At 38.4% G+C, this 111,727-nt stretch overlaps 1 long non-coding RNA gene across 1 annotated transcript; it reads right to left on the bottom strand.

The window, feature by feature from the left end:
* Positions 1-4,875: 4,875 nt before the first annotated feature.
* On the bottom strand, positions 4,876-71,357 carry LOC143668264 (uncharacterized). Its single transcript, XR_013168364.1, has 3 exons — positions 70,696-71,357; positions 17,669-17,880; positions 4,876-5,329 (listed from the first exon to the last, which is right to left on the bottom strand). It is a non-coding gene; the product is annotated as an uncharacterized LOC143668264 (long non-coding RNA).
* Between the last annotated feature and the right edge of the window lie 40,370 nt (positions 71,358-111,727).

Here is a 111,727-nt window from a genome sequence, read left to right as displayed (position 1 = left end):
ATCATGCTAAATGAAAGAAGCCAGACACGAAAGATTATAGGATTCCATGTATATGAAATGTCCAGAAAAGGCACATAGAATATTAGTGGTTGTTTTAGGGCTTGAGATGGGAAAGGCGTTTGGCTGCAAATAGGCACTGAGCTGACAGAAATGTTTTTAAATTATACTGGTAATTGTTATATAACTATACATTTACTAAAATTAAATGTTATACACTTAAAATTGGTAAAATTTATGGTATGTAAATTTCAATACAACTGTTCTTTAAAAAGGCAATAAGCAACAATATGCCCATTATAATAGTGTTAAATATGCATAATTAATAAGACATTATTTATATTTAACTATGACTATTTTGAACATCTAAGAAATTGTACAAAAGCATACTAAGCGTATTTCTCTCATATACCAAAGTTTAACATATTGGAAACCTATATGTTAACTTGTGTTATTTTTGTAGTATCTCAAAATAAATCTGTCATATGTTTAATCAGAGAAAATCATAAAAATGTAAGATGAACAAAACAAAACCCTGAAACCATTCCTGACTGCTAGTCTGTAAATTAGATTTTCCTTAATACTGTACAGCCTAAACACAAGAAAAATAAATTGGTTTCAGAGGTTTGCTACAGCTATAACCCATAAACTCCTTTCAAAACATTTTTGTGCTTACCCAAATAAGCTCCATTTTCACTAACTTCCTAGTAAGTAACTGCCACAATTTTAATGTATAAAGTTTATTTAGACCAATAAATATATTGTCCTTTTTTCTATATTGGGAATTTGCATTCACTTAAATTTTTAAAAAGTTTTCTGTAGCTAAAACAAAAAAAATCTGGACTCTTCCAGATCGTAGGTAGTACAAAAGGACCAAGCTCAAGTACATGTTTACTAGTAGGGTGATTGGAAACAAGTTCAGTTTTTTCACAAATGCCTTATGTATCTTCTCTAATGTTGCCATGAAGGTGAGTGGTAATTGGATCTTACTTTAGCAGCAAAATGTATAACTTCAAAAACATTTTTAAAATAAGACATTTCAAGAGTATTGCAGTAATGGATGGTTACATGGAAAAAGAATGAATGTGACCCTACCATACAGTATACAAAAAAAAATCAGATGTTTCATTTCCTCATTTACTCAACATTTCATAGAAACATACGATGCTCATTTTGCCTCTTCCTACTTCCTATTGCCTGGAATGTAAACATTATACCTGGAGTTCCTGTAGCTAACTTGGATTATGAAATGACTTTGAGAATGGAAGCCACATATGGCAAAGCAACAAGGTAGAAGGAACTTGGGTTCTTGAAACCATGAAATTGCTATACTATCTCTGGAAATAGCTACTTCAGGATTTCTTGAACACAAAAGATAAACAAACGTCTATGTTGTTTATGCCATTTTCACAGTTCAACCTAATCCTAATCAGCATATAAAATAAAGAGTGCTTCAGACAGAGGGAGCAGAAGGAACAGAGGCTCCCTGAGATAGGGAAAGGCCTTAGTATCGTTAAGGCAAAGGAAGGTAAATGTGGTTGAGTGCAATGAACCAGAGGAAGAGTTTTGGGAGATGCGATGTGGGCCAAGGGAACCTATATTTTGTAGGTCCTGGTAGTTCCTTGGAATTTGAGCTTTTACTTAGATGTGGAAGCCACAGAAGGGGTTGTTTGTTTTGTTTTAATTTTTACTGTGTTAACATATATACAACATAGCATTTCCCATCTTAACCACTTTCAAGTATACTATTCAGTGATGTTAGTTTAGTTACATCACAATGTTGTGCTACCATCACCACCATCCATTATCAAACTTTTCCATCACCCCAAAGAGAAACTCTGTGCCCAATAAGCATTAACTCCCCATTTTCCAACCCTGCTTGCTTAGTACTCTGAAAACTTTCTGCCTCTGTAAGTTTCATATTCTAGTTATTTCATATATGTGAGTTCATTTAATATTTGTCCTTTTTATACAGCTTATTTTACTTAATGTGATGTCTCAGGTCATCTATTGTGTTGGTTTGAAATGATGTATGCACCCTAGAAAAGCCATGTTTTAATCCTAACTCCATTTTGTAATGGCAGCCATTTCTTCTAATCCTTATTCAGTATTGTATGTTTGAAATTGTAATTAGATCATCTCCCTGGGGTGTGAATCAAGGTGGTTGTTAAACTGGATTAGGTGGAGACGTGTCTCCACCCATTTGGGTGGGTCTTAGTTTACTAGAATCCTATAAAAGAAGAAACATTTTGGAGAATGCAAGAGATTTCTGAGAGAGCAGAGAATGACATACCCATGAGAAGCAGAGAGTCTACCAGCCAGTGACCTTGGAGATGAAGAAGGAAAATGCCTCCCAGGGAGCTTTATGAAACAGGAAGCCAGGAGAGAAAGCTAGCAGATGAAGCTGTGTTCACAACATGCCTTTCCAGATGAGAGAGAAAACTTGACTGTGTTTGCCATGTGCCTTTCCAGCTGAGAGAGAAACCTTGAACTTCATCAGCCTTCTTGAACCAAGGTATCTTTCCCTGGATGCCTTAGATTGGACATTTCTGTAGACTTGTTTTAATTAGGACATTTTCTCAACCTTAGAACTGTAAACTAGCAACTTATTAAATTCCCCTGTTTAAAAGCCATTCTGTTTCTGGTATATTGCATTCCAGCAGCTAGCAAACTAGAACATCTATGTTGTCCCATATATCAGAATTTCACTCTTTTTTACTGTTGAATAATTGTATATACACAACACATTTTGTTTATCCATTCTTCTGCTGTTGGTCACTTGGGTTGCTTTCACCTTTTGACTAGTGTGACTAATACAACTATGAACATTGGTGTAAGGATATCTGTTCAAGTTCCTGTTTTCAATTCTTTGGGGCATATGCCTCGAAGTGGGATTGTTGAAATATGGTGATTACCTACTTAATTTTCTAAGGAACTACCAAACTTGTTTTCCAAAGTGGGTGCATCATTTTATATTCCCACCAACAATGATTGAGGGTTACCGTAGAAGTCTTGAGAAGGAAAGTGTCCTGATTTATATTTAAAAAGAATCTCTGTAGTAAAGAGACTGATGATAATATTTGAAAATCCTTATAGTGGATACATGAGTATTTATAACAATAATCTCTACTTTTGTATGTTTATCATATGCTAGATAATAAAATTTCACAGAAAACTTTTCAAAATCACCTTTACTAACCTGGCCAAAACTGAAATAGAATCATTTATCACTAGTTTTGGTATAACCTAGTAGAAAGAAAGAATGTATTAACACAAAGGGTTTGATCTACATAGAAACTTTAAAAAGGATAGTCAAAGAATAATTGGTCTTTTGTGACTGACTTCTTTCACTTAGCTTAATATTTTCAAGATTCATCTATGCTATAGAATTTATCAGTACTTGTTTCCTCTATACAGTTGAGCAGTATTTCATTATCTGTACATACCACATTTTGTTTATCCATTCATCTGTTGATGGACATTTTAGTCATGTCCATCTTTTGGCTATTGTGACTAGTGCTGCTATGAACACGAGCGTACAATTATCTATTTGGGTCCAGCCTTTGTATTTTTACCAAATTCCCTAAGAGTGAATTTGGTGACTAAGAGTGACCAAAGTTTGAACTAATGTAATCTATCCCTTCCTTCTCAAGATTCAGTGAGGAGTGACATTACATTGGTATCCCCAGGGAGCTGATTAGAAATACAGAATATTTTTTTAAATAATTTTTTGTCAATTAAAAAAAGATTACAAAAAACCGCAAACATCCTTAATATATGCTCATTCTGCTCTACATACATAATCAGTAATTCACAATATCATCACATAGTTGCATGTTCATCATCATCATCATTTCTTAGAACATTTGCATCAATTCAGAAAAAGAAATAAAAGGCAACAGAAAAATAAAACAAAAACAGAAAAAGAAAAAAAAGAATTTTATATACCATACCCCTTACCCCTCCCTTTCATTGATCACAGAAATACAGAATTTTATGCCCCACTGCAGACACACTGACCCAGAATCTGCATTTTTACCAAGATCTCTAGGTAATTCATCATATGAATTTTTATCTTTTAAAAATACTTTTATTAAGAAATCTTCAATCATATACAGTCCATACACAGTGTACAATCAATGGCTCACAATATCATCACATAGTTATGTATTCATCACCATGTTCATTTTAAGAACATTTGGATCACTCCAGAAAAAGAAATAAAAAGAAAAAACTCTGGGTAAAAGGAGCATCAGACACAAAGTTTTCACAATCACACAGTTACATTGTAAAAGCTATATAGTTATACAATCATCTTCAAGAATCAAGGCTACTGGAACACAGCTCAACACCTTCAAGTATTTCCCTTCAGCCACTCTAATACACCAAAAACTAAAAAGGGATATCTATATAATGTGTAAGAATAACCTCCAGGATAACCTCTTGACTCTGTTTGAAATCTCTCAGCCACTGAAACTTTATTTTGCTGAATTTCTCTCATCCTCCTTTTGGACAAAAAAGCTTCTTAATCTCTTAATGTTGGGTCCCAGCTCATTCCAGGAATCCTATCCCTTGTTGCCAGGGAGATTTAGACCCATGGGAGTCATGCTTCAAGTGTGTGTGTGTGGGGGGAAGAGTACAGTGACTTCACCTGCTGAGTTGGCTTAGAGTCAGAGAGGCCACATCTGAGCAACAAAAGAGGTTTTTCTGGGGGTGACTCTTGGGCACAATCTTAAGTAGGCTTAGCCTATCCTTTGCAGATAAAAGTTTCATAGAGTGAACCCCAAGATCAAGGGCTCAGCCTATTGATTTGATTGTCCCCACTGCTTGTGAGAATATCAGAAATTCTCCACATAGGTAAGTTGAATATTTCTTTCTTTCTCCCCTGTCCCTGAAGGAACCTTTGCAAATACTTCTTTGTTCACTGCTCAAATTACTCTAGGATATATCGGGGCATCACACTAACCTGGACAAACCAACAAGATCTCACATCCTATTCAAGATTCCGTATGCTCATTGTGTTCAGCTAAATTGACCATACAAATTAAATAAGGTAATGTGCTACCTAGAATATAAATTTTCTACCAAACAAACATCTCTCCTTTGGGTCTCACACAGAAGTTGAAGTTTTAAAAATATGGACCATATCATCCTTTACCCTATATTCTGATTTACCTTAGTCCTATCAAGATCAGCTTCATTCCTATCTCTAGTCAAAGTCTGACCCCTTTTTCAACTTTTAAATGGTTCCTGTATGGGGTATACCTCATATAGGGTATAGCTTCAGTGTCCGAACTCTGAGTCTCAGGTGTCACAGATATCCCCGAAGTTTCTGGGAAAAATCAAGTTACATACAAACAGTTCAGTATCTCAGAATCTAGAAATAACAGATTAAACTCCTGAATATATATGACTGCTATTAGAACTTCCAATCTGGGATCCTTTACCATAGGCCCCAAACTCATAACCCATGTTCTCAACTTCAATTCACTGAATATGTATATTATAGTTAGTCCCTATGAGTGAGGAATGATAATATTTGTCTTTTTGTTTCTGACATTTCATTCAACATATAGTCCTTAAGTTTCATTTATCTAGTTGCATGCCTCACAGCTTCATTCCTTCTTGCGTCTGCACAGTAGTCTGTTATATGTATACACCACAGTTCCCCTTGCTTCCCTCAGTCGTTGTACCCTTATGTCATATGCATTTTAAAATTCTGTTACTATAACTACACTCTAACATTTCCCCCTTGGTTCTCAATCTGGCCAAACACTGACATGTATCCTGGGCATTGGGCTATTTAAAAGCTCCCCAGATGAGCTAAAGTTCTGCAAAGTTTCAGAACCACATGTATTAGGAGAGTATTAGCACTTGTTAATACAACTGGGTAGCTCAAAGGCCTTATCAACTGGGAGATTTTTACTGACTATCCCCCAACATACTACTAATGGAAAAATGTCCATTAATGCTGCCCATACAGCTTTTTAAAATTACATTTGCAGAATTATTTCTTTCAGTACTTTAATAACCTAAAATTCTCCTCAGTTTTCTTATTCTTTTCCACCCCTCCCAAATTCCTTATGCTAGAAGGGTAGGTTACCATTTAATTGTAACTTTTTTTTCAGGAATTTGTTTTATCTAATATTACTATAACTGCCTATCATTTTTTTAAACCATTTTTAGGTGTAAAATATAATATATAAACAAAGAAAAACACAACAATTTTCAAAGCACACCCCAGAGCCTGTCATAGGCCACCACACCCTCAACTCAGACTCCTCCTTCCAGCTGTATGGAATCATACAGTATCTGTCTTTTGTGTCTGGCTTATTTCACTCAGCATTATGTTCTCAAGGTTCATCCATGTTGTCTATGTTTTGGGACATCATTTTGTCTAAATGCTGCATAATGTTCCTTCATATGTATATACTACACTTCGTTTATCCACTTGTCTATTGATGAGCACCGGATTGTTTCCATCTCTTGGCAATTGTGAATAGTGCTTCTATGAACATCAGTGTGAATGTCTGTTTGCATCACTGCCCTCAACTCTTCTGGGTATTTACCAAGTATTGGTATTGCCAGGTCATAGGGTAACATGATATTTAGTTTTCTGTGGAATCACCAAACTGATTTCCACAGCAGATGAACCATTTTACATTCCGACCAACAGTGAATAAGTGTGCCAATTTCTCCATATCCTCTCTAACCTTTATAGTTTCCTGTTTGTTTAATAGCAGCCATTCTTGTAGGTGTAAGATGATATCTTAATTTGCATTTCTCTTATAGCCATAAAGATGAGCAAATCTTCATATGCTTTTTAGTCATCTGTATTTGCTCTTCAGAAAAGTGCCTATTCATTTCTCTGACAATTTTATAATTGGATTGTTTGTTCTTTTGCTGGTGTGTTGTATAATTTCTTCATGTACAAAGGATATCAAGTCTATCTGAAATGTGGTTTCCAAATATTTTCTCCCATTGAGTTGGCTGCCTCTACACCTTTTTAACAAAGTCCTTTGAGACACAGAAGCTCTTGATCTTAAGGAGTTCCCATTTGTCTATTTTTTCTTTCACAGCTTGTGCTATAGATGTAAAATTTAAGAAGTTACCTTCTATTACAAGATATTGAAGATGTTTCCCTACATTTTTTTTCAAGTAGTGTTATGGTACTGGCTGTTACATTCAGGTCTTTGATCTATTTTGAATTAATTTTTGTATAAGGTATAAGGTAGGGGTCCTCTTTCATTCTTTTGGCTATTGAAATCCAGTTCTCCCATGTCCATTTATTGAAAAGACTATTCTGTCTCAATTCAGTGGATTTGGGGGCTTTATTGAAGATTGAGTGTCCATAGATTTGGAGGTCAATCTCTGTACTCTCGATACTATTCCACTGGTCAATCCTTCTGTCTTTGTGTCAGTACCATGCTGTTTAAACCACTGTGGCTTACAGTACGCTTTAAAGTCAGGAAGTGATAGTCCTCACAGTTTGCTCTTCTTTTTCAGGATATCTTTAGATATTCAAGGTCTCTTTTCATTCCATATAAATTTGCTAACCAGTTTTTCCAAGTCTTCAAAGTAGGTTGTTGGGATTTTTATTGGTATTGCATTGAAACTGTAGATCAGTTTGGGGAGAACTGACATCTTGACAGTATTCAACTTTCCTATCCATGAGCATGGAATATCTTTCCATCTGTTTAGTTCTTTTTAAAATTTCTTTTAGCAATATTTTGTAATTTTCTGTGTATAAATCCTTGACATCTCTCCATAGGCTTATTCCTAGATATCTAATTCTTCTGGTTGGTGTTCTAAATGGAATTTTTTCCTTAGTTGTCACCTCAGATAGGTCATTGTTTGCATACAGAAACATTACTGATTTTGTACATTAATCTTGTATCCTGCCATTTTGCTGAATTTGTTTATTGGCTCAAGTAGTTTTACTGTAGATTCCCCAGGGTTTTCTAAGTATAAGATCATGCCATCTGCAATAATGAAAGTTTTGCTTCTTCCCTTCCTATTTGAATGGTTTTATTTCTTTCTCCTGTCTAATTGCTCCAGCTAGTACTTCTAATACAATGTTGAATAATAGCGGTGACAATGGGCTTCCTTGTCTTGTCTCCAATCTCAAGGGGAATGCTTTCAGTTTCTCACCATTAAGTGTGAGGCTGGTGATGGGTTTATTATGATATCGAGAAAGTTTCCTTCAATGCCTAACTTTTGAGGTGTTTTTATTAGGACAGGATACTATATTTTGTTGAATGCTTTTTCAGCATCTGTTGATATGACCAGGTGATTTTCCCTTTCAATTTGTTAATGTGCTGTATTATGTTGATTGACTTTCTTATGCTGAACCACCCTTGCATTCTTGGTTTGAATCCCACTTGACCATGATGTATAATTCTTTTAATGTGGCGGTGGATATGATTTACTAGTATTTTGTTAAGAATTTTCACATCTATGTTCATTAGGGAGCTTGTCTGTAGTTTTCTTTTCTTGTACCATCTTTATCTGATTTTGGTATTAAAGTTATGTTAGCTTCATAAAATGAGTTAGGTAGTGTTCCTTTTTCTTCAGTTTTTTGAAAGAGTTTGATCAGGATTGGTGTCACTTATTTTTGAAAAGTTTGATAAAATTCTCCTGTGAAGCCATCAGGTTTTGGGCTTTTTTTATGTGGGAAGATTTTTGATGAATAATTGTATCTCCTTACTTGTAATTGATTTGTTGAGATCCTCTATTTCTTCTAGAGTCAGTATAGGTAATTTGTGTGTTTCTAGGACTTTGCCCATTTCATCTAAGTTATCTAGTTTGTTGATATATGGCTGCTCATAATATTCTCTTATGATTTTTTTTTAATTTCTTCATGATTTGTGGCAACAACTCTCCTCATTTCTGATTTTATTTATTTGTGTCCTCTCTCTTTTCTTCTTTGTTAGTCTAGCTAGGGGATCATCAATTGTATTAATTTTCTCAAAGAACCAACTTTTAGTTTTGTTAATTCTTTCTATTGTTTTATTATTTTCCAGTTTGTTTATTCCTGCTTTAGTCTTTGTTATTTCTCTTCTTTTATTTGCTTTAGGTTAGTTTGCTGTTCTTTCTCTAAATTTTCCAGGTGAACAGTTAAATCCTCAAATTTTGCCCATTCTTGTTTTTTAATATAGGCATTTAGGGCAATAAATTTCCCTCTCAGCACTGCCTTTGCCACATCCCATACATTTTGATACGCTATATTCTCATTATCATTCATCTCCAGATATTTACTGATTTCTCTAGCAATTTCTTCCTTGACCCACTGATTATTTAAGAGTGTGCTGTTTAATCTCCATATATTTGTGCAAGCTTTGGTTCTTTGGTCGTTATTAATTGCCAACTATATTCCATTGTGATCAGAGAAAGTGCTTTGGATAATTACAATCCTATTAAATTTATAGACACTCAGTTTATGTACCAGTATATAATCTATCCTGGAGAACATTCCATGTGCGCTAGAGAAGGATGTATATCCTGGTGCTTGGGGATGTATGATCTGTATTTGTATATTAGATCTAATTCATCTATCTTATTGCTTACGTTCTTTATTTCCTTGCTGATCCTCTGTGGTTGTTCTATCTATGGTGGAAAGTGGTGGATTGAAGTCTCCTACTATTACTGTTGGTCTGTCTACAGCTCCGTCCAATTTTTCCAAAATGTGCCTCAAGTACTTTGGAGCTCCTTGATTGGGAGCACACACATTTATGATTGTTATTTCTTCCTGGTGAATTGTCCCTTTTATTAATATGTAGTGCCCTTCTTTGTCTCTTATGACATCTTTACATTTAATGTTTATTTTGTCTGATATTAATATAGCTACTCCTGCTTTCTTTTGGTTACAGCTTGCATAGAAGATCTTTTTCCATTCTTTCACTTTCAATCTAATTGTGTTCTTGAGTCTAAGATGTGTTTTTTGTAAACAACATATAGACAGATTATATTTTTTGATCCATTCTGTCAGTCTGTATCTTTTAATTGGTGAGAGTCCATTAACATTCAAAGTAATTACTATAAGAGCAGTTCTTGATTCTACCATCTTGTCCGTTAGGTTTTTTTGTTTGTTTGCTTTGTTTTGTTTTGCATGGGCAGGTACCAGGAATCTAACCTGGGTCTCCAGCATGGCAGGTGAGAACTCTGCCACTGAGCCACAGTGGCCTGCCCTGTCCTTTAGTTTTTATTTGTCAAATCTGTATATTATTTCCCTTCTCTCTATTCCTTTAAATTACCTGTACTTAAATTCTTCAATTCTGTGCCTTCCTCCAAATCTCCCTCTCCTGTCTTTCTTTTTTATCAGCTGTCAGGTTTCCTTTTAGTATTTCTTGTAGGGCTAGTCTCTTGTTGGCTAGTTCTCTCAATCTTTCTTTATCTTTGAAGATTTTAATCTCTCCCTCAATTTTGAAAGATAACTTGGCTGGATAAGGAATTCTTGGTTGAAAACCTTTCTCATTCAGATCTTTAAAATATCATACTACTGCCTTCTAGCTTCCATGGTGCCTGTTGAGCAGTCTGAACTCAGTCTTCTGTGTTTTCCCTTGTGTGTAGTAAATTGCTTTTCTTGTGCTGCTTTCAGGACTTTCTATTTCTCTTCAACACCTGACAATCTGATTAGTATACGCCTTGGAGTGAGCTTGTTTGGATTTATTCTATTTGGAGTTTACTGGGCCTCTTTGATGTGTATATTCATGTTTTTTATAAGGGTTGGGAAGTTTTCTCCAATTATATCTTCAACTAACTTGCCCAATCCTTTGCTCTTCTCTTCCCTTTCTGGGATACCAATAATTCTTATATTTTAGCGCCTCTTATTGTCCATCATTTCCCTAAGATCCAGTTGCATTTTTCCATCTTTCCTGCCATTTTTTTTTCTTTTGCTCTCTAGTTCTATTATTTTATCATCTTCTAGCTCACTTACAGTTCCCTCTGCTTCTTTGAATCTGCTATCATGTGTCTCTAGCATACATTTTATTTGGTCAAATGTATCTTTCATTTCTGTGAGATCTGCCATTTTTCAATTTAACCTCCTGAATTCTTCTTCATATTTTTCTAGCATCTTCCTGATACCCTTTATTTCTTTATAAATATCCTTGAGTAGTTGTTCCATATTCTGTGTCTGCTCTGGAATTTTGATTTCATCATTTTGCTTGGCTATTTCTGCTTGGATCTTCATGCATTTTGTGATTTTCTGTTGTGTTCTGGAAATTAATTTATCTTGATATGGTTATTATGCAAGTTGGTTTTTCTCACTCTTCTAAAGTTTTGTATATACTTAGTTTTCGATGAATGTTTCCTTTTACACTTTGTCAGTTTTCTCTGCCCAATCAACGTCCAGATCTCATGTAGGGGATACATTTCAACTTAAGCGTCTGTTATAAGATAAGCCAGGGTACCAGGTGCTCCAATGACAGAATGGCTGACTACCATGCAGGAGACCCAACCTGAGCTCTGAGCTGAGTCTGGTCAGCCCATGGCACACTCTAGTCTCCTCCTCCCTCAGCCCCACCCCTTCAGGCCTGAGGACTCAAGGTCAGCATGCTCAGCAGGGGGGCTGCTTTGGCAGGGGGCCTGGTCCATCAGGGGCAGCCAGCTGGTGGGTCTCTGCCGGGGCACCAGGGAGCAGATGAGTGCACGTGGGGGATCAGCTGATTAGCTGATCTGCAGTGCATGTGACCCTGCCAGACATTGCAACTGTAGTTGGGCTATTCCTGTACCTGATAAGGTGATCACTCCCCGCTGTAACTTTATTTTAAATGAAACTATTTGGTGTCCAGAAAAGCACCAATAAAATGAAATCACATTTATAATCAGTGAAAACCTTGATGGTGATTCAAAATATTTTATTGCAAATTATTCAGGAACTGGGGACATGAGAACAGAACAAGGGATGGAATTGAGGAGGAGGTAAAGTTATAAAATAACTGAGGGAAAGACAGAGAATGGAAGTACTCACTTGTTATTTTTTTGGTTTCATAAACTGTTGAAGATAAACGGGTTCTAGTAACTGGAGTCAGTAATTCTGGTCTGGAACTAACTGACAGCAATGACTAAATGACGGGATTGCAAAGCAGCAGTAGTTAAATCAATTGTAGGACTATTCCTTCAAAGTGATTTAATTAGACTGTCCCAATAATGGAGCTCTAAAATCACTGAGAACAAAAGAAACTAGGTTCTCTTTAAACTTGAGAAAGAAAAGAGGCAGCTGAGTTTTACATATGCTATCAAAATAAAAATTTATCACAGTAGCATGAGGTTGATCTTCACAGATTGCTCTATGTGGTAGTTAGATTCAGTTGTCAACTTGGCCAGGTGAAGGCACTTAGTTCTGTTGCTCTGGACATGAGCCAATGGTACGTGAACCTCATCTGTTGCTAATTACATCTGCAGTTGGCTAGGAGGCATGTCTGCTGCAATGAATGATGTTTGACTTAATTGGCTGGTGCTTAAATCAGAGAGCTCAATGTAGCACAGCCCAAGCAACTTGGCATATCTCATCTCAGCACTCGCAGCTCAGCCTAGGCCTTCAGAGATGCAGAAAGGAATCACCCTAGCGAAAGTTGTTGGAACCCAGAGGCCTGGAGAGAAGGCCAGCAGAGATTACCCTGAGCCTTCCCATGTAAGAAAGAACCTCAGATGGAAGTTAGCTGCCTCTCCTCTGAAGAACTAATGAAATAAATCCCCTTTTATTAAAAGCCAATCTGTCTCTGTTGTGTTGCATGCCGGCAGCTAGCAAACTAGAAAACCCTATAATAGTTACTCTCTACTTTGGTACCAGAAAGCATTAAAGCAGCTTTTGGACCAAAGCCAGTTCAATTTGAAACCTAGAAAAACGGGAAACCCTCTAAATGTAATTATTCCTTTTTAATCACTTTGCAAATCTTCTGTTTCTTATTTCTTCCCTGTTTCTCTAGTTTTCTTCACTTCAGGTAAGAAGGGAGTTTGCTTCTGAAAGAGTTAGCATATCCCACAAAGAAAGAATTCAAGCCAGGCAGTTCCTTGCTGCAAGAATAATAGTTGGGTTTGAGATATGGCTTATATTTAGTTCTCATGCCATTTGGAAATAATTGCTTTGATATAGATGTTCAATAACCAACAGCATGGGCATAAATTTGCTCCACAGTTGCCATATGGGTCCAAGTGTAAAAGTTTTGCACACTTTCAGTACATTTTAGATCCAGAACTAGTTGACCTCAATTAGCAAAGCAAGAAAGCTCCATTTCATTTTACTTATTCTGTGGTTTACAAATAAAGGGTATAGTTAACAGCATTTTAAAGGAATAAGAGAACTTTGGTTGCTTTTGGGAAAAAGAGATCGGTTTTTCTCTCCATCAGAGAAGGATAATTATATTGTCTTTGAGGCACTGGCTATGGGGATTAGGATGCTTATAGGAATATTCAAATTTCATAATTAGAGTATATAGGGTCCGCATGGAAAGACTTGAAACTAAGGCCCTTAGCTACTACAATATTTGTCGCTCAATTACAAAGCACTTTTTCAAATCCCTCCAAACAGGAAGACAAAGCTGGCTTGAACAATGTTGCTTATTCCCTTGGGAGTACTGCCAATTCTTAGTTTTGGCTCTGCTTCTTAAAGTTGCTTCCTTCTTGGCAAGGAACTGTTCACCCTTTCCTGAAGCACGTCTACCAACCAGGACACATTAGGAAATGTCCAAAGAATTCCTGTAGTTCTATTTTCTTCAATTTCCACTGGCAGAGGACTTCACAGCCTGCCCTCTTCCTGAAGTACAATCAATAAAGTTGTTTATGTCTTCTCTACAAAATCATTGGAAATCATTTCACAAATTCCAGCAGATTGCAAGGTACCAGTTCATCAATATGAACATTATCTCTGCAGGTACAGGTTACTCTGGCTTTTCACAGGTTTATTTGGCAAACCAAGATCCTAATCATAAAGTATATAAGCATTGAATTATAAGGTATGGATTCCAATTATTTTTTGAGTTGCAAAATTTATTTCCTTCTTGAAAATGTAGGAGTCCAAACTTTTCCTTTACTCGTACACCATCATTCTATTCAAACACTGATTCCAACAAATTTGGTATTCAAAATAAAAAATAAAAATATAAATAACCCATAGATGCATACTTCATTCTGAAAAGTACCCTCCTCTTCCCCTTACAAAAAGGAACTCTTGTCTTTTGTGTGTGGTCAATATTTCCATCAATTCTCTCTATACAGTGTTTAAAAAATCTCTTTCTATACCCTCTGATCTATTCCTGTCTTAACCTTTCATCATTTTATATGTGGACTGTTCTCTAAATAGTTTCTGCCAATAACACTCCCTTCTCTAATCCTACTTGAAACCTCACGCAACTTGTCTCAGTGTCGTCTTTATTCTAAAACAACCAAACTTTTTTTTAATTCTGGTAACATATATACAACCAAAAATATCCCATTTTATTCATTTGCAATTATACATTCAGTGGTGTTATTTACACTCAATGCTGTACTGTCCTCACCACCATTCATTACCAAAATATTTCCATCATCCCAAACAGAAACTGTACCCATTCAGCACTAACTCCTTATTCCCCAAACCCCATCTGCACCTGATAAGCTATATTCTACTTTCTGACTTTATGAATGTGCATATACTAATTATTTCATATAAGTAAGTTCATACAATATTTGTCCTTTTGTGTCCAGCTTATTTCACTTAAAATATTGTCTTCAAGGTTCATTCATGTTATAGCATCAGAACTTCATTCGTTTTTACAGCTGAATAATATCCCATTGTGTATATATACTGCATATTTTTTATCCATTCATCTAATGATTGAGACTTGGGTTGTTTCTACCTTTTGAAAATTGAAAATAATGCAACTATGAACATTGTTGCGCAAGTATTTGTATAAGTTCCTGCTTTTAATTCTTTGGGGGTATCTACCTAGAATGATGATTCTATACTTAACTTTCTAAGGAACTATACCATTTTACACTCCCACCAACAATGTCTGAGGTTCCTATTTCTCCACATCCTAACACTTGTTATTTTCTTTTTTTTTGTATATGTAGTACCCATTCTAGTGGGTGTGAAATGGTATCTCCTTGTGGCTTCAATATGCATTTTCCCAATGGATAATAATGTTGAGTATCTTTTTTCTTTCTTTGTATGCTGTATGACAGGGCTCACATTTCATTTTTTCTCCATGTGAGTATCCTCTTATTGCAGCATAATTTGTTGAATTTTTTTGTTTTTGTTTGGTGTTTCATTTGCTTTTTTGCTTATTTTGTTTTGTTTGGGAAGTGCATGGGCCGGGAATACAACCTGGGTCTCCTGAACGGCAGGTAAGAACTACCCCCGCATGTCCCCCAATGTTGAATATCTTTTCGTGTGTTTATTAGCCATTCATCTATCATATTTGCTTAACTATCTATTTAAACCTTTTGTCCATTTACAAATATATAAATAAATATTTTATTAAAAACCACTATAGTTTCAAAAACTGAAAAATCACTGAGAAGAATCACACTGAGAAGAAATGTTTATAAATTTCGTTAATGTCTGGCTAAACTAAAGATAACTGGAATCTCATTTCTGCTTCTGCTGTCAGTATGTTCTGATATGTTGTTCTGGTTGAAGTACATGAAGAAAACTGGTCATATAGATAAGTAATTGGAAAGGGGAGAAGTATTTTAATACTTTTTTCAAACACCTGTGCATAGTTTTCTTTAATACATACCCAAACTTTAGAAGTAGAAGTTTCTTAAAGCTTACTTGTGATGTGCAATCTGAAACCATCAGTCAATCTTTTTGTACTTTGCTAATCCACTGATCTATCTTATACTTCAATTGAATTTTTTTATCCATGCATTCTTCTGTAACATTATACATTGATCATTTGGAAAATATTGGTTCACCGAGTTATGTAGAACTTCTGAATGTTGACGGATTTCATTAAACAATAGGAAGAATGCATTTGTTAATATCTCCATCGACCTCATCAGAAAAGTATTGGGAGGCTCTCAAACTTCATGGTGGCTGATACAAGTATCTGTTAAGATTCTAATTTTCTTTCTATGATTTTTGTTTTTATTTTGAAATAATTTCAAAATTACAGGACAGCCTAAAAAATAATGCAAATCGCACACAGAGAACAACATACCCCACCTCTTCAGATACACATTTTGTCACCTTTGACATATTATTCTGTCTGACTGACTATGTATGTATGTATGTATGTATCTATCTATCTATCTATTTAATTTTCTGAACATTTGAGAGCAAGTTGAGAGCACATCATACTCTTTGAACACATAATACTTCCACGCACATTTAATAGGAACTTAGGTAATTACCTTAAGTGCAATTATCAAGTTCAAGATATTTAACATTGACACAGAGCTTGCATTCTATATTCCAATTTTTCTTATGTCTCAATACTGTTCTTTTGAGCCTTCTCTCCTCCGTTCTTAGATCCCATCCAGTATCATGTATTGCATTTAATTGCCATTACCTCTTTATATTCTCTTTCTTTTTTAATTGTGGAAATATATATAATAAATCTTCCTCTTCCAGTCCCTCCCAGGCATACCATTCATTGGGATTAATTACATTCACAACATTGCAATATCCTCACTAGCATCCATTACTAGAACTTTCCCTTCACCCAAAATAGAAACACTACACACATTTTGCACTGATTCCCCATTGCTTCTGCCCCCACCCTTGGTAACTTTGGCTTGGATCCCTACATTTTCAAGGGGGAAAAGAATTTTGCAATAAAAAAATAACGGGAATAAATACCCTGTAGATTCAATGCATATATATTTTAAGATTAGGATCTTAGGTTTACCAAATAAACCTGTGGAAAGCCAAACTTTGTATTCTACTTTCCATCTCTATGAAGTTTGCATATTCTCTAATATTTTCTTTGTAGTTACTATGGGGCTTAAATTTAACATACTAAATCTGTAACAGTCTCGTTTACTTTGATACCAATTTAACTTTAATAGCAAACATAAACTATGTTCTTATATCTGTCTGTCCTCCAACCTTTATGTCACAAATTGCATATTTATATACTATGAGTCCAAAACCATTGATTTATCATTACATTTTATGAATTTGCCTTTTAGATCCTGTAGGAAGTAAAAACTGGAGTTAGAAATTAAAATGCAGCAGTACTGGCATTTATATTTACCCATGTCATTACCCTTATTAGAGATCTTTATTTCTTTCTGTGATTCAATCAGTTGTCTAGTGTCCTTTTCTTTCAATCTGCAGAATGCCTTTTAGCATTTCTTGTAGTGCTGATCTAGTGGTGATGAACTCTCTTAGCTTTTGTTTACTTGGGGATGTCTCAATCTCTCCATTTGTGAATGACAGTCTTGCCAGATACAAAATTCTTGGTTAGCAATTTTTTGCTTTCAGCATTTTAAATATATCATCTCTGCCTTATTGCCTCTATGATCCCTGATGAGAAATTGGCACTCAGTCTTATTGAGGTCCCCCTTATGTTTAACCAGTTGCTTCTCTTCTGGCTTTCTGAATTATCAATTTTTGGCATTGAACAGTTTGATTATAACATGGCATAGTGTGGGTCTATTGGGGTCTTTTAGTTTCCTCAGCTGTTTAAAATACATGCAATGAAATGAGTAGGCTTTAAACAATGGGAATTTATTAGCTTACAGTTTGAGGCCATGAGAATGTCCAAATCAATGCATCATCAAGGCAATGCTTTCTTTCTGAAGACTGGCAGTTGCCAGTGATCCCTGGCTCTTTTGCCACATGGCAAGGCACATGGCAGCATCTGATGCTCTCTCCCCCATCTGGCTTCCCTTAATTTCAGCTTCTTGCTGCCCTGGTTTCACTTTCTCTCTATCTCTTCATCCTAAAGAACTCTGGTAAGAGGGTTAAGATACATCCTGAGTTAGGTGGGTTAATAGTTTCTTCAAAAGATCTTACTTAAAATAGGTCTACACCCACAGGAATGGATTAAATTTGAGAATGTGCCTTTCAAGAAATATTCAACTTCCCCATTTGGAGAATTTCTGATATTCTTGTAATCAGTGGGGAAACCAAATCAATAGGCTGAGCCCTCAATCTTGGAGTTTGCCCCTATGAAACTTATCCCCATAAGTTTAGGCAAAAGATAGGCTAAGTCTACTTAAAATTATGCCTAAGAGCCACCCCCAGAGAACCTTTTTTGCTGCTCAGATGTAGTCTCTCTCTCTTTCTAAAGCAACTTGGCAGGTGAACTCATTGCCCTCCCCTCTATGTGGGACATGATTCCCAGGGGTGTAAATCTCCCTGGCAATGTGGGACAGAGCCACTGGGATGAGCCACAACCCTGTCATCATGAGATTGAGAAAGCCTTCTTGACCAAAAGGGGGAAGAGAGAAATGAGACAACATAAAGTTTCAGTGGCTGACAGATTTCAAACACAGTTGGGAGGTTATCCTGGAGGTTATTCTTATGCACTATATAGGTAGACCTTTTTAGTTTATGGTACACTGGAATGGTTGGAGGGAAAGACTTGAAGCTGTGGAGTTGTGTTCCAGTAGCCTTGATTCTTGAAGATGATTGTATAATGACATAACTTTTACAATGTGACTGTGTGATTGTGAAAACCTTGTTTCTGATGCTCCTTTTATCCAGGGTATGGACAGATGAGTTAAAAATATGGATAAAAAGTAAACAAATAATGAGGGGATAAGAGGTAAAATAAATAGGGTAGATGGAAATACCAGTGGTCAAGGAGAGGGAGGGGTAAGTGGTATGGGCTGTATGAGTTTTTTCTTTTCTCTGTTTTCTGGAATGATGCAAATGTTCTGAAAAATGATCATGGTAATGAAGACACAACTATGTGATGATATTGTGAGCCATTGATTGTACACCATTTTATGGACTGAATGTGTGTAAAGATGTGTGAATAAAAATATTAAAAAATGAAAAAAAAATTTTTAAAGAGCATGCCTTTCTAGGGTACACACAGCTTCAAACCACTACATTGAGTTTCTGCTGTTTGAAGTTCGTTGAGTAACTTCCTTAGGCTTTGTTTGCTTTTCTTCATTCTTCTTTCCTCTCCTCAGACTGGAAGATTTCAATGGTGTTATCTTCAAATTCATTGATTCTTTTTCTGCCATTTCCAATCTGCTATGGAACCATCTTGGGAATTTTCACTTTCTGTTATTTTGGTCTTCAGCTGTGTTTGGTTCTTTTTCATAATTTTCATCTGTCTACTGATATTCTAGTTGTGTTCATCTATCCTTTCCCTGATTTTCTTTAGTTCTTTGTTCATATTTTCCATTAGCTCTTTGAGTTTATTTAGGTCCATATTTTTAAAATCTTTATGCAAAATGTGAAATGTTCCAGGCTTGATCCTCTTCACTGATGGTTCTTTTTTAAAAAAATTTTTAATTAATTTTTAAATTAAAAAAATGACAAGAAAGAAACACAAACATTCTTTACATATGATCATCCCATTCTACATATATAATCAGTAATTCACAGTATCTTCACATAGTTGTATATTCATCATCATGATCATTTCTTAGAACATTTGCATTCACTGATGGTTCTAATGCTTTAATCCTCTTCTTTGCCAGAGCCATCACTTTCTGTTTGTTTGTATGTATGCTTTGTCATTTTTGTTGTTGAAACTGGACAAGTTGATATGTAAATGTTATTGCTGAATTTAGACTCCAAAGTCTTTGCCTGTTTTTGCAGATTGCCCAGTAGAAGTGCTCTCCTTCAGAATTTATTCAAACAATGAGTTTAGAAAATAGCTTTGGGCTGAAGTGTAAGGGGCCTCCCTAATCCTTGTGCCTGATTGTATCTTGTCTGGGGCATGCATGAGTGGCCCAGGAATTCCCCTTGTTTACGTGCATACAAATGTTCCCTCTTCCCTATAAAGCAGTTTCCTCACAATCCCATAGTCCCAAAGCCAGCAATCCCTTACCCACCGGTTACTTGTCTGCTCTCTCACAGAGTTGTGTACTGGGACTCTGTGAACTGCCTTCTACACACAGGATAAGTTCTTAAACAATGCTTCTCTTAGGTCACCACTACAGAGAATGTGCAGAGTATGTGCACGAGGCTTACTCTGCTCCCATCTGAACCAGGACCACAGACCTACGCTGGGAGCATGGGCCAGCTCCATGCCAGGTTGGCTCTGTGGGGAGCACTGAGGGGTAGGGGAGGAAACAAGCCAGGGGGCCACAAAATCCTACCACTTTTAAGTAGCTTTTTTTCTTGATTTAGCACTTGCCCTGTTACTACAGTTAGAGGATTAACTGTTTTCTGGAGGGTTAACAGGTGTTTCTATCTGTTCTTGTTGGTTATTCAACATTTCTGTATTGGAGGAGGGAGCCCTGTAGCTTCTAACTCTGCCATCTTGATCAGGGTCTTTCTTTTGTCCATTTTTAAAATGGGTTGCTTGTCTTTTGGTTAAAACTACCAAACTTTATGTGTTAAAATATTCTTGAAAATTTATTGCTTTTTTGTATATACATTATATTTCACAATTTAAAAAATGAATTAAAAAAACAATCTACCAAACTTTTTCTTCATACTATTGCCCGTTGACAAACCATTAATTATCACTACTAAAACAGTCAAGTCTAAACTCCTGAGCTTGAAAAACAAGGCTGCCAATATCTGGCCCAAATAGTCTGTTTGCCCACTCTTGTTACAAAATGCATTGCAAACAGTCAACAATCAAAAAAAAGCCTCTTGTTTTCTGACTTCTGTCACACTCTTGTTTCTTATGCCTTTCTTCACTCTCACATTTTCAAATCCAACATATTATTTAAGACCAAGGTCCAGGTCAACCATTTTTCATGAAGCCTTGCTTGATTACTCTAACATACAGCTCTTACCCCATGAGCTCTTAATCCTTATTCTTTTCCACTTATTCTACAATTTATCAGCTACTGCCAATTGTGGTAAACTCCAAAACCACTGTCTCATATTATCATTAAACTTTAGAGAAGTTCATACCTTATCCCCTCAAACAGATCATGCTCTTCCATCATTTGACAAATATATACTATTTTAGTTTATTAAACTGCCAGAATGCAAAATACCAGAAACAGAACAGCATTTAAGAGGAGGAATTTATTAACTTGCCAGTTTACAATTCTAAGGCCATGAAAATGTCCAAAATTAAGGCACCAACGAGAGGTTACCTTCACTCAAGAAAGGCTGTCTGGAACACCTCTGTCAGCTGGGAAGGTTCATGGTGATGTCTTCTAGCTTTCTATACCAATTCTTCAAATGGCTTCCATAGGAACATTTTCTTTCTGCATCTCCAAACGTCCCTGGCTGTGTGGACTCTGTCTTTCTGTCTTTTTCCAAAATGGTTCCCTCTTAAAGGGATCCAATAAGTGACCCCACCTTGAATGGATGGAGACCCATCTGCATGGAAACCACCTAATCAAAAAGGTCCACCCATAATTAGGTGGGTTGCATTTGCATGTAAACAAATTAGCCAAAAGGATCCCACTCAACAGTATTGAATGAGGATTAAAGAACATGGCTTTTCTGGGGTACACAATGGTTTCAAATCAGCACATATACTAAGTGCTAATTATTGTGCAAGTATGGGACGATAGTCCCTGTTTTCAAACTAAAGCTCTCAAAGCAATATTTCTTTTATGCATAACAAGTAGGTTTCAGGCACACTCTTTATCATTGATGGAAAAATCTGTCAAAGTCATTAAAGAATATTGAAAGACTACTTTTACAAATTTTTTCTGGGCTTTGGACTTTGTAGATAGTTCCAGATACCAGCGATAAAATGAGTTCAATTAGATTTCTTCCCTATTGATGCTTTTATAAAAACCAATTTTTAATGCCATTATCAGAGGCATATTCTAAAAGATGGTATGAAAATGTCTACTATCAATTTTGAGCAACATATTCAGGGCTGGATCCTGGAATCCTTTCTTTTTTACTGAAATCTTAATACCTGAAATTGTAGATGATTTGGGTGATTTTTTTTTTGCATGGGCAGGAACCAAGACTCAAACCTGGGTCTCTGGCATTGCAGGCAAGAACTCTGCCACTGCACCACCATCGCACTGGTTGTTTAGGTGATCTTTTTTTTTAAGATGATTTAATAAATACTTTTCTGCCATTGAGGCTAGGAGGATAAGCAACCAGCTATGCATTGATGAGATATATTAAATTTGAGGTTGTTTGATCCCCTAAAGGGAGGGTTACTAGGGGGTTTTAGAAATTAATATTTGGCAATTAAATTACAAATTCAAGACTCTAGTTTTCCTTAGGCCTGTAAATTCAGGTTACATATCCAATTGCTCTATTTATAAGGCTAGCAAATTTTAGTATCCACTTGTAAGGGATCTTTCAATAAAGATTGGTCTATTAAACTTAATAAAATACCTTCAAACAATTTAAACTGCATTTGGAAGTGTAAAATATTAGTGTGTTGTGGGTTCCTTACACCCACCCTCAACATTTGGACATTCATTAAAAGGATTTGTGGGACTAGGACATAGGTGAAGTCAGGAGTAATCTATGTGTAGGCTTCCTTATGTTCTCTTTCCTTTGAGGGGTTCATACAGAACACACTCTTCCCCAGGGAAGCCCCTTAGAGACTTAGTGCCCAGTGTTTTTCTTGGAGGCTGGTCATGTAGACACCCTCTGCATAGCATACACCAAAGTTCCAGATTCCTAGAAGGAAAGCAAGTGTTCAGCATAAACCATATTATTTGCATAAATATTCTAAGCATATTGAATACCCTTCTCAGTTACCTGTTGACTGGGAACACTCAGAACCAAGTTCCCAGATGGCAGCCAAAGGGCGATCTTTTTTTTTAATTGATAAAACAACATATAAACCAAACATTCTTAACACGCAAACATTCCATACATGGTGTACAATCAATGGTTCACAATATCATCACATAGCTTGTGTATTCATTACCATGATCATTTTCTAGAACATTTGCATCACTCCAGAAAAAGAAATAAAAATATAAAAGGAAAAGTTCATACATACCATACCCCTTACCCCACATCTCACTGACCACTAGTATTTCTATCTACCCAATTTATTTTAACCTTTGTTTCCCTTATTATTTGTTTATTTTTTACTCATCTGTCCATACCCCAGATAAAGGGTCCTGTGTCAAACGTCTCTGCACACTTCCATTTTGTTCTTTAGTAAACAAAACCTTCCCAATTGCTCAAACAGACCTTAAAAATAAGTTAAAATGAAATCATAAATGTGGTCAATCTTAGTTCTTTTAAATGTGCCATTATTTTCTACAAACTTAAGAGTCCAACTTTAAATCAAAACCTAAACAAATTAATTATACATTTGATATTGGACTTACAATATTGATCTCATACTCTAAAAGGCTAAATATCATAAACACCTAAAAGAACATATAGGTAAAAAATTTTTATATAAAAATAAAGTTAGGGCGGTGCAACTGTAGCTCAGTGGCAGAATTCTCACCTGCCATGTCAGAGACTCGAGTTCGATTTCCTGTGTCCGCCCATACAAAAAATAATGATAATGGTAAGGTTTATACTTGAATACTTTGCTTACTTCCAAATCTTCCTGGAATGAACGTTGCTTTACCCACTAAGGAAACTATATGTCACCCTAGGGTGACATAGCACTTTAGGCAGATATCTTAGAAGCTTGTTAAAGTAGCATAACCTCAGAAACTGGAGATTTCTGCAGAGATTAAACTCTTGCCCTGACTCTGATTTGTGTTTGCTATGCCAGTGTGTATAAACTTCAAAATGAGTTGTTATAACATCCTTTGTCAAGGTTACATATTGCCTCTTCTGATTGCTGATAAAAATCTGCTATTTACCTCTAGTTAACCCCTGATTAGATTTTGACTTTTTAAAAAATTGGGGGCAGGGGTGTGGGGGAATTTTAATGTAATTGTCAAAATTTTGGTCTATTTAATATGTTTACAACTTAATGGAATTAATGCTTTTTGAACTTAATGGAATCTTTCATTCTTTCATATCTTGCTATTTTTTAGGAATACATGACTTTTTGGATACTGAAAAGATACATGAATATTAGAGATAAACTTACGGTAAAAATGTCAGGGTCTTGTTTTTTTCTTTGAAAGATAGTTTTATTGATTTCAATGGCTTCAATCTATAGTCTTGCTATTTATTTATTGCCAGGAATAATATATATATATATATATGTGTGTGTGTGTGTGTGTATATATATATATATATATATCTTTTTTTTTTGCATGGGCAGGCACCGGGAAACAAACCCAGGTCTCCGGCATGGCAGGCAAGAGCTCTGCCTGCTAGGCCACCATGGCCGGTGCCTGGGAATAATATTTTAATATCAAGAATTCTAAAATTAAAATTGTACTTTGGGGATACTCTAAAATCTAAATGATTTATATCTAGTAATTGGATAATGTAGATATATAAGCAAGTTTATAGTTTGAAACATATTAATCTAATCTAGTCTAGAAACATATTGTGCTGGCTTGAAACAAATATGTATCCCAGAAAAGCCATATTTTTTAATCCTGATCCAATATTGTAGTGTGGGTCCTCTTGATTAGGTTGTTTCCATGGAGATACAACACCTAGTTGTGGGTGTGACCTTTTAATTAGATGGAGATGTGACTTTATCCATTCAAGGTGGGTCTTAATTTGTTTACTGGAGTCTTTAAGAGAGCTCATGTGTTCAGGGCTGACACAGACACATGTTTGGAGACACTTGGAGTGCCAACGGAGATGCTTAGAGAAACCTTATAAAACGAGGACACAGACGTTTGAAGAGAAGAAATCTCCAGCCTTAGAAGATGCTAAACTAAAAGATGAAACGGAGTTTTGCCCTGGAGAAACTGAGAGCCTATAGATGCTTTATAGAGGAAGCCACTGGAATTAGAGGCTGGAAGCAGTGGAACCAGGAACAAGGACCAGTAGACACCAGCCACATGCCTTCCTATGTGACAGACATCAGCCTTTCTTCGGAGTCAAAGTATCTTTCTCTTGATGCCTTAGTCTGGACATTTTAAGTCCTCAGAACTGTAAATTTATAACTTAATAAACCCCCTTTATAAAAGCTGATCCATTTCTGGTATACTGCAGCTTTAGCAAACTAAAGCATACTAATATATATACTAATTTATTTAGGTATTCATCTTCTAGTATATTCAACAACAGATGCTCATTAAGAAGTTACAATGCTTTAAATTATAACTAAAATTAGAGCATTATAGAACTATTTCTATGTTCCTATGAGGTAATACAGCCTGCTTGAAAAATTTTTTTTCTGTGTTTTCTACTGTGTTTCATTGATTTTTTTCCACCACTGATTCTTTTTTTTTTTTTTGGCATGGGCAGGCTACAGGAATCAAACCTAGGTCTCCGGAATGGCAGGTGAAAATTCTGCCACTGAAGCACCATTGCACCACCCAACATCTATTTTTTAATGTCTTCAACATGTAAGTCATGTCTAAAAGAACAAGTAAAACAAGTGCAGAAGTTGTCAGGTAGCACCACCTGTCTTGAGAGAGGATGCTCCGGTAAGTGGCCCACTGCCGCTTGGACAGAAACAACAGGGTAGGAATAAGCCTCTGTTATTTTCAACAGTAGAAAGTGAGATGTAGGTTTTGCAAGTATGTTAAGAAGGGAGAATGGTTTGGGGGGCAGGTGTAGTGTACACCCTGCCCCTGGCCTTTTTTGGGATCTTCTGGCTTCATTACAAGTATATAAAAATGGCCCTGGGGTTGTTAGATTCCATCTATAGACTCACTTGTATTACCCCGATCCCAGTTTACATCTTCACAAAATGTACCTATAATGGTCACTTGCCTGCCTCCCACCAGACTCGGGGGCTTGCCTTTAGGTCTGTAGCACTGAGGTGCATGCTCTGTAAATGTCAAGGTATTACTTTCAATTATAATAAAAGATAACTTGAAAAAAAAGTGCAGAAAAATTCCTGCACAATATAGAAGATAAAAGATGTATAGAATAAGATCCATAGAATTTAGAGAATACTTTAGACTGTTTTCAAATAACCAAGATATTTGGGGAAGCAATTCTCTTACTTGACGATACAATCAAGCTAGGATTGTACTGAAAGGAAAACTGGAATAGGGAAAAAATCCAATTAGGGAGGTGGAGTGAAGGGCAAAGTCTTATTTGAACTTCTCTTTAAGATGAAAGTTAAGTCTGACCATTTTTCTCTTTCTCATCTGTTTGTGTGTCAAAAGCAGTTTTATGATTTTCAGGATAGTTTTTTTGCTTGTTTGTTTTTACATGGGCAGGCACCAGGAACTGAACCCGTGTCTCCAGCATGGCAGGTGAGAACTCTGCCACTAAGCCACCATCACCCTCAGGATAGTTTTTGACACAGGTCTAGCTCATTAATAAATTACCATTCTAATACTGATGTTGTAGGGCATGGTGTATTGTAGGGTGTGAGCATATATCCAAGTTTCTGTGGGAAAGTTCCAGTTTATTCATATCACCCAAAGTAATTATTAATAGCGTTTCCTTTCACTTTCAAAAGTAAATACGGTTACTCTAGCTGTAGATGAAAAACAAAAATAATAATTTGCTGGACTCTGGCGACCTCTTGTGATTCAAGTAGGAAAAGTCTTTGTGGAAACAAAAGACTTTTTACCCTTAAGGTTACATTTGGGTATTTAAATTTTGAGATTGCTTATTCTGAGAGGAGAAACCAACCACAAAATAAGAATTTCCAAAGTGGATAAACTGCTCACTTCATCCAAAAGCACTCATCTTTTTTTTAATGTAATTTTATTGATTACAATTCATTCAAAGTATACAATCAATGGTTGACAGTATCATCCCATAGTTGTGCATTCATTACCATGATCATTTTTAGAATATTTGCGTCACTCCAGAAAAAGAAAGAAAAAGAAAAAGAAAACCCAAAACATCCCATACCCCTTACTCCTCCCTCTTATAGATCACTGCTATCAAAGCCCTCATCTTGAATCATAAATACAGTACTTAGATAAATTGATGGCAAAGGGTGTGTGTTAAGCCATATACAATTTAATGGGCTTACCACATCAGTAATATTTGTAGAGATTCAAACATCTGGGGTATGTTAGGATATCCTCTCTAAAATGAGAGCCAGGTTGCTAAACTTTGCACTTCTCACCATGAAGAAAATAACACCATGCTTGCTGGGACTTTTTAAATTTTGGAGGTAACATATAATATTTGAGCATGCTACTCTTATCCATTTATTAGATAACTTGTAAAGCTATCATTTTGGAGTGGGGCCAGCTACAATAAAGGCCTCCAGGTTGCAAAAGAAGCTGTACTGCCACTTTCGCCCTAATGACTTAGCATACCAAATAGTATTTAGAAGCGTTTGTAGCAGAGAGAGATTTTGTATGGACCATGAGGCAAGCGCCAATAGGGTAATCACAGCACAGACCTCAGAGTTTTGGAAAGGCCATGCACTCTTCTCCTGACAAATATTCTCCACTTGAAAAGCAGCTCCTGACTTCCACCTGAGCCCTAGTTTTAGAGTTTAAACACATGACCATGTGCTATGCAGATTATGCAATTTTCCATCATGAACCATAAATTGCAACATTTCCCTTGTAATATGAAAGAGATAGCTATGAGACTGGGCCCAGGCAGGTCCAAAGGGCACAAATAATATGTATGACAAGTATGACAAATAATGCACGTGATCAATGTGCTCCAAATCGTAAGGTATCTGCTCTTACTGCTTCTCTACCTTTTCTTCAAGGGCTGAAGCTCAAGAAAACCTTTCTATTTTCACCAGCTGGTTACAAAATCAACAAACACATCTCAGGGAATAAATTCAAGAATTATCATTTTTAATTATGAAATATAGCATATATACAAAGAAATCAATAAATTTCCAAATACATTGTAACAAGTAATTGTAGAACAGATTTCAGAGTTTGGTATGGATTATAAATCCACAGTTTTAGGTTTCTACTTCCAGCTGCCCCAAGACACTGGAGACTAAAAAAATATATCAATATAATGATTCAGCAGTCATACTCATTGTTAAATTCTATCTTCTCTGTTATAAACTCCACTTTCTCCTTTGATCTTTCTCCCAGTCTTTAGGGATATTTGGGCTATGCCCATTTTTAATTTTTCATGCTAGAAAGGGCTGTAGATAATATGGGATAAGGGGATGGAACTAGTTGATCTTCTTGGAGATGTTGGCCCCTCTGGGTTTCAGGACCTAGGAACTCATTTGACCTAGGAACTCATCTAGAGGTGGTTGGTTTCTGGAAAGTAATCAGTGCATGAAACTTTTGTAGAATCCCAAATGGAGACCTAGGGGTACTTTAGGGTTAACAGGAATGGTTTGGTTGGGATTTTGTAAACTGTGGTAATTAGCAATATCTAGCTAAAGCTTGTGTAAGAGTAACCTCCAGAAGAGCTTCTCGACTCTGTGTGAACTCTCTTAGCTGCTGATACCTTATTTTGTTACAATGTCAGGAAGGCATTGTCAATCCTAAAGTGCCAGGGCCAGGCTCGTCCCTGGGGGTCATGTTCCACACTGCCAGGGGGACTTTCTCCCCTGGATGTCATGTCCCACTTAGAGGGGAGGGTAATGGTTTTACTTGCAGAGTTGGGGGTAGAGACAGTGAGGCCACATTTGAATAATAAAAAGGGTTTTCTGGAAATAACTCTGAGGCATAGCCATGGTATGCTAAACTTTCTCTGCTACATAAATAAGCTTCACAAGAGCAAGTCTCAAGATCAAGAGCTTGGAGGCTAGAGGGAAGTACATGAAACTGTTGAACTGTGTTCCAGTAGCCTTGATTCTTGAAGAAGACTACACAGCTTTCACAATGTGACTGTGTGATTATGACTTGAAGAGCTTTAGAACTCAACTTGTATCTGATGCTCCTTTTATCCAGGGTATGGACAGATGAGTAAAAAAATAATAAAAAGAAGAATAAAAGATAAATAAAATAGGGGGAAATAAAGGTAAAAATTGGTTACATTGAAATACTGTGGGTCCATGAGAGGGCGAGGTAATGGTAATGTATGAGGTTTTTTGTTGTGTTTTTTTTTAATTTCTTTTTCTGAGTGATACAAATGTTCTAAAAATGATCGTGGTAAAGAATACAACTATGTGGTGATATTGTGAGTCTTCATGTAATATGGTTGAACTACATGTGTGTGGATATTTCTCAATTAAAAAAAGAAAGATCAAGGGCTTGGCTTATTGACTTGAGAGTCCCTAATATTTGAGACAGTATCAAGGGTTTCTTTGGTGGTAAAGTTTAACAGTTCCATATTTTTTCTCCCATCCCTTAAGAGACTTTGCCAATACTTTTTAATTATCTGCTCAACACACTCTCATATGTATCCAGGTATTAGCTTAAGCTATACAGAATTACAAACCCTCATTCCCATTCTGGGCTCCATGTGTTTGGGTTGTTTAAATGGTCTACCCAGACAGGTTGAGTTAGATTATGTGCTATAGAAAATTTAGGTTTTGGACAAAATAAACCTCTTTTCCTTTGGTCACATACAGTAGGTGATGTTCTAAAATACAAACAGTGTTATCCTTACCCCTGTATTCTGATTTACCTTAGTCCTGATCTGATTGGCTTCTCTCTTATCTCTAATTGAAGCTTGATCTCTTTTGCGATTTCTTTATCAACTGTTGTATTGATAATTAATGCTGACTTGCAGAGCTTTAGAACTCAACTCTGAGTCTTAGGTATCACATAGGTAGCAAAAGTTCCAGGGAGATGGAACAGCATCTCAGAATCTAGAAGTAACAATAACAGCTCTAGACTAAATGCGACTGCTATAAGAGCTTAGAATCTAGGCTCCAATTTTCTTATAGGTACTTTCAGAGAGACCATATGATAATTATTCTTTTGTTTCTGGCTTATTTTGCACCACAGAATATCCCCAAGGTTCTTCCACCTTTTTTGCATGTCTCATGACTTTCTCTTTGTAGTCGCACAATATTCCATCATTTGTATACATCACAGTTCTCCATTCTACTTCTCAATGTATACTTCAGTCACCTCCATCCATTGGACATCATGTGTAAGTCAAAGTCAACAATCTATGTCTCACATTATCCTCACTTAGTTGTACAATAATCAACATCTTCATGTTTAGGCAATTTTCATTGCTCCACAGGAAAAAATAACTGATAAACACACCTTCACCAAATAGAAAGTCCAAACTTCCTCTCATTTATCCCTGGTATTGTTGTAGTACCTTTGATGTCTTCCTGTTAAATATAGACCAGAGCATACAATAGTAGTTTTCCCCCATAACCCAGTATTATTGACTCTTTGCACAAGATTCATACCTTTGCAGTAATTCATGCAAGAACTTATTTATATTGGTAATATTAATCAGTGGGATACATGGTTCTGTGCAACCCCTTTCAATCATGCTCACCTTCAATATGGCAATATTACTTACAGACCCACAAATGAACTGCCTTCACTTCTATCCATTCCCTTACATTTAAGTTTAACCTCATTAGCTATCCATTCATCCATCTCTAGCTTCCCCTATATTCTATATTATAAGCCTCTGAGTTTACATTTACCAAGGTCATAATAGTGAAATCATACAGTATCTTTTTATGTCTGACTTATTTCAGAAAGGTCATTGCTTGTGAATAGAAGCATTATTGATTTTTTTCCCATTTTTAAAAAACCTTTTATTGTAAAGGCATATATACAATTCAAAATTTCCCATTTTAATAACTCTCCAGTATGCAATTCAGTAGTATTAATTATATTCATAATTACATTTTTTCATCACCTCAGACAGAAACTCTGATCCCATCAAACAAAGCCCACCCTATCCCAATCCTATAAACCATAATCCACTATCTGTCTCCATGAAATCTGCTTCTTCTACGTATTTCATATAAGCACCTCATACAATATTTGTCTCTCTGCGTCTGGCTTATTTCACTCAACACTTCCTCAAGGTTCATCCACGTTGCAGCATGCACCAGAATGCCACTCCTTTTTATGGTTGAATAATATTCCATTGCATGTATACACTACATCCTGTCCATCCATTCATCTGTTTTAATAAACATCTGAATTGTTCCCACCCTTTGGCCATTGGGCACAATGCTGTCACAAACATCAGCGTACAGACATCTGTTCTAGTACCTGTCTTCAATTCCTCTGGGTATATACATAAAAGTAGGAAGCTGAATCATACAGCAACTCTACGTTCAACTTTCTGAAGAACTGCCAAACTGACCTCCACGCTGCACCATTCCAAATGCCACAATTAATGCACAAAGGTTCCTGTTTCTTCACATCCTCATTAATACTTATTATTTTCTATTTTATTAACAACAGCCATCTTAGTGCATGTAAAGTAGTAGTTTTAATTTTCATTTCCTTGATGACCAATGATGTTGAGCATCTTTTCATGGGCTTATCAGCCATTTGCATATTTTCCTCAGAGAAATGTTGGTTCAAGATCTTTGCTCATTTTTAAATTGGGTTATCTTTTTGTTGTTGCATTATTTACTATGGATTGACTAATTATCTTTAACAAGGACATAGTCATACTATAGTATTGAAGCAAATTTAGCCACTCTGACTTTGAACTGTAATGTTTCCATTTTTCTTGGTTCTCAAAAACCATTATTTCATTTCTTGTTAATACTTCGAGGTTCTTGTTCACAGACCATAAAGTCATCTAAAACAACTGATAAATCCTGTTACCTTTCTATAGCACCACCTAAATAATCTTTATATTTCCCTTAATTTTCTCCACACTATACCTGATTCCCCTAATGGAATCTTATAGTACATATTACTCCCACATCAATGACAGAGCTCTCATAAGGGTATTGTGGTAATTTTGAACTTTTTAATGTACTCTTGTTAACTCACATTACAGCACTTATTCCCAAAACTCCAGAAAAAGTTAGTATGTGAGAAGACTAAAAGTTTTAAAAATCCAATAAAACTATTGATTTTTGCACATTAATCTTGTATCCTGCCACTTTGCTGAATGTGTTTATTAGCTTAAGTAGCTTTGTCATATATTTCTCAAGATTTTCCAAGTATAGTATCATGTCATCTGCAAATAATGTTTTACTTCTTCTTTTCCAATTTGGATGCCTTTTATTATTTTTCTTGCCTGATTGCTCTAGCTAGAACTTCTAGTACAATGTTAAACAATAGTGGTGACAGAGGGCATCCTTGTCTCGTTCCCGATCTTAGGGCAAAAGCTTTCAGACTCTTATCATTCAGTACAGTGCTGGCTATGTGTTTTTCATTATGCCAAAGTTATCTTTGATTCCTAACTTTGATTCCTAAGTTTTTATCAGAAAAGGATGCTGAATTTTGTTGAATACTTTTTCAGCATCAATAGAGATGATCATGTGATTTTTTTCCTTTTGATTTGTTAATGTGCTGCATTACATTGATTCATTTTCTTGTGTTGAACCACCCTGGCTTTCCTGTTACAAACACCACTTCTTCATGGTGTATAATTCTTTCAGTGTGTTGTTGGACTTGATTTGCTAGTATTTTGTTGAGAATTTTTGCATCTGTATTCATTAGGGAGCTTGGCCTGTAGTTTTCCTTTCTTATAGTGTCTTTGCCAGGTTTTGGTATTAGAGTGATCTTAGCTTCAAAGAACGAGTTAGGCAGTGTTCCTTTTTCCTCAATTTTTTTTGAAACATTTGAGCAGAATTTGGTTAGTTCTTTTTGGAATGTTTGATAAAATTCCCTTGTGAAGCCATTGACTGTGGGCTTTTCTTCATAGGAAAATTTTTGATGACTGATTTAATTTCTTTACTTCTGATTGATTTGTTGAGATTTTCTATTTCTTCTCAAGTCAATGTAGCTTGTTTGAGTGCCTTTGGGAATTTGTCCATTTCATCTAAGGTGTCTAGTTTATTGGCATATACTTGTTCACAGTATCTTCTTGTGATTTTTTTTTATTTCTTGAGGGTCCATGGTAATGACTCCACTCTTCCTTCTGATTTTGTTTATTTGCATCCTCTCTCTCTTTTTCTTTGTCAGCCTAGCTAGGGGTCCATCAATTTTATTGACTTTTTCAAAAAAACCAACTTTTGGTTTTATTGATCCTTTCTATTGTTCTTTTTTTCTCCAATTCATTTATTTCTGCTTAGTCTTTATTTCTCCTTTTCTATTTGCTTTGGGATTAGTTTGCTGTTCTTTCTCTAGCTCCTCTTAGATGAGCAGTTTAGTCCTCAATTTTTGTTTTTTCCTATTTTTTAAATATAGGCATTTAGGGCAATAAATTTCAACACTGCTTTTGTCACATCCCATAAGTTCTTTTTTTTTTTTTTTGTACATTGTATGATTGGGTTCATGTTTCATTCTTTTTCCATGTGATCCCATTATTGCAGCACCATTTGTTGAATTTTTTCTTTTGGTGGGGAGAGTACAGGGGCAGGGAATTGAACACAGGTATCCCACTTGGCAGGTGAGTATTCTACCACTGCACTACCCTTGCACCTCCCCATAAGTTCTTATATGTTGTATTCTTATTTTTGTTACTCTCCAGATAGCTACCAATTTCTCTAGCAATTTTTCCTTTGACCCACTGGCTATTTAAGAGTGTGTTATTTAATCTCCATATATTTGTAAAAGTTCTGGTTCTTTGATGGTTATTGATTTCCAGCTTCATTCCATTGTGATCAGAGAAAATGCTTTGAATAATTTCAATCTTTTTAAATTAGTAAAGACCTGTTTTGTGCCCCAGCCTATGATCTATCATGGAGAATATTCCATAAGCACTTGTGCTGGTTTGAAAGGATGTATGTCTCTAGAAAAGCCATCTTTTCATCAAAATCCCATTCCATAAAGGCAGGATAATCCCTATTTAATACTGTATGTTTGAAACTGTAATCAGATCATCTTCCTGGAAATGTGATTTAATCAACAGTGGTTGTTAAACTGGACTAGGTGACGACATGTCTCCACCCATTTGGGTGGGTCTTGATAAGTTTCTGGAGTCCTATAAAAAAGGAAACATTTTGGAGAATGAAGGAGATTCAGAAAGAGCAGAGAAGAATGACATAGGCTTGAGAAGCAGAAAGAAACAGCCAGGAACCTTTCGAGATGAAGAAGGAAAACGCTTCCCGGGGAACTTGATGAAACTGAAAGCCAGAAGAGAAAGCTAGCAGGTGATGCCATGATTGCCATATGCCCTTCCAGCTGAGAGAGAAGCCCTGACTATGTTCACCATGTGCCTTCTCACTTGAGAGAGAAACCCTGAACTTCATTGGCCTTCTTGAACCAAGGTATCTTTCCCTGGATGCCTTAGATTGGACATTTCTATAGACTTCTTTTAATTGGGGCATTTTCTTGGCCTTAGAACTGTGAACTAGCAACTTATTAAATTCCCCTTTTTAAAAGCCATTCTGTTTCTGGTATATTGCATTCCAGCAGCTAGCAAACTAGAACAGCACTAAAGAAGAATGTATATCCTGGTGTTATGGGATGCAATGATCTATATATTTCTATTAGGTCTAATTCATTTTTCAATTTAAGTTCTTTATTTCCTTGTTGATCTTCCTTCTGATTGTTCAGTCTCCTACTGCTCTAGCTTGCAAGCTGCCAGAATGCACTGTACCAGAAATAGAATGGCTTTTAAAAAGGGGAATTTATTAAGTTGTAAGTTCATAGTTCTAAGGTCGTGGAAATGTCCAAATTAAAGAAAGGCTACAAAAATGTCCAATATAAGGCATCCAGGGAAGGATACCTTGGTTAAAGAAGGCCAGTGATGTTCAGGGTTTCTCTCTCAGCTGGAAAGGCACATAGTGAGATTTATGAGCTTTCTCTTCAACGGCTTCCCTAGGGATCTGTCCATTCTGTTGGCTCTGTTGGTTCTGGTGGCTCTAGTGCCTCTAAAGCTTTTTCCAAAATGGTTCCCTCTTAAAGGGCTCCAGTAAGCAAACTCACCTTGAGACAAAACTCCATGGAAACTATCTAATCAAAAGTTACCACCCAAAATTGGGTGGGTGACGTCTCCATAGAAACAATAAAAAAGTTACCACCTAGCAATATCGAATGAGGATTGAAGGACATGGCTTTTCTGGGGTACACAATAGATTCAAATTAGCACACCTACTGCTGAAATGTCTGTTGCTCCTTTCAGTTTTGCCAATGTTTGCCTCATGTACTTTGGAGCTACCTGATTGGGAGCATAAACATTTATGACTGTTATTTCTCCTTGGTGAATTGTCCCTTTTAATAGTATGTAGTTTCCTTCCTTGTCTCTTATGTCCTTACATTTAAAGTCTATTTTGTCATATTAGTGTAGCTACCCCTGTTTTCTTTTGTTTACAGCCTGCATGGAACATCTTTTTCCATCCTTTCACTTTTTATTTATTTGTATCCTTGGGTCTAGGATGAATCTTTTATAAGGAGCATATGGATCATATTTCTTAATCCATTCTGCCAATCTGCATCTGTGGTAGTTAGATTCAGTTGTCATCTTGGCCAGGTGAAGGCACCTAGTTCTGTTGCTGTGGTACGTGAACCTCATCTGTTGCTGATTACATCTGCAGTCGGTTAGAAGGCATGCCTGCTGCAATGAATGATGTTTGACTTAATTGACTGGTGCCTAAATTAGAAAGCTCAACATAGCACAGCCCAATCAGCTCAGTATACCTCATCTCAGCACTCGCAGCTCAGCCCAGGCCTTTGGAGGTGCAGAAAGAAATCACCCCAGGGAAAGTTGTTGGAACCCAGAGGCCTGGAGAGAAGGCCAGCAGAGATTACCATGAGCCTTCCCACATAAGAAAGAACCTCAGATGAATGTTAGCTGTCTTTCCTCTGAAGACCTAATGAAATAAATCCCCTTTTATTAAAAGCCAATCCATCTCTGGTGTGCTGCATTCCAGCAGCTAGCAAACTGGAACAGCATCTTTTTTTTTTTTTTTTTTTTTATGTATGGACAGGCATCGGCAATCGAGCCTGGGTCTCTGGCAATTCTGCATCTTTAATTAGTAAGTTTAGTTCATTAACATTCAAGGTTATTACTGTAAAGGTATTTCTTTAATCTACCATTTTATCCTTTAGATTTTATTTGTCAGATCTATATATTCTTTTCCCTCTTCTCTTTTTACCCTTTCAGTTACCCTTACTGGCACTCTTCAATCTGTGCCCTTCTCCAAACCTCCCTCTTATGTCATTTTTTACAGCCAACAGAACTCAGGTCAGTATTTCTTGTGGGGCCAGTCTCTTGTTAAAAAATTTTCTCACCTTTTGTCTGTTTTGAAAATTTTAATTTCTCCCTCACTTTTGAAGGATAATTTGGCTAGTTACAGAATTCCTGGCTGGAAGTCTTTCTCTTTCAGGGTATTAAATATATTGTACTGCTGCCTTCTCACCTCCATGGTGCCTGTTGAGTAGTTTGAACTCAGTTTTGTGTCGTTTCCCTCATATATGGTGAGTCACTTTTCTCTTGCTGCTTTCAGGACTTTCTGCTTCTCTTCAACATTTGACAGACTGATTAGTATGTCTTGTATAAATAGTAGGCCTTCCTGTTTGGGGTCCATTGGGGTCATGGTCTCAGGTTCACATATCAACTTGGCCAGGTGGTGGTGCCTGATTGTCTGGTCAGGCAAGTGCTGGTGTGTATGTTGCTATGAGGACATTTCATGGACTTAAATCATTATCACGTTGGCTGCATCCATAGCTGATTTGCAATTTGCATTTGCAATCAGCTAAGGGGAGTGTCTTCTGCAATGAGTGATGTTTAATCTAATCACCAGAAGGCTTTTATGGAGGATTCAGAAGAGACAGTCATTTTTCCTGCTTCAGCCAGTCTCTCCTGAGAGTTCATTGAAGACCTTCATTGGAGTTACCGGCTTGTGGCCTGCCCTACAGACCATGGACCTTTACATTCCCACAGTTGCCCAGCCAGCCTCTTGTGAGAGTCTGTTGACCTTCACTGGAGTTGTCAATTTGTGGCCTGTCCTACAAACCTTAGACTCTACATTCCCATGGTTACATGAGACGCTTTTATAAATTTTATATCTATGGATACCTCCTGCTGATTCTGTTTCTCTTGAGAACCCTAACTAATACAGCTTGGTACCAGAAATGGATTGTTAAGAAACAAAATCTTTAAAATGGGTTTTTACAATTGTTTTTCTACTCTGGACTCAAAGCACTAAGGACTTTGTTTCCAATAATCAGAATGACACTGCCAATCCATGGGGTGACCTGGCAAAAGAAATAGTCTAAATATCACCATTGGATTCTTCTAATACTTTGCTTATACAAAGACAGGCTCTGGGGAATAATGTTTTTGACAGTTTCATGGAGTTTTGTAGAAATAGGAGGTATAGAGATATTGGCTGGTTTTTGTTGGATATGCTGTACACATTGATGGGGGAAAGGGATGAGCTGAAGTCTTCAAATGAGAAGCTTATGCACCGGTGATGGATGTAAACATTTCTATGAGTGCCCTGAAGTAAAATTTTATTTCCGATAGCCACAGACTTCAGATGTCTGAAAATTAGACTCAGAAGATCATTGTTAGAGTAGCAACTTTACAACATAAACTGAAATCTCAATCTTGCGTGGTGTCTGCCATTAAAGTGAGGCTGTTGATTAGAAAGGAGTGGGACCCTGAAAATGGGATGGCAACATATGGATTGATAATGATGGTGGTGGAGTGGCTGAAACCCTAGATTGTGCTGAGTCTTTTCTAGATAACCCTGTAATAGTCTGCCCTGAGGACATAGCCATCCCACCCCCAGCCTGCCCTGAGCAGTTGGCCACGCAACCTCCTCCTGAAGAGATTAGCCCTAGAGTGATTAATCCTGTTTCATCATATGAAGCTGAAAACAAATGCCCTGAAGCAAATGGCTTGGAAGATACTTCTCATTCTTTTCATGACCCACCCCCACCCCTCATTTCTTCCAGACCTATAACTACATTGAAGTCCCAATAGGTCCCAAAAAGGTGAGATACAAAGTCATCCATGAGGAGGTACATTATACTCCAAAACAGCTGCATGAGTTTTCCAATTTATATAGACAGAAATCAGGGGGACATATGTGGCAATGGATTTTAGGGATGTGGGATAATGTGGGAGAAATATAAAGCTGGGTCAGGCTGAATTTATTGATATGGGCCCACTAAGCAGAGATTCTGCATTCAATGTTATAGCTCAAGGGGTTAGAAAAGGCATTCAGAGTTTGTTTTGATGGTTGGCTGAAACATGGATCAAAAGGTGGCTGACATTACCTGAGGTTGAAATGCCAGAATTGCCTTGGTATAATGTAGATGAGGGGATCCGAAGCTCAGAGAGATTGGAATGCTAGAGTGGATGTTATCATGGAAAGCCTTCTCATATACCCCCAGGAATATCCTGAGAATGCACCTTCTACCAGAACTATGAGAAATAAATCTGTGGAACTGCTCCATCATCCCTGATGAGCTCTGTAGTTGCCCTTCTCTTTGGGTCAGATATCATTGTGGGAACAGTTGTCACTGAGCTGGAATCCTTAAACATAATGGGATGATCAGATCCCGAGTTGGCAGAAGCCAGGTGGCAGCACTTAATTGTCAAAGACAAGGTGGACGTGGTTATCATAATAGAAAGCAGACTCAAAGCAGGGATCAAAATAATCTGATTCACAGAGACTTGCAGCATTGGCTAGTAGATCATGGGCTACCTAGAAGTACAATAGATAGGCAATCTAAATTCTTGTGAGCTGTGTAAGCAAAAGAGTTCTAGGTCAAGTGAACGGAAGTCTAACTTGAATTAGAAAAACAGAGAGTCAAGGCCCCTTAATTAATTTTCAGACTAGAGACAGTTTATAGACCCAGAGCCCCTTGAATGAGGGGGAGGCCAGGTCCCTTTGGGGAAGGATCCTGTTACACTACCAGAAATTTATACTGTTAATCTTCCTCCAAGCCTTCCCTAAGGAAACCATCGGCCTTTTACCAGGGTAACTGTGCACTGGGGAAAAGGGAATGGTGAGATATTTCAGAGATTATTAGACACTGGTTCAGAAGGGACATTAATTCCAGGGGACCCAAAATGTCACTCGGGTCCACCAGTCAGAATAGGGACTTATGGAAGTCAGGTGATAGATGGAGTTTGAGCACAGGTCCATCTCATAGTGGGTCCAGTGGGCCCCCAACCCATTCTGTAGTTATTGCCCCAGTTCCAGAATATATAATTGGAATAGACATACTAAGCAACTGGCAGAATCCCCACATTGGCTCTCTAACTCATGGAATGAGGGCTATTATAGTAGGAAAGGCCAAGTGGAAGCCACTAGAACTGCTCCTCCTAGCAAAGAGAGTAAATCAGAAGCAATACTGGATTCCTCAAGGGATTGAAGAGATTAGTGCCACTCTTAAGGACTTGAAGGATGCAGGGGTTGTGATTCTCCCCACATCCCCATTCAACTCTCCTATTCAGCCTGTGCAGAAAATACATGGGTCTTGGAGGATGACTATAAATCATTATAATCTTAACCAGGTGGTGACTCCAATTGCAGCTGCTGTTATGGATGTGGTATCATCACTTGACCAAATCAATACATCCCCTGGTACCTGGTATGCAGCTACTGATCTGGCAAATGCTTTTTTCTCAATAGCTATTAGTAAGGACCACCAGAAACAGTTTGCTTTCAGCTGGCAAGGTCAGTAATATACTTTCACTGTCCTACCTCAGGGGTATATCAACTCTCTAGCCCTATGTCATAACTTGTCTGCAGGGACCTTGATCATTTCTCCCTCCCACAAGACATCACACTGGTCCATTATATTGATGATATCATGTTGATTGGACCTAGAAGTAGCAACTACTCTAGACTTATTGGTAAGGCATTTGCATGTCAGAGAATGGGAGATAAATCCAACAAAAAATACAGGGGCCTTCTACCTCAGTGAAATTTCTAGGTGTCCAGTGGTGTGAGGTATGTTGAGCTATCCCTTCTAAGGTGCAGGATAAGTTGTTTCTTCTATAACCAAAAAAGAGGCACAACACCTAGTTGACCTCGTCAGATTTTGGTGACAACATATTCCTCATTTTGGTGCGTTACTCTGGCCTATTTATCGAGTTACCAGAAAAGCAGCTAATTTTGAGTGGGGACCTGAACAAGAGAAGGCTCTGCAACAGGTCCAGGCTGCTATACAAGCTGCTTTGCCACTTGGACCATATGATCCAGCAGATCCAATGGTGTTAGAAGTGTCAGTGGCAAATAGAGATGCTGTTTGGAGCCTTTGGTAGGCCCCTGTAGGAGAATACAACGCAGACCCTAAGGATTTTGAAACAAAGTCGTACCATCTGCTGCAGATAACTACTCTCCTTTTGAGAAACAGCTTTTGGCCTGACACTGGGCCTTAGCAGAGAGTGAATGCTTAACCATGATGACCAAGTTACCATGAGACCTATCATATGTTGGCTGTTGTTTGACCCACAAAGCAAGAAAGTTGGGCGTGTGCAGCAGCACTCCATCATAAAAAGGAAATGGCATATATGAGATAGAGCCAGAGCAGGTACTGAAGGCACAAGTAAGTTACATGAGGAAGTGGCCCAAATGTCCATGGTCTGCACTCCTGCCACTTCACCTTCTCTTTCCCAGACCAGGGCTATGGCCTCTCGGGGAGTGTTCTAGTTTGCTAGCGGCCAGAATGCAATATACCAGAAATGGAATGGTTTTAAAAAAGGGGAATTTAATAAGTTGCAAATTAACAGTCTTTAGGCTGTGGAAACGTCCCAATTAAAGCAACTCTATAGAAATGTCCAATCTAAGGCATCCAGGGAAAGATACCTTGATTCAAGAAGGTTGATGAAGTTCAGGGTTTCTCTCTCAAGTGGAAAAGCACATGGCAAACATAGCATCTGCAGGCTTCCTCTCCTGGCCTCTTGTTTCATAAAGTTCCCCCAGGGGCATTCTCCTTCATCTCCAAAGGTTGCTGGCTGGGGGACTTGGTCTCTCCTAGAATCTCGTGGCTTTCTCTCTTGTTGTTCTGTCATCATTCTCTGTTCTCTCAGAACATGAAGCCTTTTCCAAAATTGCTTCCTCTTTTAAAGGAGTCCAGTAAATAATGAAGACCCACCTGGAATGTGTGGAGACACATCTCTACCTAATCAAGCTTAATATACACACTTGAGCTGGAAGATGGCGGCTTAGTAAGACGCGCGGATCTTAGTTTCTTCTCCAGGACAGCTACTAGGGGAGTAGAAACGATACAGAAAGCGCCCAAAGCCACAACAGAGATAAAAAAGACAGCGTACCCCATCCTGGAACGGCTGGCTGGCTGAGAGAAGCAGCTCGGGTGAGATCGCCGAGGCGCGTGGGCCTCACCGGGCGGGGTGGCAAGCGGCCAGAGTTACTCCCTTCCCCCTTCCCGGGCCGGCTGGGAGAATTGGAGAGGCGGTCCCCTGAAACCAAGGTGGCTGGCGCCCACACCACGCGCAGCCCCCCGGACCAACTGAGAGAATTGGATCAGAAATCCCCAGGCTGCGGAGAACGGTGACGGGTGGGGGAGGCCCCTTCCAAACCCGTGACTCCCGGGGAACGTGCACTCTCTCAGGCAGGCTGCTGCCACTGGCGCCCTCCCGCCACGCTTGTTGCCCAGGGCCGACTAGGAAATTCAGACGGGCTCTTTCCTGGGCTGCAGCGACCAGCAAACCTCCCTGCGTTCGGACCCCGGGCCGGCTCAAGCCGCTTCGGCTAGCGAACCCCCCAGACGGCGAGAGTTTTCCAAAGTTTAAGGTCCCACAGCACCTTTTACTGGTGGGACCCGCAGACAAACGTGTGCCACGAGCGCCACCTACTGGGCAGGATAAGAAAAACAGAACCCAGAGATTTCACAGGAAAATCTTCCAAACTTTTGGATCCAAACCCAGGGAAATCTGTCTAAATGCGCAGACGCCAACAGAAGATAACGGATCACGCTCAAATAATTGAAAATATGGCCCAGTCAAAGGGACATACCAATAGTTCAAATGAGATACAGGAGCTGAGACAACTAATGCTAAATATACGAACAGATATGGAAAACCTCTTCAAAAACGAAATCGATAAATTGAGGGAGGACATGAAGAAGACACGGGCTGAACATAAAGAAGAAATAGAAAAACTGAAAAAACAAATCACAGAACTTATGGAAGTGAAGGACAAAGTAGAAAAGATAGAAAAAACAATGGATACCTACAATGATAGATTCAAAGAGACAGAAGATAGAATTAGTGATTTGGAGGATGGAACATCTGAATTCCAAAAACAAACAGAAACTATCGGGAAAAGAATGGAAAAATTTGAACAGGGTATCAGGGAACTCAAGGACAATATGAACCGCACAAATATACGTGTTGTGGGTGTCCCAGAAGGAGAAGAGAAGGGAAAAGGAGGAGAAAAACTAATGGAAGAAATTATCACTGAAAACTTCCCAACTCTTATGAAAGACCTAAAATTACAGATCCAAGAAGTGCAGCGTACCCCAAAGAGATTAGACCCAAATAGGCGTTCTCCAAGACACTTACTAGTTAGAATGTCAGAGGTCAAAGAGAAAGAGAGGATCTTGAAAGCAGCAAGAGAAAAACAATCCATCACATACAAGGGAAACCCAATAAGACTATGTGTAGATTTCTCAGCAGAAACCATGGAGGCTAGAAGACAGTGGGATGATATATTTAAATTACTAAAAGAGAAAAACTGCCAACCAAGACTCCTATATCCAGCAAAATTGTCCTTCAAAAATGAGGGAGAAATTAAAACATTCTCAGACAAAAAGTCACTGAGAGAATTTGTGACCAAGAGACCAGCTCTGCAAGAAATACTAAAGGGAGCACTAGAGTCAGATACAAAAAGACAGAAGAGAGAGGTATGGAGAAGAGTGTAGAAAGAAGGAAAGTCAGATATGATATATATAATACAAAAGGCAAAATGGCAGAGGAAAATATTATCCAAACAGTAATAACACTAAATGTTAATGGACTGAATTCCCCAATCAAAAGACATAGATTGGCAGAATGGATTAAAAAACAGGATCCTTCTATATGCTGTCTACAAGAAACACATCTTAGATCCAAAGATAAACATAGGTTGAAAGTGAAAGGTTGGGAAAAGATATTTCATGCAAATAACAACCAGAAAATAGCAGGAGTGGCTACACTAATATCCAACAAGTTAGACTTCAAATGTAAAACAGTTAAAAGAGACAAAGAAGGACACTATATACTAATAAAAGGAACAATTAAACAAGAAAACATAACAATCATAAATATTTATGCACCGAACCAGAATGCCCCAAAATACGTGAGGAATACACTGCAAACACTGAAAAGGGAAATAGACACAAATACCATAATAGTTGGAGACTTCAATTCCCCACTCTCATCAATGGACAGAACATCTAGACAGAGGATCAATAAAGAAATAGAGAATCTGAATATTACTATAAAGGAGCTAGACTTAACAGACATTTATAGGACATTACATCCCACAACAGCAGGATACACCTTTTTCTCAAGTGCTCATGGATCATTCTCAAAGATAGACCATATGCTGGGTCACAAAGCAAGTCTTAACAAATTTAAAAAGATTGAAATCATACACAACACTTTCTCGGATCATAAAGGAATGACGTTGGAAATCAATAATAGGCGGAATGCCAGAAAATTCACAAATACCTGGAGGCTCAACAACACACTCTTAAACAACAAGTGGGTCAAAGAAGAAATTGCAAGAGAAATTAGTAAATACCTCGAGGCAAATGAAAATGAAAACACAACATATCAAAACTTATGGGATGCAGCAAAGGCAGTGCTAAGAGGGAAATTGATTGCCCTAAATGCCTATATCAGAAAAGAAGAAAAGGCAAAAATGCAGGAATTAACTGTTCAATTGGAAGAACTGGAGAAAGAACAGCAAACTAATCCCAAAGCAAGCAAAAGGAAAGAAATAACAAAGATCAGAGAAGAAATAAATGAAATTGAAAATATGAAAACAGTAGAGAAAATCAATAAGACCAGAAGTTGGTTCTATGAGAAAATCAATAAGATTGATGGGCCCCTATCAAGACTGACAAAAAGAAGAAGAGAGAGGATGCAAATAAATAAGATCAGAAATGGAAGAGGAGACATAACTACTAACCTCACAGAAATAAAGGAGGTAATAACAGGATACTATGAACAACTTTACGCTAATAAATACAACAATTTAGATTAAATGGACGGGTTCCTGGAAAGACATGAACAACCAACTTTGACTCAAGAAGACATAGATGACCTCAACAAACCAATCACAAGTAAAGAAATTGAATTAGTCATTCAAAAGCTTCCTAAAAAGAAAAGTCCAGGACCAGATGGCTTCACATGTGAATTCTACCAAACATTCCAGAAAGAATTAGTACCAATTCTCCTCAAACTCTTCAAAAAAATCGAAGTGGAGGGAAAACTGCCTAATTCATTCTATGAAGCCAACATCACCCTCATACCAAAACCAGGCAAAGATATTACAAAAAAAGAAAACTACAGACCAATCTCTCTAATGAATACAGATGCAAAAATCCTCAATAAAATTCTAGCAAATCGTATCCAACAACACATTAAAAGAATTATACATCATGACCAAGTAGGATTCATCCCAGGTATGCAAGGATGGTTCAACATAAGAAAATCAATTAATGTAATACACCATATCAACAAATCAAAGCAGAAAAATCACATGATCATCTCAATTGATGCAGAGAAGGCATTCGACAAGATTCAACATCCTTTCCTGTTGAAAACACTTCAAAAGATAGGAATACAAGGGAACTTCTTTAAAATGATAGAGGGAATATATGAAAAACCCACAGCTAATATCATCCTCAATGGGGAAAAATTGAAAACTTTCCCCCTAAGATCAGGAACAAGACAAGGATGTCCACTATCACCACTATTATTCAACATTGTGTTGGAGGTTCTAGCCAGAGCAATTAGACAAAAAAAAAGAAATACAAGGCATCAAAATTGGAAAGGAAGAAGTAAAACTATCACTGTTTGCAGACGATATGATACTATACGTCGAAAACCCGGAAAAATCCACAACAAAACTACTAGAGCTAATAAATGAGTACAGCAAAGTAGCAGGTTACAAGATCAACATTCAAAAATCTGTAGCATTTCTATACACTAGTAATGAACAAGCTGAGGGGGAAATCAAGAAACGAATCCCATTTACAATTGCAACTAAAAGAATAAAATACCTAGGAATAAATTTAACTAAAGAGACAAAAAACCTATATAAAGAAAACTACAAAAAACAGCTAAAAGAAATCACAGAAGACCTAAATAGATGGAAGGGCTTACCGTGTTCATGGATTGGAAGACTAAATATAGTTAAGATGTCAATCCTACCTAAATTGATTTACAGATTCAATGCAATACCAATCAAAATCCCAACAACTTATTTTTCAGAAATAGAAAAACCAATAAGCAAATTTATCTGGAAGGGCAGGGTGCCCCGAATTGCTAAAAACATCTTGAGGAAAAAAAACGAAGCTGGAGGTCTTGCGCTGCCTGACTTTAAGGCATATTATGAAGCCACAGTGGTCAAAACAGCATGGTATTGGCATAAAGATAGATATATCGACCAATGGAATCGAATAGAGTGCTCAGATATAGACCCTCTCATCTATGGACATTTGATCTTTGATAAGGCAGTCAAGCCAACTCACCTGGGACAGAGCAGTCTCTTCAATAAATGGTGCCTAGAGAACTGGATATCCATATGCAAAAGAATGAAAGAGACCCATCTCTCACACCCTATACAAAAGTTAACTCAAAATGGATCAAAGATCTAAACATTAGGTCTAAGACCATAAAACAGTTAGAGAAAATGTTGGGAGATATCTTATGGATCTTACAACTGGAGGCGGTTTTATGGACCTTAAACCTAAAGCAAGAGCACTGAAGAAGGAAATAAATAAATGGGAACTCCTCAAAATTAAACACTTTAGTGCATCAAAGAACTTTATCAAGAAAGTAGAAAGACAGCCTACACAATGGGAGACAATATTTGGTAATGATATATCAGATAAAGGTCTAGTATCCAGAATTTATAAAGCGATTGTTCATCTCAACAACAAAAAGACAGCCAAACCAATTACAAAATGGGAAAAAGACTTGAACAGACACCTATCAGAAGAGGAAATACAAATGGCCAAAAGGCACATGAAGAGATGCTCAATGTCCCTGGCCATTAGAGAAATGCAAATCAAAACCACAATGAGATATCATCTCACACCCACCAGAATGGCCATTATCAACAAAACAGAAAATGACAAGTGCTGGAGAGGATGCGGAGAAAGAGGCACACTTATCCACTGTTGGTGGGAATGTCAAATGGTGCAACCACTGTGGAAGGCAGTTTGGCGGTTCCTCAAAAAGCTGAATATAGAATTGCCATATGACCCAGCAATACCATTGCTGGGAATATACTCAAAGGACTTAAGGGCAAAGACACAAACAGACATTTGCACACCAATGTTTATAGCAGCGTTATTTACAATTGCAAAGAGATGGAAACAGCCGAAATCTCCATCAACAGAAGAGTGGCTAAACAAACTGTGGTATATACATACGATGGAATACTATGCAGCTTTAAGACAGGATAAACTTATGAAGCATGTAATAACATGGATGGACCTAGAGAACATTATGCTGAGTGAGTCTAGCCAAAAACTAAAGGACAAATACTGTATGGTCCCACTGATGTGAACAGACATTCGAGAATAAATTTGGAATATGTCCTTGATAACAGAGTCCAGCAGGAGGTAGAAACAGGGTAAGATAATGGCCAATTGGAGTTGAAGGGATACAGACGGTGTAACAGGACTAGATACAAAAACTCAAAAATGGACAGCACAATAATACCTAATTGTAAAGTAATCATGTTAAAACACTGAATGAAGCTGCATCTGAGCTATAGGTTTTTGTTTTGTTTTGTTTTGATTTTACTATTATTACTTTTATTTTTTTCTCTATATTAACATTCTATATCTTTTTCGGTTATGTTGCTAGTTCTTCTAAACCAATGCATATGTACTAAGAAATGATGATCATGCATCTATGTGATGATGTTAAGAATTAATGATTGCATATGTAGAATGGTATGATCTCTAAATGTTGGTTAATTTCTTTTTTTCCGTTAATTAAAAAAAAAAAAAAAAGAGAAGGGATAATTGGAGCTGAAGGGATACAGACTGTACAACGGGACTGGATATAAAAACTCAGAAATGGACAGCACAATACTACCCAATTGTAATGTAATTATGTTAAAACACTGAATGAAGCTGCATGTGAGGTATAGGTTTTTTGTTTTTGTTTTTGTTTTTGTTTTTTTTCTTTCTATTATTGTTTTAATTCTTATTCTGTTGTCTTTTTATTTCTTTTTCTAAATCGATGCAAATGTACTAAGAAATGATGAATATGCAACTATGTGATGTTATTAAGAATTACTGAGTGTACATGTAGATTGGAATGATTTCTAATTGTTTTGTTAATTCTTTTTTTAATTAATAAAAAAAAAATATATATATATATATATATACACACTTGATTGAGTCACATCTCCAGGAGATAATCTAATTAAATTTCCAACATATAGTACTGAATAGGGATTAGAAGAAATGGCTGTCTTTACAAAATGGGATTAGGATTAAGACATGGCTTTTCTAGGGTGCATATATCCTTTCAAACCAGCACAGGGAGTTCCTTACAGTGAATTGACTGAGGAAGAGGAAACTTGGGCCTGGTGTAAAGATGGTTCTGCATAATATGCAGGTACCACCCAAAAGTGGACAGGTGCAGCACTACAACCGCTTTCCAGGATGTCCCTGAAGGACAGTGGTTAGGGGAAATCCTCCCAGTGAGCAGAACTTCAAACAGTGCACCTGGTTGTTCATTTTGTTTGGAAGGTGAACTGGCCAGAGGTGTTTTTGTATATTGACTCATGCTCATGGGCTGTTGCTAATGGTTTGGCTGGGTGGTCAGGGACTTGGAAAGAGCATGATTGGAAAATTGGTGACCAAGATCTGAGGAAGAGGTATGTGGATAGACCTTTTTGAGTTGGCTAAAAACATGAAGACATTTGTGTCCCATGTGAATGTGCACCAGAGGGTTTTAATAATCAAATGCAGAGGAAGGTTTTAATAGTCAAATGGATAAAATGACCCATTCTGTGGATACCAGTCACTCTCTTTCCCACCAACTGCTGTCATTGCCTAATGGACTCAGAAAAAAAGTGGTTATGGTGGTAGGGATGGAGGTTATGCATGGGCTCTGCAACATGGACTTCCACTTCACCAAGGCTGGCCTGGCTACAGCCACTGCTGAGTGCCCAATCTGCCAGCAGTGGAGACCCACACTCAGTCCCCAGTATGGCACCATTCCCTGAGGTGATCAGCGGCTACCTAGTGGCCACACTACTAAATAACCAGAAACAGTACAGAACAACTCCTGGGCCACGTCAGTAACCGGACACACAGCGTACCCCAGTCTGGACTAGCTGGACCAGCTGCGAGCCCCCCTAGAACCCTGAGTTCCCCAAACTGCCAGCGGCTGGCACCCCTCCCCCATAGGCTGCGTCCCATAGGGTAAAGAAAAGGGACTTTACCAGCAGCAGGGGCTGAGCACAACTAGGCTTCAAGTGTGGAATTAATTCACAAATTCTGACTACTAAAAATAGGCCCCCAGCTCAGGTGAACCTGGTCAAAGCAGAGGTCGCTGATTTTTGCCCTGGTGTCAAGGGGGCAGGACTGATGGAAAAAAAAAAAAAAAGAAACAGAGGTTTTCGTGACTTGGAAAGACCATAATTGGAAAATTGGTGACAAAGAGATCTAGGGAACAAGTATGTAGATAGACCTTTCTTAGTGGGCTAAAAACATGAACATATTTGTGTCCCATTTGAATGCGCACCAGAGAGGGACTTTAGCAGAGGAAGGTTTTAATAATCAAGTGGATAAGATGACCTGCTGTGTGGATATCAGTCAGTGTCTTTCCCCAGCAATTCCTGTCATTGCCCAATGGGCTCATGAACAAAGTTTTCATGGTGGTAGGGATGGAGGTTATGCATTGTCTCAGCAATATGGACTTCCACTCACCAAGGCTGACTTGGGTACAGTCACTGAGTGCCCAATCTGCCAGGAGCAGAGACCTGCACTCAGCCCCTGATGTGGCACCATTCCCTGAGGTGACTGGCCAGCTACATGGTGGCAGGTTGATTACATTGGACCACTCCTATCATGGAAGGGGTGGCAATTTGTTCTAACTATAATAGACACATACTCTGTATATGGATTTGCTTTCCCTGCATGCAATGCTTCTGCCAAAACTACCATCCATGGACTTACAGAGTTCCTTATACATTGTCATGGCATTCCACGCAGCATTGCTTCTGATCAAGGAACACACTTCATAGCAAATGCAGTGTGGGAATGGATAACATACTCATGGAATTCTCTGGTCTTACCATGCTCCCCATCATCCAGAGGCAGCTGGGTTAACAGAATGGTGGAATGGTCTTTTGAAAACTCAATTGCAGTTCTAGCTAGGTGGCAATACCTTGCAGGGCTGAGGTGATGTTCTGCAGGAGGCTGTGTATATGCTGAATCAGTGTCCACTGTATGGTGCTGTTTCTCCCATAGCCAGAATCCAAGGATCTAGGAACCAAGGGGTGGAAATGGAACTGGCACCACTCACTATTACCCCTAGTGATTCACTAGGAAAATTTTTGCCTCCTGTCACTGGGACTTTGAGTTTTGCTGGTCTACAGGTTTTAGTTCCAGAAGGGGGAGTGCTTCCACCAGGAGAAATAACAATGGTTCCACTGAACGGGAACCTAACACTGCCACCTGGTCAGTTTGGGCTACTCAAGTCCCTGGAACATCAAACCAAGAAGAAGATTATTTTACTGGCTATGGTGATTGACCCTGACTATCGGGGGGGAATAGGACTAAAACTACACAATGGAGGTAAAGAAGAGTTTTCCTGGAATATAGGAGGTCCCCTAGCGTGCCTTTTAGTACTACCATGTCTTGTGATTAAAATCAATGGAAAATTGCAATAACCCAATCCAGACAGGACTACCAATAGCTCTCAAACTTATGGAATGAAGGGTTGGGTCACTCCACCAGGCAAAGAATCATGGCCAGCTGAAGTGCTTGTTGAGGGTAAAGGGAACATGCAATGGGTAGTGGAAGAAAGTAGTGATAAATATGAACTATGACCACATGATCAGTACAGAAATGAGGACCATAATGCTGTTTTGTTCATGTTATAGTATTTAAGTTGCAAGATATCAAGTTTAAGAGTGAATATTACCCAAAGACTTGCACCCTATTCTGGGGAGATTTAATGTGTTTCTGGTTGTACACAGGATAGTTGAGTATTGTTAGGCTGGGAGAAAAAAATGTATCTGTTATTGTTTTCTATTTAGAGATTAAGTGTGGTTTAAGGTGATGTGTATAGCTGCCAAGTTAACAAGGGGTGGACTGTCATGGCCCGGTTCATGTGTTAATTTGGTCAGGTGGTAGTGCTGGTTGTCTGGTTGGGCAAACACTGGCCTGTCTGTTGCTATGAGGACATTTCATGGACTTAAATCATTATCACGTTGGCTTCATCCACAGCTGATTGCATTTGCAATCAGCTAAAGTGAGTGTCTTCTGCAGTGAGTGATGCTTAATCTAATCACCAGAAGGCTTTTATGGAAGATTCAGAAGAGACGGTCACTCTTCCTGCTTCAGCCAGTCAGCCTCTCCTGAGAATTTGTTGAGGACCTTCAACAGAATTGCCAGCTTGTGGCCTTCCCTACTGACCTTGGGCCCTTCCATCCTGACGGTTGCCCAGTCAGCCTCTTGTGAGAATTTGTTAAGGGCCTTCACTGGAGTTGCCAGCCTGTAGCCTGTCCTACAGACCTTGGACCCTTACATAACTATGGTTGCCCAGCCAACCTCTCCTGAGAGTTCACTGAGGAACTTCATCAGAGTTGCCAGCTTGTAGCCTGCCCTACAGACCTTGAACTCTACATTCCCATGGTTATGTGAGATGCTTTTATAAATTTTGTATCTACAGATATCTCCTGCTGATTGTTTCTCTAGAGAACCCTAGCTAATACAATTGGGCTTCTTTGGTTTGCATATGTATGTCTTTTATAAGGGTTAAGAAGTTTTCCCCCATTATCTCCTCAACTAAACTTCCTAGACCTTTACTCTTATTTTCCTTTTCTGGGACATCAATGATTCTTATATTTGTGTGCTACTTTTTTTTTTTTTTTTTTTTTTTGCATGGGCAGGCATGGGAAATCGAACCCGGGTCTCTGGCATGGCAGGCAAGAATTCTGCCACTGAGCTATGTGCTTCATTTTGTTCATCATTTCCCTGAGATCAAATTCAAATTATTCCATCATTTTTGCCATTTTTTTCTTGTACATATTCTAATTCAATTGTCCTGTCCTCTAGTTTCCTTATTCTTTCTTCTGTCTCTTCAAATCTGCTGTTGTATGTCTCTAGTATATTTTTAAGTTGTCTACAGTATCTTGCATCTCTGTGAAGTCTGCTATTTTTCTACTTACTCTTTCAAATTCTTCTTTATATCTTCTTTTTTTTTTTTTTCACATGGGCAGGCACCAGGAATCGAACCAGGGTCCTCTGGCATGGCAGGCAAGCATTCTCGCCTGCTGAGCCACCGTGGCCTGCCCTCTTTATGTCTTCTTGATATCTTTTATGCCCTTAGCAAATCCACTGAATTTATTTAGTAGAGTTGTATGAACATCTTTGATTAGTTGCTCCAAAGTCTGTGTCTCCTCTGGTGCTTTAAGTTGGTCATTTGGCTGGGACATATCTGCCTGCATTTTCATATACTTTGTGATTTTCTGTTGCCTTTGAGGCATTTCATTATCTTGATAGGGGTATTTTGAAAGTTAATTTCCCTCAGTAGTCTAAGGTTTTGTATTTGTTTGAGTCTAAATTGAAGGTCTTCTTTTGCCCTTGGTTCATCAGTCATTTCCTGCCAAAGACCCAAACCTCATGTAAGGGGTGCAACTCTAATTGAGGATCTGTTGAAGCTTGAAAGAATGGCAGTGTGTCAGACTGCACTATATGCTTCTTTCCAAAAGATGGCACCCTTAGGCCTCCTCTCACCATCATGCTTGCTTCCTCTCAACTGCGGCAGCTGGGTAAGCTGGATAGAGACCCACTGCAATTCCAGCCAGGTCCACTGGTCCCAGTGCATGCTGAAAGCTGCCAGCTCCATGACTGAGGGTGGGCAGCATGCACAGTGGGGATTCTGCATGTGGGTCATGGGGCTAGTGGCCCCCAGGGTCCTACTTGGAATATCCTTGGGTTGTGGGACTGGGTATCTAAGCTTCACTTGCCCACAGCCAACCTAGAAATGCCTACTGCCACGGCATGGGTGCATGGGGAATGGGGTAGGGTAGGGGTGCAGAGTGGAGCACAGCATGGGTGTGCAGGTGCATAGGGTGTGGATGCAGGTGGTATGGCACAAGAGCATGGGAGGACAGCACACATGGGCACACGTTGGGTGCAGCATAGCTTGTTTCCTCTTCCCCACCTCCCTGTCCATGCACCACAAGGGCACCAGGCCTCCATATGGAAGGGGGAGGGGTAAGCTCTGTGCACTAGTTGGATGGTCTCTACAATCAAGGAAAGCAAGTTTTTGGCTTCAGGAGTTCTGGGCTATGGAGCTAAGGGAGCTGATATCCCAAGCTTACTGTGGGACACTTTTGTGGTTGTGGCCTCTTGTCCCAAGTGGAGTTCCAGTGGAGCCAACTCATTCCATTCTCTGCATCCCAATTGCTCAACTTTTACATCCAGGACCTCCTTATGTCATGTAGAAGACCCTCTTAGGTCACTCACACCCTGAAACTGTTTTCCTGTTTGTTTTTCTGTCACTTTCCTCATTGTTCCTTGAAGCAGGGGTGAACTCAGCCTATTCTACTCTGCCATCTTCCAAGAGTTAACATTTTAAAATATTAAAATGTACAGTGTGTAAAAAAAAGAGAACAAAATGAAGAAATAGGAAATGATGGCCCATCTAAAGGAAGAAAATAAAAATCCAGAAAACACTAATTAAGAAGACCATAATGTGAACATACTGTGCTGGTTTGAAAGGACGTATGTACCCTGGAAAAGCCATGTTTTAATCAAAATCCCGTTGTAAAGGCAGAAAATCTCTAACAATACTGTATGTTTGAATCTGTAATTAGATCATCTCCCTGGAGATGTAATTCAATCAAGGGTGATTGTTAAACTGGATTAGGTGGAGACATGTCTCCACATTTGGGTGGGTCTTGATTAGCTTATGGGAATCCTATAAAAGAGGAAACATTTTGGAGATTTGGAGAGAGCAGAGAATGCTGCAGCACCACGAAGCAGAGAGTCCATGAGCCAGTGACCTTTGGAAATGAAGAAGGAAAATGCCTCTTGGGGAGCTTCATGAAACCAGAACTCAGGAGAGAAAGCTAGCAGATGATGCCTTATTCATCATGTACCCTTCCAGCTGAGAGAAAAGCACTGACTATGTTTTCCATGTGCCTTCTCACTTGAGAGAGAAACCCTGAACTTCACTGGCCTTCTTGAACCAAGGTATCTTTCTCTGGATGCCTTTAATTGGACATTTCTATAGACTTGTTTTAATTGGGACATTTTCTCAGCCTTAGAACTGTAAACTAGCAACTCCTTAAATTTCCCTTTTAAAAAGCCATTCCATTCCTGGTATATTGCATTCTGGCAGCTAGCAAACTAGAACACATACCAAACAAAGCCTTTTTTATTATTATTATTATCTTTTTTTTTTTTACATGTGCAGGCACCAGGAATCGAACCCGGGTCCTCTGGCATGGCAGGCAAGCATTCTTGCCTGCTGAGCCTCCATGGCCTGCCCCGAAGCCTTTATTTTAATAAATGATTTTATCAATGCTCAAGAAGATGAAGGAAAATACAGAGAAGAAATAAAGGATCTCAGGAAAACAATTCATGTACAATATAAGAATTTTAGATCTTTTAGAACATTTTTTAAAGAAACCAAATAGAACAGGCGGAGTTGAAGACCACAATAACTGAAATGAAAATCCTCATGAGGGTTTCAAGAGCAGATTGGAGTCAGCAGAAAAAAGAATCGTTGAACTCAAAGGCAAGAAATGAGTCATTTCTCAAGACTTGAAATGAGTCAGGCTGAGGAGCAGAAAGAAAAGAGAATTACTAAAAGTTAAAATACTATAAAACGTCTCTGAGACACCATCAAGTGTATCAATATATGCTTTATTGGAGTCTCAGAAGGAGAAGAAAGAGCAGAAGGAATATTCAAAGAAACAATAGAGAACTTCCCAAACTTAATAAAAGATGCCAATATGTACATCTAAGAAGCTCAGAGAACACCAAAAAGGATAAACATGAAGAAAAATAAACCCCATTCATATTTTTATCACATTATTGAATGCAAAGGACAAAGAGTTCTGAAAACTGTAAGCGAAAGCAAGATGTTATGTCCTATGGAGTCCCAATTAGATTGAGTGTTAATTTCTCATCAGAAACCATGGAGGCATAAAGGCAGTAGGTTGACATATTTAAAGTGCTGAAAGAAAACAACTGCTGATCAAGAATTTTTATCTGGTAAGACTTTCTTACCCTCATTTTTGATGAGGGAGAGATTAAGACATTCCCAGAGGAATAAAAGCTGAGGGAGTACATTATTACTAGACCTGTCCTAAAAGCAATATCAAAGGACGTTTTTCAGATTGAAAAGAAAGGACACTAGACAGTGGTTAAAAGTGCCATTAAAAAATGCAGTAAAGCTGTTCTGGTTTGCTAGCTGCTGGAATGCAATGTACCAGAAATGGAATGGCTTTTATAAAGGGGAATTTAATAAGTTGCTAATTTACAGTTCTAAGGCTGAGAAAATGTCCTAGTTAAAGCAAGTCTATAAAAATGTCCAATCTAAGGCATCCAGGGAGAGATACCGTGATTCAAGAAGACTGATGAAGTTTCTCTCTCAATTGGAAAGGCACATGGTGAACACAGTCAGGGTTCCTCTCTCATTTGGAAGGGCACATGGCAAACATGGCATCATCTGCTAGCTTATTCTCCTGATTTCCTGTTTCATGAAGTTCCCCAGCAGACATTTTCCTTCTTCATCTCCAAAGGTTGCTGGCTGGTGCACTCTGCTTCTTGTGGCTATGTCACTCTACTCTGCTCTCTCTGAATCACTTTTATTCTCCAAAATGTTTCCTCTTTAATAGGACTCTAAAAACTTATTAAGAACCACCCAATTGGGCAGAGACAAGCCATCACCTAATCCATTTTAACAACCACTCTTGATTCAAACACATCTCCAGGGAGATTATCTAATTACAGATTCAAACATACAGTATTGAATAGAGATTATTCTGACTTTACGAAATGGGATTTAGATTAAAACATGGCTTTTCTAGGGGACATACATCCTTTCAAACCAGCACAAAAGCTAACCATTTGGATAATTATAAATGCCAATATTATTGTAGTGTGTTGGCTGGCATGTAAATTCACATTAGGTGCTAAAATGCCACTGCATAAAAAGTAATAATAAATCTATGGTTTGGGATATACAAAGATGTAAGTGATAACAAGTAGAAAAAAGGGGGGGGCAGAAGGGTATGAGGAAACTATATATGTATGGTATCAAATTGTGTGGGTTTGAAACTGTTGTGTACCCCAGAAAAGACATGTTCTTTAATTATGATTCAATCTTTTTGGGTGGGATATTTTTGATTATGTGGTTTCCATGGAGAAGTGTTTCCACTCATTCAAGGTGGGTCACTAACTGGAGTCCTTGAAGCGAGAACCATTTGGAGAAAGCTTTAGAGCTGACACAGAAAGAGACATTTGGAAATGCACAAAGAAAATGCCCCCCAGGGGAGCATTTGAATTGAGAAACCAGGATAGAAAGCTAGCAGATGTTGTTATGTGTCTTCTCAGCTGACAGAGAAATCCTGAAAATCATTAACCCTTTCTTGAGTCAAGGTATCTTTATCTAGATGCTTTTAGTTTGGACATTTTTATGTCCTTAGGACTTTAAAATTGTAACTTAATGTATTGCCTTTGTAAAAGCCAACCCATTAACTTTCCAGAAACCTACAACCTCCAGATGGGTCCCTGAACCAGATAAGTCCTGAAATGCAGAGAGGCCAGCCTCTCCAGAATATCAACTAGTTCCATCCCCCTATCCCATATTATCAACAGCCCCTTTCAACATGAAAAAGTTAGAATGGGAGAAAAACAAATAATCCTAAAGAGCAGGATAGAAGATCAAAGATGATGGTGGAGATATACAGAGAAGGTAGGGTTTAACAAATGAGTATGATGGCTGTATCATTATATTGATATTTCTTTTAGTCTCCAGTATCTTAAAGCATCTACAGTAGAAACCTAAAATTGTATAATTGTAACCCATACCAAATGCTGAAATCCATTTCGTATTTCATTCCACAACTAATTGTGCCACAACTATTCTACAACTAATTGTGGCAGTGTGCTTTGAAATTTATTACTTTTTTGTATATGTTATTTTTTCACAAAAAAAAGAAAAAAAATCAGTTATAATGACAAATGCACAGCTATATAATAATACCATGAAGCACTGATTGTACCCTTTGGATGATTACATGACATGTGAATATATAATATATATCAATTTTAAAAAGCCAACCCATTTCTGGTATATTGCATTTCCAGCAGCATTAACAAACTAAAACACAAACCAAATGTAATTGCTATATATTTATGATATAAAATTGTTAACCTCATGGTATCTACAAAGAAAATAGATGAAAATATATCTAAGCAGAAAAGAGAAGGCACTCACGCAGAACAATATGAAAAATCAAATTAATATAAAATTAGACATAAACAAAGGACTTGAGGAACAAAAAGGTATGAGATTTAGGGAGACAAAATAACAAAATGGCAGAAGAAAGTCCCGCATAATCAGTAGTAAATTAAAATGTAAATTGATTAAATTCTCCAGTCAGAAGCAGAGATTGGCAGAGTGGATGAAAAAGCATGACCATAGGGAAGGGGAAATTCAGGCTTAAAATGTACAGGATTCTTATTTGGAATAATAGCAATGTTTTGGCAATGGATGGTAGTGATGATAACACATATTGTGAACATAAGTAAGAGCACTGAAATATATATCTGAATGTGGTTAAAACAGGAAATGTTAGAAGGTATATGTGGTAACAGAATAAAAATTTTAAAAATAAAATCTGTGGCTCTACACTATACAAACACTGAACCCTAAGTTAAACCATATACAGTTGATAGTACAATTATAAAAATGTGCTATCACCATTTGTAACAAATTTTCCATACCAGTGCAAGTTCTTAATAAAAGAACTTTTATGCGTGAATATTTCATAAACACACAATTTCTCTAATAAAGAAACAAAAAGCATGGCCAAACTATATGCTGTCTGCAAGAGACTCACCTTAAATTCAAAGATACATGTAGACAGAAAGTGAAAGAATGGAAAAAACATATCATGCACATAGAACTAAAAGACAACTGGATAGCTATACTAATAAAAGATAAAATAGACTTCAAGTCAGAACAACTATGAGAGACAAAAAAGGTTATTATATACTGATAAAGATCTGAAGGGGGAAATTGACTGTTCTAACTTAATTGTAGGAAATTTTAATATACCACTTTCAATAATGGATATAACAGAAGATTAATAAGAAAATACAAAACTTGCATGACACTCCAAACCAACTAGATCTAACAGACGTATATAGAATACTTCACCCAACGAGAACAGAATACACATTCCTCTCAGTTCATATAGATCATTCTCAAGATAAACCATATTTTAAGTCACAAAAGGAGTCTCAATACATTTTAAAATATTGAAATCATACAATATATGGTCTCTGACTCCATGGATGAAGCTAGAAATCAAAAACGGGAAATGGAAAATGCTCAAATACATGGAAATTAAACAACATAGACTGGGTTAAAGAGGAAATCACAAGCAAAATAAGGAAATATCTTGAAGTGAATAAAAATGAATAAAAAACTTAACAAAATTTATGGGATGCAGCAAAGTCAGTGCCAAGAGAGAAATTTATAACTCTAAATGCTTGTCCTAAAAAAGAAAAAGGACTGTAAGTCAGATACCTAACCTCAAAATTGGAAGAGCTAGGAAACGAAGAACAAACTAAACCCAAAGTGAGCAAAAGGACACAAATAACAACGATTAGAGCTGAGATAAATGTAACAGAAAGCAAACAATAAGGAGAATCATTAAAACCAAAAGTTGGTTCTATGAAAAGGTCAATAAAATTGACAAGCCATTAGCTGGATTGACAAAAAAAAAAAAGAGAGACTAAAAATAACAAAAATCAGAAATGAAAAGGGGGACATTACTACTGACTCCACTGAAATAAAAAGGACTATAAGAAGATCCTATGAAAAACTGTATGCCAACAAATTAATAACCTAGATAAAATGGACAAATTCTTAGAAATACATTGTTTTGGTTTGCTAAAGCTGCTGGAATGCAATATACCAGAAATGGAATGGCTTCTGAAAAAGGAATTTATTATGTTAGAAGTTTGCAGTTCTAAGGCCTTATAAATCCAAACTAAGGATCCAGAGAAAGATACCTTGACTCAAGAAAGACAAATGGTCCAGAACATGTCAATCGGGAAAGTACGTGGCTGGCATCTGCTGGGATCACTGGCCTCTGGTTTCAAACAGCTTCCCTGGGTGCATTTACGTTCTGCATCTCTAAACATGTCCTGTTGGTGTTGTCAGCTCTGTTGGCTCTGTTGCTTTTTTTGAAATGATTCTCTCTTAATGGACTCCAGTAAGTGACCCCACTTTGAATGGGTGGAGACACATCTTCAGGGAAACCAGCTTTTCTGGGGTACACAACAGTTTCAAACTGGCACATTCCACCCTCTGGACCCCCAAAAGATATGTTCTTTACATATGCAAAATATACTCATTCCATCACAATATCACAAAAGCCTTAAACCATTTGTAACAATACAAACAGGACAAAGCCAGAAACAGTACAAAACCTCATCAAAGTCAGTTACAGGCATGTTCTGCCGTAAGACAAAAAACTTTCCTCTGGCTCTGGACCTATGAAACTCAGAATAAGTTAACTGCTGCCAATATATAAAGGAGGACCACTTGTAGGACAAATATTCCCATTTCCATAGGGAGAAATTGGAAGGAACACAGGGTTCACTGGACCCAAATAGTTCTGAGAACCTGCAGGTCAAACTCTATTAGATTTCAGATTCTGAGAGTCATTTAACCTTGAGGCTTTAGAAATTGGCAGTCCCACTCTTCCAAGGGTCTACTCAGCAGCCTTGCTCTCTGAAAATACTGGGTGAGAGATGCAATATGGGGATAGTTGAGAGGACACCTTTTTCTCAGCTCCACCCTCTCCAAACATCAGGGCAGCATCTGGGATCTCTGCCATCTCCAGGGCACACACTCAACCTCCAGAGCAATAGGGTGGCAGCCAGATCTCCTCCAATCCCCAGTTTATGTGCTTCACTCTCTCTGAGGCCTGGGGCAGCAAAACTCTTCCTCAGCAACAAAGCAAAGGGCCCGACCACTGCTTCTGGTGGAAATTCAACCTCTCCACCTATATGGATAAGTCTACCTTCCTGTCCCGAGATTTCCTGGTTCCATACCTTAGCTTCCATGGTTCTGCCACTGAAGTAATTTTTCCTTCAATTTGTCCCTTTTCTGTCCATTTTAGTCCAGACTGGCAGTGGTTCCATTTATACAAATCCTGCAACACTCTCATTGATTTTCTATGTAGTATGTAGGGATCTTAACCCTCAGATGATAGGACTGTTCACAAATCCTTTATGGATAACTCCACCTCCAATCCTTGCTTGTCCTGTAATGGCTGACTGCTTCTATATTTGGTTAAATCCTCACATGTGTCCTGTGTTGGTTAGAATCTGTGGTGTACCCCAGAAAAGCCAAGTTCTTTCATCCTCATTCAATATCACTGGGTGGCATTGCTCAGTATATACCTGGAGAAACTGAGTGTGGAGACATGAATGGACATTTGCCCACTGGTGTTTCTGGATACAGTATTCCTGATCCATAATGAATGGAGGTGGTCTAAGGGTATAATGATTGACAAATGGAAAGGGGAATTATGGTGTATACATACTATATGTATGTGGACTACTGAGTGGCCACAAGAAGGAGTGAAGTTATAAGGCGTGCGACTAGGTAGATGAAACTTAAGAGCTGTATGTTGAATGAAATGTCAGGTGAAAAAAGGCAAATATTATCATGCCTTAATCATATGGACTAACTATAATATAAAAATTCAGTGAACTAAAGTCAAGAGTATGGGTTATCAGGTTGGGGCTTACTATAAACATCATAGATTGAAAGCTCTTACAGCAGTCACATATATTCAGGGGGTGTAACTTTTAATTCTAAATTCTGACATATGTAGCTGTTTGTGTATAACACGGTCTTTCCCAGAAACTTTGGTTCTTATGTGAAACCTGAGACTCAGAGTTACAGCTCTGAAGCTATGAAAGTGAGCAGTACCCCATACAGGAATTGTTTAAAAAATTGAAAAAGGGATCAGACTTCAACTAGAGATATGAATGAAGCTGATCTGGATAGGACTAAGGTATACTAGAAGAGAGGGTAAAGGATGATATCGTCCATATCTTAAAATTTTAACTTCTGGGTGAGCTAAAGGGAGAGAGGTTTATTTGGTGTAAAATTTACATTTTGGGTGGTGCATTTCCCAATTTAACTTTTATGGTCAGTTTAGTTGAACACCATAAGTATATGGAATCTTGACTAGGGAGTGAGATTTTGTTGGTTTATCCAGATTAGTGTGATGCCCCTATAAATCTCAGAGTGATTTGGGCAGTGAATATAAAGCATTTACAAAGACCCCTTGAGGGAATGGGGAGAAATGAGGAAATATTCATCTTCCTCATTTGGAGAATTTCTAATACTCTCGAAGCAGTGGGCACAACCAAATCCATAGGTCAAGCCCTCAGTCTGGGGGTTCACTCTATGAAACTTATTCCTGCAAAAGATAGGCTAACCCTACTTGAAATTAGGCCTAAGAGTTACCCCCAGAGAGTCACTATTGTTGCTCAGATGTGGCCCCTCTTTCTAAACCAACTCAGAATGTGAACTCACTGCCTTCCCTTCTATGTGGGACATGACTCCCAGGGCTATAAATCTCCCTGGCAACATGGGACAGACAGCTTGGTATAAGCCAGGACCTGGCAAGGAGAGATTGAGAAAGCCTTCCTGACCAAAAGAAGGAAGAGAGAAATGAGACAAAATAAAGTTTCAGTGGCTGAGAGATTTCAAACAGAGTCAAGAGGTTATCCTGGAGGCTACTGTTATGCATTATATAGCTATCCCTTTTTAGTTTATGGTGTATTGGAGTGGCTAGAGGGAAGTACCTGAAACTGCTGAGCTGTGTTCCAGTAGTCTAGATTCTTGAAAATGATTGTATAAAGATATAACATTTACAATGTGACTGTATGGTTCTGAGAATCTTGTGTCTGATGCTCCTTATATCCAGGGTATGGACAGATGAGTAAAAAATATGGATAAAACTAAATAAGCAAATAATAGGGGGACAAAGGGTAAAATAAATTTGGTAGATGGAAACACTAGTGGTCAATGAGATGGAGGGATAAGGTATATGGAATGTATTTTTTTTCTTTTAAATTTTATTTCTTTTTCTGGAGTGATACAAATGTACTTTAAAAATGATAATGGTAATGAATATACAACTATGTGATGATATTGTGAGCCATGGATTGTACATCATGTATGGAATATTTGTATGTCAAGAATGTATGTGCTTGTACATTGTTGTATCAATAAAAGTAGAAAAAAAAACAAAAAATGTTCTAAAAAATGGTCATGGTGATGAATATATAACTATGTGTTGATATTGTGAGCCACTGATTGTGTACCATGTATAGAAAGTATGTGTATGAAGATTTCTCAATAAAAATTTTATTAAAAATGTCACTGGGTGGGAGCTTTTTTATTGTTTCCATGGAAATGTGACCCACCCAATTGTGGGTGGTAACTTTTGATTAGATGGTTTACATGGAGATGTGTCTCCACCCATTCTAATTGGGGTTACTTACTGGAGCCCCTTAAGAGGGAACCATTTCAGAAATAGTTTTATAGCCAGCAGAGCCACCAGAATCCATGTAGCCAGAGACCTTTGGATATGAAGACGGGAAATGCTCCTGGGTGAGCTTCATGAAACAAGAAGCTGCGAGAGAAAGCTAGCAGATGTTGCCATGCTCACCATGTGCCTTTCCAGTTGATAGAGAACTCTGAACATCATTGGCCTTCATGAACCAAGGTATCTTTCCCTGGATGACTTAGATTTGACATTTTGCTTTAATTTGGACATTTTCATGGTCTTAGAACTGTAAACTTGCAATTTAATAAATTCCCCTTTATAAAGCCCTTCCGTTTCTGGTATATCACATTCCAGCAGCTTGCAAACTAGAACAGGTCCTTATTCACTGGGGTCCCACTTTCTGGAAGCCCAGAAATTTCCAGACCATCAATTTCTGGTTTCTTTGTACCCAAGAATTCTGTTCTCAGCTTGTCTCTTTCTTCTCACATTTTACTATAAGCTGCAAGGAGCAATCAGGCTGCATTTTCCACATTTAGTTCAAAATGTCTTCAGCTAAGTACCCTGGCTTGCCACTTTTAAAATCTAACTTCCATCCAACATTAGTACTCAATTTGGTCATATATCTGCCATTTTAAAACAAGGGTCACCATCTTTCCAGTTTGCAATGATACATTTCTCACTTGTCTAAAGGCTCGTCAGAGGTATCTTTAAAGTCCACATTTCTACCAACAGTCTCTTCTGAGCACTCTAGGCCTTCTCTATCAAGAGCCCCACAACTCTTCTAGAATCTTCCCCTTATCCATTTTAAAAGTCACCCCAACATGTTTGGTATTTGTAAACCACAGCACTCTACTTCTCTGGTACCAAAATTTGTTTTGGTTTGCCAAAGCTGCTGGAATGCAATATGCTATAAATGGAATGGCTTTTTAAAAAGGAATTTATTATGTTAGAAGTTTACAGTTCTAAGGCCTTAAAAATACCCAAACTAAGGCATCCATACATTTTCTTTTGCTTGTCAGATTTCCGATGTTTCATCCTCCAGTTCATTAATCCTCTCTTCTGCCTTTCGAAATCTAACATTGTAGGTTTCCATTGTTTTTTCATCTCTTCTGCTGTGCCTTTCATTTCCATAAGTTCTGTGATTTGTTTTTACAGACTTTCAATTTCTTCTTTTTGTTCATTTCTTGCCTTCTTTATATCCTCCCTCAATTCATTGATTTGATTTTTGATGAAGTTTTCCATGTCTATTCATATATTCTGAATTAATTGTTTCAACTCCTGTATCTCATTTGAATTATTGGTTTGTTCCTTTGACTGGGCCATAGCTTCAATTTTCCTAGTATGATTTGTTATTTTTTGCTGGCGTATAGGCATTTAATTACCTTAATTAGTTTATTCTGGAGATTGCTTTCACTTCTTTTACCTAGGGTTTTCTTGCTGGATGAATGTGTTGTCTGTCTGTTCTTTGACATTCAGTTCAGCTTTTTCTGGACCTCTAACTTAGGTTTTGTTTAACAGAGGAGAATTTTTCAGTTTTTGTTTTCTTGTTTCTTGCCCTGCCTGTATGGTGCCTTTTTCCCCCTTCCCTTGGGAGGGTCTACTTAGGTATTATAGACTGTAGCTGGATTTTCCCAGACCACACTGGCCTCCTGTCAGGAAGAAAGAGTCACCTGTGTCAGTTTTCCCTGAGGGTGAGACCCAGCAGGTTGAAAGACTTTCCTGTGAAGTCTCTGGACTCTGTTTTTCTTATCCTGCCCAGTATGTGGTGCTTGTCTGCCTGCAGGTTCCACCAGTGTAAGATGATGTGGTACCTTTAACTTTGGCAGACTTTCCCTGCTGGGGGCGTGGTGGAGACAGAGAAGAGGTTGTAGGCTGGTTTTAATGGCTTCAAATATCCAAGCCCTGGGGTCTGAATTCCTTGAGGGAGGGATTCCAGCTGAGCTGGGCCTCACGTCTCCCCTGGGGAAGGCTCAAGCTGGGCCTCACGTCTCCCCTGGGGAAGGCTCAAGCTCCAGACAAAGTCTCAAACGAGCTTGTTTCTGCCTATGCCTGGGGCAATTGCAGCCTGAGAAGTCCTGCTGCTGTATCCAAAGGCAGTCAAGGCTTTGTAGAAACACAGCCACGAAAACCTCTGTTTCTTTTTTTTTTTCTTTTTCCATCAGCCCTGCCCCCTTGACACCAGGGCAAAAATCAGCGACCTCTGCTCTGACCAGGTTCACCTGAGCTGGGGGCCTATTTTTAGTAGTCAGAATTTGTGAATTAATTCTACACTTGAAGCTTAGTTGTGCTCAGCCCCTGCTGCTGGTAAAGTCCCTTTTTTTTCCCCTCTGGGAAGCAGCCTGTGGGGGAGGGGCGCTGGCCGCTGGCGGTTTGGGAAACTCACGGTTCTGGGGGGGCTCGCACCTGGTCCAGCTAGTCCAGACTGGGGTACGATGTGTGTCCGGTTACTGACGTGGCCCCAGGAGTTGTTCTGTACTGTTTCTGGTTATTTAGTAGCTGTTCTGGAGGATGAACTAAATCCCACACCTTGCTAAGTCGCCATCTTGGTCATCTCCAAACTAAGGCATCCAGAGAAAGATACCTTGACTCAAGAAAGGGGAATGGGTCCAGAACATCTCTGTCAGTTGGGAAGGCACATGGCTGGCATCTGCTGGGGTTGTTGGCTTCTAGTTTCAAACCGTTTCCCTGGGGACATTTACTTCTTGCATCTCTAAACATGTCCTGTTGGTGCTGTCAGTTCTGTTGGCTCTGTTGCTTTTTTTTGAAATGGTTCTCTCTTAGAGGACTCCAGTAAGCGACCTCACTTTGAATAGGTGGACACACATCTCCATGAAAATCAGCTAATCAAAAAGTCAACCCACGATAGTGTGGATCACATCTCCAGGGAAACAACCTAATCAAAAAGATCCCAACCTACAATATTAAATCAGGATTAAAGAACATGGCTTTTCCAGAAGCACACAACAGTTTCAAACCAGCACACACACACCAACTACCTACATTGGCTTAAGACAAAACAAGATCTCAACAAACCAATCACTGATAAAAAGACTGAATAGGTAATCAAAAACTTCCCCAAAAAGAAAGGCCCAAGACCAGATAGATGGCTTCACAGGCAAATTCTACCAAACATTACAAGAAGGCTTAACTCCAATTCTGCTGAATATTTTAATATTCTTCCATCAATCTTTTTTAGTTTGATGCAATTGTATTTAAAAAGAAAAACAACAACCAAGCAACCAAATGATCAAAAATCCAATAACAACCAGATGACCCTATGGAAACGAAATAAAACTAAACTAATTTTCCTTATTGTACGTCAAGTCCTTGTCAACTTTACTGGGAGTCATTTTAAGTTGACAGTGTTCTTCAGTGGCAGTTCAGGGGTGGTGATGTGACTCTGTATTCTCTGTGAGATACAAATTGTGTTCTGGAGATCATGGTAGAAAACACAGAGGTATCTTGCCACAAATGTCTCAAGATATCCCTCTGGAAAGATGGAAGAAGTGGGAAGATTTATCTTTTTTCTCTAAAGCATCTTATTAAGTGCTATTAGAAGGGACTTTCTATCACCATCATCTCTGAAGCCCAGAAGAATGTGAAAGTGAAGTAAATCTGATGCTATCAACCTAACAACCACCTACAATAAATCAGATGTCTATAGATAAGCATATGGCACATGGGGCCTAGAACTGTGGTAGCTCATAGACTTGTGTTCTCTAAAAAGGGAGCCACTTACCACATTTGACTAACAATACTTGAAATTTCTTCCATCAGTTTTAACAAAGGTGCCATGTCAGTGTTAAGTGGAGCAAGGAAAATGTTTTAAACTTGATTGTGGTGACAAATGGACAACTCCGTTGATAATACTGAGAGTCACTGATTGTACACCTCAGATGTGCTGTATGATGTGTCAATAAAAATGCTTTAAAAAAAACATGATATATCATTTCACACTCATTTGCATGACTGCCATTTTTTAAAAAATGGAAAATAAGTATTGGAGAGAATGCAGTGAAATAGGAACATTCATTTATTGCTGGAGGCAATGTAAAATGGTGCAGCCGCTGTTGAAGACAGTTTAGCAGCTCCTCAGAAAGGTAAGTATAGAATGACTATGTGACCTGGTAATCCCTTATGAGGTAAATATCCAAAAGAATTGAAAGTAGGGATGCAAACAGACATTTGCACACCAATGTTCATAGTGGCATCATTCACAATTGCCAAAAGATGGAAACAACTCAAGTATTCATCAACCAATAAATGGATAAGCAAAATGCATATTCATTCAACAGAATATCATTCCATTATGAAAAGAAATGTAGAAAAGAAACATGCGACAACATGGATGAAACCTTGAAGACATCATGTTGAGTGAAATAAGCAAGACACAAAAGGACAACAATTGTATGATTTCACCGATTTGAAACAGAATAAGCAAACTCATACAGTCAGAATCAAGAATATAAGTTAGTAGGAGATGGGGGATGGAGGGTAGGGAATGGGAACTTAAAGCTTAAAATGTACAGAGTTCCTACTTGGAACAATGGGAATGTTTTGATAATGGATGGTGGTGATGGCAACACAACATTGATAATGCAGTTAACAGCGCTGAAATACAGATGTGAATATGATTAAAAGGAGATATGTCAGACGGTATATGTGGTAACAAAATAAAATAAAACCAACAAAACTACACTACACAGTGAACCCTAAGGTAAACCATGGATTATAGTTTAATAGCACAATTGTAAAAATGTGCTATCATCAATTGTAACAAATATTCCACACCAATGCAAAGCATTAATACTCAAATAAATGGACACGGCTGTGTGCCACTGAAATCTTTTTAGAAAAAGATTAGATTTAGATTTGGAGTCTTGCCATGACTTAAGAGAACTCTATTTTCTAAAGTCTAGGTAGCAGGAGATATCAAGCTGGAATCAGGTTGCTCTGAGGTTAAAAAGAGAGGAAAGTTGGCCCCAACAGACAGCATGAGGCCAGAGGGCTGGCAGGTGATGGTATGAATACAATCACAGTTTCTCCTCCCAAAAGGTTTAGTTAAAACCTGGGCTACTCCCCCATGTGGGACATTATTCTCAGGGGTATAAATCTCCCTGGCAACCTGGGACAGAAATCCCAGGGATGAGTTGAGACCCAGCATCATGGGACTGAGAAATTCTTCTTGACCAAAAGGGAGAAAAGAGAAAAGAGACAAAATGATGTTTCAGTGGCTGAGAGATTTCAAGTAAAGTTGAGAGGTTATTCTGGAGATTATTCTCATGCACTATATAGATATCTGTGCTGGTTTGAAAGGATTATATACCCTAGAAAAGCCATGTTTTAATCCTGATCCATCTTGGGGAGGCAATGTTTCTTTTAATCCCTATTCAGCATGGTTGGTTGGAAACTTCATTAGATTATCTCCACGGCAATGTGACATACCCAATTGTGGGTATTAACCTTTAATTAGTGGGAGATATGACTCCACCCATCCTAGGTGGGTCTTGATTAATTTACCAGAATCCTTTAAAAGAGGAAACATTTTGGAGAATGCTTCAGAGCCACGAGAACCATGAGGACTCATTCGGCCAGAGATCTTTGGAACTGAAGAAGGAAAACATCCCCAGGGAGCTTCATGAAACAAGCAACCTGGAACGAAAGCTAGCAGACATTGCCGTGTTCACTACGTGTCTTTCCAGTTGAGAGAGAAACTCTGAGTGTCACTGGCCTTCTTGAACCAAGGTATCTTTCCCTGATAGCTTAGATTAGATATTTTTATAGCCTTCCTTTAATTCGGACATTTTCGTGGGTTTAGGACTGTAAATTAGCAACTTAATAAATTCCCCCTTTAAAACGTTGTTCTGTTCTGGTATATCACATTCCAGTAGCTAGCAAACTAGAACTATATCCCTTTTGGTTTCTAGTGTAATAGAATAGCTAGAAGGAAATACCTGAAACTGTTGAATTGTATTCCACTAGCCTTGATTCTTGAAGATGACTGTATTGCTATATCGCTTTTACAGTATGACCATGTGATTGTGAAAACCTTGTGGCTGATGCTCCTTTTATTCCGGATGTGGACAGATGAGGAAAAAATAAGTAAATAAATAATGGGTAGATTGCAATACTAGTGGTCTATGTGAGGGAGGGGTAAGAGATACGGGATGGAGGAGTTTTTCTTTTTTTCTTATTTCTTTTTCTGGAGTGATGCAAATGTTCAAAAAATGATCATGGTGATGAATACAACTGATTGTATATTTTGGATGGACTGTGTGGCACATGAAGATATCTCAATAAACAACAACAAAACCTGGGCTACTTAGACCAATATTCAGCCCAGTACACTCACTGTCCTACCAGCCATTTACTGTGGCAGGGGGTGTATATAGCTTCCATTTTGATGGCTCTGTGCCCCTGACATACAGGTGAATTTTTTAGGGATACTTCACAATAGAAGGCATGCTATTTGAAGTTTATTTTAAAGTAGAAGAGATTTCCATCTGTCTGGGATGGTTTGCAGGGGTTATATCAGGTCTCGCCAAGTCTTTTCTGGCTTATGCCGCTTTGATATCATAGCATAGCCCCTGAGCTAATGAAAAATGGTTTCAGCATAAACATTAAAACATTTACAATTTGTGTATGCTGTGTTAAGCATATTTCTTCAACTGAGGAAGATATTGGATAGTATTCTAGAACTCCCTTACATGTATGGGGAAAATAAATCCATTGTCAGGCTAGGTTTCTTTTTTTCATTGTGTGAAGCTGTGACTACTGTTTTCACGCTTTCCCTTTCTGGCCACCACTTCCCTTTTCTCTGCCATTGCTATGTTCTCCCCTTAGCTAGGGACAGAATAGGTACACTTTAGCCATATTTATTTCCCTCTTGGCTTGTGTCTTTTGGGTTAAAATTTCAGATAAATGATGTATCATTTAGGACAGAGAGTGGACTCAGTTTAAAGAGGAATACTGAGGCCTCTCAAAAAAGCAAGACAAAATATATTAATTATGTTCCTTACTGAAACTGGTTTTCAACAATGTACTATGCCCATATGCTTTACAATCTTCAATTCCAAATTGTGTCAGGAAGACACCAGTTATTTTTCCAGCATATATAACTTTTGATTGAAATTGAAACTTTCAAAGTGATCATTAGTCATTCCACCTGAAGAAATGTTTTGATCAGTTAACCTTGAACATCCTAAAAATTACAATAAGATATCTGGCTCTGCTCACAGTGGCCCATGCAATCTGAGGAACAGACAAGCCCATCATCAGCCCTCACTCAGGTGCAAGTATCACTTGTCCCCACAAACAGAAAAGAAGGCACTGTACATAAATAATGCACATAATTCTCCATATGCATTTTCTGCTGCCGTATTTTTATTTTATAAAATTTACCTTTCTTTTTAGCTCAAAATTACTTTGGTCATTCAATTCAAACCCTTTCCACTCTACTAACTAGCAATGGTTGGCTAGTTGGGGTGGCGGAGTCAGAAACTTAGGTTTGAATCTTTCCTCCACTACTTACTCATGCATGACCTTAGGGAGCAACTGACCTCTAAGCCTCAGTTTCCTCAAAATGTAAGAGACCTACAGCACAGGGCAGCAGTGCTGGTTAGATGAGATCTTGCATGCAAAGTGCTTATCAAAAAGCCTGCCACAATAAATATTAGCTACTATTGTTAATCCTTTGATTTCCCTGTGAATCCAAATATTTAGTGAATCAGGTATTTAATGAAGCAACGGGGAATCGGAGAGAAAAAGAAAGGAGCCTGATAATCAAGAAAACGAATAACTAGCTTCCAAATAACGGAAAATTGGCTTTACCTGCCGCTCTCCCAGCTGCTCAAAGAGGAAGAAACCAGTTCTTTTCCTAGCATATGTAATTTTCAACTGAAGCTGAAATGTTCAAAGTTGACCACTGAGGCATGAGTTGGACACTTAATCCTGGAATTACAAAAACTACAACAAGATTTCTGGCTCTACTCAAAATAGCTTATGCAATCTAATTGACAGCCCAAAATCCACCTTCACTCATTTGGAGCAACCTGGCTTATTGCATCTAAAAACAGTTCAACAGAAACCCTAAAACTCTGAGACAGTCCCTCAGAGTAGGTACAACCATGGCAGGAATATATCTGATTTTCTCAGGTGTTCTACTTAGGTCATGTGCCCAGCCAATTATTCTACTTTCATCTCCCACTCCTTTCCAAAAACAAAACACAAACAACAAAAACAGAAAAATCCCATAAAACATAAAGCATTTAATCCATTGTTACTCAAGCACTGAAGTCACCTGGGAGCCTTTTAGAAATGCAGAATCTCGACCCTACCTCTAGACGTACTGAATTCTGCAGAGCCTGCTTTTCAGCAAGATCTCTAAGTGAGTCATACATTAAAGTTTAAGGGACACCACATTCATTGTTAAAGCCCATACGAAAAAAAGAATCAAGAACAACGTTTTACGCAGTGTAACATTTGAAAAAAGAAATAAAAACAAGCAACTCACCTCAATGATGAAGTATACTACTGGCAGAAATGCAGCACAAATTTTAGTCCAGAAGGCAGTGATGACCCTGAGAAGATTTCTACACTTGTAGGTGTTCCTGGAAAGACTTCAACCAAGATCCATTCCTATTAAACAAATAACGATCAAGGAGCTTCCCTTCCTGCCAGCTCTCAAAGGGCAGGAGAAAGGATGGAGAGGAAAACCTTTCAGCTCCCAGGCTAGGTCCTGCTGCTTTCAAAAAGAGTTGCGGCTTTCCAAACTAGTCCAGCCTAAATGCTCAAGATGAAATGAACAGCTCTCATAACTCTTTGGGTTCTTTTTTCCTCACCATTAGCTGGTTATTACCCACATCTCTTTCTCGATCACTGGGATTCAAACTGCCATCCTAATGGCAGCTTTGGGATCCTTTTTAGGAGTTCTTAGCAGGGGGTGGGGGAGGTGGAAAGAGGAGGAAATTCACGTCTCTGGGAGATATTTTTATATCTTTCTCTTTGTGCAAGAGAATCCTGATGACAACATCTTTAGCACTAACAACAACTTTATTTTGGAAACTGAAGGCTCAAAACAAATTCTAGCAAATGGTTTTACTCTATGTAAACATCCTGTGTCTTGCTATGTCTGATGTAACTGGTGGTCTCCTTTCCTAGTCCTGCCTTCCAGCAAAATGTACAAGCAGGAAGATGACACATTGGAAAGGAAAGCAAACAAAGCCAAAGAAAGGAGAGTTAGGTTTCACTGCAAAGGCTCACCCGAGATTTAAAGAGGAAAGAGAAACTGTGTTTGGAACATGTTATCTCCCCAGTGTCCTCCCTTGCTAAAGCAGAAGTTTAGGAAATGAGGGCTGTGTTAAATAGGCATTTCATATTCTGAAAGCATGATTAATTCCAAGTGAAATATGAGATTTATGAAGAGCTTCTGCCTCCATTCTTTACCAACGCTGACAAGTTTAATCCAAGCCTTCCCAAATATGAGTGTTGATAAAAATAACGGTTTCATAACAAAATTGTTTGTGATGTTTTCTTTCATGAAATAATGAAATACTGAAAAACTTACTATGCTTTAAATTCTCTTTAAGTCATAATTTTGATTCTTCTTTGTGTTGTGCAGTATTTAGAATGATTAAGCATTCAATAAATATTTACTAAAATGAAATAAAAAATTGAAAAATTGTGAAGGTGTGGAAAAATCGCATCTATAACTTGAAAAGATTTTGATACTGTACAGCAAGGAGAGGGAGTAAAAAACGTATTTTATTGTTAAATATAACATATATACAAAGAAAAGAAAGAAAAAAACAATGATTTTCAAAGTACAATTTAACAAGTACATATAGAACAGATTTCAGAGTTTGTTATGGGTTACATTCCACTATTCCAGATTTTTCCTTCTAGTTGCTTCAAAACATTGGAGGCTAGAAGAAATAAATATTTTCCTTTTTTGTGAAAAATAACATATATACAAAAAAGAAATAAATTTCAAAACGTATCACAACAATTAGTTGTAGAACAGATTTTAGAGTTCAGTGTGGGTTACAGTTCCACAATTTTAGGTTTTTACTTCAGCTGCTCTAAGATGCTGGAGTTTAACAGAAATATCAATATAATATTCAGCAATTATACTCATCTGTTAAACCCTACCTTCTCTGTATAACTCCACCATCACCTTTCATCTCTCTCCCACTCTTTAGGGGTATGTAGTCTATTCCCATTCTAGCTTTTTCATGTTGGAAGAAACCATCAATAATATGGAATAGGGGGATGGAACCAGTTGATGTGCTGGAGAGGCTGGCCCTGCTGCATTTCAGGACTTCTCTGGTCCAGGGACCCATCTGGAAGTTACAGGTCTCTGGAAAGTTACCCTAGTGCATGGAACCTTTGTAGAATCTTTTTTTTTAATTGTATAAATAACATATATACAAAGCAAAGAAAGAAAACAGCAATAACTTTCAAAGCTCTCTTCAACAAGTAGTTACAGGACAGATCCCATTGTTTGTCATAGGCTACCATACCATCATCTCAGATATTTCTGTCTAACTGCTCCAGAACACTGGAGGCTAGAAGGAATAAATATTTTTATCATCATAATCGAACTTAAAAAAAAATTTTATGTGAAAAATAACATATATATATATAAAAGCAGTACATTTTTCAAAGCACAGCACAACAATTAGTTGTAGGACAGATTTCAGAGTTTGGTATGGGTTACAATTACCAATTTTGGGTTTTTCCTTCTAGCTGCTCTAAGACACTTGGAGATTAAAAGAAATGCCAATATAATGATTCAGCAGTAATGTTCAGTTGTTAAACCCTACCTTCTCTGTATAACTCCACCATCACCTTTCTCTCGGTCTTTAGTGGTATTTGGGCTGTGTCTATTCACTTTTTTATGTTTGGAGGGGCTGTCAGGACTTATCTGGTCCAGGGACCCATCTAGAGGTTGTAGGTTTCTGGAGAGTTACCCTATTGTATGGAATCTTTGTAGAATCTTATATATATTGCCTTAGGTGTCCTTTAGTATTGGCTGGAATGGTTTTGGTTGCAGTTTGGCAAGTTATGATGATGATGGGTAGCAATGTCTAACTGAAGCCTGCATAAGAGTGACCTCCAGAGTAACCTCTTGACTCTATTTGTACTCTCAGACCCTGATACCCTAGTTGTTACACTTCTTTTCCCCCTTTTTGTCAGGAAGACATCATCGATCCCAAGGTGCCAGGGCCAGACTCATCCCTGGGAGTCATCCCCCATGCCTCTAGGGAGACTTTCACCCCTGGATGTCATGTCCCACATAGTGGGGAGGGCAATGATTTCACTTGCAGAGTTAAGCTGGGAGAGAGAGAGGTCACATCTGAGCAACAGAAGAGATACTCTGAAAATAACTCTTAGGCATAGCTATAGATAGGCTAAGCTTCTCTGATACATACATAAGTTTCACAAGAGCAAGCCTCGAGATCAACAGCTTGGCCTATTGATTTAGGTGTCCCTAATGTTTGACAGTGTCAGGGGTTTCCCTGGTGGTGAAGTTTAATAGTTCCATATTTTTTACCCATCCCTCAAGGGACTTTGCCAATACTTTTTGATCATCTAATTAGTATACTCTGGGATGTATCCAGGCATTACATTAAATTATACAGGATTAAAGGTCCTCATTCTTATTCTGGGCTCCATATGTTTGAATTGTTTAAATGATCTATCTAGACAGGTTGAGTTAGATTATGTACTACAGAAAATTTAGGTTCTGGACAAAATAAGCCTTTCTGCCTTTGGCCTCAAAGAGTAGATGAGGTTCTAAAATACAATGTCTTCATTATCCTGTATTGTGAATTACCTTAATCCCAACCTTATCAGCTTCATTCTTATCTGTAAATACCAGCTTATAAATATATAGCACAGCCTCTCAAAATCCAGAAATAACAATTACTGCTCAGGACTAAATGTAGCTGCTATAAGAGCTTAGAATCTAGGCCCCTGTTTTCTTATACGTTTTTTCTAAATGAGACCACAGAATATTCGCTTTTTTTGTTTCTGAGAAAGATGTTTTTGATACTCATTTCTGGGGTTTTTATGTGAGGACAACTTTTTAACTGGGGAGACCTCCCCACTCATGGTACTGGTTGCAGTTTAAGTACCCTTGAAGGGGAAATGCATAACACCAAGAAGAACATAGGTAAGTCATTAAAAAAAAAAGCATTTTAATCACAAAACACAAATCTTCACACATTTGAAATATACATCAGATTATTACTTATTCCAGCTAGAAAAAAATATCATTCTGCTCTACATTTTGAATTTATAAGGCTTATGTCATGGTTAGGTTCATGTGTCAACTTGGCCAAGTGATGGTTCCTGTTTGTCTGGTTGGGCAAGTCCTGGCCTGTCTGTTGCAATGAGGATATTTCATAGAATTAAGTCATGATCATGTCAGCTACATCCACAGCTGATTCCATTTGTAATCAGCCAAAGGGGAGTGTCTTCTGCAATGAGTAATGTTTAATCTTTTCACTGGAAGCCTTTTAAGGAGGATTCAGAAGGGACAGGCTCTTCCTGTTTTGGCTGGTGAGCCTCTCCTATGGAGTTTGTGTAGACCCTCCATCAGAATCATCGGCTTCACAGCCTGCCCTGTGGATTTTGGACTCTGCATTCCCGCAGTCACGTGAGACACTTTTATAAATTTTATATTTGCGAGTGTTCCTTGTTGATTCTGTTTCTCTAGAGAACCCTAACTAATACATCTTGGTACCAGGAGTGGTTCCTAAGAAACAGAATCTTAAAAATGGGTTTTTATGAATGGTCTTCTACTCTGACTGAACTCAAAGGCACTAAGGACTCTGATTCCCATGATCAGAATGACATTCCCAATCCATGGAGTGAGTTGGCAAAAGAGATAGTCAAAATATCACCATTTGATTCTCCTAATGCTTCACTTGTACAAAGCCAGGCTCTGAGGGGAAATGTTTTTGACACCTTTACAGAGTTTTGTGGAAATAAGAGGTATAGAGATATTGGTTGGTGTTGTTAGATACACTGGCTACATTAAGGAGCGAAAAGGATGGGCTTAAGGCTTCAAACAAGAAGCTTAAGCGCCGTCTGACAGATGTAGACATTTCTATGAGTATCCTGAAGGAAAATCTCATTTCATGTAGCCATAGACTTGAGATTTCTGAAAATCAGACTCAGAATCTTATTGTTAGAGTAGCAACTTTACAACATAAACTGAAATCTTAATGTTGTGGGGTGTCTACCATTAAAGTGAGGGCATTGATTTGAAAGGAGTGGGACCCTGAAAAATGGGATGGTGACATACGGATTGATAATGATGCAGGGGGTGAGGTTGAAACCCTAGGTCATCCTGAGTCTTCTCTAGATAACCTTGTAATAGTTTGCCCTGAGAACATAACCGCCCTACCTCCAGGCTGCCTTGAGGAGTTGGCCACCCAACTTCCTCCTGAAGGGATTAGCCCTAGGGTGATTAATCCTGTTTCACCAGATGAAGCTGCAAATGAAGGCACTGAAGCAAATGGCTTAGAAGATATTTCTAATTCTTTTCATGACCCACCCACCCCCACCCCTCATTTCTTCCAGACCTATAACTAAACTAAAGTCCCAACAGGCCCCTAAAAGTGAGGTACAAAGTATCACACATGAGGAGGTACATTATACTCCAAAAGAACTGTGTGAGTTTTCCAATTTATATAGACAGAAATCAGGGAAATATGTGTGGCAATGGATTTTAAGGGTGTGGGATAATGGTGGGAGGAATATAAGGCTGGATCCCACTGAATTTATTGATATGGGCCCACTAAGCAGAGATTCTGCATTCAATGTTATAGCTCAAGGGGTTAGAAAAGGTATTAACAGTTTGTTTGGATGGTTGGTTGAAACATGGATCAAAAGGTGGCCAACATTACCTGAGGTTGAAATGCCAGAATTGCCCTGGTATAATGTAGATGAGGGGATCCAGAGGCTATAGAGATTGGAATGTTAGAGTGGATTTATCATACAAAGCCTGCTCTTACACCCCAGGAATATCCAGAGGATGCACCTTTTACCAGAACAGTGAGAAATAAATATGTGAGACTAGCACCATCATCCCTGAAGAGCTCTGTGGTTGCACTTCTCTGTAGGTCAGATATTACTGTAGGAACTGCTGTCACTGAGCTGGAATCCTTAAATACAATGGGGATGACGGGATCCCAAGTCGGCAGAAGCCAGGTGACAGCACTTAATCATCAAAGACTGGGTAGACATAGCTATTATAATAGACAGCAAACTCAAAGCAGGCATCAAAATCATATGACTCACAGAGATTTCTGGCATTGGCTAGTAAATCATGGGGTACCTAGAAATACAATAGAAGGGCAGTCTACTAAATTCTTGTTCAAGCTGTATAAACAAAAGAGTTCTAGGTCAAGTGAACAGATGTCTAACCTGAATTACAAAAACAGAGCCATGGCCCCTTAATCAATTTCAAGACTTGAAACAGTTTACAAACCCAGAGCCCCTTGAATGAAGGGAAGGCCAGGTCCCTTTGGGGGAGAACCCTGTTACACTGCCACAAATTTATACTGTTAATCTTCCTCCAAGCCTTCCCCAAGGAGACCAACAGCCTTTCACCAGGGTGACTGTGCATTGGGGAAAAGGAAATGATCAGATATTTTGGGGATTCTTAGCACTAGTTCAGAAGTGACATTAATTCCAGGGGACCCAAAACGTTACTCTAGTCCACCAGTCAGAGTGGGAGCTTATGGAGGCCAGGTGATCAATGGAATTTTAGCTCAGATCCATCTCACAGTGTGTCCAGTGGGCCCCCAGACCCATTCTGTAGTTATTTCAACAGTTCCAGAATGTATAATTGGTATAGACATACTAAGCAATGGGCAGAATCCCACATTGGCTCTCTAACTCATACAGTGAGGGCTATTATGGTAGGAAAGGCCAAGTGGAAGCCACTAGAACACCCCTTACCTAGCAAAATAGTAAATCAGAAGCAATACTGGATTCATGGAGGGATTACAGAGATTACTGCCACTCTTAAGGACTTGAAGGATGCAGGGGTGGTGATTTCCACCACATCCCCATTCAACTCTTCTATTTGGCCTATGCAGAAAACAAATGGGTCTTGGAGGATGACAGTGGATTATCATAAGCTCAACCAGGTGGTAACTCCAATTGTAGCTGCTATTCCAGATGTGGTATCATTACTTGAGCAAATCAATGCATCCCCTGGTACCTGGTACGTAGCTACTGATCTGGAAAATGCTTTTTTTCTCAATAGCTATTAGTAAAGACCACCAGAAACAGTTTGCTTTCAGCTGGCAGGGTCAGCAATATACTTTCACTGTCCTACCTCAGGGGTATATCAACTCTCCAGCCCTATGTCATAATCTTGTCCTCAGGGACCTTGATCGTTTCTTCCTCCCACAAGACATCACACTGGTCCATTATATTGATGATATCATGTTGATTGGACCTAGTGAGCAAGAAGTAGCAACTACTCTAGACTTACTGGTAAGGCATTTGTGTGTCACAGGATGGGAGATAAATCCAACAAAAATACAGGGGCCTTCCACCTCCGTGAAATTTCTAGGTGTCCAGTGGTGTGGGGCATGTTGACATATCCCTTCTAAGGTGAAGGAGAGGTTGCTGCATCTGGCCCCTCTTACGATTGAAAAAGAGGCACAATGCCTAGTTGGTCTCTTTGGATTTGGGTGACAACATATTCCTCATTTGGGTGTGCTACTCTGGCCCATTTATTGAGTGACCAGAAAAGCTGCTAATTTTGAGTGGGGACCTGAACAAGAGGAGGCTCTGTGACAGGTCCAAGCTGCTCTACAAGCTTCTCTGACACTTGGGTCTTATCATCCAGCAGATCCAATGGTGCTGAAAGTGTCAGTGGCAAATAGAGATGCTGTTTGGAGCCTTTGGCAGGACCCTATAGGAGAATAACAATGCAGACCCTTATTTTAGAGCAAAGCCTTACCATCTGCTGCAGATAACTACTCTCCTTTTGAGAAAAGGCTTTTGGCCTGCTATTGGGCCTTAGTAGAGACTGAATTCTTAACCATGGGCCCAAAAGTTACCACGAGACCCAAGTTGCTTATCATAAGCTGGGTGTTGTCTGACCCACCAAGCCATAAGGTTGGGTGTGTGCAGCAGCACTCTATTGTAAAATGGAAATGATATATACAAGATAGGGCCAGAGCAGGTCCTGAAGGCACAAGTAAGTTACATGAAGAAGTGGCTCAAATGCCCATGGTCTCCACTCCTGCCACATTACCTTCTCTTTCCCAGAGCAGAGCTATGACCTCTTGGGGAGTTCCTTACAGTGAACTGACTGAGGAAGAGAAAACTCGGGCTTGTTTTACAGATGGTTCAGCATGATATGCAGGTACCACCCAAGAAAGTGGACAGCTGCAGCACTACAACCCCTTTCTGGGGTGTCCTTGAAAGACAGTAGTGAGGGGAAATCCTCCCAGTGGGCAGAACTTCAAGCAGTGCACCTGGTTGTTCACTTGTTTGCTTGGAAGGAAAACTGGCCAGAGATGTGTTTGTATACTGACTCATGAGCAGTTGCTAATGGTTTGGCTGGATGGTCAGGGACTTGGAAAGACCATAGTTGGAAAATTGGTGACAAAGAGGTCTGGGGAAGAAGTATATGGATAGACATTTCAGAGTGGGCTAAAAACATGAAGATATTTGAGTCCCATGTGAATGCACATCAGAGGGTGACTTCCATAGAGGATGGTTGTAATAATCAAGTGGATAAGATGACCCGTTCTGTGGATACCAGTCAGCCTCTTTCCCTGGAAACTCCTGTCATTGCCCAATGGGCTCATGAACAAAGTGGTTATGGTGGTAGGGATGGAGATTATGCATGGGCTCAGCAACATGGACTTCCACTCACCAAGGATGACTCGGCTATAGCCACTCCTGAGTGCCCAATCTGCCAGCAGCAGAGACCCACACTTAGCACCCAATATGGAACCATTCCCCAAGGTGACCAGCCAGCTACATCATGGCAGGTTGATTAAATTGGACCACTCCCATCATGGAAGGGGCAGCGATTTGTTCTAACTAGAATAGACACATACTCTGGATATGGGTTTGCTTTCCCTGCACACAGTGCTTCTGCCAAAACTACCACTGTGGGCTTACAGAATGCCTTATCCATCATCATGGTATTTCACACAGCATTGCTTGTGATCAAGGAACACACTTCACAGCAAATGAAGTGTGGGAATGGGCACGTGCTCATGGAATTCTCTGGTCTTACCATGTTCCCCATCATCCAGAAGCAGTTGGATTGATAGAATGGTGTAATGGCTTTTTGAAAACTCAATTACAGTGCCAACTAGGTGGCAATACCCTGAAGGGCTGGGGTAATGTTCTCCAGGAAGCTATATATACTTTGAATCAGCATCCACTATATGATGCTGTTTCTCCCATAGCCAGGATCCATGGGTCCAGGAACCAAGGGGTGGAAATGGGAGTGGTACCACTCACTATTACCCCTAGTGATCCACTAGGAACATTTTTGCTTTCTGTCCCTGTGACCCTGAGCTCTGCTGGTCTACAGGTTTTAGTTCCAAAATGGAGAGTGCTTCCTCCAGGAGAAACAACAATGATTCCATTGAACTGGAAGTTAAGACTGCCACCTGGTCACTTTGAGATATTTTTGCTACTGGATCAACAAGCCAAGAAGGAGATTACATTATTGTCTGGGCTGATTGACCCTGACTATCAGGGGGAAGTAGGAATGCAACTACATAATGGGGGTAAAGAAGAGTTTTCTTGGAATATAGGAGATCCCCTAGGGTGTCTTTTAGTACTACCATGCCCTGTGATTAAAATCAATGGAAAACTGCAACAACCCATTCCAGTCAGGTCTATCAATGGCTCTGAAACTTCAGGAATGAAGGTTTGGGTCACCCCACCAGGCAAAGAACCACGGCCAGCTGAACTGCTTGCTGAGGGTAAAGGGAACATGGAATGGGTAGTGGAAGAAGCTAGTGATAAATATGAACTTTGACCACATGATCAGTTACAGAAACAAGGACTGTAACATTGTTTTTTTCATGTTATAGTGTTTAAGTTGTAAGACATTAAGTTTAAGAATGAATATTACCCAAGGATTTGCACCCTATTCTGGAGAGATTCAATGTGTTTCCAGTTATATGCAGGACAGTTGAATATTGTTAGGTGAAAGAAAAATGTGTTTTATTGTTTTTTCTTTAGAAATTAGGTATGGTTTAAGGTGGTATGTACAGCTGCCAAGTTGACAAGGGGTGGACTGTCATGGTTAGGTTCATGTGTCAACTTGGCCAAGTGGTGGTTCCTGTTTGTCTGGTTGGGCAGGTGCTGGCCTGTCTATTGCAATGAGGACATTTCATGAAATTAAATCATGATCAGATCAGCTGCATCCACAGCTGATTCCATTTGAAATCAGCTGAAGGGGAGTGTCTTCTGCAATGAGTTATGCTTAATCTGATCACTGGAAGACTTTTAAGGAGGATTCAGAAGAGACAGGCTCTTCCTGTTTCAGCTGGTGAGCCTCTCCTGTGGAGTTCGTCCAGACCTTCCATCAGAATCGTCAGATTCACAGCCTGCCCTGTGGATTTTGGACTCTGCATTCCCACGGTCACGTGAGACACTTTTATAAATTTTATATTTGCGAGTGTTCCCTGTTGATTCTGTTTCTCTAGAGAACTCTAACTAATACAGCTTATTATTTGCTTTGGCAGGGAGAAGGAGAATAACAAGTATTTATGGACACCCACTATGTTCCAGAGAGTATTCAAATCTCATCCTGTTCTTCAAGATAAATATGAATAAGTATAAAAACTATTGCTATGATATTATTGTGATCTGGTGTGAGAATTTCCCTAGTTATTGCACAGTTGACGATTCCAGAGGTTTTCTATATGGGTAAATGTATAAATAGGTACACATAAAAATATAGTTTTATTTTGTGTGTGTGTGTGTGTGTTTAACACATAAATGAGCATATAAGTGTTAGTGAACAACTTGCTTTTTTGACTTTTTAAATTGTATAATATAACATGTATACAAAGCAAGGAAAGAAAAAAGCAATAGTTTTCAAAGCACTCTTCAGCATGTAGTTACAGGACAGATACAACTTGCTTTTCATATTTAATAGGTTTTTGGTGATCTTTCTTTGTCAAGAGACCACATTCTATCTCATTCTGTTTAATTGCTGGTGTTTAGTTGAGCAAGGCATGTGTACCTTATACTAAACAGTAGTGCAATTCTCTGTATATAAGCAAGGCCTGGGGCTGGGACAGGGGTGAGGGACAGAACAGTGCAAAATTACAAACTTCCTAATCCATGACACCTTTTAAAGCAGTTCAAATATCTCCAGAGAGGTTCGTTTCCCGGTGCCCGCCCATGCAAAAAAAGTATGTATATATACATATCTCCAGAGAGATGACAAAAATTTTGTTCCAAGTTTTGTTCTTAACCACATAAATCTAATCTGGCTGTGCCGGTTTGAAAGGATGTATGTACTGTAGAAAAGCAGTGTTTTAATCTTAATCCCATTTTGTAAAGGCAACTGTTTCTTCTAATCCCTATTCAGTACTGTATGCTTGAAACTGTAATTAGATTATCTCCCTGGAGATATGACTCAATCAAGAGTGGTTGTTACACTGGATTAGGTGGAGATATGTCTCCACCCATTCGGATGGGTCTTGATTAGTTTACTGGAATCCTATAAAAGAGAACAAGAGAGAAAGCCAGGATATTCAGGGAGAGCAAAGAATGCTGCAGCACCATGAAGCAGAGAGTTCACCAACCAGTGAACTCTTGAGATGAAGAAGAAAAATGCATCCCAGGGAGCTTCATGAAACAGGAAGCCAGGAGATAAAGCTCACAGATGATGCCATGTTCACCATGTGCCCTTCTAGCTGAGAGAGAAACTCTGACTGTCTTCATTGTGTGCCTTCTCACTTGTGAGAGAGTCCCTGAATTTCATTGGCCTTCTTGAACCAAGGTATCTTTCCCTGGATGCCTTTGATTGGACATTTCTATAGACTTGTTTTAATTGGACATTTTCTTGGCCTTAGAACTGTAAACTAGGAGCTTATTAAGTTCCCCTTTTAAAAAGCCATTCTGTTCCTGGTATATTGCATTCCAGCAGCTAGCAAACTAGAACAGTGGCAAATATACTTTTAATGACAATTGAAATATATATTAAAAATAAATAACCATGATTCTAAGGATTGGCTAGATACTTAGGGAGGAAAAGAAATATAAAATATGATGGTCTTTGTCTTCCAGAGGCTAAGATCAAGTTTGGGAAGATACAACTAACACACATCACTTAGTGTTGGCTGGATGCTATATTGGATCAGATGATAAGCAGTTGGAGAAGAGAGAACCCAGCATGGAATGAAGCAGATTGTGAACACTGGGTCTTCACTTTCTGTGGATGTAGACATAAGGCCAAGAGAGTTGATTTGTCCAAGAAGACATGGTAAACCCTAGCAAAGCTTTTGCATCTCATGATTTGCATTTATTCTATTATTATCTATTATTAACACTATAATAAGTGTTAGATAAATTATTCTTAGGAAGGAAGGGAGAGCGAACTAGATCCTAAATGTCTACCAGTAAGAGTATGGCTAAATAAAATGCATCAACCATTCTCATTTGTTAAACCCTACCTTCTCCGTATAACCCCACCATCTCCTATGATCTTTCTCACACTCTTGAGGGTTATTTGGGCTATGCTCATTCTAACTTTTTCATGTTGGAAGGGGCTGTCGATAATATGGGATGGGGATGGAACTAGTCGATAATCTGGAGAGGCTGGCCTCTCTCTGTTTCAGGACATATCTGGCCTAGGAACCCATCTGGAGATTGTAATCATAGTTCATGGAACTTTGTAGAATTTCAGATAGAGACCTAGGTGTTATTTGGGGTTGGCAGGAATGGTTTTGACTTAGGTTTGGAAAATTATGATAGGTATCAATATCTAACTGAGGCTAGCATAAAAGTAGCCTCCAGAGTAGCCTCTCGACTCTATTTGAACTCTCTCAGCCACTGATACCTTATTTGTTACACTTCTTTTCTCCCTTTTGGTCAAGATGCCATTTCGATTTCATGGGACCAGGGACAGGTTCATCCCTCAAAGTCATATCCCAAGTTGCCAGGAAGCCTTTTACCCCTGGATGTCAGATCCCACATAAAGAGGAGTGTAGTGATTCACTTGCAGAGTTGGGCTTAGAGAGAGAGAGGCCTAATCTGAGCAACAAAAGAGGTCCTCTGGAAGCAACTTTTAGGCATAACTATAGGTAAACTAAGCTTCTCTGCTACAGAAATAAGCTTCACAAAAGCAAGCCTGAAGATTATGGACTTGGCCTATTGACTTGGGAGTCCCTAAGGTTTGAGACAGTATCTGGGTTTCTCTGGTGGTAAAGTTTAATAGGTCCATATTTTTTTTTCTATCCCTCAAGGGACTTTGCCAATACCTTTTGATTATCTGCTTAGCATAATCTGGGATGTATCCAGGTATTAGATTAAACTGTACAGGATTACAGGCCCTCATTTTCCTTCTGGACTCCCTGTGTTTGGGTTGTTTAAATGATCTATTCTGACAGGTTGAGTTAGATTATGTGCTACAGAAAATTTACTTTCTGAACAAAATAAATGTTTCTTCCTTTGGTCTCATAGAATAGGTGACATTTTAAAATCCAGTGTTCCTTACCTCTTTATTCTGAATTACCTTAAGCCTGTCATTCCCTCTATACTCTGATATTGTACATTCTTTGTACAAGACTCATACCTTTGAAGTAGTTCATGCAAGGACTTATTTTTATATATTTATTTATTTATTTTAATTTTTTTTGTATGCTGTATGGTGGGGGTCACATTTCATTCTTTTTCCATGTGACTATCCCCTTACTGTAGTACCATTTGTTGAATTTTTGTTTGCTTGGTTTTTCATTCATTTGTTTGCTTGTTTGTTTGTGAAGTGCATGGGCCAAGAATTGAGCCTGGGTCTCCCACATGGCAAGTGAGAATTCTAAAACTGAACTATTCTTGCATCCCCAGAACTTATCTATATTTATAGTGTTAATTGGTGAGACACATGGGTCTAAACAACCCCTTTCAATTATGTTTACCTTCAGTATGGCAATATTACTTGTAAACTCACTAATGAACTGCCTTCACTTCTATCTATTCCCTTACAATTAGTTTTAACCTTATTAGCTAGCTGTTCACCCATCTCCAGCTCCTGTGTATTTCTAGTTCTCTTATATCCTCTTATTATAAGCCTCTGACTTTACCTTTACCATGGTCATAAAAGTAAAATATTACAGTATCTATCCTTTTGTGTCTGGCTTATTTCACTCAGCATTATGTCCTCAAGTTTCATCGTCCTTGTCATGTGCTTCAGGATGTCATTTAATCTTACTGCCAAATAATATTCCATTGAATGTATATACCACCTTTTTCTTATACCACTTATCTGTTGATGGACACTTAGATTGTCTCCATCTTTTGGCGATTGTGAGTAATGCTGCTATGAACTTTGGTGTGCAAATGTCTGCTTGTCACTGCTTTAAGCTCCTCTGGGTATGTACTGAGTAGTGATATTGCTGGGTCATAGGACAACTTGACTTTTTATTTTATGAGGAAATGCCAGACTGTCTTCCACAGCAGCTGTACCATCATACATTCCCACCAGTAGTGCATAAGTGTCCCAATTTCTCCATATCCTCTCCAACATTTGTAGTTTCCTGTTTTTTAATACCAGTTATTCTTATGGGTATGAGGTGGTATCTCATTGTAGTCTTGCTCTGCATTTCTCTTATAGCTAATTAAAACAAGCATCTCTTCAAGTGCTTTTTAGCCATTTGTATTTGCTATTCAGAAAAATGTCTATTCATCTTTAGCCCATTTTATAATTGAGTTGTTTGTTCTTTTGTTGTTGAGTTGTGTGATTTATTTACGTATAAAGGATATCAACCTTATATCCAATACATGATTTCCAAATATTTTCTCCCATTGAGTTAGCTCTTCACCTTTTTGACAAAGTCTTTTGAGGCACAAAAGCATTTGATTTTGAGGAGTTCCCATTTATCTATTTTTTATTTCATTGTGCTTTGGGTGTAAACTTTAGCAAATTACCTCCTATTACTAAATCTTGAAGATGTTTCCCTACATTTTATTCTAGGAGTTATGTGGTACTGGTTCTTATACTTAGGTCTTTGATCCACTTTGTGTTAATTTCTGTATAGGGCAAAAAGTAAGGGTCATTTTTCATTCTTCTTGCAATTGATATCCAGTTCTCCCATGCCCATTTATTTAAAAAGACTATTCTGTTCCAGTTTAGTGGACTTGGGGCCTTTTCAAATATCAATTGACCACAGATTTGGTGAGCTATTTCTGGGCTCTCAATTTGATCCCATTGGTCAAAACTACTATCTTTGTGCCTGCACCATGCTGTTTTGACCACTGTGGCTTCATAATAAGCTTTGAAATCAGGAAGTGTTAATCCTCCCATTGTGTCTTTTTTAGGATATTTTTAGCTATTTAGAATCTCTTTCCCTTCCAAATCAAGTTGGTAACTAGCTTTCCAAGTCTTCAAAGTAGGTTCTTGGAATTCTGTTTCATGCTGCATGGAATCTGTACATAAATCTGGGTAGGACTGATATCTTAGCTACCTTTAACATTCATATCCATGAGCTGGGAAGTCTTGCCACCTATTTAGATCTCTTTGATTTATTTTAGCACTGTTCTGTAGTTTTTTGTGTACTGGTCCTTTACATCCCTAGTTAAGTTCATTTCTAGATACTTAATTCTTTTAGTTGCTATTATGAATGGAATTTTTTCCTTAACCGACTCCTCAGTTAGGTGATTATTTGCATCTAGAAACATTACTGCTTTTTGCACATTAATTTTATATTATGTGCCCCTTGCTGAATTTGTGTATTAGCTTAAATAACTTTTTCCTAGGATTTTCCAAATATAGTATCATGGCATCTGCAAATAATGAAACGTTTACTTCTTTCCAATTTGGATGCCTCATATTTCTTTATTCCTGCCTGTTTCTGTAGCTCAAGCTTCTAGTATAATGTTGAGTAATGGTGGTGACAGAGGGCATCCTTGTCTCATTCTTGATCTTAGGGGGAAGGTTTTCAGTTTCTCCCCACCGAGTATGATACTGGCTGGGTTTTTCAAATATGCCTTTAACATATTGAGGAAGTTACCTTTGATTCCTACCTTTTGAAGTGTTTTTATCAGGAAAAGATGCTGAATTTTGTTGAATGCTTTTTCAACATCAATCGAGATGATCATGTGATTTTTCCCTTTTGATTTGTTAATGTGCTGTATTACATTAATTGATTTTCTTGCATTGAACCACCCTTGCAATCCTGGTGTGTTAATTTGAATCTGTGGTGTTCCCCAAAAAACCATGTCCTTTAATCTTCATTCAATATGCTGGGTGGGAGCTTGTTTTTTGTTTGTTTGTTTTGTACAATTGTTTTATTGTGTTGTTGGAGATGGATTGGGGCATAGTCACACAGGGAATGTCCATTCTAATCCTCCTGGGATAGTTTTTGTAACTTTTTCTTTTTCCTAGAGCTGCTCTTAGTGCTGACAACCTCTTCAGGTCCCCTGTTGACAGGCTCCTCCTTGGAGAGTTGCTTCTTTTTCTTGGAATCATTCCTGCTGTTTGCAGCTTCTTCATGATCACTAAGTGGTTCCTCTTTGGGGAAACTTGTACTGCCAACTTGCACTGTCTGTTCAAGCTCACTACTAATTAGGCCTTCCTTGGATTTTTTTTTCTTTTCCTTGGATTTTTTTGGGGGGAGGTGGCTTGGAGTAAGAGACAGATGGGTCTTCCATTCCATTTTTCTGAGGTGCTTCCTGGGGCTTTTGTTTTTTCTTCTTTTGGGTCTCTCCCTTGTCTTTTCACTTTTCTGGAGTACTACTACTGCTTTCTGAAGATATGAGAGCAATTGCAACCAATTGCTTCTTTTCCTTTATCAAGCATTTCTTCTCTTGTTTCTCCATCTTCCATGCAATCCACAGAGCTTCCTCTGCCTGAACCATCACTTCCATGGCATCCACATTCTTGCATGGAATCTCTCCTGTCTCATAGAAAAACAGCTGCTCCTGGAACTGCTCTTCAATCTTCTCCCCACTCATGGGCACCTCAGAAAAACTATCAATTCATGAGGCAATTTTTTTTTTTTGTCAGATATGGGGAGATGCAGCCTTTGTTCTTAGCAGCTGCTCTGCCAATGAAAATAGAGTGGGAAAATAAGTGCATATTTGGAGTTGTTTCCCCTTGTTTTCAGGGCTCTGGATGCCCCTTTGCTGGCCCTGGGAATCACTCAGACATCAGGACCAGCCACACAGTGGGGGTTCAACCAAGGTGAACTGTAAATCTGAGCTGAGTTGTAAATCTGCTTTTATGTATTCTTCTCTCCTTTGTCATTGGCCAGGATCTGTCAAGGTGTCATCAAGGCAATGCTTTCTTCCAGAAGGCTAGCATTCTGGGGCTGACTGCTGGTGACTCTTGGTCCTTGACCTTTCTGTCTCATAGCAATACACATGGTATCCTTTCCTGGCTTCTCCTTTCTCTTCTGAGTTCCACTAATATTCAGCTTCTGGATGCTCTCTCTGGCTTTCTCTCTCTGTGACAATCCCTAGAAGGCCTTCAGTAATAGGATTAATATCCATCCTGATTCAGCCAGGCCATCTCTTCATTGAAGTAACCTCATCAAAGGGTCCTGCCTAAAAGAGGTCATACCCATAAGAATGGATTGAATTTGAGAACATTGACCAGGATCTGTTGTTACTTTTAGCCCATTGTCACTTTTTCTTTTTCTTTCCAGTACAATCAAATTGAAATTCATTTTGAAGCTAGGAGAAGTAAAAATTCAAGGTGTCATCAAGGCAATGCTTTCTTCCAGAAGGCTAGCATTCTGGGGCTGACTGCTGGTGACTCTTGGTCCTTGACCTTTCTGTCTCATAGCAATACACATGGTATCCTTTCCTGGCTTCTCCTTTCTCTTCTGAGTTCCACTAATATTCAGCTTCTGGATGCTCTCTCTGGCTTTCTCTCTCTGTGACAATCCCTAGAAGGCCTTCAGTAATAGGATTAATATCCATTCTGATTCAGCCAGGCCATCTCTTCATTGAAGTAACCTCATCAAAGGGTCCTGTCTAAAAGAGGTCATACCCATAAGAATGGATTGAATTTGAGAACATGTTTTTCTTGGGTACATAGCTCCAAACTATTACAGCTTGTTTTCGTTCTTTGGGGTATAAACCTCGAAGTGGGATTAGGTGTCCTTAACTTCCTGAGGAACTACCAAGCCATCTTCGATAGTGGCTATAGCACTTGATATTCCCACCAATAATGAGCAAGTGTTCCTATTTCCCCACATCCTTTCCATTTTTGTAATAGATATTCTAGTGGTATGAGATGGTATCTCATTGTAGTTTTGATACGCATTTCCCTGATGACCAACAATGTTGAGAATCTTTTCATGTGCTTATTGGTAATTTGTATATCATCCTTGGAGAAATGTCTATTCAAGCTTTTGGCCCATTTTTAAAAATTGGGTTGCTGACTCTTTTATTGAGTTGTAGGATTTCTTTATATATTCTGTATATCAAATCCTTTTCAAATATGTTTTGCAGGAAGGGGACAAGATGGTGGCTTAGTAAGGTACGTGCGTCTTAGTTCCTCCTCCAGAGCAACTACTAGGTGAACAGAAACAGTGCAGAACAGCTCCCGGGGCCACGGCAGGGAATGGACACACAGCGTACCCCAGTCTAGACTGGCTAGTCTGACTGCGAGACTCTGCTGCGGTGAGATCCCCAAGCGGCGCGTGATTCCCCAAGCCATGGCAGCTGTGGCGGCCGGAGCTCCTCCCTCCCTCCTTCCCGGGCTGGCTGAGAGTCTCGGAGAGGCAAGTTTCCCAAGCCGCGGCGGCCGGCGCCCCTCTTTTGCGGGCGGCTTCCTGGACTAGCTACGAGTCTCGGATCAGAGGGCTACCCAAGCCGCAGGGGCTGGCGACCGACGCCCCTCCCCGACGGGCAGCTTCCTGGTCCGGTGGCGAATTCCCCAGGCCACTGCGGCCGGCAACTGAAACCCCTCCAGGGAGAGGAGGGAATTTCCGGCAGTGGCAGGGACTGGGTCCAACCAAACACCAATAGGGGAATTAATAAAGGAGCCACAGGGTCCCCTCAAGCCGCGGCAGCTGACATCCCCACCACGCGCGGCCCCACGGACCAACTGAGAGAATTGGATCGGAAATCCCCAGGCCGCGGAGAACGGTGACCAGGAGGATCCCTTCCAAACACGTGAGACAAATGTGTGCCACGAGCGCCAGCTACTGGGCAGGATAAGAAAAACAGAACCCAGAGATTTCACAGAAAAATCTTACAAACTTGTTGGGTCCGACACCCAGGGAAATCTGACTAAATGCCCAGACGCCAGCAGAAGATAACGGTCCATGCTCAGAAGATTGAGAATATGGCCCAGTCAAAGGAACAAACCAATAGTTCAAATGAGATACAGGAGCTGAGACAACTAATGCTGAATATATGAACAGAAATGGAAAACCTCTTCAAAAATGAAATCGATAAATTGAGGGAGGACATGAAGAAGACATGGGCTGAACAAAAAGAAGAAATAGAAAAACTGAAAAAACAAATCACAGAACTTATGGAAGTGAAGGACAAAGTACAAAAGATGGAAAAAACAATGGATACCTACAATGATAGATTTAAAGAGACAGAAGATAGAACTAGTGATTTGGAGGATGGAACATCTGAATTCCAAAAAGAAACAGAAACTATCGGGAAAAGAATGGAAAAATTTGAACAGGGTATCAGGGAACTCAAGGACAATATGAACCGCACAAATATATGTGTTGTGGGTGTCCCAGAAGGAGAAGAGAAGGGAAAAGGAGGAGAAAAACTAATGGAAGAAATTATCACTGAAAATTTCCCAACTCTTATGAAAGACCTAAAATTACAGATCCAGGAAGTGCAGCGCACCCCAAAGAGATTAGACCCAAATAGGCATTCTCCAAGACACTTACTAGTTAGAATGTCAAAGGTCAAAGAGAAAGAGAGGATCTTGAAAGCAGCAAGAGAAAAACAATCCATCACATACAAGGGAAACCCAATAAGACTATGTGTAGATTTCTCAGCAGAAACCATGGAAGCTAGAAGACAGTGGGATGATATATTTAAATTACTAAAAGAGAAAAACTGCCAACCAAGACTCCTATATCCAGCAAAATTATCCTTCAAAAATGAGGGAGAAATTAAAACATTCTCAGACAAAAAGTCACTGAGAGAATTTGTGACCAAGAGACGAACTCTGAAAGAAATACTAAAGGGAGCACTAGAGTCAGATACAAAAAGACAGAAGAGAGAGGTATGGAGAAGAGTGTAAAAAGAAGGAAAATCAGATATGATATATATAATACAAAAGGCAAAATGTTAGAGGAAAATATTATCCAAACAGTAATAACACTAAATGTTAATGGACTGAATTCCCCAATCAAAAGACATAGATTGGCAGAATGGATTAAAAAACAGGATCCTTCTATATGCTGTCTACAGGAAACACATCTTAGATCCAAAGATAAACATAGGTTGAAAGTGAAAGGTTGGGAAAAGATATTTCATGCAAATAACAACCAGAAAACAGCAGGAGTGGCTATACTAATATCCAACAAATTATACTTCAAATGTAAAACAGTTAAAAGAGACAAAGAAGGACACTATATACTAATAAAAGGAACAATTAAACAAGAAGACATAACAATCATAAATATTTACGCTCTGAACCAGAATGCCCCAAAATACGTGAGGAATACACTGCAAACACTGAAAAGGGAAATTGACTCATATACCATAATAGTTGGAGACTTCAATTCACCACTCTCATCAATGGACAGAACATCTAGACAGAGGATCAATAAAGAAATAGAGAATCTGAATATTACCATAAATGAGCTAGACTTAACAGACATTTATAGGACATTACATCCCACAACAGCAGGATACACCTTTTTCTCAAGTGCTCATGGATCATTCTCAAAGATAGACCATATGCTGGGTCACAAAGCAAGTCTTAACAAATTTAAAAAGATTAAAATCATACACAACACTTTCTCGGATCATAAAGGAATGAAGTTGGAAATCAATTATAGGCGGAGTGCCAGAAAATTCACAAATACGTGGAGGCTCAAAAACACACTCTTAAACAATGAGTGGGTCAAAGAAGAAATTGCAAGAGAAATTAGCAAATACCTCAAGGCGAATGAAAATGAAAACACAGCATATCAAAACTTATGGGATGCAGCAAAGGCAGTGCTAAGAGGGAAATTTATTGCCCTAAATGCCTATATCAGAAAAGAAGAAAAGGAAAAAATTCAGGAATTAACTGTCCGCTTGGAAGAACTGGAGAAAGAACAGCAAACTAACCCCAAAGCAAGCAAAAGGAAAGGAATAACAAAGATTAGAGCAGAAATAAATGAAATTGAAAACATGAAAACAATAGAGAAAATCAATAAGACCAGAAGTTGGTTCTATGAGAAAATCAATAAGACTGATGGGCCCTTAGCAAGATTGACAAAAAGAAGAAGAGAGAGGATGCAAATAAATAAGATCAGAAATGGAAGAGGAGACATAACTACTGACCTCACAGAAATAAAGAGGTAATAACAGGATACTATGAACAACTTCACGCTAATAAATACAAAAATTTAGATGAAATGGACAGGTTCCTGGAAAGACATGAACAACCAACTTTGACTCAAGAAGACATAGATGACCTCAACAAACCAATCACAAGTAAAGAAATTGAATTAGTCATTCAAAAGCTTCCTAAAAAGAAAAGTCCAGGACCAGACGGCTTCACATGTGAATTCTATCAAACATTCCAGAAAGAATTAGTACCAACTCTCCTCAAACTCTTCAAAAAAATCAAAGTGGAGGGAAAACTACCAAATTCATTCTATGAAGCCAACATCACCCTCATACCAAAACCAGGCAAAGATATTACAAAAAAAGTAAACTACAGGCCAATCTCTCTAATGAATATAGATGCAAAAATCCTCAATAAAATTCTAGCAAATCGTATCCAACAACACATTAAAAGAATTATACATCATGACCAAGTAGGATTCATCCCAGGTATGCAAGGATGGTTCAACATAAGAAAATCAAATAATGTAATACACCATATCAACAAATCAAAGCAGAAAAATCACATGATCATCTCAATTGATGCAGAGAAGGCATTTGACAAGATTCAACATCGTTTCCTGTTGAAAACACTTCAAAAGATAGGAATACAAGGGAACTTCCTTAAAATGATAGAGGGAATATATGAAAAACCCACAGCTAATATCATCCTCAATGGGGAAAAATTGAAAACTTTCCCCCTAAGATCAGGAACAAGACAAGGATGTCCACTATCACCACTATTATTCAACATTGTGTTGGAGGTTCTAGCCAGAGCAATTAGACAAAAAAAAGAAATACAAGGCATCAAAATTGGAAAGGAAGAAGTAAAACTATCACTGTTTGCAGACGATATGATACTATATGTCGAAAACCCGGAAAAATCCACAACAAAACTACTAGAGCTAATAAATGAGTACAGCAAAGTAGCAGGTTACAAGATCAACATTCAAAAATCTGTAGCATTTCTATACACTAGTAATGAACAAGCTGAGGGAGAAATCAAGAAACGAATCCCATTTACAATTGCAACTAAAAGAATGAAATACCCAGGAATAAATTTAACTAAAGAGACAAAAAACATATATAAAGAAAACTACAAAAAACTGTTAAAAGAAATCACAGAAGACCTAAATAGATGGAAGGGCATACCGTGTTCATGGATTGGAAGACTAAATATAGTTGAGATGTCAATCCTACCTAAATTGATTTACAGATTCAATGCAATACCAATCAAAATCCCAACAACTTATTTTTCAGAAATAGAAAAACCAATAATCAAATTTATCTGGAAGGGCAGGGTGCCCCGAATTGCTAAAAACTTCTTGAGGAAAAAAAATGAAGCTGGAGGTCTCGCACTGCCTAACTTTAAGTCATATTATGAAGCCACAGTGGTCAAAACAGCATGGTATTGGCATAAAGATAGATATATCAACCAATGGAATCGAATCGAGTGCTCAGATATAGACCCTCTCATCTATGGACATTTGATCTTTGATAAGGCAGTCAAGCCAACTCACCTGGGACAGAACAGTCTCTTCAATAAATGGTGCCTAGAGAACTGGATATCCATATGCAAAAGAATGAAAGAAGACCCATATCTCACACCCTATACAAAAGTTAACTCAAAATGGAGCAAAGATCTAAACATTAGGTCTAAGACCATAAAACAGTTAGAGGAAAATGTAGGGAGATATCTTATGAATCTTACAATTGGAGGCGGTTTTATGGACCTTAAACCTAAAGCAAGAGCACTGAAGAAGGAAATAAATAAATGGGAACTCCTCAAAATTAAACACTTTTGTGCATCAAAGAACTTCATCAAGAAAGTAGAAAGACAGCCTACACAATGGGAGACAATATTTGGAAATGACATATCAGATAAAGGTCTAGTATCCAGAATTTATAAAGAGATTGTTCAACTCAACAACAAAAAGACAGCCAATCCAATTACAAAATGGGAAAAAGACTTGAACAGACGCCTATCAGAAGAGGAAATACAAATGGCCAAAAGGCACATGAAGAGATGCTCAATGTCCCTGGCCATTAGAGAAATGCAAATCAAAACCACAATGAGATATCATCTCACACCCACCAGAATGGCCATTATCAACAAAACAGAAAACGACAAGTGCTGGAGAGGATGCGGAGAAAGAGGCACACTTATCCACTGTTGGTGGGAATGTCAAATGGTGCAACCACTGTGGAAGGCAGTTTGGCGGTTCCTCAAAAAGCTGAATATAGAATTGCCATACGACCCAGCAATACCATTGCTGGGAATCTACTCAAAGGACTTACGGGCAAAGACACAAACGGACATTTGCACACCAATGTTTATAGCAGCGTTATTTACAATTGCAAAGAGATGGAAACAGCCAAAATGTCCATCAACAGAAGAGTGGCTAAACAAGCTGTGGTATATACATACGATGGAATATTATGCAGCTTTAAGACAGGATAAACTTATGAAGCATGTAATAACATGGATGGACCTAGAGAACATTATGCTGAGTGAGTCTAGCCAAAAACTAAAGGACAAATACTGTATGGTCCCACTGATGTGAACCGACATTCGAGAATAAACTTGGAATATGCCATTGGTAACAGAGTCCAGCAGGAGTTAGAAACAGGGTAAGATAATGGGCAATTGGAGCTGAAGGGATACAGACTGTGCAACAGGACTAGATACAAAAACTCAAAAATGGACAGCACAATAATACCTAATTGTAAAGTAATCATGTTAAAACACTGAATGAAGCTGCATCTGAGCTATAGGTTTTTTGTTTGTTTGTTTGTTTTTGTTTGTTTTTGTTTTTTTTTTGTCTGGTTGTTTGTCTTTTTTTTTTACTATTGTTATTACTTTTATTTTTTTCTCTATATTAACATTCTGTATCTTTTTCTGTTGTGTTGCTAGTTCTTCTAAACCGATGCAAATATACTAAGAAATGATGATCATGCATCTATGTGATGATGTTAAGAATTACTGATTGCATATGTAGAATGGTATGATTTCTAAATGTTGGGTTAATTTTTTTTCCGTTAATTAATAAAAAAAAAACTTACTACAAAGCTTTGATCTTTAGCTTGAATTATAAGAAGATGGAATGTTTCATCTTTCAATTCTTTCTTTCAAGGAGAAGGAAAAAAGTGCCCATGCTGCAATTGTGCTTTGTTTTTGTACTTGCACCATATTCCAGTTTGAATAGGTGATCAACATGGCAGTACAGCATTTATTCAGGAATCCCACACAAATACTTTATCTCTACATTCTTTTAAATCGACTTTACTATGTTCCTGTGTTTTTCTAAAAAAAGTTGGCGTAAGATAGCCAGCTGAGCAAATATTCTTAAATGATGTAATGCATATTTTGCATGTTACTGAAATTCAACCCTTAAAGGAACAATATGTACTTCAAGGCTGTGAAATGCCAATTTTTGTCAATGGTATATCATTTCATAGCAGCTCGAAATTAAAAATCACCATTTCCATATTCATTTTCTTGTATGCCTTCTTAGTTCAGGTCTTAGAACAAGAGGCTGTGGACAATATACAGAGGCTGTGGACAACTTACCTTCTGAAAAACGTTGCTTTCATTATACCAGTCCCCTGCACAAAAACTTAACTTGTATATCATCTATGTTACATGGTCAACAAATTCCTTAATCTAGCATTCAAGACTACCATAGTCTACCCAAATCCTACTTTTTCCAATTTCAGTTCTCACTATTCCCCCAAATAAATCCTCCTCCCTAATCAAACATACCTGTACATGGTAATTCTGAACTTATGCACTGATAACCTTTGCTAGTTAATGGCTCTTCTTGACTATTTGAACCCCATCCCTTTCACATTCCATTCCTCAAGACTTGACTCAACCACATCTCCTTGGTAAAGACTTCTCTGACCACACTAGGCTGCGCTCTCTCAATTTATTTTTTCTTAATATTCTCCATATTTTTCATTTGGTACTTTTAAATTTACCCCTAAATAAAAAGATACCTTGTTTCTTCATCTAGTTTTTAACCTTCTCTCATTCCTCATTTTTATATAGAAGTTATCACAGTGTCTTGAACTTAATACTTTCCAAACATTTATTCAGTATACAAAGGTTTAAATTGGGACAGGGAAGATAGCACTCTAATATGAAAACTCATTTTTATTTCATTTCTATACTCTGTGTTTCGCCCATAAATTGTTGCAACTGTTTTATCCCTATTTTTTATGATCAAATTCTAGGTATCTTTTATCATCAGACATTAATTAAAGGTGCTACAAAACTGAGTAATTAAAATTGTTGCTGCCTGTATTACAACTAATACGGAGTGTGTGGATTGTTCATAGTATTACTGTTGTTAGAATTAACTAGTTAAATTGCTGAGTGATTTGATCAAAGAATAAAATATTATTTACAATCTAAAAAATATATATATATGTTTTGCAGATATTTTCTTCCATTCTGTTGGTTCTCTTTTGATTTTTTTGATGAAGTTCTCTGATGCACAGAAGTTTTTAATTTTGATGAAGTCCATTGATTGCTTATGCTTTTGGTGTAAAGTCTAAGAAGCCATCACCTCATACAAGGTCCTGAAGGTGTTTCCCTCTGTTCTTGCTTAGAAGTTTTATAGTTTTGGCTCTTATATTTAGGTCTTTGATCCATTTTAAATTAATTTTTATGCAATATGAAGGAGGGGTCCACTTCATTCTTTTGCTTATTGCTATTCAGTTTTGCCAGCACCATTTGTTGAAGACATTATTCTTTCCCCATTGAATGGACTTGGCATGCTTCCCAAAAAATCATTGGCTATAGATGTGAGGACTTTTCATTTTCTTCATATTATCCTTTGATACACACAAGCTTTTAATCTTGATGTCTGGTTTATTTAATTTTTGTTGTTGTTCCTTGTGCTTTTGATGCCACAGCTAAGAAACCATTTTCTAATCCAATTATTTGAATTGGTTATAGGAAAATATGCATATATTTTCTTTTAAAATATATTTTAAATGTATTTAAAATAATATATGCATATATTATAAAACTATTATTAGCTCTTACATTTAGGCCTTTGATTCATTTTGAGTTAATTTTTTATGTAGTGTAAGGTAGGGCAGTCTAACTTCATTCTTTTGTATGTAGTTATACAGTTGTCCCAGTAGAATTTTTTTTTCAGAAATATTATCCTTTTAATAGAAAATTATTCAATGCCATGTGTGGCTCTAGTTTTAATTGTTTCGATCAAACTGTAAAATATTTTTTAAAGTATGATAGATTAAGTGAAATTTAAATAATGAATGGATAGTTGATGATATTAAGAAACTATTGTTACTATTATTTTGGAGTGCAATTGTTTTTTCAACATTTTTATTGATAAAACAACATATAAGCATTATTACCATACAAACATTCCATACATGGTATACAGTCAGTGGCTCACAATATACATCTCATAGTTATGTATTCATTACCATGATCATTTTTTTGAATATATGCATCACTCCAGAAAAAAATAGAAAAAAGGAAAAACTCATACATGCTATACCCCTTAACCCTCCCTCTCACTGACAACTAGTTTTTCCATCTACCCAATTTATTTTAACCTTTGTCCCCCTATTATTTATGTTCTATCCATATTTTCTTACACATCTGTCCATACCCTAGATAAAAGAAGCATCAGATACAAGGTTTTCACAATCTCTCAGTCACACTGTCAAAATTATATCATTATACAATTGTCTCCTAAAATCAAAGCTACTGGAACACAGCTCAACAGGTTCAGGTACTTCCATCCAGCCACTCCAATACACCATAAACTTAAAAAGGATATCTATATAATGCATAAAAATAACCTCCAGATAACCTCTCGACTCTGTTTGTCATCTCTCAGCCATGAAACTTAGTCTCATTTCTCTCTTCCTTCCTTTTTGGTCAAAAAGATTTTCTCAATTCCACGATTCTAGGTCCTAGCAAATCCTAGGAGTTCAGTCCCATATTGCCAGGGAGATTTACACCCCTGGGAGTCATGTCCCAGGTTGGGGGGAAGGAGGGCAGTGAATTCACCTGTCATGGTGGCTTAGAGACAAAGGCCACAACTGAGCAACAAAAGTTCTCTGGTGGTGGCTTCCTTAAGTTTTACCAATGTTTGCATCATGCACTTTGGGGCTCCTTGTTTGGGAGCATAAACATTCATGATTGTTATTTCTTCTTGGTGAATTGCCCCTTTTACCAATATGTAGTGTCTTTCTTTGTCTCTTATGATATTTTTACATTTGAAGTCTATTCTGTCTGTTATTAGTATAGCTACTCCTGCTTTCTTTGGTTACAGCTTGCATGGAACATCTTTTTCTATCCTTTTGCTTTCAGTCTATTTGTATCCTTGTTTCTAAGATGAGTCTCTTGTAAGCAGCATATAGCTGGATCATATTTCTTAATCCATTCTGCCAATCTGTATCCTTTAAGTGGTAGGTTTGGTCCATTAACATTCAAGGTTATTAATGTAAAGGCATTTCTTGACTCCACCATCTTATTCTTTGGATTTTTTTTGTCATATCTATATATTCTTTTCCTCCTTTATCTTTTCATCCTTTAAGTTCCCCTTACTGGTAAAATCCTGTGATATCTGCTATTTTTCTATTTATTCTCTCAAATTCTTCTTCGTGCTCTTCTAGTGTCTCCTTGATATCCTTTATTTCATTAGCCAACCCACTGATCTTGTTTTGTAGAGTTAAATGAAGATCTTTGATTAGTTGTTCCAAAGTCTTTGTCTCCTTTGGTGTTTCAATTTAGTCATTAGGAGTGGCTATATCTGTTTGTATCTTTGTATGCTTTGTGATTTTCTGTTGCCATCGAGGTATGTAATATCCAGATAAGGTTACTTTGGACATTGCTGTCCTTCAGTAGTGTCAAGTTTTGTATTTCACCAGGAAGGGTGTGGGGCAGGATGCGGGATGTGAGATGTGGCATAGCAGTGTAGTGATTGGTTGCATTGCAGGGATATGTGCAGACCAGGGCGCTATGCTGGTACCCAGTAGTGGGGGCATAGGGCATGGGGTTTTGGGAGGGTGTTGTGCAGATCCTGTGGGTGCAGTGCAGCTTGGGCCTGCCTTTAAGCACAGGAGCAGGACATGGCGTGGGGGACACAGAGGTAGAGTACGGTGGGATGCTGACTTAGGGGGAATGTGCAAATGCTTGGGGGCTGGTATGTGGACAAGTTGTGGGTGGATGCATGGTGCGCAGGGGCTGTGGTTATCAAGGTGTGGGTTTCAGGGCATAGACATTGGGGCACAGGTTGGCAGGATATGGATATGTGCTGGTATGGGGGGAGGTGGTCTTGGGGAAGCAGGATGCAGATGTGTACAGGGCTAGGGCTCAGGTTGTGGGGTTGTGGGGTGTGGGTTGGGAATGGGGTGCATATACATGCACATGGAGTACCTGGTGGGACCAGGGCAGGGGTGTATGCGTGCACAGGGCAGGGGCTGTTTGGCACCAATGTGCATGTAAGCATCTGCCCTGTGGAGGGGTGGGGCATTTGTGCTGTGGGGCAGGGCAAGGATGTGCTTGTCCTTGTGCTTGTGCTTGTGCTTGTGCTTGTGCTTGTGGCAAGGGTAGGGATGGATTACACGCATGTTAGGGGTTGAATGCAGGGGTGGAGGGGTTGGAGCACAGATGCTTGGGTGCCAAGGCAGGCAGGGTGCAAGTACACACATGTCAGATTTGGGAGATGGGGTCCTGGTTTTGTGTGTGGAGAGTTCAGGGTGGTCAGGGCAAGGTTATGCAACTGCGTGGGCTGGGGATGGGTGTGGCACAGATGCTCTGATGACTGCTTGCAGGAGGCAGGAGGGGATGTAGGGGCTGAGGGACTGTGTGCGTGCGCCTGGGTCCTGGGGGAGTTGGGGTGACAATGTTTGCTTACATAGGAGAGGTGGGGGAGGCCAGTGCATTTGCGTGTGCATGCTCAGGTGTGGGGATCAGGGCAGGGATCCTTGGAGTGCTGGCAGACAGGGCTTGGGTGCATGGGGCACAATGGGGTGGGTGGAGAACGGGCTTCAGGCATGTGGGGCATGGGGGATGGTTGCCGGTTGTGGCAGGGTGGTCTGTGGGTGGGGCTTATTCAAGGAACATGGCTTTGCTTACTTCCTAGTCCCAGTCTCCCTGTCTGTGCATTTCTGAGGGCTCTGGACCTCCTTTTGGAAAGGGGCAAATTAGGCTTTGTGCACTAGCTGAATGGTCTTGGGTTCTCTGCATCTCAATTCTTCAGCCTTTGCAACCACGTCCTCCCTATGTGGTGTAGAAGACCCTCTCAGGTCATTTACACCCTGGAATCCCTGGATGGGTCTTAATCCTACTATTGGAGTCCTTTAGAAGCAGAATGAAATTCAGATAGAGAAAGGGAAAGTCAGACAGACACAGAGGGAGCAGCCAGAACCGAACATCCACAGAACCTGGAATAGAAAGGAGAGACTGCCATGTGCATTGCCATGTTACAGAGGAGACCCAGACCAAGGGTCTCTGGCATTCAGTTTCTGAATGCCAGTTGGCATTCACTGGCACCTCAGTTTTGTAATTCTCCTGGTCTCAAACCATCAGCCAATAAAATCTCATTGTTCAAGCAATGCTACTGCATGGTATTTGCTTAAACAGCCAAGGAAAACTAAAACACTATCTCCACCTTCTTTGATCTTGCATTATACTATTTTTTCCTTTACTCATTGTAGTTAGACCTATCTCCTTGCTATGTCTCAAATACACTATGAATTGACCCACCTCAGGGCCTTTGCATTAGCTATCTCTTTGTCTAGAGTGCTTGCCCTATTTATCCATTTGGATCATTCCTTCTCTTCCTTTAAGTTTGTCCCAACTGTTAACTTCTCAGTTAATAGTCAGATCTACTCTGACCTCCCAATTTATTTTTCAAAGTTCATGCTTACATTTTTTTGAGTGTGTTTGCATAGTCTGAGAATCAAACCTGGGTCTCCCACATGGAAGGCGAGCATTCTACTACTGAACCACCTGTGCATCCACTCATGCTTACCTTTATTGACTAATAAACAATAACTTATTATTCAGATACAGTTATTAATTTCCATATTACAGATATATGTCATACAAATAAATTAGCTATCAACCTCTAAACTTAAATATTCTATAAAAAAAAAAAACCTCAACTGATAACCTCATAAAACAAGAGGAAAAACAATGGTCATCATAACAAAGAAACAAAGCATTAGAGCCTAGTAGAAAGGACTGAGCCCACTGTATGTTGGTTGTTATTTTTATAATTTTAAGACATAGTTTTATAGTCTGTAATACTATAAAAATTGGGTAATATCTCTATACAGCTTCATTAAGACTGATAGCCTCAACTTCCGCTCTCAAAAGTTAAGCCACAGGAGAGGATTGTGGGATGATGGCAGAGTAGAAAGCTCAAAGAATCAGTCCCTCCATCAAAACAACTATTGAACTGGTGGGAACTGTCTGAATGAACTATATATTTTTTTGCATTATCTTATTTAATCTTCACAGAGCTCTGTGAAATAGATATTGTAACTGTCCCTATTTCACAGCTGAGTCATAGTACAAGCTTATGACCAAGTCAGAAATTGAAGTCTCTGACTCTAAGACATGTGCTCTCAATAAATGGAATATATTTACTACCTCTGGGTCATTTACTCATTTAAAGATGAAATATACCTGGAGCCCATCACCAGAGAGGTAGCTGTTAAGCGAAAGTACATAAACACATACACAATGCAATACAAAAAAAGAGAGAGTGAGGATATATTACAAATATCATCTTGGTTACTATTTGAATTACACATATTAGCTACATAACTTTTTTAAAAACTTTTTTATTGTGTAGTATAACATATATACAAAACAAAGAAGTAAACAAGCAATAGTTTTCAAAGTACTTTTCAACAAGTAGTTACAGGACAGATCCCAGAGTTTTTCATGGGCTGCCATATAATCCTCTCAGATTATTTTCCTTCTAGCTGCTCCAAAATGTAGGACTAGAAGGCTTAAATATTTTTGCATCATCACAATTGACTTTTTTTCCCTTCGTTTTTTGTGAAAAATAACATATATATATATAAACAATAAATTTCAAAGCATAGCACCACAATTAGTTGTAGAACATATTTCAGAGCTTGAAATGAGTTACAATTCCACAATTTTAGATTTTTACTTCTAGCTGCTCTAAGATACTGGAGACTAAAAGAGATATCAATTTAATGATTCAACATTCATATTCATCTGTTAAATCCTGTCTTCACTGTATAACTTCACCATCACCTTTAATCTTTCCATCCCTCTCTTTAGGGGTGTTTGGGCTATGGCCATCCTAAATTTTTCATATTGGAATGGTCTGTCACTAATATGGGGTAGGGAGATGGAACTATCTAATGTTCTAGAGAGGCTGGGCCCTATCAGTTTCAGGGCTTATCTGGGCTGGGGACCCATCTAGAGACTGTAGGTTTCTGGAAAGTTACTCCAGTGCATGAAACCCTTGCGGAATCTTATATATTGCCCTAGGTGTTTTTAGGATTGGCTAGAATGGTCCCGGTTGGGATTTGGCAAGGTATGATAGATAACAAGGTCTAATTGAAGCTTGCATAAGAGTAACCTCCAAAGTAGCCTCTCAACTCTATTTGAACTCTCTCTGCCACTGATACTTTATTAGTTACACTTCTTTTCCCCCTTTTGATCAGGATGGAATTGTTGTTCCTATGGTGCTAGGGCTGGATTAATTCCTGAGAGTCATCTCCCACATTTCTAGGGACACTTTCACCCCTGGATCTCATGTCCCATGCAAGGGGGAGGGCAATGATTTCACTTGCAGAGTTGGGCTTAGAGAGAGTGAGGCCACATCCGAGCCACAAAAGAGGTCCTCCAGAAGTACCTGTTAGGCATGCCTATAGGTAGTCTAAACTTCTCCACTACCTATATAAGCTTCATGAGAGTAAGCCTCAGGATCAAGGGCATGGCCTATTGATTTGGGTGTCCCTAAAATTTGACACAGTATCAGGGTATTCCCTGATGGTAAGGTTTAATAGTTCCATATTCTTTCTCCCATCCCTGACTTCACAATTTAAAAGTGCAATCTCATCTACTAGCATTCTTGGTCTGTCTTATCTTATATTTGTTTATGACACTTATCACTTTGTAACATACTATATCATTTACATATTTATTATATTTGTTGTTCTCATTCCAGTAGAATGTAAGCTCTGTGAGAACAGGGGAATTTTTTTTCATTCTTCATTGATGTATCCTTACTGCCTAGAATTGTGCCTGGTATATAGTGGGTGCTTTTAAAATATATTAATCAATTCAGAAATCTTCACAAGAATGTATTCATGTATTTCTTGAATATCTTTTTAAAAATCAAGGATATATATATATATAACTACCAATCTCACAAACAAAACAGTAAAATAAATTCAATGTAAAACTCCTGGGTTCTTCTGAATGAAGCTGAATGTGAGAATGATCGAGGGAGGAGGCCTAGGGGCACAAATGAAATTAGAAGGAAAGATAGACAGTAAAGACTGAGATGGTATAATCTAGGAATACCTAGAGTATATAATGATAGTGTCTAAATGTACAAATTTAAAAATGTTTTGCATGAGGAAGAACAAAGGAATGTCAATATTGCAGGGTGTTGAAAATAGATGGTAATTCATGTTTTGAAATTTCAAGTTATGTGTGAGACTAAAGCAAAAAATGTTTATTTGGTACAAAACTTATATTTCAATTAGTGCATTTCCTCATATAACTTATGTGGACAGCTTAATTGAACACCATAAGTACATGGAACCTTGAATAGGGCATGAGATTTTGTAGGTTTGTCCAGAGCGATACCTCAATAAATCCCAGAAGGATTTGGACAGTGAATAAAAAAGTATTTGCAAAGCCCCCTTGGGGGAATGGTGAGAAAGGGGGAAAATTCAACTTCCCCAGGTGGAGAATTCTTGATATTCTCACAAGCAGTGGGGACAACCAAAGCAATAGGCCAAGACCTCAATCTTGGGGTTTGTTCATATGAAACTTAACCCCGCAAAGGACAGCCTAAGCCTACTTAAAATTAAGCCTAAGAGTCACTCCCAAGAGAATTTCTTTTGTTGCTCAGATGTGGCCTCTCTCTCTCAGCCAACTCAACAAGCAAACTCACTGCCCTCCCCCTGTCTATGTGGGACATGACTCCCAGGGGTGTGGACCTTCCTGACAATGTGGGACAGAAATCCTAGAATGAGCTGGGACTCAGCACCAAGGGATTGAGAGGACCTTCTTGACTGAAGTGGGTAAGAGAGAAATGAGACAAAATAGAATGTCAATGGCTGAGAGATTCCAAACAGAGTAGAGAGGTTATCCTGGAGGTTATTCTTACATATTAAATAGATATCACATTTTTAGTTAAGGCATGGTGTAGAGCCTGGAGGGAACTGCCTGCAAATGTAGAGCTCTTCCAGTAGCCATGTTTCTTGAAGGATATAGCTTTCATAATGTGACTGTGTGATTGTGAAAACCTTGTGTCTGATGTTCCTTTTATCTACCTTATTGATGGATGAATAAAACATATAGATTAAAAATAAACAAGTAATAGGGGGAACAAATGTTAAAATAAATTTAGTAGATTGAAATGCTAGTGATCAATGAAAGGGAGGGGTAAGAGGTATGGTATGTATGAATTTTTTTGTTTTCTGTTTATTTCTTTTTCTGAATTGATGCAAATGTTCTAAGAAATGATCATGATGATGAATATACAACTATGTGATGAAAGAAAAAAATGTTCACATTGTATGTTTATTGGTTTTATTAATAAAAATTAAAAAAAAAAAAAGCTTGGGTTTTGTGGAGCAAGGTTTGAAAACTTCTGGCTCTAAGCTTAAAAAGATAGAGCTCACAATGACCCAGGAAAAATGTCCACCACTGCATATTATCTTACTCTGGAATATTTTTCAAACAACTAGGAATAAATCAACCATTCACAGTAAACCCTGAGAAATCCCCAGCTATTTCTTTACAAAAGCAAAAAGGCAATGAAGATCCCTTATCATTTCTTGTAAGAGAAGCACTGAAAGAAGGATGAAGAGTCATACCAAAAAATCATGTTCATTAAATCTTGGAGGCCTCTTTTATTTCTACCAAAAAATGCATATCCTTGAAAATATAGATGGAATTTAATCTCAAATCCTGTTTTAGGAGATATTTAACTCTTTTGGACAGGCAAGTGAGAATGCCCGTAAACAACCATCTTCATTTCCTACTTCAAAGAGCAGTTAAGTCCTTTAATTTAAGATAATTTTTATCAGAATCAGAAGTATGGAAGATGGAAGGAAGCTACAAATTAACAAGGTAGGGAGGTAGGGAAAGGAGCCCCTAAAAAAGTATTTTTCCAATTTTTATCTTTTCACTGGCTTTAACCATATCTGGGTGCTTCTGAGAGGCAGAAATAGAGCTTACTTCTTAGTAGAGCCATTTGAAAGCTGTGGAATATAGTACCTTTAACATAGTACCTCACACTTGTTTTGTTTTTCAAACAGTGTCAGTTTATAATAGAGCCTCCAGAATTCCCTAGAATGAATCCAAACAAATTTGTGATAATCTATTCCTATATTCTAGAGTGTGGAAAAAGTGCTCTGAATTTTCTTTAAGGCTTAGAAGAAACCTCTAGGCTTAGAAATTGTTGACTAAGAGTCAAAAAAATTGGGCGGGCCACAGTGGCTCAGCAGGTAAGAGTGCTTGCCTGCCATGTCCGAGGACCAGGGTTCGATTCCTGGTGCCTGCCCATGTAAAAGAAGAAAAAAGAAAAAAAGAGTTAAAAAAAATTTATTATACATATCTTTATTATCAAGACTCACAATTATTATTTATTTATGTTCCTCCCACATGTAGTTTTAGTTTCTCAGGCCATGTCTTATTTATCTTTGCAGTCTAATGGTGCTTAGTGTTGTGTGGTCACATAGTAATTATTTTATCAAAGCTTTCTACTTTATTTACTATAAACCAAGTGAGAATATATGCCAAACCTATAGACATTACTTAAGATAAAAACACACCTGTGGCAGAACTTTGAAATGCTGAGCCTACTTCAAGGGCTTCTTTGGAGTTTTAAAAGCTGAACACCACAAGAGAATGTTAGTAACCATGACAGATTTTCATTTTTAACTTTTCACACTTGTTATGTACTGAACCGATGACACAACAAGCTCTATCTAGGAGAGGGAAGCTCAAATCAAAGCAAATATTTTTATTAGACAGTCTAACCCCACCTCTCTTTATTGCCTGGAGTAGTTGTGTGGGTCTTAATATGTACAGTCATCCAGGTGCTATTGCATGATTGGTGCCTAGATCAGCTTGATGGAGAAGAGACTCCCAGCGGAGTAGCCCTGCCTGGGTTTTCTTCATTTTTATAAGGCTACTGATCTAGATAAGAAATGCAGCATATTTTATAAACTTATATATTGATACATTTGTATTTGTATTTATTTTTACAGCAGAGAGGGCAAGAGAAAGTGGCGTAAAGGAAGAAAAGATGTAAAAATAGTATAAATTAAAAACAATCGATGTGCGTGACAAGAGAAGAATGTGCCAAATTGTGTTACATGATACTATCATCAGGGAAATTAACAATTAATCATTATTATTGATGGATAGCACATGCATGAAGTTACATTAAGTGAAGAAAATCGGAGCTAAAACAGCTTGAATAATATATACTGATTTTGAAATGTAAAATAAATTATGCGTGAATATGGAAGAGATCACAAATTTGGAAAGAATAAAATAAGGTCTTAATATTTATTATTAGCTTCCTTGTTTTGTAAGTTTACTAACAGCTGTCAATGTTTTTTTTTTATAATGAATGAGTGCAAAGTAAGAGAATATTAAGGAGAAATTTAGCAGGCAGAAAGAGAGTAGAAAAACAAAAGGAAAAGGAGAAAGGCAGTGAGACTAAGGGAATGACACTTGAGAGAAGGGAGGGGAAAAAAGCCACTGTAGATTTATTAAAAAGGCAAAACTGACACATAGAAAGACAGGAAATAATAGTAGAGAAAAGGATATATGTATATGTACATTGTGTATTGACTTATCTAGTTTTTATCTCACAAAAACTCCATAAGGTATTATCATACCCATTTTGTGAATAAGAAACTGAGGCACACCATGGGTTAAATAACTAGCCCAACAGAAAGGATACAGATTGTGCAACAGGACTGATTGTAAAAATTCAGAAATGGATAGCACAATACTACCTGATTGTACCACAATAATGTAAGTACACTGAATGAAGCTGAATGTGAGAATGATAGAGGAAGGAAAGCTGGGGGCACATATGAAACCAGAAGAAAAGTTAGATGATAAAAACTGAGATGGTATAATCTAGGAATGCCTAGAGTGAACAATGACTGTGACTAAATGTACAAATTAAAAAATGTTTTTGCATGAGGAAGAACAAAGGAATGTCAATATTGCAGGGTATTGAAAATAGATGGTAATTCATATTTTTAAGCTTCAACTACTGTGTGAGACTAAAGCAAAAAATGTTTATTTGGTTCAAAATTTATATTTTGACTAGTGCATTTCCTAATATAACTTATATGGACAGGTTAATTGAACACCATAAGTACATGGAATCTTGAATAGGACAAGATATTTTGCAGGTTTGTCCAGTTGATTTCCTGATAAATCCCAGAGTGATTTGAACAGTGGATTTGAACAGAGTGAATAAAGAAGTATTTGCAAAATCTCCTTGGGGCAATGGCAAGAAAGGGGGAAAATTCAACTTCCCTATTTGGAGAATTCCTGATATTCTCACAAGCAGTGGGGACAACCAAATCAATAAGTTGAGCCCTCAATCTTGGGGTTTGTTCAAATGAAACTTATCCCCACAAAGGACAGGTTAGGCCTACTTAAAATTAGGCCTAAGAGTCACCCCCAGAGAACCTCTTTTGTTGCTCAGATGTGGCCTATGTCTCTCTGAGCCAACACAGCAAGCAAACTCACTGCCCTACCTCTGTCTATGTGGGACATGACTCCCAGGGGTGTAAAGCTCCCTGGAAATGTGGGACAGAAATCCTAGAATGAGCTGGGACTCAGCATCAAGGATTAAGAAAACCTTCTCAACCAAAAGGGGGAAGAGAGAAATGAGACAAAATAAAGTGTCAGTGGCTGAGAGATTTCAAACAGAGTCAAGAGGTAATCCTGGAGGTTATCCTTATGCATTATACAGATATCCCTTTTTTAGTTTAAAATGTATTAGAGAGGTTAGAGGGAACTGCCTGAAAATGTAGAGCTGTGTTCCAGTAGCCATGTTTCTTGAAGATGATTGTATAATGATATCGCTTTCACAATGAAAAAAAAAAACTAACCTAACTTGCTCAATGTCACTCAGCTAGTAACAGATGAGGGCAGGTGATACATTCCAGATAGTTTGGGCAGAGCATTAAACAGTATTCGCAAAGTGTCCTTCAGGGTCTGTGGAGAAAGGAAAAAATATTCAACTTCCCCATCTAGGGAATTTCTGATATTCTCATAAGCAGTGGGGACAACCAATTTAATAGGCTCAGCCCTCAAACTTGGAATTTGCCCCTGTGAAGCTTATTTCTGCAAAGGAGAAGCTAAGCCTACTGATAATTATGCCAAAAAGTCACCCTCAGAGAACCTCTTTTGTTGCTCATATGTGGCCTCTGTAAGCCAACTCAGCAGGTGAACTCACTGTCTGCCCCCTAATGCGGGACATGACTCCCAATGGTGTAAACTCCCCAGCAATGTTGGAGAGAACTCCCAAGATGAACCAGGACCCAACATTAAGGGATTGAGAAAGCCTTCTTGACGAAAAGGGGGGAGGGAGAAATGAGATGAAAAAAGTTTCATGGCTGAGATATTTCAAACAGAATCAAGAGGCTATCATGGAGGTTATTCTTACACATTATATAGATATCTCTTTTCCGTTTATGTTGTATTGGAGTGGCTAGAGGAAAATACCTGGAACTTTTGACTTGGTTCTTGAAGAAGGCTGTATAACTATATAGCTTTTATAATGTGACTGATTGTGAAGAACTTGTGTGTGATGCTCCTTTTATCCAGGGTATGGACAGATGAATAAAAAAAGAAAGAAGGATAAAAATAAATAAATAATGGGAGATAAGGGGTAAAATTGGGTAGATTGAAATACCATGAGTCAACGAAAGGGAGTGGTAAGGGGTATGGGATGTATGAGTTATTTTTCTTTTCTTCTTATTTCTTTTCCTGGAGTGATGCAAATGTTCTAAAAATGATCATGGTGAAGAATACACAACTATGTGATGATATTGTAAGACATTGATTATACAACATGTATGGACTGCACATGTGTGGATATTTCTAATAAAAATATTAAAAGTAAAAGAGACTTGCAAGGTTGAACCAGGCTGACCAACTCCAAATATTACTCTCTTAAGCATTATGCCCTGCTACCTCTTATGTCACATGTCAACATTTCAGAAGGTAAGTTTCCACCATCCTTTGAAAGAGTGATAACTGGTTCAGCATCCTAACACAGGTATTTCTGATATCCCAAATATTTTTCCACCTTTTGTTCATAGTTTATTCATTTAAAAATGCTTTATGTTGGGTAGGGGCCACGGTGGCTCAGCAGGTAGAGTTCTCACCTGCCATGCTGGAGACCTGTGTTCAATTCTCGGTGCCTGCCCATGCAAAAAAAAAAAAAAAAGTTAAAAAAAAATGTTTTATGTTGAAATACTTTCAAATATCCAAGACAGTGGGGCCAAGATGGTGGCTTAGCAATGTGCGCGATTTAGTTTGTCCTCCAGAACAGCTAATAAATAACCAGGAACAGTACAGAACAGCTCCCTGGGGCCACGTCAGTGACCAGACACAAAGCATACCCAAGTCTGGACCAGATGGACCAGCTGCAAGCCCTCTCAGAACCGTGAGTTCCCCAAGCCATGGCGGCCAGCACCCCTCCCCCACAGGCTGCTTTCCAGAGGTGAAAGGAAAGAGACTTTACCAGCAGCAGGGGCTGAGCCCAACCAAATGCCTAATTCCAAATGTGGAATTAATTAACAAGTTCTGACAACTAAAAATAGGCCCCCAGCTCAGGTGAACCTGGTCAAAGTGGAGGTCACTCATTTTTGCCCTGGTGCCAAGGGGGCAGGGCTAATGGAAAAAGAAAAAAGAAAAAAAAAAGAAACAGAGGTTTTGGTGGCTGTGTTTCTACAAAGATTTGACTGCCTTTGGATACAGTGGCAGGATTTCTCAGGCTGCAACTGCCCTAGGCATAGGCAGAAACAAGCTCGTTTGAGGGCTTGTCTGGAGCCTGTGCCTTCCCCAGGGCAAGGGTGAAGCCCAATTAGGGTGGAATCCCTCCCTTAAGGAACTCAGACACCAGGACTTGGTAATTGGAAGCCATTAAAACCAGCCTACAACCTCCCCTCTGTCTCCATGATGCCCCAAGCAGGGAGAGTCTGTGAAAGTTAAAGGTACCACATCATCTTACGTTGGTGGGACCTGCAGGCAGACAAGCACCACATACTGGGCAGGATAAGAAAAATAGAGTCCAGAGACTTCAAAGGATAGACTCAACCTGCTGAGTCTCACCCTCAGGGAAAACTGATCCAGGTGACTCTTTCCTCCTGATTGGGGCCAGTTTGGTCTGGGAAAATCTGGCTGGGGTCTATAATACCTAAGTAGACCCTCCTAAGGGTGGGAGTGGGGGGAAGGCACCATACAGGCAGGGCAAGAAACAAGAAAACAAGAGCTGAAAAATTCTCTGTTAAACAAAAGCTAAGCTAGAGGTCCAGAATAAGCTGAACTGAATGTCAAAAAAAAAAATAGACAACAAATTCATCCAGCAAGAAAACCCTAGGTAAAAGAAGTGAAAGCAATCTCCAGAATAAACTAATTAAGGTAATTAAATGCTTAGATGCCAGCAAAAATTAACAAATCACACTAGGAAAATTGAAACTATGGTCCAGTCCGAGAAACAAACCAACAATTCAAATGAGATACAGGAGTTGAAACAATTCAGAATATACAAACAGACATGGAAAACCTCACCAAAAACCAAATCAATGAATTGAAGGATGATATAAAGAAGGCAAGGAATGCACAAAAAGAAGAAATGGAAAGTCTGAAAAAACAAATCAAAGAACTTATGGGAATGAAAGGCACAGTAGAAGAAATGAAAAAAACAATGGAAATGTACAATGTTAGATTTCGAGAGGCAGAAGATAGGATTAGTGAACTGGAGGATAGAATATCTGAAATCCAACAAGAAAAAGAAACTATAGGGGAAAAAATGGAAAAATATGAGCAGGGACTCAGGGAATTGAATGACAATATGAACTGCATGAATATACATGTTGTGGGTGTCCCAGAAGGAGAAGAGAAGGGAAAAGAAGGAGAAAAACTAATAGAGGAAATTATCACTGAAAATTTCCCAACCCTTATGAAAGACTTAAAATTACAGATCCAAGAAGTGTAGCATACAACAAAGAGAATAGATCCAAATAGACATACTCCAAGACACTTAATAGTCAGAATGTCAGAGGTCAAAGAGAAAGAGAGAATCTTGAAAGCAGCAAGAGAAAAGCAATCCATTATATACAAGGGAAGCCCAATAAGACTATGCATAGATTTCTCAGCAGAAATCATGGAGGTGAGAAGACAGTGGGATGATATATTAAATTACTAAAAGAGAAAAACTGCCAACGAGGAATTCTATATCCAGCAAAATTGTCCTTCAAAAATGAGAGAGAAATTAAAACATTTTAAGACAAAAAATCACTGA

Source organism: Tamandua tetradactyla, chromosome 24, assembly GCF_023851605.1.
Source record: "Tamandua tetradactyla isolate mTamTet1 chromosome 24, mTamTet1.pri, whole genome shotgun sequence".
Classification (NCBI taxonomy): domain Eukaryota; kingdom Metazoa; phylum Chordata; class Mammalia; order Pilosa; family Myrmecophagidae; genus Tamandua; species Tamandua tetradactyla.
The sequence above is the reverse complement of the archived record's forward strand: the minus strand, read 5'-3'. Positions and strand labels throughout refer to the sequence as shown.